The 144,179-nt window shown below is 43.4% G+C and overlaps 3 protein-coding genes across 6 annotated transcripts in view; all 3 read right to left on the bottom strand.

Annotated features, from left to right (window-relative positions):
• LOC129811521 (rho guanine nucleotide exchange factor 10-like) overlaps window positions 1-14,039 on the bottom strand; it is a 78,589-nt gene extending 64,550 nt beyond the window's left edge. For all 3 annotated transcript variants that reach the window (XM_055862896.1, XM_055862897.1, XM_055862898.1), the window contains exon 1: window positions 13,820-14,039. In XM_055862896.1, the coding sequence (XP_055718871.1) occupies window positions 13,820-14,024 (205 nt within the window). In that variant the 5' untranslated portion in view covers window positions 14,025-14,039. The remainder of the gene's footprint in view (window positions 1-13,819) is intronic.
• Window positions 14,040-29,583: 15,544 nt separating this feature from the next.
• LOC129811520 (protein CLN8-like) lies at window positions 29,584-36,832 on the bottom strand. The gene is made up of 3 exons (XM_055862894.1): window positions 36,612-36,832; window positions 35,352-36,005; window positions 29,584-31,839 (listed from the first exon to the last, which is right to left on the bottom strand). The coding sequence occupies exons 2-3, from the start codon at window positions 35,904-35,906 to the stop codon at window positions 31,525-31,527; spliced, it is 870 nt and encodes a 289-aa protein (XP_055718869.1). The 5' UTR covers window positions 35,907-36,005; window positions 36,612-36,832; the 3' UTR covers window positions 29,584-31,524.
• Window positions 36,833-38,311: 1,479 nt separating this feature from the next.
• Window positions 38,312-138,870, bottom strand: LOC129811519 (disks large-associated protein 2-like). Of its 2 annotated transcripts, XM_055862892.1 has the most exons (12): window positions 137,718-138,870; window positions 117,959-118,170; window positions 102,842-102,910; window positions 89,160-89,346; window positions 87,885-88,104; window positions 74,572-74,631; window positions 66,031-66,410; window positions 54,380-54,465; window positions 53,750-54,192; window positions 53,549-53,640; window positions 50,733-50,888; window positions 38,312-48,895 (listed from the first exon to the last, which is right to left on the bottom strand). In XM_055862892.1, exons 1-12 carry the CDS (start codon window positions 138,801-138,803, stop codon window positions 48,689-48,691), a joined length of 3,198 nt encoding a protein of 1,065 aa, XP_055718867.1. In that variant the 5' UTR covers window positions 138,804-138,870; the 3' UTR covers window positions 38,312-48,688. The 2 variants fall into 2 exon arrangements, with proteins under 2 accessions (XP_055718867.1, XP_055718868.1); XM_055862893.1 differs by lacking the exon at window positions 102,842-102,910.
• Window positions 138,871-144,179: the final 5,309 nt, after the last annotated feature.

Genomic DNA, 144,179 nt, shown 5'->3' with positions numbered 1-144,179 from the left:
TTTCAATCATTGAATCTATGTTTTGACCATGACAGTTAACAATCTATTGTCACACTAAGTAACTTAGTCTCCTCAACTTGTCAACAGCCACACCATTCATCACCAGATTCAGCTGAGGTCTAGAACTTACAGAATGATTATACCAAATACAATGCTCTTAGTTTTAGAGATGTTCAGGACCAGTTTATTACTGCCCACCCATTCCTAAACAGAATACAACTCTTTGCTAGGGGTTTCAGTGACTTCATTAACTGTGGTTGTTAATGCGTATATGGTTGAATAATCAGTATTCATGGACAAACATGCTTTGTTTAATGCCAGGTCATAGGTAAAGAAAATAGGAGGGCTTAGAGAGCTACCCTGTGGTACACTGAAGAGAAGCTCCCACAATCTTCTTATATTCTTCTTTCAACCAATCATCAGTTGTGTCAGTGCAGTACATGTTGAGTGCCCGTCTCTATAAGCATGCTGAAAGTCTGGCTTCCCTCCAGGCATGAGGACAAAGACTATCTTCTAGGCTCAAATTTAAGATATGACAGATAGGAGTGTGTAAAGAGTCCGCTATAGAGTCAATGCCAGTATGTTTGTCATTATTGATCGATAACTGACAATTAACCTGTCAGTCTATGTCGTTGTTTTTTGTTTGAATTGTTTACGTGTTCGCTATGAGGCAGAAATGGCAAGACAAGTGGAACTCAGGTTTTTGCCTGCCATATGAGTTCTGTTATACTCACAGACATCTTTCAAACAGTTTTAGAAACTTCAGAGTGTTTTCTATCCAAATAATATACATATACTAATAATATTCATATCTTAGCTTCTGGGCCTGAGTAGCAGGCAGTTTACGCTGGGCACCTTATTCATCCAAGGTACTCAATACTGCCCCCAGCCATAAGTTAATATATCCACATAACTTTCCCTTCCTCATGATGCCATATATTTTGTGAAGTGCACCAGTCCATCCTGCAGCAAAGCATCCCCACAACATGATGCTTCACGGTTGGCATGGTGTGCTTCGGCTTGCAAGCCTCCCCCTTTCTCCTCCAAACATGACGATGGTCATTATGGCCAAACAGTTCTATTTTTGTTTCATCAGACCAGAGAACATTTCTCCAAAAGTACGATCTTTGTCCCCATGTGCAGTTGCAAACCGTAGTCTGGCTTTTTTATGATGGTTTCGGAGCAGTGGCTTCTTCCTTGCTGAGCGGCCTTTCAGGTTATGCCGATATAGGACTCGTTTTACTGTGGATATAGATACTTTTGTACCTGTTTCCTCCAGCATCTTCACAAGGTCCTTTGCTGTTGTTCTGGGATTGATTTGCACTCTTACGCACCAAGGTACGTTCATCTCTAGGAGACAGAACACGTCTCCTTCCTGAGCGGTATGACGGCTGCGTGGTCCCATGGTGTTTATACTTGCGTACTATTGTTTGTACAGATGAACGTGGTACCTTCAGGCGTTTGGAAATTGCTCCCAAGGCTGAACCAGACTTGATGAGGGTCTACAAAACAAATACACCATGACAGCGCAATACACAAGGGGTGGAACAGTGGCAAAGGTACCCACAGGACAAACAGAATAATATTAGCCTGAGGAGAGATTAAATAGCATTAATACAACAAAAATAATTCTAAACACACCTTTACTTTACAAAGTTAAACAGATGTATTTTTTCTTCATAATAAGCAGGAGTAATATTCTTAGATCAGAATGACAGCAGACTGTACTTTTATCCATGTCACTAAAGACTAACAGAAACAAAAGACAAATTTAACTAGAATGGCTTATCTTTTCTCCCACAACCCACCAAGAGGTAACATGTAGATATACACATTTACTTTCAAAGCATACACAATCAAAGCATACACAATCTTGGCTGATTTCTTTTGATTTTCCCATGATGTTAAGCAAAGAGGCACTGAGTTTGAAGGTAGGCCTTGAAATACATCCACAGGTACACTCAAATGATGTCAATTAGCCTATCAGAAGCTTCTAAAGCCATGACATCATTTTCTGAAATTTTCCAATCTGTTAAAAGGCACAGTCAACTTAGTGTATGTAAACTTCTGACCCACTGGAATTGTGAGACAGTGAATTATAAGTGAAATAATCTGTCTGTCAACCGCCAAAACTATAGTTTGTTAACAAGAAATTTGTGGAGTGGTTGAAAAACGAGTTTTAATGACTCCAACCTAAGTGTATGTAGACTTACGACTTCAACTGTATTAACGTGGGCTCTTTTGAGCACTTTTCTTCTGGGATGCTTTTACTTGCTTTCATTGCTTTACTATGAAGCTTAGCAGCAGTATATGTGCTCATGTTCTTTATGTTAGTGCAGGGTGAGCTGCTCAAAGTGGACTTCCTGCTAGGGCACACCAGCTTAGTGCTAACAGTATAAATCTGGTTCATAGGCACATGATTACTGCATACAATAGCTGTAGGATCAGTAGAGGCATTCAGGACAGTTAAAGGGACATCAATTAGGTTACTTATATTGTGTCTACTGACAGCCCTGGTGTATTGTACAATTGCTGAAGCATTATGACAACTCTGTGTCACAATGGTAGAGATTACCTGAACTGGGCTTGAGTCATTGAGATGTGATACAGCCTGGAATTGAACCAGGGTGTCTGTAGTGACGTCTGACCACTGCGCCACTAGGCCCATTTAGTTTAGAAATAATCCAGTGGTCAGTTAGATTCTGTTTTGTTGATGAGAGCTAGAAATGACTCAATGACAATAACAGCTAAAATGTTTTATTGTAAACAGCTGTTATCTGATGTTCAGTAGAATTTAATGAAATATAGTTTGCGTATTCTAGGCTAGCGTAACATTATTTTCTAATAAACTTCTGCATGTACAGTACTCTTCACATGTACACATTACAGAGCAATACTTTTTAGCCTGTAAAAGGCATATTATTGGCTGAGAGGTACTGGGTAGAGTGACAGGTTTGCAGTGGCATGTGAGGTCAGGGGTCAAAGTGAGGGTGGGGTTAACAACAGCGGGCTCATTTTACATCTGGGGGGAAAATGTCACATGCATGCTAAGGCAGGATACACACAGACCTGCACAGACATGAGACCAGAGAGACAGTGTATTCTTCCACTGTCAGACACACAGATGGACACATGGAAGATCAAACAAAAGAAGCTTCAAGTTCTGTGGGTCAACAAGTCCTGCATTAGCCTACTTCCATCAAATACAATTAGGCTGTTACACTCCCCTCAAGGGTGGATGATATATCAGTAATGTCATTCCATTAAATAAGAGGCCTCTTGTTGTAGAGTTCTAGTGAGTTCCATACTGTAACAGACATGCTGCTCTCCAATTCAATTCACACCATAATAAGACAAGCTTACAATACAGTACAATCATCTGTGAATAAGACTGCTCCATTCCACTGCTCCATTCCAAAGATAAACCATTTACAAGCGACTCAAAGCTTGTTTTGTCTATGAATAATGTGAGCTCCTCTGTTTTTTTGTCTCCACCCAGAGTACAGAGCAGCACAGGGTCAGGGCAGTACAGTGGATGTGAACACAAGACCAGCATTTTCTTCTGTACTGTATGTCGGAGAGTACAGTCAGGTAGAATATCTTTGCCCTGGAGACAAAATATAACTGGCCTAAGTGAAGAGCTAGATGTGACTAACTGGACAGATCTTGACATGTATAAAAATCCTAAAAGAATGGGTTACACCCTTAACTTAGCTGATAAAAATGATTCATCATTGCTATCCTCAGGAGTACTGTACGAGCTGTGACTGAGGAAGGAAGGGAGGGAGAGATGTGGGGAGGGAGGGGGTGAAGAGGAAACGCATCATCCTCTGGGCTTCCTCAAGAGGAAAGAGAAAGACATCCCTTCCTGGCATTAAACATCTCCCAAATAAATACCTTTAATATGGTTATTCTGATGGCCCATGTCTTCTTCTATTTGATTAACGTGATGTTTAAATTAAACCTATTGTCTCATTTTTACAGAAATCCTTAAACTGAGGCCAGACTTTCTCGTAATGACATTACAGCTTTTTAAAAAGTCTGGAGATTCCTACATTTACCTCCTGTTGACTCCTAAAATTACTCTTCCCAGCTCTTTTATTTGCTGGGCGGAAACGAGGCGCACCTCGGCCAAATGACATCCTGCCTGGCCTCTATTATTCCCTGGGGGGGGGGGGGAGGGGGGTCCTCTCATATACATACAACCACTCACTGTCTATCTGCCTGTCAGCACCTTAGGCTTAGTACACAGCATCATGCCTATTGGAGGCCTCCAAACATTCCTTTAAAGAAGGTCTAGATGGCAGGTAGGCAGGCAGCTGAGACAACAGTTAGTGATGGCCAACCCATCAGGGCGTTAGAGGCGGCACCCCACTTGTGATTGGTCAAAGAAAATAGTACAATAGTAAAAAATAGTACAAATATGTATGTATTTTAACATACATACATATATATACAGTACCAGTCAAAAGTCTGGACACACCTACTAATTCAAGGGTTTTCTCTTTATTTATACTATTTTCTACATTGTAGAATAATAGTGAAGATATCAAAACTCTGAAATAACACATATGGAATCATATAGTAACCAAAAAAAGTGTTAAACAAATGTAAATATATTTGAGATTTGAGATTCTTCAAAGTAGCCACCCTTTGCCTTGAAGAAGCGACTCCGGGATGCTGGCCTTCTAGGCAGAGTTGCAAAGAAAAATCAACATCTCAGACTGGCCAATAAAAAAGAAAAGACTAAGATGGGCAAAATAACATAGACACTGGACAGAGGAACTCTGCCTAGAAGGCCAGCATCCTGAAGTCGCCTCTTCACTGTTGACGTTGAGACTGATGTTTTGCGGGTACTATTTAATGAAGCTGCCAGTTGAGGACTTGAGAGGCATCGGTTTCTCAAACTAGACACTAATGTACTTGTCCTCTTGCTCAGTTGTGCACCGGGGCCTCCCGCTCCTCTTTCTATTCTTGTTAGAGTCAGTTTGCGCTGTTCTGTGAAGGGAGTAGTACACAGCGTTGTAAGAGATCTTGAGTTTCTTGGCAATTTCTCACATGGAATAGCCTTCATTTCTCAGAACAAAAATAGACTGACAAGTTTCAGAAGAAAGTACTTTGTTTCTGGCCATTTTGGCCAATCGAACCCACAAATGCTGATGCTCCAGATACTCAACTAGTCTAAAGAAGGCCAGTTTTATTGCTTCTTTAATCAGAACAACAGTTTTAGGCTGTGCTAACATAATTGCAAAAGGGTTTTCTAATGATCAATTAGCCTTTTAAAATGATAAACTTGGATTAGCTAACACAACGTGCCATTGGAACACAGGAGTGATGGTTGCTGATAATGGGCCTCTGTACGCCTACGTAGATATTCCATTAAAAATCAGCCGTTTCCAGCCACAATAGTCATTTACAACATTAACAATGTCTAAACTGTATTTCTGATCAATTTGATGTTATTTTAATGGACAAAAAATTTGCTTTTCTTTAAAAAACAAGGACATTTCTAAGTGACCCCAAACTTTTGAACGGTAGTGTATACACATATATTTTTTGTCAAGCAGTTGCAACAAAAAAATGTAATGTTATGGTACATCTTGATTGATGGCTGTCTGAGTGGACTAATCCATTGTGGAGGCCGCAAGGATGGCACACCAGTATCACCAGTAGTACATTTACTGTTATTTCCCATTATTTCAAATCTACAATGTTTGTTTGGTTACCATAATTTCTGTTAATACATTCAATATAGTATCACTACAGTCTTACCGTTGTCATTGTAGGAGGGAACACGTTGTTTGCAGAGCACACAAACTAGGCTACACTTGTGAGAATTGTTTGGGGTTTATTTCCTTTCATTTACCAGTTTTGTTTGGAGCGCTCCTGTCAATGTTGAGTAAGTACACGCACCTGATTCTGCATAGAAGTAGGCCTATAGGCTACCTGGCCTGTGGGCAAATGTAGGCTTATAAATGTGCCTATTTGGGGATCTGATTGTGTTTCTAATCGTCTTAACTCAACACCACTAATGAACTGTGGCGCTTCTCAAAGCAATTTTTTTATTTACCTCAAACAGCAAGTAAAATAAGTCGATATTTACATCCATTGAGAATTAAAATAGTTCCTTAATGTACCCTACTTGAAAAATCATTCCAGCTCTCTGTAATGTTCTGATCTGGTGGAAAAGTCATAAAATAGGTCTACCTGATTACTTCCTGTCTCTTGAACAAATAGACTACAGTTGTGTCTCTCTGGAGCTCAGCTCAGTGCACGGGAAACTGAGGGTCCAGGATATTTTATACAATGTTTCAAGTTTGTTGGGACAAGTGTTGGGCTGGACCAAGTTGATAGTCGATACAGTGTTTCAAGTTCTTTGCAGACAGGCCATGCGTAGCTAATGTGATTTATTTTGATATTTTCTACCTGCAGGGTGCAATGTTGTCATTTATTGGCTTCATGTAGACAATTTTTACATAGTTGGCAATGTACTTCTAGATCTGTGTAATTTTTATTTAGATGAGAATGATTTTGAGATAAAGACTTTTTATTATAAAAGAAATGAAACAACTTCAGGAGCATAATTACAGAATCTGCGAAGGCCAGCAGCAGCGGGAGGAGGTGGTTTGGGAACATGTTTTTTTCTTCTGGTTAGGCCATCTTGATCTCTAGCTCCCTCAAGTCATTTGTGTGTCAATTATTTAACCACAGTGTGCTTAAAGCATCAGACAAGCTCAGTAGCCTATATATATATGATTTTATTCAAACACACAGGGTGTTTGGAAAAAGATTTCAAAGATTTAAAATCAAAGAAGAGTCGAAGGATAGGGGAATACACTCGCTAGAACCTTCTCATTGTGGACCTGGTAGGACGGTGGCTTATTGTTTCCCCCCCATGTTGTTCATCAGGTTTTTCTGTAGGTGGCAGTGTGACATGTTGTGTGGACTAAAACAGCATAAAACCAGGTGTGATCAAATTAATTAGCATGATCAAATTAATTAGCCAACTACAATCATTTCGAGAAACATTGAGAAATAGTTTGGATGTTTTGGTTAAATTAACCAGTTATCTACCTTTAATAAGCAGATAGCTGGTAGCTTGTTAGCCAGTTAGCTCCCATGCCAAGTTAATTCAAAATGAAAGTTAACTGGCAAACTCATCATGCTTTGCGACATTATGTTAGCTTGCTATCTCCAGATAATGTGTTTTCACTTATTGCATCTGCATGCTTGTTGCGTTCTCCCTGGTGTACTCGTTCGTTCATGAGCTGGCTGCTTATTCTAAATAGTATAATCTAATCTGTTCAAAACAATAGCAGCATGTGCAACAGTGGTCATTCAGTTTTTGACATGCAAAAGTGAGAGTTGTATTTATGCTGTTGCTCAAGTGCACAGATTGCTTTATACATATTCTCAAAGAAACTACCAGTAGTTTGAAAACTTGGTATCATATATCTGTCGTGCTGCTTTGTCGACAACTCCAACCACCTCGCGCCCCGGGTATTCAGACAATCAGTGGCCCTCACTGGTCTGTAGACACCAGAGGGTGAAAAAAGAGAACCATCTGATGAGACTTGGCCAAGCATGTCATTACATGTCTGCAACACTGTAGCTAGCTATGCACAGACAGGAAATCTGTCATCTAGGGCCTGCAGATAATGCTGCCGTTTTGTTCCCAGTGCAGTCACAACAATCAGCATTGGTAATAACACCAGTCACAATAGTAATAATAAACATGTTCTCAAAGGGTGAGGAATTATCATGTACAGTATACATACAGTAGTACAGTACTACATAATGAAAATCACAATCTAGGACACTTTTAAACCAAGACTGCAGCCAGCCAGGTGACCAAGCAGATTTTTGACACTTGTTTTAAGCCAAAAACATCTCAAGCGCCCTTATTGAGGAGTGGCATTCCAGAAATTGTATGACAGAGTCACAAACAAAACCAAGAGCCTGCTCTGGAGTACACATTGGCACCAGTAGAGAGAATCCTCTAGGCCCATCTCTCCTTCTCCTTCTCCGTGCACACAGTATTACCATCCTACCTAAAATTGATTTCCATTCAAAATCCTATTTCCCTAACCCCTAACCCTTATCGTAACCCTAAAATAGCCTTTGTCCTCGTGGGGACCTGAGAGAATTTTCCTATCCTTGTGGTGACTTCTGGTACCCACAAGGATAGTAATACAAACCCACCGACCCACACACAGACCCACACACACACATTCTGCTTCTTGGACTCTCTGTGCTCTCTGCATGGCTGTGGTATTGGCAGTGTGTCATGCTCTCCCATTGCCAGCGTTACTGTAATCAGTGGTCCATTATACACAACAGGCCTCTCTGAATGGATGGGCAGGGATGACAAAGACACTTGTGCTGGGGAGGACAGTGCCCTGCAGCATACTAAAATGGCCAGGCTCTCTCTCTGTCCTTCTCCCCTCTCTGTAGTTATCTCTCAATTCAATTCCATTTCAATTTAAGGGCTTTATTGGCATGGGAAACATGTTTACATTGCCAAAGCAAGTGAAATAGATAAACAAGAGTGAAATAAACAATAAAACATTAACAGTAAACATTACTCACAAAAGTTAAAAAGAATAAAGAATAAAACATTAACAGTAAACATTACTCACAAAAGTTAAAAAGAATAAAGACATTTAAAAATGTAATATTATGTGTATATACAGTGTTGTACTGATGTTCAAATACTTCAAGTACAAAAGGCAAAATACATAAATATAGGTTGTATTTACAATGGCGTTTGTTCTTCACTGGTTGCCCTTTTCTTTTGGCAACAGGTCACAAATCTTGCTGCTGTGATTGCACACTGTGGTATTTCACCCAATAGATATGGGAGTTTATCAAAATGTAGTTTGTTTTCGAATTTTTTGTGTGTCTGTGTAATCTGAGGGAAATATGTGTCTCTAATATGGTCATACATTTGGCAGGAGGTTAGGAAGTGCAGCTCAGTTTCCACCTCAGTTTCCACCTCATTTTGTGGGCAGTGTGCACATAGCCTGTCTTCTCTTGAGAGCCAGGTCTGCCTTCGGCGGCCTCTTTCAATAGCAAGGCTATGCTCACTGAGTCTGTACATAGTAAAAGATTGGTCAGGTATTGTGTATGTACACTCTCTTTACTTTCAAATAGCCTTCTAGTTTTTTTATAAATTCTTTCCATTGTGTCAAGTAATTATCTTTGGTTAGGTTAGGTCTAATTGTGTTTCTGTCCTGGGGCTCTGTTTGTGAACAGAGCCCCAGGACCAGTTTGCTTAGGGGGCTCTTCTTCGGGTTCATTTCTCTGTAGGTGATGGCTTTGTTATGGAAGGTTTGGGAATCGGTTCCATTTAGGCGGTTGTCGAATTTAACGTCTCTTTTCTGGATTTTGATAATTAGCGGGTATCGGCCTAATTCTGCTCTGCATGCATTATTTGGTGTTTTACGTTGTACACGGAGGATATTTTACATCTCTTTTGTTACAGAGTCTCAATTTGGTGTTTGTCCCATTTTGTGAATTCTTGGTTGGTGAGCAGACCGCAGACCTCCCAACTATAAAGGGCAATGTGTTCGATCACTGATTCAAGTATTTTTAGCCAAATCCTAATTGGTATGCCGAATTTTAGGTTCCTTTTGATGGCATAGAAGGACCTTCTTTCCTTGTCTCTCTTTCTCTCTCTCTGTCTGTCTGTGTGTGTGTGTTGACAAGGGGCCAGGCAGAGCAGTTTTATGACATGCTGAGGAGGCACGGTTGAAACACCACAGTGAGAGAGCAGCCTGCAGTCTGTCAGCCCTCAAGGAGTGGAACTTAAAGGATATTGGATATTTCTCTCATTATAAATCGAAAGTTCCAATGCACATTAGGAATGCTCATTTGTCAGCAATAACAGATGATTTGGCAGAGCAGTTTGCATAGACTGGGAAATTAGAGTCCATAAGGAGAAATTAAATAGATCTACAGAGCAAGTTAGCAGTAACTCAATGTATACCATTTCCATAGCTAAATATCATGTTCATAGCTGCTTTCTAAAGCCTCTGACAGGCCTGAAATGTTAGCTGGCCTAGATACAGGGATCAATATAAGCCAGAGGAGCAGCATGGCATTTCACATCAGCAGCTGTAATTACAGTATATGGGTGTCTAGTGTGGGAAATACACTTCAATAGCATGCCCTAGGGTTAGGGTTAAAGCTGCACTGGCTTTCTTAGGGTAGGTCCCTGGTGTATAGACATTTGGACACGTGGAGGGATCAGGCAATATTGAGTGTCTACACTGAGAATATGAGTATGAATCAGAGATCCCCAAATTGAAGTGTAGTCCAGAACAACAGCAGAGATCCATTCCTGTGGTGTCATAAACAGTGCTAGGTAACACACACCCATCACTGAAGAACACAGCAAGCTTTTGACAGATTGCAGTGCATGTAAGATCTTGTCCTCCCCCAGAGAGTGCTTGAAAATGATGTGATTAACCTTTAGAAAGAGTACCTCTGGCAGAATATTCAAGTTAGACCTTTTCTGAAAATACAGAATACCTTTTTGCTAGGCCAGCCATCTTACTCATTTGACACATTTTTCACAGAAGAGGTGTATGAAATCATTCCCTTCTAAATAGGCTAACCCTCTCAGTCTAGGCCTTTGAACACAGCAGTTTTTGGCTAAAATAACAGTGTACCACCGGAGTTGCTACAGTATGTAATGTCCCATTAAAGACGCAGGCCACAGTCACTCAGAAAGAAGGTCCCCACCCACCCAATGCAGACGGGGGCCTTAAGAGGAAGAACAGAACAGAACACTATGTCAGTGTGTGAGGCAATAGTAGAGAGGGAGAGGCCAAATAGGTCATTGTTAGCTACCCAGCTAATAGCTCTGGATGCATTTTAATGTCAGTAGAACAAAATTCTCTCCCAACCTCAAATTACAACAAATGACAACAGGCCAGTTCAAAACTGTGACATTTACAGTAATATGCATTATGCTGACTTCAGAGTGGGTACTGGAGATAGTGTTGAGGAGTTTCGTTTGTCACCCTAACATGCTGACTACATCGGCCACGCATGTGGTCCCTGTGCGCCATCGTGCACATGTTGATTTTGTCCATCCACACCAGACATGATTATGACATGCAGGTTAAAATACCAAAATCTACTTTTAATCAAATATATTAATTTCAAATATATTAATTATGTGTGAAACACATAAAAGATTCATGGACATCTGGCTAGTTGCTATTGCTAGCTAGTTTGTCCTGGGAGATGAACATTGGGTTGTTATTTTACCTGACATGCATATGGTCCTCTTTTTAGCTGGTTCTTTGTATAATTTTGACCCGGAGTCATAAAATCGTAAGTTTCTCTACTCCAACGAATAATCCACAGATTAAAAAGGGAAACCTAGTTTTTAGTTAGTTATCTTTAATTAATTTATCCTTGTTTGTCTTTCAAGCCTCCACGTGGATTTCTATCTTCCTGATAACCAATAAGGAGGGGACTTGCTGCACGTGGAGTGTTTCAAATAAAACCAAGTTCTACTTTAGCGCTTGGCTATGCAGACGCCGTTCACGTGCGCGAGCGGTGTGGGTGAAATGCTTGAATAATGTGTGTACATTTATTTTGCAATACTTGCGCACGCAACATGGCCAGTGTGGTTTGTATGTAATAGTGACAATTGAATAATGTAAATGACAAGACATTATAGGAGAAAGTCACAGATCCATAGTGTCCAAAAATATTGACAACGGAACTAAAAGCTTCACAGCTCGAGTCCAATTCTGAACACAGATGTTCATAGCTGGTAAATACACATTTTGGTGACAAATCTCCCATATCCACCACCAGAACAAGGGAAGAAAGGCCCAGTCAGTCAGTTTCACACCCAGCTATGGCTGTGTGATGTGCTGATCCACATTACATCTCAGTGGCTCCTCAGTGGTGAATGGGAGGATTTAGTGCATGATCGCACAGTCCTCTGAAAAATCAGAAGTATGCTCCTCTCTGCAGACTGCTATGCACTCTGGCCTGACTCTCACCCTCTGCCAGACACTCTGAGGCTTTCCCATTAGCCCCTACCCACTGGATGAACTTACAGACCCGACACACACACTTTGGAAATTAGTGATTCTGTCCAGCTGCATCTGTGATTGACAATAACAACCAGGAAAAGAATAACAACAGAGTGTCCCCAATCTGAAATCAACCCTCTGGTATGAAGCTAAGGACAAACTAGGTGGGATGCTAAAGGAGTTATGGTTTAGCATGCAAGGCTAAGCCAGGAACCAGAGCTGCTGAGCCAAAATAAAGATGGAAGTTTAGGGCATGATGGTGATGTACCTGTGGTGTTTCTTCTACAGGAGGAAGTGTCATGCATGGTAGAGCGTGCCGTCTAAAGGCCCAGGGTTCACTTCACCTGACTGCTCAGCTAGAGAACCACTGACTGCAGTAGACCTGGGTACAGCAAAGAGTACTCACACTCCCCAAATACCAGGGATCCCTTTTTAGGAGTCATTACCGGGGGTAGAGGCATCTGTACTCACAGCAGCCAAGTGACCTGGCTATTTGCTAAGCAAATTACCGATAGTGTGTGCAAATCTCACAGGCTCCCAACTCTTTCTCCAGTGCTGATGCAAAGTGAACTGGACAAGCATGGAGCCAGACAATACAATAGCAGATCAAAGAGCTCACCGTATCTAAATAATCTTTTAGCAGCCTGGCCCGAGGCACATAGATTCCTGGAATACTGTTCGATCGGATGTGGTTGTAGGCTACTCTAACAACTTGGCCAAACATTTTGATTAAAATTAGACTTTTCTGATTAATACAAGTGTTACCAAAGAAAGTTCCAGTTCATTGGAGTCATGCACTTGCTTGATTGAGGAATGCTATAGATGACTAAGTGAATTTGTTGAAATGGATTTAGGGGGTGGGTGCTCTGGAACACTTTCTAAAGTGTTTGAATCAAACTTCCTGATACACTGTACAACATGTATAAGTATTCCAATATTATTTTGGACTAGGCTAAAATCTATAAACTAGACTTAATCAGAAACTAAAGGGTATGTATTATACAGTACTGCTACAGTAAATTTGCTCAGTTATGACAATATTTTATAATTAGTAGCCTGGTTTATTAGTTTATAGACTAGTTTATTAATCAGAAATAAACAGTGAACCTGTAATAACTCTGATGGAAAGTATTGTTTATATTGTCAGGCCTTAATTGTCTTGGTAATGAGTGGATAAAAATCATAATTACATGTAGGTTCCACTTAAAACTATGTAATATATTTTAATATCATGCACCTGTACCCTTGAAAAAAGAACAGAGGGGAACCATAACTTTCGGCATTGACTTTGTACAGAACATGTAGAAATTCATCAATATTTGTCATTGGTGTGACAACCACGTTCCTGCCAATTTCGTACATTGACATTTCTGAGAGACTAAGTACTGTGTGCATGAGAAAGATACAATTATACATTCATTTGTTTTGTCCTTGCATGTTTCCAAGCATAAAGGTTTACAATAGTAACCGAACTATTAAAACCCACAGGATACATTATTATGAGATACGCGCCTCTCAATTGACAAACCGATACATGTTGGCAAAGACAACTCGCCACGTTATAACAGCGCACCCGGGCGAACGATCACTCACTTTGTTTGCAGAGAAAACATGTAAATTAGATCTCTTCCATTCGTAGAATACTGTCCAACTACAGCTGAACATAATGTACTAGTTATATTACTGTTTTGTAAATCATAAAATTTACTTTCAAACTATCTTGAAGTTCGGGTATATTTTCCACAACACATAGAACTCACCATATTTTGAATCCTGATGAATGTCGTTAATTTTCCTAGTTCCACAGTAAAGATGTGCAAACAAATCCCTGTCAAACACTGAGGATGAACTTCTTCTGCTCCTATAAATGAATTGTCCCTTTTTCCATTTTCCTCTACTGAAATTATCCAAGCTTTTCCCAACGCAATCTGACTCCTTCCAAGACCTCGCCTCCTTCTCAGTCATTGGTGGAGATTCGGATGCGAAGCCTTAATTGGCTCAAAAGCCCCTCAATTACATTCCTGAGATCCTCCTCCTAGGATTTATAATGCGTTGATAACCAAGTGGGAAGGTGGTATTTACCACACACGACTGGGAAAAATCCACTTAAATGCCCCTCCAATTCGTAATTTCTAGTGGGAAACTCGTCTATCATCCCTGAGCACCGATTTGTTCCACATGCTGACCTCTTCCACCTTGCTACTTTGTTATGAACGCAGCAGAAGTACATGCGCTCCAATATGTACCACGTGATCAGTGAGGCGGCTCCCTTGGAACAGCTGGGTATAAATTCTTCAACAGTGTGGATGTAGAGAAGCATAAAAATCTCATACTTACAAACTGTCTTTCAAATGATCCACTATGATCCACCATTGGTGTATATGATTTAATGTCCCTATCATTGTGAAGTATTGCAACTTTACAGTCTCATCATAAACTGACTTTGCCACAAGTCAAATTTGTTGAAGTACTACACACACACACACACCCTCACTCATTTGTTGATTTCTGTAGGTCTATGGAGAGTTCACAGTCAACATTGCATTGAAGTCAAAAGTATTTATTCGTGTTTGAATTAATAAACAGTAAACAATGCCCAACAATCTATTACCTCCATGCTGATGTCCATCTAGTCTAGACAAAAATGTGATTGTGCCAAGCCTCTCCATAAGCCAAAATCTGTAATACATTAAATGAGTTCATAGACAGTTCCCCTTACATCTGAAAAATACCACAAATTAATCCATTATCCATATTGGATCCCTAGAGTTGCCTAAAATGAGTGAGTACCCATCACTGAGATCATTCCAGAGGCCTTGAGCATTCATCTAATCCTATAGCAACACCTCATGGATACATTACATATTGCATTACATTCATGGTGCACAGCATCATGCTTCAAGTGGCTAGTGTTTCTGGTCATGCTGAAATTAAAACCCCTACAATCTTATCTTGATTATTGTCCAGTCATATGTTCAAGTGCTGCAAAGAAAGATCTAGTTAAGCTGCAGCTCTCCCAGAACAGAGCCACACATCTTGCTCTTCATTGTAATCAGAGAGCTAATACACACAGCGCTGACACACAAGCTTACCCCACCAGACATGCCAAGATGGCAGCATGTCAAGTCGTTTGTATGTGACTAGTAGATTTTAACCTACTCATAACCTATTAATTTATGGTGGAGTAAATCCACAATTTCCTTGTTGTGTAGTGCAAACTATTTTGTTTTGCTGGTGTTCTCCACCTGGCTGTCAGAGGCAGCTCAACAATCCCCAACCCATTTTCTCAATCGACCCCCACACACTCACATACAGACTCATACATACACACTGTGCCTCTCTCCCCTTACCTTTTCTTGGCCTCTATTTCTTACATCTCTCAAATAAAATGACAATTTTCGTGGTATTGCTTTGTGCACTGACTTTACTAAACTCTGGAGAAAACGAACATTGTCGCTGGGTGAGTACATCTGACAATGTGCTCTCCCGTCCATTAGACATTTTGTCTGCGGGAACTTGCTATTTTTCACTCCGTCCACTCGTCCAAGTGCCGATGCATTTGCGGCATGATGTGAACAGTACGAACTTGTGTCACTACCAAAGTCTAATGGTTTTAAATGACTGTTTTGTATTGTTTGGAAACTCACTTGTAGAATTCGCTTGCAGTAGGTCTCTTAAATAATAGAAGCCATGCAGGGTTATTAAACAGAGGTGCCTAGTTATTCTTCTGTTGTTGATATCAGGTAACGTGCAACCTAACCCTGGCCCTGATATGCAATGTCTCCAAACCCCATCTGATTTTAATAAAATAAAATGTATTTATATAGCCATTCTTACATCAGCTGATATCTCAAAGTGCTGTACAGAAACCCAGCCTAAAACCCCAAACAGCAAGCAATGGAGGTGTAGAAGCATGGTGGCTAGGAAAAACTCCCTAGAAAGGCCAACACCTAGGAAGAAACCTAGAGAGGAACCAGGCTATGAGGGGTGGCCAGTCCTCTTCTGGCTGTGCCGGGTGGAGATTATAACAGAACATGGCCAAGATGTTCAAATGTTCATAAATGACCAGCATGGTCAAATAATAATAATCACAGTAGTTGTCGAGGGTGCAGCAAGTCAGCACCTCAGGAGGAAATGTCAGTTGGCTTTTCATAGCCGATCATTAAGAGTATCTCTACCGCTCCTGCTGTCTCTAGAGAGTTGAAAACAGCAGGTCTGGGACAGGTAGCACGTCCGGTGAACAGGTCAGGGTTCCATAGCCGCAGGCAGAACAGTTGAAACTGGAGCAGCAGCACGGCCAGGTGGACTGGGGACAGCAGGGGGTCATCATGCCAGGTAGTCCTGAGGCATGGTCCTAGGGCTCAGGTCCTCCGAGAGAGAGAAAGAAAGAGAGAAAGAGAGAATTAGAGAGAGCATACTTAAATTCACACAGGACACCGGATAAGACAGGAGAAGTACTCCAGATATAACAAACTGACCCTAGCCCCCCGACACATAAACTACTGCAGCATAAATACTGGAGGCTGAGACAGGAGGGGTCAGGAGACACTGTGGCCCCATCCGATGATACCCCCGGACAGGGCCAAACAGGCAGGATATAACCCCACCCACTTTGCCAAAGCACAGCCCCCACACCACTAGAGGGATATCTTCAACCACCAACTTACCATCCTGAGACAAGGCCGAGTATAGCCCACAAAGATCTCCGCCACGGCACAACCCAGACAGGAAGATCACGTCAGTGACTCAACCCACTCAAGTGACGCACCCCTCCTAGGGACGGCATGAAAGAGCACCAGTAAGCCAGTGACTCAGCCCCTGTAATAGGGGTTGAGGCAGAGAATCCCAGTGGAGAGAGGGGAACCGGCCAGGCAGAGACAGCAAGGGCGGTTCGTTGCTCCAGAGCCTTTCCGTTCACCTTCACACCCCTGGGCCAGACTACACTCAATCATATGACCCACTGAAGAGATGAGTCTTCAGTAAAGACCTAAAAGTTGAGACAGTCTGCTTCTCTCATATGGGTAGGCAGACCATTCCATAAAAATGGAGCTCTATAGGAGAAAGCCCTGCCTCCAGCTGTTTGCTTAGAAATTCTAGGGACAATTAGGAGGCCTGCGTCTTGTGACCGTAGCGTACGTGTAGGTATGTATGGCAGGACCAAATCAGAAAGATAGGTAGGAGCAAGCCCATGTAATGCTTTGTAGGTTAGCAGTAAAACCTTGAAATCAGCCCTTGCCTCAACAGGAAGCCAGTGTAGGGAGGCTAGCACTGGAGTAATATGATCCAATTTTGGGGTCTAGTCAGGATTCTAGCAGCCATATTTAGCACTAACTGGAGTTTATTTAGTGCTTTACCCGGGTAGCCGGAAAGTAGAGCATTGCAGTAGTCTAACCTAGAAGTAACAAAAGCATGGATTAATTTTTCTGCATCATTTTTGGACAGAAAGTTTCTGATTTTTGCAATGTTACATAGATGGAAAAAAGCTGTCCTTGAAACAGTCTTGATATGTTCGTCAAAAGTGAGATCAGGGTCCAGAGTAACGCCGAGGTCCTTCACAGTTTTATTTGAGACGACTTTACAACCATCAAGATTAATTGTCAGATTCAACAGAAGATCTCTTTGTTTCTTGGGACCTAGAACAAGCATCTCTGTTTTGTCCGAGTTTAAAAGTAGAACGTTTGCAGCCATCCACTTCCTTATGTCTGAAACACAGGCTTCTAGCGAGGACAATTTTGGGGCTTCACCATGTTTCATTGAAATGTACAGCTGTGTGTCATCCACATAGCAGTGAAAGTTAACATTATGTTTTTGAATGACATCCCCAAGAGGTAAAATATATAGTGAAAACAATAGTGGTCCTAAAACAAAACCTTGAAGAACACCGAAATGTACAGTTGATTTGTCAGAGGACAAACCATTCACAGAGACAAACTGGTATCTTTCCGACAGATAAGATCTAAACCAGGCCAGAACTTGTCCGTGTAGACCAATTTGGGTTTCCAATCTCTCCAAAAGAATGTGGTGATCGATGGTGTTACGGCTTCTCCTCTGCAGTGCAGGGGGCAGTTCCTCCTGCAGGCAGAGGAGGGTCGTTAGGGATTGGAGCCACCTGGGCTCAGGGTATAAAACTGCTTCACTAATCACCTCTCTCTCTCTCTGCTCCTCCAGGTATGATCCTGTTTTGTTTGTTCCTTTGTAGTGTTGCATAGTTTTCACTCAGTCATGTTCACACACATATTCACGCATCCATGCACTTTACATACACCTTACATTATGATACTTCCACACCTCATTCCTTTTTCTTAGTTTAAAGTTAATAGTTTTGTTTATAATAAAGAACCTTATAAATTGGCCTATACCTGTTCGTGTCCCCTCATTTTTGTCACAGGCTATGAGCCGGCTTGTGACAAGTGGGGTCTCGTCTGGGATAGTAGTTAACTTGGGTTAGTTTAGTTCAGATTGCCAATTTTTTTTGTTTGAGGGGACGTTTTGGTTGGGCCAATTTTGTTGAAGAGAGCGTTGAGAGCCATGTGTTCTTTTGGTTCAGTTAGTTTGGTAGCTAAGCAATTCACTCTGGGTTTTTCTGGGTTTTGTTCAGGTGGGAGTCCTCTCCTGTTCAGGCTTATCAGCGAGTGTCAATAGGAGGCTTGTGGTGTTTTTGTTTTAGGTGGCAGTGAACGTGGGTAGAGCATCCTTTTCCCTTTTCCCCTACATCGGCTTGGGAGCACCTCCGTGGTTATGGGAGGGCCGCCAGTTTCTGGTTGTCTTTTCCACTCCACTGGTTTTGTGTGCATAAAACCCCACCATGTGACTGCACGAAGACCAGGGCCAGTTAGTTAGTTGTTTTTGGAGGATAGTGGGGTGTGGCTCCTGTCCTTGAACCCAGACATACAGCAGGTGAGTTGTGTTTTTTTTTTTCATTTGTAAGAGTTGTATTGGTTGAGGAAAATGTCTTCCATTTTGAGTAGTTTTGTTCAAGCTCCTTCAGAGGTAGCCTTAGAGTTGTGTACTAAGGAGCAGTTAATTGAAATTGCTGAACATTATCAGATTGAGATTGTTGATAAAAAAATTAAAGAGACTGTTAAAACAACTAATTAAAGCAGGGTCTTATGGAAATAGGTGTTTTTGATGGTCAGTCTGCTAGTCCTGAGGGTGCAAGTTTTCAGTCTAGCCCTTCATTAACTTTTGAGCAGCAGAGAGAGTTGTTGCAAATGCAGTTAGAGATAGAGCGATTGAGAAATGCTAATAGACCAGAAAGACTACCGCAGTTTGATGTTTCACAGAATCTTCGTTTGTTGCCTAAATTTGATGAGTCAGATCCAGACACATACTTTACTTTATTTGAGCGTATTGCGGAAGCTAGAGCTTGGTCAGATTTGGACATGACTATGTTTTTTTTTTGTTTTTTTCCTTGTTTTTTAATTTTTTTTATCCCATTTTCTCCCCAATTGTTCGTGGTGTCCAATCGCTAGTAATTACTACCTTGTCTCATCGCTACAACTCCCGTACGGGCTCGGGAGAGACGAAGGTCGAAAGCCATGCGTCCTCCGAAGCACAACCCAACCAGCCGTACTGCTTCTTAACACAGCGCGCCTCCAACCCGGAGGAAACACCGTGTACCTGGCCCCCTTGGCTGGCGCGCACTGCGCCCGGCCCCTCCACAGGAGTCGCTGGAGCGCGATGAGACAAGGATATCCCTACCGGCCAAACCCTCCCTACCCCGGACGACGCTATGCCAATTGTGCGTCGCCCCACGGACCTCCCGGTCGCGGCCGGCTGCGACAGAGCCTGGGCGCGAACACAGAGACTCTGGTGGCGCAGTTAGCACTGCGATGCAGTGCCCTAGACCACTGCGCCCCCCGGGAGGCCGGACATGACTATGTTGCAATGTGTACTTGCAGGTAAAGCACGTGAGGCTTTTGCAGCACTGAGTGTAGCTGACAGTAAAGTTTTTGCTAAAGTTAAATCAGCAGTTCTGAAGGTCTACGAGCTTGTGCCAGAGGCATGTCGTCAACGTTTTCGTTATAGGAAAAAGTTAGATTCACAAACCTATTCTGAGTTTGTTTGTGATTTGACTTCTGCATATAATCGTTGGTGTACAGCTTCTGAAGTTAGTACTTTTGAGGGTCTGTCTAATTTGATTGTGTTTGAACAGTTCAAAAATTCTGTTTCTGACCAGGTTGCTACATACATGAATGAACGTAAAGTTAAGTCTCCAAGTGATGCAGCAATCCTTGCAGATGAGTACAGGCTAACACATAAAAGCCATTTTGAGTCAAACAGTGACATGTACCATAAAAATAACTTTACTCCTAGGAATAGTAGGTCACCTTTTTTTGGAGCTTCTTTCCAAAGGCCTCAGCAGAAGTTTGGGTCTGGAGAACTTAAAGCACCGGTTAATGCTAATACCTGTCGCTACTGTTTAGTTGAAGGACATTGGAAGAAAGATTGTCCTCTGCTTAAATCAAAACAGTCAGGTCAAGTTAAACCTGCTGTGATGGCAAGTCCTGTTACAGCCTCTGACCACCAGGGTGAGCTGTTTCAGCCACTAGTTGAGTTTGATTCTCAGTCTTCCCGCTGTGATTTTTCAGCCTTTATTTCAGATGGTGTAGTGTCCCTGGTAGATGGCAACCAAAATGCTTCAATCAAGATCTTAAGAGACACTGGAGCTTTAGTTTCTTTTATTCTGGAATCTGTTTTGCCGTTCTCTAAAGAGTCTGATACTGGCAGTTGTGTAGTGGTCCCGGTCCCGTACACGGTCCCATGTGGCTCAGTTGGTAGAGCATGGCGCTTGCAACGCCAGGGTTGTGGGTTCAATTCCCACGGGGGACCAGGGTTCAACCAGGGTTCAATTCCCACGGGGGGACCAGGATGAATATGTATGAACGTTCCAATTTGTAAGTCGCTCTGGAGAAGAGCGTCTGCTAAATGACTTAAATGTAAATGTAGTGGTATGGGTTTAGTTCCGTTCTCTTGTCCTTTACATGAAGTTACCCTAAAATGTGGTCTAGTAGAGGGTGATGTAGATATTGGGGTTAGACCCCAGTTGCCAGTAGAGGGAGTCCACATGATTTTGGGGAATGACTTGGCAGGTAGTAAGGTGTGGGCAGATGGCAAACTAAACATCTGTAAGAAGCAACCTTCAGTGTCCCCTGCAAGGGAATCTCCTGATCAAAACTGTGTGCTTCCTGAGGTTGGAAAAATAGGATGATCGAGCAGCAGTGAGGGCTCTTCAATACTGCGCGGTACTGTCTTTCCAAGCTAGTCGGAAGACTTCCAGTTCGGTGTGGCGCCATTTCTGTTCCAATTTTCTGGAAGCTTGCTTCAGAGCTCGGGTATTTTCTGTATACCAGGGAGCTAGTTTCTTATGACAAATGGTTTTGGTTTTTAGGGGTGCGACTGCATCTAGGGTATTGCTCAAGGTTAAATTGAGTTCCTCAGTTAGGTGGTTAACTGATTTTTGTCCTCTGACATCCTTGGGTAGGCAGAGGGAGTCTGGAAGGGCATCAAGGAATCTTTGTGTTGTCTGAGAATTTATAGCATGACTTTTGATGCTCCTTGGTTGGGGTCTGAGCAGATTATTTGTTGCGAATGCAAACGTAATAACATGATGGTCCGATAGTCCAGGATTATGAGGAAAAACATTAAGATCTACAACATTTATTCCATGGGACAAAACTAGGTCCAGAGTATGACAGTGAGTAGGTCCAGAGACATGTTGGACAAAACCCACTGAGTCGATGATGGCTCCGAAAGCCTTTTGGAGTGGGTCTGTGGACTTTTCCATTTGAATATTAAAATCACCAAAAATTAGAATATTATCTGCTATGACTACAAGATCCGATAGGAATTCAGGGAACTCAGTGAGGAACACTGTATATGGCCCAGGAGGCCTGTAAACAGTAGCTATAAAAAGGGATTGAGTAGGCTGCATAGATTTCATGACTAGAAGCTCAAAAGACAAAAATGCCTTTTTTTTTTTTTTTTTTGTAAATTGAAATTTGCTATCGTAAATGTTAGCAACACCTCCGCCTTTGCGGGATGCACGGGGGATATGGTCACTAGTGTAACCAGGAGGTGAGGCCTCATTTAACACAGTAAATTCATCAGGCTTAAGCCATGTTTCAGTCAGGCCAATCACATCAAGATTATGATCAGTGATTAGCTCATTGACTATAACTGCCTTTGAAGTGAGGGATCTAACATTAAGTAGCCCTATTTTGAGATGTGAGGTATCACGATCTCTTTCAATAATGGCAGGAATGGAGGAGGTCTTTATCCTAGTGAGATTGCTAAGGCGAACACCGCCATGTTTAGTTTTGCCCAACCTAGGTCGAGGCACAGTCTCGATGGGGATAGCTGAGCTGACTACACTGACTATGCTAGTGGCAGACTCCACTAAGCTGGCAGGCTGGCTAACAGCCTGCTGCCTGTCCTGCACCCTATTTCATTGAGGAGCTAGATGAGTTAAAGCCCTGTCTATGTTGGTAGATAAAATGAGAGCACCCCTCCAGCTAGGATGGAGTCCGTCACTCCTCAGCAGGCCAGGCTTGGTCCTGTTTGTGGGTGAGTCCCAGAAAGAGGGCCAATTATCTACAAATTCTATATTTTGGGAGGGGCAGAAAACAGTTTTCAACCAGCGATTGAGTTGTGAGACTCTGCTATAGAGCTCATCACTCCCCCTAACTGGGAGGGGGCCAGAGACAATTACTCGATGCCGACACATCTTTCTATCTGATTTACACGCTGAAGCTATGTTGCGCTTGGTGACCTCTGACTGTTTCATCCTAACATCGTTGGTGCCGACGTGGATAACAATATCTCTCTACTCTCTACACTCGCCAGTTTTAGCTTTAGCCAGCACCATCTTCAGATTAGCCTTAATCTTAATTTAGATCGGGTTTTGGTATTTTTCATTAAATGTACCATCTTCAGATTAGATGGTTGTTAAAAATGGATGGGGTTAGGATTTGGGCTAAATCAACTGATGCTGATGTAATTGTGTTTTCTGAAACCTGACTCAGAAAGTCTGTTCTTGATAAGGAGATTTGTATAAATGGTTACAATGTGTATCGAGTTAAGAAAGGTGGGGGTGTGGCTATATATGTAAAGACTAAATTCCTTGTAATTGTGGCAAAGTCAAACTATTTGTAAACAGTTGGAATTTCTTGCTTTGAATATTAAGGTTTCAAAGGGTCCCTCTAACTGTGAGTGGCTGTTATAGACCCCCCTCTGCTCTCGGTGATGCATTTTCATCTCTGATGCGCCTTATGTCTAAACTTCTTCACAGTGAAATGATCTTGATTGGTGATCTCAACTGGTGTTGGTTAAAGCCGGTGTCTGAAGATTTAAAAATGTTTTGTAATTCTATGAATCTTACCCAGTTGATTAACTCACCCACTCACCCAAATGTCCAGAGAAATCTACCCTGATTGATTTGATATTAACAAATGTTCCACATAAATATTCTGTGGTTCGTGTTTTTTGTAATGATTTAAGTGACCATTGTGCTGTTGCTGCTGTTAGAAATACTAAGGTTCCTAAAACAAACCCACGTTTTATTCATAAGAAAAATTTGAAATGTTTTAATGAGCAGGCTTTCTTTCATGATTTGTTTTATTTTGACTGGAGCAGATTGAGCTTATTCCTGATGTGGAAACTGCCTGGAAATTCTTTCATGATGTTTTTTTCCCCAAATAGTAAACTAATATGCCCCATTCCACAGGTTCCGAGTTCAAGGGCGGGATAATCCATGGTTTTCTTCTGAGCTGTCTTGTATTATTTTCGACTAATTTAGCCTGGGCTAAAGCAAGGAAATCATGTTGTGATGCTGATTGGCTTATTTTTAGGCAGTTACGAAACAAGTGTTCTTTTCTTCTCAGGAAGGCCAAGTCTGAATATTTTATGTCTGTTACCACTGATGACCCTAGAAGGTTTTGGAAGGCTATTAAGTCTATGTCTGGTAATAGTAATGTTAATGAATTACCGTCATGTGTATTGAAGGACTTTGTTGCTGTATATGGCAAAACTGAAATTATGAATTGTTTCAATGAGCACTTTGTATCATCTGGTAGGCTGTTTGATTCAGTGTCCTCTGTTTCTGTACAACCCTGTGTGGATGAACCAGTGTGAGCTGATCAAACTTTAAGCTTTTTGCCATTCTCAGTGCAGGAGGTACATAAAGCCCGGAAATCCTTAGATCAGAGAAAGCTGGCAGGTTCTGATCTTCTTGATCTCTGCTTTTTAAATCTGGCAGCTGACTTCATAGCTGAACCACTTACATATCTGTTTAATCTAACCCTGGACTGTAATGAAATTCCAAAGATCTGGAAATCAGCATTTGTCCTACCACTTTTAAAAGGGGGAGTTCCAACTCTTTTAAATAATTATAGGCCAATCTCAAAGCTGTCACCCCTGGTGAAAATACTTGAAACCCTTGTGAGTGAAAAGGAAAATTGTTTTTATATACTAACTCTATTTTATCAATGTACCAATCGGGCTTCAGGAAGAAGCATAGCACAATTACAGCAGCCATGAAAGTTTTAAATGATATCACTGAAGCCCTTGACAAAAAACAGCACTGTGTCTCACTTTTTATTGATCTTTCTAAGGCTTTTGATACAGCTGATCATGCTATACTGAGGCAGAGATTGTCGAGTGTAGGTCTTTCGGAACATGCAGTTGCATGGTTTGCTAACTATCTGTCTGATAGAACTCGGTGCACTCAATTTTATGGGCTCATGTCTGTTAAATTGTCTGTCTGTAATGGTGTGCCCCCGGGCTCTGTACTTGGTCCCATCTTATTCACTATTTGTATACATAATTTATTAACTTTTATGCTGATGATACTGTTATTTATTGTTGTGCCTCGTCTCTCACAAAAGCTTTCCAGAACTTTCAAACTGCTTTTTATACTGTTCAACATACCTTGTGTCAATTGAAGCGTATCCTTAATACTGACAAAACTAAACTAATGGTGTTTTCTAAAGCAAGAAATAGATCTCTGAACCTTTCACCTATTACTACCTGTCAGGCAATGAGATTGAGACTAACCTCATAAATATCTTGGAATTTTAATTGATGACGGCCTCTCTCTTAAATTGCATATTCAACAACTGTAACGGGGTGCGTACTGGTGGCAGAGAAGTCGTTTAATAAACATAAAAAACACCATAAACAGAACAATCAATGAATGGGTCAAACAAAACCCGGTAACCACCAGCATAACGTACACAAGCACTACAAGAAACAATTCCGGACAAGGAACCGACTCCGAACTAGGAGAGGAACCGACTTCGGCGGAAGTCGTGACAACAACTTACAAAAAAATTGAAGCTGAAGTTGGGATTTTATTTTAGGAATAAGGCCTGTTTTTCTTTTGAAGCCAGAAGGAGGCTGGTATCAGCTACATTTATGCCTTTACTAGACTATGGAGATATTTTATATATGAATGCTTCCGCTCAGTGTTTGAGATCAATTGACACCCTTTACCACGGCACATTGAGATTTACTTTAAATTGCAAAACCCTTACGCACCACTGCACTTTGCATACCAGGGTTGGCTGGCCTTCTCTAGTCACTCGTAGGCTCAGTCACTGGTATACTTTTATTTATAAAGCCATTTTGGGTTTACTACCTTTTTATTTGGGCATGTTTATTGTTCAGAAATGTGGTGGGTACTCTCTTCATTTGCTGGACTTTATCCTGCTAACTGTTCCAAATGTCTGAACTGTATTTGGTAAAAGGGCTTTTATGTACTCTGCGCCATCGGTTTGGAACGCCTTACAAAATACTTTTAAACTGGAAGAACTTGTCCCGATTGGTGTTTTTAAATCACTGATGAAGACTTTTGAGGCTGATTCCCTGACCTGTCAATGTTTTTAATTGGCTGTTTTATGATTTTGTTATACTCTTGTGAATTCTATGGTTTTTACTAGATTACTTGTAGTTTTCATGATGTCTGTCTGTAATTGTGTAATGACTTGTTGCTGCCTATCTTGGCCAGGACGCTCTTGAAAAGAGATTTCAAATCTCAATGAGCCCTTCCTGGTTAAATAAGAAAATGCCACCAGCGGTCTTTTCACAGTCCCCAGATCCAGAACAAATTCAAGGAAATGTACAGTATTATACAGAGCCATGAGTGCATGGAACTCCCTTCCATCTTATATAGCGCAAGGGAACAGCAAACCTGGTTTCAAAAAACAAAAAAAGCAACACAACACCTCTTCCTCATGTGACCTACATGTTGTATGTACTGACATGTATGTGTAACTGATAGATGTGTAACAGTTTAACTTTACGCCGTCCCCTCGCCCCGACACGGGCGCGAACCAGGGACCCTCTGCACACATCAACAGTCACCCACGAAGCGTCGTTACCCATTGCTCCACAAAAGCCGCGGCCCTTGCAGAGCAAGGGGCAACCCTACTTAATGTCTCAGAGCAAGTGACGTAACTGATTGAAATGCTACTAGCGCGCACCCGCTAACTAGCTAGCCATTTCACATCCGTTACAGATGCACACACACAAAAGTATTTTTCTGTAATGTCTTTTTCATTATGTGTCGGACCCCAGCAAGACTAGCTGTCGCCATTGGCTTCGACCAATGGGGATCCTAATAAATAAGTACAGTAAAGTAGAGTACAGTACATAGTAGACCACACTAAAGTTGAGTACACTATAATGTACTGTATTATACTGTACTCTACGAGACACAACCATTGAGCAGCACATTGAGAATGAAGGGAAGGCCCTCCAGTGGCTTGTTGAGAAATGTGGGAACAGATATCATGTTCTTAACAATAAGAACAGGGAAGAACTGCTGGAGAAGAGAGAGGAGATGGTTTCAGGAAACAGAGGAGGACATTAACAGATAACGAGAAAGAGACTAAAGAAGACAGAAGAGAGAGCAAAACAAAGACTGATGAAGGTGCAGGAACAGAATGGGTGTGTTTCTGTCAGTCTCTGTTTAGCGAATTTGGATTATTCAACTGTGTTGCTGTGCAGCACACAACAGCTACAGTGATGCAACACACTAACCTGCATAGTTGCATGTAAAACTAAAAGCTGCTCGCCAGCAGCTTTTTGAGAGTCTGCAAAATCATGCAAAATGCACGTTTCTGTAAAGAGAGCAGACTGAGTGTCATAATACCGGATAATTTTTGTTGTTATTGGCCCTCACTTATTAAACAAGATCTGAGTGTATATGAGGAAATCAGACTTGGTTGTTTGTGTACACACACTAGAGATGAACAGAATGACACTCCCTCACTACATAATAAGTAGACCACTGCTGCATAATCTACTTTGTGTTGAGTGTGACACAGAGCAGCCTGTGAAGGTCACCATGTTAAGCAGCACAAGAAAAGAGGGAGGGGAAGATGTACAGATGATAAAATGCCATTTAGGTAGAGATGATCTTGAAGACACAGGAGACTTAAAAAATGACAAACACAAACACATAACAATGTCTACAATTGATATTCTATGTATAATAATGATTAATTCGCTGAGAAACACAGAAGAGAGTGAAGGGAAGGCCCTCCAGTGGCTTGTTGAGAAATGTGGAAACAGGTATCATGTTCTTAACAATGAGAACAGGGAAGAACTGCTGGAGAAGAGAGAGGAGATGGAAGGAAACATAAAGTGTTTCAACCAAATGAAAAGGACAGGTACTCAAATGTCAAGAAGAGGTGGAGGGCAGTACCAGCAGCAATAAGGAGAACAGGGAGCAACCAGTTGTTTCCTCCAGAAAGTGACTATTATTCTGGTTAATCCTGTAACAGAAATGTTTGCAGCAAGTGTGTTACATCATGTCTTCCTCTACTGTCCTCTCCTCAACTCCTCTCCATTGCATTGGGTTCCATTTTGAAGGCATACCTGTATGATTGAATTGAGAGTTCAAATATAGGACATGTTATGCAATGCTAAAACTTGTTCATAACTATATATGCTTGAGGATTTCTTAAAACATTGTTTTCATATAATTCTACTGGTCATGATGTGAAAGAAAGATTTAATTACAAAAAAGTATCCGTGAAGGTGTTGTTGTGTTGTTCCACAGTGAGTGGATCGATGCCAATAAGAGCATGGAGCAATCAGTTTCTTCCTCCAGAAGGTGAGTATTATTCTAATTAACCTTGTAACATTAACCAATGTAGCAATTGTGTAGCAGTCATCTCCTCGTCTTGTGTCCTCTCCTTTATTTCTCTGATCAGACAGTGAAAGCCAGCCGAATGCGCTTCCACCATATTGTTTTTTAACCTAAAGTATTTCCTGTTTTTATGAAAAGGAGGAGACAAGGTGACAACAGACTGTTTTCTTTTATTTTCTCCTTAATTTGCCGTTTTCCTCTTTAGACGGGAATTGTAGACTTTAGCTCATACACAATTTAAAATAAACCGCTACTTCCAGTATTCCTGTCTACCTTGGTAAAGCACATCTCTCCCTACACCATGTTTGATGTATATGTTCCACCACCTCACCGTCAACCCAGCATGGAAGAAAAAGAACATGCAACAATGCGCAGCACATCTTGATTCTAAATTCCAAAGGAATATACCTAGATTGTATCTAAAAACCCACCATTGATTCCCTTGTAACTTTCACAGATGGCACCACCGTTGTGTTGAGGTATAGCTGTTGTTTCAGTGATTTGATAAAAGGCAAACCACCACATACTGTTAGTTTCCTTGTTGTTCCCCAGTGAGTGGAGATGGCAGATCTGATACCCTGTCTCTTGGAAGCTCTGGATACAGCTCCCAGACATAACTACCAGCATCTGACCACTGGTTTGGATCACATAGTTCTGGAACCCTGCTCCTTGAATCTAGAATGGTCTCTCTGACTTCCATTTGAGTGTCTGACTTCAGAGGCCAAAGAGGATTCAAGGAGAAGCCGTGAAGTGGCTCAGAGTGCTGTGAGTCACTCTGATGTCACTCCAGACATTGGGACATGACAGAATAAAGATAGATTACATCTGACACTTTTAACAGAACTGATGGAAAAGTTCAAGTTTGAGAATTACATGCAAAAATTCACTAACAGATGATCAACGTGATACATTGTAAACTCTTTATTATTGTGTAGTGTAATGCTCATCTAGGGACCAGCACTGATAATTATCATAAGGTTAGATGTGATGGTAAAATGCATCTGACTTGTGTATTAGATGTTTTAATATTGACATTTCTAGCAGAGGAATAACATACTGCATCAAGTGTTATGCACAGAATTGATTAGCGGTATCAATAGTTTTCATAACAATCCTTATTTCAGGAAGCTAGTCTCCGATAGTGGGACCAACTGTGGGCCATAACGAGGTGTTTGTAGGTGAGAAGTTCAGGCAGAAATAAAATACATTTTCTACTAAACTACAAGATACTGTTGATGTTAAAATTTTTATTGGCATTTCATGTTATAGTGAATACTCTGACAGTACCAATGTGTCAGTATGCATCACATTATGGTTTCTTGAGGAGAAATGTAACAGCTATTTAAATAAGGAAATCCAACACTGTGCCAATTTTAGTTCAGAAAAGTTTTAATAGTTTAAATTGAAGTTGAAAAGAATTGGGTGGATAAACATAACATACATATTTGCATCAGGTCTAGAAACCATAAAGAACACCGAAGGTCTAGGTCATAGGCTAGGACCTAGAGGAAAGAACTAGTGAAACAAATGGAACTGTGCCACAATGACTTGTCACCCTTGATAAGTAGTCATCTTCCCATTAAGGACCAATGTCACATATCACCATGGTGTCATGAGTACCACTGTCAAACGTTTTGAACGAACAACAAGGCTTAATTCATAACGGGAATAATAAATCCTGAATTCAAAATATTAGTCAAACTAGTAAAGTTAAGGTTAATTATGATTTTAATAAAGGCCCTCAGTCCTGCATCAGTTTGAATAATTTTTGGTTAAAAAAATATATAAAATAAATACCTATGGCCCCTTTTTCTCAGTGTGGGCTTTACCGTCTTGGCCGTCTGAGTCTCTGACGTCAGCTATTAAGACTTAAAATACTGTCATGGATGTTGTTGAGGTTTTCCCATGTGAATTACTTATTATACTTTATCATTTATAACCTAGTTCTAGGATCTGTGACTAACGTAATACCGATTTGTAAAAAAAATAAATACATTTTTACACAAAAGAGCCTTTGTGAGATACAAGTAGGGCGTTCTGGAAGCAGCTCAATGTGGGTGAGTTGACTACAAAGAACTCAATGCTAGACTGCAGGACTGAGTTTTCCATAAGAATATTCATGAAATACATATTTGTACACAAATGACCAGGATAAGGGTTCAAACTCACTCACTCCGTCTCACATGACTCAACCTGATTTAATTGTCCACTGAAACTAATTTGCAGGCATACAGAAGGTCCAATGAGATAGGTAACATAAAGGAGACTAAAGAGATTACCCATAAAGTATTAACCCCTAACTTCATTTCCAGGCAGATCAGTGGTAGAGACTAGTTACGTTACAAAGGGAAGCAACATGACTGTCTGTTTGGCCTGCACGGTGGTGCTTGTTATTAGTCTACTCCCTACAGTTGCTCCTTTGAAAACAGTAATGCTTCTGGTAGCTCCCTTAGCATCCATCCACTGTCTTAGTATTACAGTCTACGTGCGTCAAGTCAACCCCACTTTCAAAGATACTACACTGACAGCCACAGAGCACAGGAACCATTTCTACAAGATGAGATGAATTGATAAAGATTCAATTAGAGCATGCAACTCTACCGGCACACATTACAGTCTAATCTCAAGCAAGTCAGGAAGCATTTTGTATGATACAGAACAAAGTTGCTTTCCTTCCAATGACGTGTGATCTGCCAGAACCAATGACCCAGTCTCCAGTCTGTCACTGTGTTTGTTCTCAACCAGTAAATCTGCTGCCTCATGGACCTATCTGTACTCAGCACAGTGGTTGAGTGACCACACACTGTGCCTGTAAGTGCAAATACCACTGGTGCCTCAGGCCACTTCAAACCAGGCAACACCCCATTCCAGAGAGGTTAACTAACACATTCACACCTTCATGCTGGAAGCTGAACAAAGTAAACAGAACAATAATATACCTTTCTCATCTGCACTCCTTCGCAATAAAACAACACTAATCAAAACAGCAAATTATAACCAAAGTCAAGCAAAGACAATAATACTCTGAGATGATTTCTTGTCGTCAGTGACATCTCCTTTCAGAACCCAGCTAGGTTCTAAAGTCCAAGAGCAAGAAGCCCTTTCATCCACATCTTGTAGAGACACAGCAGACCTAAAACCTGTACTGAAAACCTTTCAAAAACAGTAGTTTAGTTCAACTTGAAATCTTCAAAACATCTCAAGCACTAAAAGCTAAAGAGTTTGTGAGAAATTAATCACCCTTCCTCTCCTTTACAAGCATAGTAAAAGAGCCCCATAACTCTCCAAACAGGTTCACAGTTCTTAGCTTGTTTATCTCTCATGAGTTTTCTCCTTCTGCTCCCCACTGGGGCCATTGGGCGGCGGCTTGTTGCTGAAGTTCCAGTCGACAGGGTTGAGGAGCTGCATGGTCTTCTTGTGCGTCCAGATGGGGTTGATGATCACTGTGAGCAGGGCCAGGCCAGTGTAGAAGAGGATGCGCTGGGGCAGAGCCACGTACATGTTCATCTCCCCCCAGTGGCTCCAGCTCACCCACCACATGTAGTACGTGAGCACCATGCGGCAGTGGAACATGTGGATCATCACCCACTGGTTGGCCTTCCAGAATAGCGTCCTCGCCCAGCCTGCCTGGAGGGGAGAGAAAACATATACTTGTACGGATTGGGCAGGGGATAAAGACTGTCACAGTGTTTGGGGTCGTCGTCATCTGTAACAATGTACAGTGCCTTCAGAAAGTCATTAATAAAAAAACGTAAAACTGAAATGTCTGGAGTCAACAAGTATTCAACACCTTTGTTATGGGAAGCCTAAATAAGTCCAGGAGTAAACATTCACATAATAAGTGGCATCTACTCATTCTGTGTTCATTAATAGTTGTTAACATGATTTTGAAATGACTACCACATCTCTGTACCCCACACATACAGATCATTTTAAGGTCCCTCAATCAAGTAGTGAATTTCAGGCACAGATTCAATCAAAGACCAGGAAGGTTTGCCAATGTCTCATAAAGAAGGGTAACTACTGGTAGTTGTGTAAAAATAAAATCTGACACTGAATATTAATTTGAGCACGGTGAAGTTATTAAATCAGGCTTGGATGGTGTATCAATAAACCCAGGGAATACAAAGATACATGATACAGGCGTCCTTCCTGACTCAGTCGCCGGAGAGGAAGGAAACTGATAAGGGATTTCATCATGTGGCCAATGAGGATTTTAAAACAGTTACATAGTCTAATAGTTGTGAGAAAAGTGAGGATGGCTCAGCAACATTGTAGTTAGTCCACAATACTAACCTAAATGACAGAGAAAAAAAGTGAAGACTATACAGAATAAAAATATTCCAAAACATGCATCCTGTTTGCAACAAGGCACTTAAGTAAAACTGCAAAATATGTGGCAAAGAAACAAACTTTTTCTCCTGAATACAAAGTGTTATGTTAGGGGCAAATCCAACACATCACAGAGTACCATTCTTCATATTTTCAAGCATGGTGGCTGCTGCATCATGTTATGGATATGCTTCTCATCGGCACGGACTAGGGAGTTTTTTTTGTTGATAAAAATAAACAATACAGCTAAGCACAGGCAAAATCTTAAGAGGAAAACCTGGTTCAATCTGCTTTCCCACAGACACTGGGAGACAAATTCACCTTTCAGCAGGACAATAACCTAAAACACAAGGCCAAATCTACATTGGAGTTGCTTACCAAAATGATATTGAATATTTCTGAGTGGCCTAGTAACAATTTTGACTTAAACTAGGCTTGAAAATCTATGGCAATCTTTCTTATCAAAATATATGAGTGTTTTATTTTATATAAACTTAGCAAAAAAATAAACGTCTTCTCACTGTCAACTGCGTTTTTCCCCCAGCAAACTTAACATGTGTAAATATTTGTATGAACATAAGATTCAACAACTGAGACATAAACTGAACAAGTTCCACAGACATGTGACTAACAGAAATGGAATAATGTGTCCCTGAACAAAGGGGGGGGGGGGTTCAAAATCAAAAGTAACAGTCAGTATCTGGTGTGGCCACCAGCTGCATTAAGTACTGCAGTGCATTTCCTCCTCATGGACTGTACCAGATTTGCCAGTTCTTGCTGTGAGATGTTACCCCACTCTTCCACCAAGGTACCTGCAAGTTCCCGGACATTTCTGGGGGGGAATGGCCCTAGCCCTCACCCTCCGATCCAACAGGTTCCAGACGTGCTCAATGGGATTGAGATCCAGGCTCTTCGCTGGCCATGGCAGAACACTGACATTCCTGTCTTGCAGGAATTCACACACAGAGCGAGCAGTATGGCTGGTGGCATTGTCATGCTGGAGGGTCATGTCAGCATGAGCCTGCAGGAAGGGTACCACATGAGAGAGGAGGATGTCTTCCCTGTAACGCACAGCGTTGAGATTGCCTGCAATCTCAACAAGCTCAGTCCGATGATGCTGTGACACACCGCCCCAGACCATGACGGACTTTCTACCCCCAAATCAATTCCGCTCCTCGGTGTAACGCTCATTCCTTCGTCGATAAATGTGAGACAAAACCGCAACTCATCAGTGAAGAGCACTTTTTGACAGTCCTGTCTGGTCCAGCGACGGTGGGTTTGTACACATAGGCGACATTGTTGCCGGTGATGTCTGGTGAGGACCTGCCTTACAAGAGGCCTACAAGCCCTCAGTCCAGCCTCTCTCATCCTATTGTGGACAGTCTGAGCACTGATGGAGGGATTGTGCGTTCCTGGTGTAACTCGGGCAGTTGTTGTTGCCATCCTGTCCTGCAGGTGTTATGTTCGGATGTACCGATCCTGTGCAGGTGTTGTTACACGTGGTCTGCCACTGCGAGGACGATCAGCTGTCTGTCCTGTAGCGCTTTCTTAGGCGTCTCACAGTTCGGACATTGCAATTTATTGCCCTGGCCACATCTGCAGTCATCATTCCTCCTTGCAGCATGCCTAAAGCATGTTCACGCAGATGAGCAGGGACCCTGGGCATCTTTCTTTTTGTGTTTTTCAGAGTCAGTAGAAATACCTCTTTAGTGTCCTAAGTTTTCATAACTGTGACCTTAATTGCCTACCGTCTGTAAGCTGTTAGTGTCTTACCGACCGTTCCACAGTTAATTAATTGTTTATGGTTCATTGAACAAGCATGGGAAACAGTGTTTAAACCCTTTACAATGAAGATCTGTGAAGTTATTTGGATTTTTACGAATTATCTTTGAAAGACAGGGTCCTGAAAAAGGGATGTTTCTTTTTTTGCTGAGTTTAAATTTTTCATAAATCTTAGAACTTTTCTTCCACTGACATTACGAGTATTTTTTGTAGGCCCTTGACCAAAAGTTACAATTAAATCCATTTTAATCCCACTTTGAGAATACTTTCTGAAGTGACGTGAAATCTCATGTGACTTTAGTCTATTTTGTAATTTTTTTTACTCCTTTTTCTCACCAATTAGTAGTTACAGTCTTGTCTCATCGCTGCAACTCCCATAAGGACACGGGAGAGGCAAAGGTCGAGAGCCTCCGAAACACAACCCAACCAAGTCGTACTGCTTCTTGACAATGCTCACTTAACCCAGAAGGCAGCCGCACCGATGTGCTACACCTGGCCACCGTGTCAGCGTGCACTGCACCCGGCCCACCACAGGAGTCGCTAGTGCGCGATGGGACAAGGACATTCCTGCCGGTCAAACCCTCCCCTAACCCGGACGACGCTGGGCCAATTGTGCGCCACCCCATGAGTCTCCAGGTCGCGGCCAGCTGCGACAGAGCCCGGACTCGAACCCAGAATCTCTAATGACACAGCTAGCAGTGCCTTAGACCACCGCGCCGCTCGGGAGGCCGACTTGGGTCTATTTTTGCCTAGAAATTCCCCTTTCTCAAAATGGCCATCTGTACATTCATCATCGTTGCAAATCATGTCAAGGTGCTGGTCTCAGTGTTGAGTATGTAAACAGAAAAGGGGAATTGAAATCCATCTGTGCTTTTTATGTCTAGCCCACCAGTAAAACAACTGAACTATAAGAAAATGAATACGCTTACAGTACAGTGTCACAAATGGAGTCAATCAACAAAACAGTAACATACTGTATAGAGAATATGATGAAAGGCACCAGACAGACACAAACACTCCTTTACCTTTAGTAACATCCAGGAGATGCAGGTGAAGGGTGTGCTCATCTCCAGCAGCAGAGTGACCATGGGCAGGTAATGTCCTAGTGAGTCCCAGACCACCGCCCCAGCAAACCCTGACAGGGCAAAGAAATGATGGGCGGCCAGGGGAAGGTCGAAAGCCCTGAACACCACACTGGAGGCATGCAGCGCCACATTCTCAAACAGAAAGAAGCCTGTGGCTGTGAGCACAGTGAACCAAGACCAGTCTTCCTGACCTCTGACCCTGTCCCTGGACACGGCCGACTCCTCGGTCAGCGCCCGTAGGCCCGCCACCGTGCTCTGGAGTCCAAACGCGGCCCGTGTGGTCGCCAGGTTCCAGAACACCTTCTCCTTAGCCAGCAGAGAGCGGTAGGTCTGGGAGAGAGCCATGGACACCAGGTGGGAGAGGAGGAACACGGCCGTGTAGAAGGCAAAGCCCAGGCCGATGACCTGGAAGCGAAGGCCCCAGGAGAAGTAGCCCGGACTGGGGTCGCCGGGGCCCTTGAATGCCGGCAGGGTGCTGGCCTGCTCGGAGATCATGTTGGTTTGTGTGTGGATGGATTATGTCTGTTGAAGGTCTCACAGAGTTGAGTGACCCTGTGATCACTGAAAGATCTCATGGGTTAGTCATCAACCACCCTGCAACAGGAATTAAAGCCAAAACACATTGGTCAATGTTCATAAAATAGTTATGACATGTCAACATTTGCTAGATGGCGTTTGAAAATGACTCTCTATATGTAGCCAAAAACATGATCAGTTATTGTTGACCCAAGATAAGTGATGTCTGTGTATTAACTACCGTCTGTTTGAAATAACACCGAGGCACAAGACGAGAGAAGTGAGTGACTTCACATCTTATTTCGTTTGACAGACGATAACATAAGATATCGGGCACCTTTTTTGCCCAAGGAAATTCGTCTGACCATGGTGTGTCAAATTAAATTAAATCTGATAAATGCAACAACGTGGCTAAATCAGTTAGATACGTTGTTAGATGGTTGCGAAAAAAGGAGGCCAGTTTACTAGAATCTGAAACATTACACCATTGTTTACACTCTGTTGACTGTAACATTGTTCCACTCAGGCACAATTGCGATACCTTAGCTGCAACATTGTTGCAGGCTGTTTCTCAACTGTATCAGAACAGAATGTAATGACACAAAACAAACAGCTGTTTGTGGCTAGTCATCGCCATTGTAGCAATAAGTATTTTTTGTCCTACAAAGCATAAGAATGTGTTACCTTATTTGTTCATTATTGGCAAACATCAGTGTGTACTACTGTGAAATCAAAGATATTCCATCCGATCAGCAGCGGGTTTGTTATCAATTTGGGCTTCTTCTTCTTCTTCTTCGGTGGGGTTTATCGGCGGTTGTCATCCAACGTTATGCTGCATTACCGCCACCTACTGTACTAGAGTGTTGGCCAAAGACAGGGAGAAACGAAATTCTACCTGTTAGCCCCGTTGCTCTTAAAAAATGTAACAAAATATTTGAGACTATATCTAATGATGTTCTACACTAAGTGCTTGTTGAGCCAGTACATCAACAACCTTGTTCCCCTCCACCCTCACATATGCTGGGACCCATGTACATTTTATCTGTATACCCATCTGCCTAATCCTGCCATGGGCTTGTAGCACCTCATAAAGCAGGTATTATCTGCTATGTGAAGTAAATGACTGTAGACTCATCAACACTGCACATGAATCAGAGCAAATAACTTCTCTGTCTGGCTTGACTTCCTCCACCCACTGCAAGGCCAATAGTATGGCCATCAGCTCTGCCGTATATACAGCCAGATGATCTGTAATACGTTTCCTGACTGCCACCCCACATTCCTGCACTACAAATGCTGACCCAGAACATCCTGTACTTGGATCTTTCAAACCATCTGTGTATATGGCCACAAAATCCTGATACACAGTATCCAGACGTCTCTGAAACAAATCACATGGATCAACACCCTCCCTATCTTTCTGTAGTCTCTTCAACACTTCTAGATCAACTACTGGAGGCGGGAGTAGCCATGGTGGATTTACAGGAATAGCTACCGTTGGACTAAACTCCCTTCCATACAGTCCCATCTCATTCGCCTGGATTTTACCCACCCACCCAAAACTCGTATTCTGTCTTCGCTCATGTTCCCAGCATGCATGTAAAATCCCTTTCGCAGGATGAGACACCCCATGTCCCTGTAGGTTGACCCAATAATTCATTGCCAGCTGCTGTCTCCTAATCTGCAATGGCATATCCCCCATGCAGTGCAGCCACTGGGATCAATTTGGTCGCTAGCAAGAAAACTGAAAATCCCACCCTATGAGTTTCCCTGCTCTCCTATTGGTCAACACTACTCAGGCAAGTGTATTACTGTGTTTCTATTGGCCCTGGCAAGAAAACAGGAAGTCCCACCCTATGAGTTTCCTTGCTCTCCTATTGGTCAACACTACTCAGGCAAGTGTATTACTGTGTTTCTATTGGCCCTGGCAAGAAAACAGGAAGTCCCACCCTATGAGTTTCCCTGCTCTCCTATTGGTCAACACTACTCAGGCAAGTGTATTACTGTGTTTCTATTGGCCCTGGCAAGAAAACAGGAAGTCCCACCCTATGAGTTTCCCTGCTCTCCTATTGGTCAACACTACTCAGGCAAGTGTATTACTGTGTTTCTATTGGCCCTGGCAAGAAAACAGGAAGTCCCACCCTATGAGTTTCCCTGCTCTCCTATTGGTCAACACTACTCAGGCAAGTGTATTACTGTGTTTCTATTAGCCCTGAAAACATCATGTTATTAATCCCTAAATCATGTGATGGCATCTCATCTGCAATGTTTGAGGTATTGTTGTCATATAGATCAGTAATTAGTGAATTATTGAATTACACTGCCACAGCCTATTTACTAGTTTAAATGGAGTAAAGAAAAGCAAATAATGAGACACCACCCAGTCCCTCTCCAACTTTTAAATGTTTTTCATAAAAAAATTAATTGCAGAAGTATTTACATCAGATGATATCAGCAATGATTAAACTACTTTTAAGAGGCAAAATCTTCAAAGTGTTAATTTGTAAAATGTTTGTAAAAAAAAATAAATGCAGTTGTGATGTGTTTAAAATAACAGAGATTAAAAAAAAGAACAACAACAAAATCAGTAAACATTTCAACATATAAAACATATATAAATGCATCTTTGCTGAACAGGTGAACAAATACAAATATCAATGTAACAGTGTCAATACAAAAAGACAATGAATAAACAAATCATACATTCAGTATCAGTATTTTGCATGCTATCACAACAGTTTATCAAAATAACCCGAACAAAGTAACAAATTGATAACAAAACACAAGTAAAAGCCCAAAAAATTGTTTCAATGAGGCATATATCATATATTAATATATTTATTATATATATTTCTTTACAAATAAATAATATTTGGCATTATATTCATCCTCACTATAGATATGATATACAAGAGATGAAAATAGTTTAGCTAAATAACTACCTTTTGAATTTGTCTAGTCATTTCACTTTCCGAGATCCAGGAAGTGGTGTATCAGTGTGTCATCTTCGTGTTTTCTCCAAGATGTTGCCAAGAAAAAGACCCCTCATAAATAGTAGTGTTCCAAAGCAGATAGACAAAACAAGGCCAAACCAGTAGTGTGGCCATCGATGAAGAGGAACTGTCCTAGTCACCGATGAAACATGTTGGGGAAAGAGGTAAAGTACAGTAGGTGGGGGTTCTACATTTGCTTAAAGAATATTGCAGTTATTTTTCTGCTGCCTTCATTAGAATGAAACTAAACAAAATACTACTTTAATCTGTGGTATCAGTTTCAGACTGTTTTATCTATAGTCAAAATGAAGATGACAAAATAAATCAAATGTAAAACAAACTACATGCCACATTTACCAGAGACTTTGTTTCCTTCTGAATTCATACCCAATGAGCAGTCATTTTACACCCTCAACCACACCAGCTGACACTATGTCCCATAGACATTTGACTTGATTTGATTAAAGCCTGGAAAAACACAGGGTCTCATTGTTTGGCTGGTTATAGCTGAATGACTAGAACTGTCTGGTTGTGTGTGTTCTGCAAGGGTTACCCATTTGGACATACAGTGGAAATAATATGTGGGCATGGAAAGGATATGGTGTAATAAATCAAGGGAAAACAATATTATAAATCCCATGTTAAAAATAATTATACATTAATAACTGAAAAAAAGAACTTGGGCGCCATCTAATGGACTAAATTGGCACTGTTATACTTACAGGTACAACAAATGTAGGCAGTTTACCCTAAATAGATCTGGACTAAGGTAAACCAACAGTAGAGAACCAATGGTTGTCTGTGGCAGGATTGAGAATACGATTTTAGAATATGGCACAATTTGTTATTCTATAAATGGCACTGGTAGTGGTATGTATAAAATGTAACTCTATAATGAGTAATTCAAATGCAGAGCACAGAACGAATTCTTCTCATGAATGGAATGGTAGTAAAACATATGCAGCATGCTTTTCAATACTGAACATCCACTATAACTCCTCCGATCCTCCTTGTACATTTTTGTATTCCACTTTTTATTTCCTCGACCTTTCAAACACTCATCACACAGACATATAAAGAATTGAAAAAAAATCTAAGTTATGCATGAATATGCTGCTAAATCCATTGTGGTTAGATTGAATCTGAGCTTTCAATCTGAGTTGCTAGCTCTCTGCCTGGGCTACTTGTCATACCTTAGGCCATGTCACCATTCATAATGCTTCTATGAGTATTGAGGGTTGTCTGGATGGAATCCAACTGGAAATTGTACTGTAGATTAGGAACCACCAAGTAGAGGACAGCTGTCCCATCAAGGCAAACAATAGAGAAGGAAAGTTACAATATTTGGCACACACTCATAAAAGCAAATGCACACTCTTGCACGCACACACACAAACCCTGATGAATTTGCATATAAGTATACACACACCTCTGTCATTTCAGTGACACACTGTAAAAGAAGCAGAGATCATGTCAGAGTGTGTATCCTCCAGGGATGCCAGGGCTGATATTGAAACAAACCAGATATATATAAGCCATACAGTGCTGTGATCACTATGTACTTTACCCTGTCATCTTCAACAGTAGAGGCAGTAGAGTACAATCATCAGCACTTTTGCTTCCAAGGACCTTTGAGGCTGTCTGGTTGATCTTTCCAAGGACCTTTAAGGGATGTCACTTACGTAAGCCCCCCTTTCTCTGTCATCACATACTACAGTATATGAGAAAAGCTCACCAACACTGTCAGATTCTATAACTACAGAACAGCCTTGCAGCATGATGGAACAACAGCGGTTAGACTTCAAAGCAGAGATCCCAGCCTCACCTAGGTCAGCATGTGTCCGTGTGAGTCTTTCTCTGCCACTGCTGCACGTCTGTCTGCGTACAACTGTAGGAACAGCAGGGGAACATTGCTAACCTGCCAACACAGATCCTGGCTTCCTGCACGACACACAAGGGTGCACTGCAGCTACAGCACTGTAGTTTTGGCTAGGTTGGTTCCCTCCCTCCAACGATATGACATCACATCACTCAGATAGATTTATGCAGACAGAAGCCAGATCTTCACTCACAATGGAAAGGAATGTTTCCACATTCACACTCGCTTAATCTATACTAACTAGTCATGATACAAAATTAAGCCATGGAAGAGAAAGATAACTGATTCAAATGAGGTAAAGATGAAATGATATGATATTGAAAAAAAATCGAACTATTTTCTGTATCCCGCAACCAACTGTGATATGCTGCATAACAAGTCATAATTTCCATCTGATTTGTGTTGTTCCCAAACATCTATAATTGAACTGACCCCCAGGACAAGGCTATCAAAACCTGATCTTTTAGGATGACAGAGATTAAAGTATGTGTGTGTGTGTGCGTGTGTGTCCCTGCTGAGCCACACTGTTACTGTCGGACCACTAAGGGGGTAACAGTTGGGTCATGTCTCTACGGAGCGATAGACGAGTGGACTTGGAGATGCGGTGACCCTCCAGTTACCCCATGTTCTTGAAGCCATCAACAAAGTGCCACAACAAGACCGATCCTCCAACCCAAACAGAACACAAAGGGACTCCAGTCTGCTGAAAGGTACTGACTGCAATATAACGAATATTTCTCTCTCTCTCTCTCTTCCTCTCTCTCCCTCTCCCTCTCTCCCTCCCTACCTCCCTCCCGCTCTCTCTCTCTGGATCAGTTACAGTAGAAGCCAGGTGTAGGCAGCCTATTAGCAAAACTAAACAATTATCATTTTCTCAGTCACAAAAATAGATATTTCAGACTTGAGCTGTATCAAATAGCTAAGAGAGTGCTACTGTAAGTGTTGCATTGATTGTTTAACCAGTACTGGATCGACTAAGTAAAAAGCAACACCACTGACTTGGTTCATAACCACTACAGTGCATTGAATCAGAAAAAGAATTTCCAAAAGTGCCCCTCAAATCAACACACGTCATCCCTCACCCCAACAACTCTAGCTCTAGGGCTTTTCAGGCCTCCTCAAGCATCTTATGGGAACTGATCCATACCCTGGTCACTGCCATTCTCTGTCTCATTATTACCCAGGGACCCTACAGTCCCCTCAACGTCTACATCACAGAATCATATTAGGCCCCTGGAGTGCATGTCTGAGCTGTGAGAGAGGAAAATAACCCCAGTTTAACAATGACTCATATTCCCTACAGTACCATCCAGACACAAGAGAACAACTCAAGTCTCTCCAACTTCACATTTGTCATGTCTTTGCTATCAGCCGGGGATCAAAAAGCATTATTCTTCCCTCATATCTCTTCACTCTGGGACTGTTTTACATTATTACCTTTTGGAGTAACCGCTACAAGGTAATAACGTGCTACAGTCCCAAACAGTCACACACCGCGCGTGTCTGGTAGATAATCAACAATAGATAGCTTTGTTCTCATCAACGAAAATATGTCACTCCTGTGTGTTTGAGTGTTGTTTGTTTAGAAACTGTTATTCCCGGGTTGACATCTAGGGGAAAAATTACAGAAGTACTTTTTTGATGCGACATGATATGTAGGAAGGGATGGAGAAACGAGGTGAAAAATCAACCATGTGATTAAGAATACTAATTTACTCTCTTGCAATTCAAATACAACAATAGTGTTGTGAACTTTGTACATTTCCCTTTAAAATCAGAGAATTATAAGAAGTGCAAAAGTGCATTATTCTACGTATATATTTGATCTAAAGAACTATGCAAACGTTCCACAGCATTTCTTCCCCCACTGCAATGATATTATGTGAAAAATGTTTTTTGCATGTTGTCTGCTTCAAGTAAATGTTGTTACATGTGAAATGTCAACAGTATCGGGAACTCTAGGGGATAGTCTGGAATGGAGAAAGGTAATGAGCTTGATTCAGAAATCTTTAAATAACATTTTCTACCGTGAGGCTCGCTTGAACCTTTGACTGCTACCTGACTTGGTAGAAAGCTGCATTTTCCAACATTGACAACATTGACCAAACCAGAGGTTACTGTGATTTCACAAAACAGACGTTTCAGAAGGGATGACCTGTCCCTTGGTCAGAAGCTACAGTGTGGTATGCACAGTTGAGGTATTTCAAGCACTAGCACTTTCAAGTAGGTTCACTTCAATCATGTGTGATTGTTAGCTTATGAGCACAATTGGAAACAAAAGTAGGATAATTGCAGGGGTTTCCAAGAGTTGCAGTCATCAATTTGTAACTGGGTTTGCATTCTCTCTAGTTGCCGGTAGGTTTCAAAGCTGCACTTTGCACATTTTGAAAAATACAGACTTACCGTTCCAGGATGATTCAATGAGAGCTTTTGAAGTTGTGTATTCCGTCATGTAACACTATTAAACTAACAAACAATAACAACTCATGGGGAAACCAAGGAGAAGATAAACCAATGATGAATCAATTTTTATATATGTATACAGTACCAGTCAAAAGTTTGGACAGACCTACTCATTCAAGGGTTTTTCTTAACTTTATTATTTCTACATTGAAGAATAACAGTGAAGACATCAAAACTATGAAATAACACATATGGAATCATGTAGTAACCAAAAAAAGTGTTACATCAAAATATATTTTATATTCTTCAATGCAGCTACCCTTTGCCTTGATGACCTCCCAGGTGGCGCAGTGGTCTAGGGCACTGCATCGCAGTGCTAGCTGCGCCACCAGAGTCTCTGGGTTCGCGCCCAGGCTGGGCTGGGTTCGCGCCCAGGCTCTGTCGCAGCCGGCCGCAACCGGGAGGTCCGTGGGGCGACGCACAATTGGCATAGCGTCGTCCGGGTTAGGGAGGGTTTGGCCGGTAGGGATATCCTTGTCTCAGTATGTAAAAATGTAATAAAATGTATGCACTCTACTGTAAGTTGCTCTGGATAAGAGTGTCTGCTAAATGACAAAAAAAAAAAAAAAAAAAGACAGCTTTGCACACTCTTGGCATTCTCTCAACCAGTTTCATGAGGTAGTCACCTGGAATGCATTTCAATTAACAGGTGTGCCTTGTTAAAAGTTCATTTATGGAATTTCTTTCCTTGTTAATGCGTTTGAGCCAATCAGTTGTGTTGGGACAAGGTAGGGGTGGTACAGTATACAGAAGATAGCCCTAATCAGGCCTTTATGGTCAAATTGCTGTAAAGAAACCACTACTAAAGGACACCAATAATAAGAAGATACTTGCTTGGGCCAAGAAACATGAGCACTGGACATTAGACCGGTGGAAATCTGTCCTTTGGTCTGATAATCCAAATTTGCGATTATTGGTTCCAACCGCCGTGTCTTTGTGAGACGCAGAGTAGGTGAATGGATGATCTCCGCATGGAGGAGGTGTGATGCTGTGGGGTGCTTTGCTGGTGACACTGTCTGTGATTTATTTAGAATTCGAGGCACACTTAACCAGCATGGCTACCACAGCATTCTGCAGCGATACGCCATCAGTTAGCAACATGGCGCCGACAGACATGGTCATCTCGCTTTGCGTTCTTATGAAACTGTGCAGTATTTTTTTTTCATGTATTATTTCTTACACTGTTACCCCAGGAAATCTTAAGTCTTATTACATACAGCCGGGAAGAACTATTGGATATAAGAGCAACGTCAACTTGCCAACATTACGACCAGGAATACGACTTTCCTGAAGCGGATCCTCTATTTGGACCACCACCCAGGAAAATGAATCGGATCCCAGTAGGCGACACAAAACAACGGCGCCACAGAAGGGGCAGACGGAGCTGTCATCTGGTCAGGCTCCGTAGACAGGCACATTGCTCACCGCTCCCGAGTATACTACTCGCCAATGTCCAGTCTCTTGACAACAAGGTAGACGAATTTCGAGAAAGGGTTGCCTTCCAGAGAGACATCAGAGATTGCAACATTCTCTGTTTCACAGAAACATGGCTCACTCGGGATACGTTATCAGTGTCGGTACAGCCACCCGGTTTCTTCACAGATCGCGCAGATAGAAACAAACATCTTTCTGGTAAGAAAAAGGGCGTTGGTGTATGCCTTATGACTAACGAGTTGTGGTGTGATCATAACAACATACAGGAACTCAAGTCCTTTTGTTCACCTGACCTAGAATTCCTTACAATCAAATGCCGACCGCATTATCAACCAAGAGAATTCAATTTGATTATAATGACAGCAGTGTTTTTCCCCCCCGCCAAGCAGACACCTCGACGGCCCTGAAAGAAGTTCATTGGACTCTATGTCTCCTGACCGCTCCTGTCTCAGCCTCCAGTATTTATGCTGCAGTAGTTTGTGTCGGGGGGCTAGGGTCAGTTGGTTATACCTGGAGTACTTCTCCTGTCTTATCCAGTGTCCTGTGTGAATTTAAGTATGCCTTCTCTAATTCTCTCGTTCTCTCTTTCTTTCTCTCTCTGAGAACCTGAGCCCTAGGACCATACGTCAGGACTACCGGGCATGACGACTCCCTGCTGCCCCCAGTCCGCCTGGCCTTGCTGCTATTCCAGTTTCAACGGTTCTGCCTGCGGTTACGGAACCCATACCTGTCCCAGACCTGCTGTTTTCAACTCTTAATGATCGGCTATGAAAAGCCAACAGATTTATTCCTGATTATTATTTGACCATGCTTGTCATTTATGAACATTTTGAAAATCTTGGCTCTCTCTAATTTTCTCCTTCTCTCTTTCTTTCTCTCGGAGGACCTGAGACCTGGGACCATACGTCGGGACTGCCAGGCGTGGTGGCTCCTTGCTGTCCCCAGTCCGCCTGGCCTTGCTGCTGTTCTGCCTGCGGTTATGGAACCGCCACCTGTCCCAGACCTGTTGTTTTTCAACTCTTAATGATCGGCTATGAAAAGCCAACTGAATATTATTCATGATTATTATTTGACCATGCTTGTCACTTATGAACATTTTTGAACATCTTGGCATAGTTCTGTTATAATCTCCACCCGGCACAGCCAGAAGAGGACTGGCCACCCCTCATAGCCTGGTTCCTCTCTAGGTTTCTTCCTAGGTTTTGGCCTTTCTAGGGAGTTTTTCCTAGCCACCGTGCTTCTACACCTGCATTCTAGCTGTTTGGGGTTTTAGGCTGGGTCTCTGTACAGCACTCGAGATATTAGCTGATGTACGAATGGCTATATAAAATAAACTTGATTGATTGATGTAAACTGGAAACCACATATCCTGAGGCTGCGTTTACTGTAGCTGGGGATTTTAACAAAGTTAATCTGAAAACAAGGCTCCCTAAATTGTATCAGCATATCGAATGTGCGACCCGGGCTGGCAGCATTCTGGATCATTGCTACTACTCCCTCGCCCTCCTTTCGGCAAATCTGACCACGACTCCATTTTGTTGCTCCCAGCATATAGACAGAAACTAAAACAGGAAACGCTCGTGCTCAGGTCTGTTCAACGCTGGTCTGACCAATCTGATTCCACGCTTCAAGAGTGCTTTGATCATGTGGACTGGGATATGTTCCAGATAGCCTCAGACAACAACATTGATGTATACGTTGATTCGGTGAGCGAGTTTATTAGCAAGTGCATTGGTGATGTTTTACCCACGGTGACGATTAAAACATTCCCAAACCAGAAACCGTGGATTGATGGCAGCATTCGTGCAAAACTGAAAGCGCGAAACGCTGCTTTTAATCATGGTAAGGCGACCGGAAACATGACCGAATACAAACAGTGTAACTATTCCCTCCGCAAGGCAATCAAACAAGCTAAGCGTCAGTGTAGAGACAAAGTAGAGTCGTAATTCAACGGCTCAGACACGAGACGTACGTGGCAGGGTCTACAGTCAATCACGCATTACAAAAAGAAAACCAGCCCCGTCGCGGACACCGATATCTTGCTCCCAGACAAACTAAACAACTTCTTTGCTCGCTTTGAGGACAATACAGTGCCACTGACAGGGCCCGCTACCAAAACCTGCGGGCTCTCCATCACCGCAGCCAACGTGAGTAAAATATTTAAACGTGTTTACCCTCGCAAGGCAGCCGGCCCAGACGACATCCCTAGCCGCATCCTCAGAACATGCTCAGACCAGCTAGCTGGTTTGTTTATGGACATGTTCAATCAATCCCTATCTCAGTCTGCTGTTCCCACATGCTTCAAGAGGGCCACCATTGTTCCTGTTCCCAAGAAAGCTAAGATAACTGAGCTAAACAACTATCGCCCCGTAGCACTCACTTGAGTCATCATGAAGTGCTTTGAGAGACTAGTCAAGGATCATATCACCTCCACCCTACCTGACACCCTAGACCCACTCAAATTTGCTTACTGCCCCAAAAGGTTCACAGACGACGCAATCGCCATCACACTGCCCTAACCCATCTGGACAACAGAAATACCTATGTAAGAATGTTGCTCATCGATTACAGCTCAGCATTTAACACCGTAGTGCCCTCCAAACTCGTCATTAAGCTCGAGACCTCGGGTCTCGACCCCACCCTGTGCATTTGGGTCCTGGACTTTCTGACGGGCCTCCTCCAGGTGGTAAGGGTAGGAAACCAAGAAATATGAGCAATGTTTGATACTCAACACTGGGGCCCCACAAGGGTGCGTTCCCAGCCCTCTCCTGTACTCCCTGTTCACCCATGACTGCATGGCTATGCACGCCTCCAACTCAACTCAACTTGATTACCAACAACGACGAGACGGCCTACAGGGAGGAGGTGAGGGCCCTCGGAGTGTGGTATCAGGAAAATAACCTCACACTCAACATCAACAAAACAAAGGAGATAATCGTGGACTTCAGGAAACAGCAGAGGGAGCGGACAAACTGAAATGGTCCACCCACACAGACAGCGTGGTGAAGAAGGCGCAACAGCGCCACTTAACCTCAGGAGGCTGAAGAAATTTGGCTTGTCACCGAAAACACTCACAAACTTTTACAGACGCACAATCGAGAGCATCCTGTCGGGCTGTAATTGTTGGGCTGTGAAATTGTTAGATTACTTGTTAGATATTACTGCACAGTCGGAACTAGAAGCACAAGCATTTCGCTACACTCACATTAACATCTGTGTGTATGTGACCATGTGTATGTGACCAATAAGATTTGATTTGATTTTATCCCATCTGGTTTGCGGTTAGTGGGATTATGATTTGTTTTTAAACAGGACAATGACCCAACTGTGTAAGGGCTATTTGACCAACAAGGAGAGTGATGGAGTGCTGCATTAGATGACCTGGCCTCCACAATCCCCTGACCTCAACCCAATTGAGATCGTTTGGGATGAATTGGACCGCAGAGTGAAGGAAAAGCAGCCAACAAGTGCTCAGCATATGTGGGAACTCTTTCAAGACAGTTGGAAAAGCATTCCAGGTGAAGCTGGTTGAGAGAATGCCAAGAGTGTGCAAAGCTGTCGTCAAGGCAAAGGGTGGCTATTTGAAAAATCTCAAATATAAAATACATTTTGATTTGTTTAACACTTTTTTGGTTACTACATGATTCCATATGTGTTATTTCATAGTTTTGATGTCTTCATTATTATTCTACAAGGTATAACATAGCAAAAATAAAGAAAACCTTTGAATGAGTAGGTGTGTCCAAACTGTTGACTGGTTCTGTACATCTACTAATACATATTTGGTAATGGATGAGGGGTTCTGTGATATCGTACTTAGCGAGGACTGGAGTGGAGATGAACTCAGAAGATGATGACTGTCATGAGGAGACAGATAAAGGAGGGAAGTGTACAGTAGATAGTCTAGAAAAAGGCTAGTTAAAGGAGAGTCTAGTTGAGGGGAAGTCTGAAGGGGGAGACGCCCCTCACCCCTGACCCCTGTCCCAGTCCTCTCAAAGGCGAGTCTGGGCCTCAGGGATATAGATCTCGATGCTGTCTGCTCTCTCTGACACTGAGTTCTGACGGAAGGAAGCTGCACGCTTGGCCGCCATCAGCCTCCTGCGTGCCTCCTGGCGGTGGCGGTCTGGAAGATCCAGGGATTTCTCCCGCGTCACGCCTCTCTTCCCGATCATGGACTTCTTTGGTACGGCAGGTGGTAACTGGGCACATGAAGAAAGAGAGACGAACTAGACCAAAATCTGATCTGTATCAAAAACTATTCTGTAATTCAACATGTATAAGCAGTAGTTGAAATATCATCCATTTGAGTGATCAGAAATAAATCAGCATAGTTAAGCACCATGTCAATGATGCCCAGTGGTATAAATCAGCATAGTTAAGCACCATGTCAATGACACCCAGTGGTATAAATCAGCATAGTTAAGCACCATGTCAATGACACCCAGTGGTATAAATCAGCATAGTTAAGCACCATGTCAATGACGCCCAGTGGTATAAATCAGCATAGTTAAGCACCATGTCAATGACACCCAGTGGTATAAATCAGCATAGTTAAGCACCATGTCAATGACACCCTGTGGTGCTTAACTTCTTAACTTCTTTTCAACCCAGCCTCTATTGAATGCACAGTGGGATATGGATGAGTTTGCACTTCCTACGGCTTCCACTAGATGTCAACAGTCTGTAGAACCTTGTCTGATGCCTCTACTGTGAAGTGGGGCCGAAGGAGACAGGAATTAGTCAGGTCTACCATGACCTGACCATGCTCTGACCATGCGCTTTCACATGAGAGGGAGCTCTGTTCCATCGCACATCTGAAGTGAATGTACTTCTCCAGTTGGAACATTAATCAAGATTTATGTTAAAAACATTCTAAAGATTGATTCAATACATTGTTTGACATGTTTCTACTGACTGTTACGAAACTTTTTGACATTTCGTCTGCTTTTAGTGAATGCGCTTCCTGACTTTGGATTTGTTTACCAAACACGCTAACAAAAATAGCTGTTTGGACATAAATGATGGACATTACCGAACAAAACGAACATTTCTTGTGGAAGTGGGAGTCCTGGGAGTGCATTCCAACGAAGATCAGCAAAGGTAAGTGAAGATTTATAATGCTTTTTATGAGTTTTGTTGACTGCACAATTTGGCGGGTAACTGTATGGCTTCCTTTTGTGGCTGAACACTGTTCTCAGATTATTGAATATTGTGCTTTTGCCGTAAAGCTTTTGAAATCTGACACAGCGGTTGCATAAAGAACAAGTGTATCTTTAATTCTATGGAAAACATGTATCTTTCATCAAAGTTTATGATGAGTATTTATGTTATTTGACGTGGCTCTCTGCAATTTCTCCGGATATTTTGGAGGCATTTCTGAACATGGCGCCAATGTAAACTGAGGTTTTTGGATATAAATATGAACTTAATCGAACAAAACATATATGTATTGTGTAACATGGAGTCCTATGAGTGTCATCTGATGAAGATCATCAAAGGTTAGTGATTCATTTTATCTCTATTTCTGCTTTTTGTGACTCCTGTCTTTGGCTGGAAAAATTGCTGTTTTTATGTGATTTTGCAGTGACCTAACATAATAGTTTGTGGTGCTTTCGCTGTAAAGCCTATTTGAAATTGGACACTTTGGTGGGATTAACAACAAGATTACCTTTAAAATGGTATAAGATACATGTATGTTTGAAGAATTTTAATTATGAGATTTCTGTTGTTTTGAATTTGGCGCCCTGCACTTTCACTGGCTGTTGTCATTTCGATCTCGTTAACGGGATTGCAGCCATAAGAAGCATTTGACCTCACATAACGAAGAGCACCACTCCATACTTCTACAATGTGGCTCTGAGTAATCTCACATCTCTCTCTAATAAGGCTCTGACTGTGTGATATGTAGCTGTATCTGTTTCCATAGAAATACAATGACTCTAATTCTGTGTCTGTGTCTCACCAGTCATTGAGAATACCCACCATAGACAACAGAATAAGAATAGATTGTATTCTCTATACCTCAGTGCTACCCACCTTCTTCTCAGGGCTCTTCTCTATGGGCCTCCAGTCGTTGTTCTTTATCTGCTGCAGCTTGTCAAACTTGGTGGTGACGTCATCGATGGACAGCTGCAGGAGGTCCCAGAATCCAGCCAGGTCCTGAGAGGTGGGGCGGGGCATGGCACTGGGGTCCTGCAAGGGGTTATAGATGACCACATCAGTGCCTGAATTACAATTACTTTAGGCCTGAGACCGAGATCATATTCTATGTTCACTTTAAAAACAGTGTAGTTAGACTGTAAATTATTTATTGCACTTCTGATAACTTCCACTAGATGTCATTATCAGAACTCTAACAGCAGAAAACAGCAAGGATTTATGGTATATTTAAAATAATAATAAAACAGTTTCAGCAAAGTCATGGTAGCAGGAAGGTCAAACTTCAAAAATACAATAATTTCATTTTTTTCTCCAATTGTCATCTCATGGTTAGACTATTGGACTTGGAGGACACTTCATTATAATGAGCCACAACAAAATGTGATCCATGGCAATCTCTCCTAACCCCCATGAGGATGGGAAATCATGAAGAGGGCTCACATTTCATTCACTGCCAGTCAGTCTTATTCATCACATCACATCGACCAAAGTCCCAATCAGCTGGAGCTCCAGTGTCTCAGACACACTATTGACACCACAGACGATACTAGTGAGACTATAGCCTAAATCTCCAACTCTGTTATGAAGTTAAGAGTTGAGAAATAAGATCCATAGCATCCCATTGGACCCCGGCTTACCATCTTCCCCCATTAATTCAGTGACTTGATGTGCTCCATATATTGGATAGCTGGAGGGCACAACAATATCAAAGCCAACTGTCTGGGGGAGTTTCAGACTGCTGCATTCTGAATGTAGATCTAAATATATAGGCTCTGAAGTAAAGGTTTGGGTCACTCTTTGAATTACAATGAAGTTAATAAAGTGGAAGGTCTCAGAAAGGAAAAAGATTAAGCAATACTTAATAAGTGTTCAGAACTACATGTGTCGTACATGGTAAATGGTAATTGCACGTTATTAATACAATAGCTTAGGCCACTGTCACTATAAAGTGGTGCAAAGAGCTACAGTACACATGTACATACATACAGTACACATGTACATACATACAGTACCAGGCAAAGCTTTAGTAGTTCTATAATTCATAAAGTATGCGGCTGCCGTATTGATAGATTGCACCTCCGTCACTCGGTTGCGTCATGACATTGTTATGAACGTTCTTAATAAGCCATCCTCCATCGGCGGCGCCATAGTGGTGCCCTAAAGTGGTGATTATCCCAGTCATTCTGGACGGAGGCTAACTACTATTTTGTCTAAATTACACTATAGTGCCTGGAAATATGATTACATTGCTAAAGTAGTCAAATACTTAGTAGAAACAACTTTGCCAGCATTATCATGTCATCAAATTTACTTTAGACAAATGACAATGTTGTCATTAGCTAGCAAAGTTCGTAAAAAATTGCTAGCAATGGTAACATTAGCCAGCTAAAATCCAGTGGCCTCCCCTCAAGCGTAGCTAGCTAGCTAATGTTATACTGCATCTAAAGTCAATCTTGTAACATCAAAATTATGACAAAAGGCTTCCTACTAATTATTTGTCTCTTTTTGAATGTAATTTTATTTCCAAGCCACTGTAATGCACATTTTATGAGTCTTCGTTTGTCTTTGGAAGCTTGTTCAAGTTAGGCTTAAGTTATCCAGGAGAGAAAAGGGGGAAATACAAATAAAGCACAATTAGACATCTCCTTAAGCCTCTTATTTGCCAGATGCCACTTCTTGAAATAGACTCAAATCCATGTTCTGAAAGTCTATGCAGTATTATTTGGAAAATGTCTATCTGGGAAACAGAGGCAGAAAAACTCTATATAAAAGACTAGTTCAAACTAAATAATCCCCTGTGCACTTTTCAGTATTTTCTGAATGCTGCCATTTCTGCTGCATATGGCAAAAAATAGCAGTACAATTTGTCCAGACCGGCTTAATCTCAAATCTTGGCTATTTGGCTGAGATCAATACAGAGGAGTAAGAATAGAGGTAAACCAATATGAAGAGATAGTGGACTGCGTAGATAGTTCTTAATTTAAAGGAGGGTCGTCTCAGTATTCTAGTCAGAGCTGTGAATGCGTCATTGGTGACACGGAAATTCACAGTCTCTTATTGTTCACCTCAAGATGCTGTCATCTCAGAAGTACTAGATTTCTTATTTTGTATTTTTCACACTCAATGGCGAATTCAATAGTTTCTGACCTGTTGGGCTTGGGACTATCTGAAAAACTACTGTTTTTCACTAGGACAATGACCCAAAGCACAACTCCAGGCTGTGTAAAGGCTATTTTACCAACAAGGAGAGTGATGGAGTGCGCATCAGATGACCTGGCCTCCACAACCAAATTGAGATGGTTTGGGAGGAGTTGGACCGCAAAGTGAAGGAAAAGCAGTCAACAAGTGCTCAGCATATGTGGGAACTCCTTCAAGACTGTTGGAAAAGTATTCCAGGTGAAGCTGGTTGAGAGAATGCCAAGAGTGTGCAAAGCTGTCATCAAGGCAAAGGGTGGCTATTTGAAGGATTGATTTGTTTAACACTTTTTTGGTTACTACATGATTCCATATGTGTTATTTCATAGTTGTGATGTCTTCATTATTATTCTACAAGGTATAACATAGCAAAAATAAAGAAAACCCTTGAACGAGTAGGTGTTCTTAAACTTTTGACCGGTATTGTATTTATTTTAACACACACTCACAAACTGTATGTACACAGACACACGCAATGTTTCAATGACTTTACTCACCAGGTTCTGCTGACAAAGCCAGTATAACTGCTGGAATTTCTGAGACATAAGGAGCTGAGCACTGCCCACCGCACTCCTGATTTTACCTAGGACTGAAAGACAGAAAATCAACTCATCATCTGTTACCTAAAAGTCTTGCGAGTCTCTATGGAAGAAAATATTTCCTAATTGACTGTACATTCTGACTCCTATCCCACTCACTATCCTCAGAGAGGTCGTTCTCCTCTGCCTCTGCCTCCATCTCTTTACACCATCCCTCCATCCTCTTGGTCTCTGCGTGGAGCAGCTGCATGAACCAGCTTCCATCCCTCCGCAAGGCGGGGGACACCCGGCCCGACTCTCCAGACGATGCTGAGGGCTCCCTGGGAGAGGGGGGCTCTAGCTGCCAGGTGGTCTCGCTGGAGGTCTGCTGGGGGCTGGGGGGCTCCGTGGGTGTCCGGTAGTCCTCCCGGTAGCTGAAGATGCCCTGGGTGCGGACGGTGCGAACTCCGTACTGAGTAGGCGTGCTGGGCTCAGAGTGGCCCCCTAGGAAGCCCCCTCCAAACTGTAGGCCCTTGTCCTCCATGGTGGGAAACCCCTCCATCTCCATGTCAGCCTGAACGGAGGCTGTTACACTGTTGGAGCGCTTCAACCTGCCCTGCCCTCTGAGACACACAGATTAGGGAAAGCAAACATTCAGGCTAACAAGGGATATTGTAAACTAACACACACAGAGAGAAAGATGAAAGGCTGGTGGTGACTTTGGTAATGACACACTGGGCTAGGCCTGTAGTAAAGCCATTGTTACAGAAATGGGATAAGAAAAGGAATGTATGAAAAACAACATTTTACCTTTTGTCTTCTTCTACTTGGATCCCCACAGAATGGTATTCCCTCGATCCTTTGGTTTCTGACTCCGAGTCGGTGGCTGCTTCCACCTAATGCAACACAATAAAACAGCAACAGTGTTCTCATTATGACCACTCCCAGACGTCCGTGGGGTTATTGGTCCCGTGCTGTGCCTCCTCAACTGTAAGCGGCCTGTCAGAACATAACTACAGTGTGATTTACAGAGGCAGAGAACTCAACCAAACACAACTAGCTCTTCAACACCCTCAGCACACAACACAGTGATTTATACCAACAACAAGCAGCCGTTTTGGAGATACACAGGGACGGTAGTAAAAAAACGAAAAAACATTACAAAAACTAATTAGGGTGTGGAGAGGTGTGATCATGTGTAGTGTGCCTGGGGTGTTGTGTAACAGACTGACAGACAGGTCTTTGTTAGTGTTCATTGAAGCATGGTACTGGGTGGATGGTGCTGGCCAGGGATGGTAGAGACTGATCCCTGTTTGTCCTGAGAGTTGCTGATCCTGATTGAATGGCACTAGCAGCACTGATCCTCTACTTCCTTTTTGGACTTACTGTCTGTCTGTCTGTCTGTCTGTCTGTCTGTCTGTCTGTCTGTTTGTCTGTCTCGCACACTCTCTCTCTCTGCCATTCTCTCTCTTTGCCTCTCTCTCTCTTTTTGTCTGTCGCTCTCTCTCCCTCTTTCTCTGTCTCTCTCTCTCTCTCTTTATCTATCTCACACATGGTCCATGTGCACCCTGTCTATCTCTTTTTTTCTAATCCGATCTTTCTCCATGAACTTGTTTCACACACAAAAACATGTATCCTGTGACTGTTCGAGTCAGAAAGAAAACATTGTACTGTCAACAAAACCTTTACAGTGCAGTTGCATATAGCCTACAGTCAGCAGGGACTAGTAATATCTGGGAGGTAGAAGTGTGTGGTGTGTGTGGTAGCTCGATTTAGTCCTTGTGACGCCCACTGACATGCTGTCTCTCTGTTGAGTAATACAAGTGTGAGCAGTAGACCTCTAATTTTAAACTTTATTATTAACAGGGTAATTTGAACATCTATTCACCTACATTTGAATCCTCCTCCGCTCTGAAAGACCACACATTGGAATCCAGCTGAAGCAGGCAGAGTCCTGATAGAACGTCTGTCTGTCTGCCTGTCTGTCTGTCTGAGAGCCTTAAAAGCTCCAAACTCACATGAATAACTTTTTAGCTTTAAGTGGTTTGCAATGAACAGAGAATTGTGCATATGTCTAGTAAAATGTCAAGCTTGCTACATTGCAGAGTAGCCTGGTACAAACAGTGACATTTTTGGAGGGACACTTTTCTATTCAGGCAGCGAGCACTCTGAATCCTCCTTTTCTTTCCCAGAAAGGTAATCAGTGGTGAGTCGCTACTGGTCCAGGTGACCTCCATTACTTTCTGTTAAAGGCACAAAGCAAAATCCACCTCAGAGAGACAGAATGGGCTGCTGCTCTATGATGGATGAGGAGGGGAGAGATTTAGGGGAGCCTGGGAAATGTTCAAAGTGTGCTGGCAGAGACAGAAAAAATAAGCAACACCTGGTTTGGTGAACACACACACAACGCTACGCACACACACACACGCATACACAGCTCAGGTGTGGAAACCTTGGAAACTGTAGGCATCAGCATATGGAGATTAAGGCAGGTAGTAAGTTACAGTAGGTAGTGAGAGTAAGATCCTGCTACATTATCCATTCTTACGCTGTCCTAATATCGACGCAGCACACTATAAATGCCCCCAGAACGTAAGGCGTCAAAACTCAAACACTGCGCCCAAACGGTCAAAGGCTAAGGATTAAGATTGTGGTCATTTCTGAGTATAGGAGTGAAAGGTCAAACTATGGGCCAATCAATAGGGTTGTAGGCTTCAGTACCAGAGGTGAATTTTACTGAACTGTACATGCCTAGGAGGTCTGTGACGATGCAGGTGAATTTAAACTGATCTTACCACACTGGCCGAATACTAGCTGCACAGTTTAAAGGGAAACTTTGTAGGAGGTTTTGCTGCATTTTGGTGTTGCATGCGGCACGTCTGGTATGTTTCAATAGATGTAGACATTCACACTGCCAGCCATTACTAATCGAAAGTGCTTCTGTATTTTACACACATCATTGGATCCAATTTGAAAACCAATGTAATTCAGGCCTTCCTGCCTCTCCTTCTCCATTACCCCCTGTCTCTCTCTTCCTTCTCTCTCTTTCTCTCTGTCACCCACCATACCCTCTCTTCCTTCTCTGTCACCCACCATACCCTCTCTTCCTTCTCTGTCACCCACCATACCCTCTCTTCCTTCTCTGTCACCCACCATACCCTCTCTTCCTTCTCTCTCTTTCTCTCTGTCACCCACCATACCCTCTCTTCCTTCTCTCTCTTTCTCTCTGTCACCCACCATACCCTCTCTTCCTTCTCTCTCTTTCTCTCTGTCACCCACCATACCCTCTTTTCCTTCTCTCTCTTTCTCTCTGTCACTCCCCCAGACCCTCTTTTCCTTCTCTCTCTTTCTCTCTGTCACCCACCATACCCTCTCTTCCTTCTCTGTCACCCACCATACCCTCTCTTCCTTCTCTCTCTTTCTCTCTGTCACCCACCATACCCTCTCTTCCTTCTCTCTCTTTCTCTCTGTCACCCCACCATACCCTCTCTTCCTTCTCTCTCTTTCTCTCTGTCACTCCCCCAGACCCTCTTTTCCTTCTCTCCCTTTCTCTCTGTCACCCACCATACCCTCTCTTCCTTCTCTCTCTTTCTCTCTGTCACCCCACCATACCCTCTCTTCCTTCTCTCTCTTTCTCTCTGTCACCCCACCATACCCTCTCTTTCTCTCTGTCACCCACCATACCCTCTCTTCCTTCTCTCTCTTTCTCTCTGTCACCCCACCATACCCTCTCTTTCTCTCTGTCACCCACCATACCCTCTCTTCCTTCTCTCTCTTTCTCTCTGTCACCCCACCATACCCTCTCTTCCTTCTCTGTCACCCACCATACCCTCTCTTCCTTCTCTGTCACCCACCATACCCTCTCTTCCTTCTCTCTCTTTCTCTTTGTCACCCACCATACCCTCTCTTCCTTCTCTCTCTTCCTTCTCTGTCACCCACCATACCCTCTCTTCCTTCTCTCTCTTTCTCTCTGTCACCCACCATACCCTCTCTTCCTTCTCTCTCTTTCTCTCTGTCACTCCCCCAGACCCTCTTTTCCTTCTCTCTCTTTCTCTCTGTTACCCACCATACCCTCTCTTCCTTCTCTCTCTTTCTCTCTGTCACCCCACCATACCCTCTCTTTCTCTCTGTCACCCACCATACCCTCTCTTCCTTCTCTCTCTTTCTCTCTGTCACCCCACCATACCCTCTCTTTCTCTCTGTCACCCACCATACCCTCTCTTCCTTCTCTCTCTTCCTTCTCTGTCACCTACCATACCCTCTCTTCCTTCTCTCTCTTTCTCTCTGTCACCCACCATACCCTCTCTTCCTTCTCTGTCACCTACCATACCCTCTCTTCCTTCTCTCTCTTTCTCTCTGTCACCCACCATACCCTCTCTTCCTTCTCTGTCACCCACCATACCCTCTCTTCCTTCTCTGTCACCTACCATACCCTCTCTTCCTTCTCTCTCTTTCTCTCTGTCACCCACCATACCCTCTCTTCCTTCTCTTTCACCCACCATACCCTCTCTTCCTTCTCTCTCTTCCTTCTCTGTCACCTACCATACCCTCTCTTCCTTCTCTCTCTTTCTCTCTGTCACCTACCATACCCTCTCTTCCTTCTCTCTCCTTCTGCCTACTCTCCCCAGCAATTCTATCTATTATTCTGTATCTGCATCTGATTAGGAGTGTGGTGAATCAGGGGTCCGTTAGTGAGCAGATTTGGGGAGACGGCGGGTAGTGTGATTGGGTAGCGTGGCATGCAACACAGCAAGGCACCACGCTGAGCGGCGCGGCATTCAGCTCAGCTATTTCAAATCTTCATTCATCACCCAGGATGGGCTGCCTGATCATCTCTGAGGGACTGAGACTCACCTGTCTCCACAAACAAACCCTGCCTGGGGGGAGAGAGAGGGAGGAGAGGAGGGAGAGATAGAGAGAAACAGAGAGAGAAGGAGAGAGAGGGAGAGATAGAGAGAAACAGAGAGAAAGAGAGAAGGAGAGAGAGTGAGAGGGAAAGAAAGAAAGAAAGAATGGGCAAAGAGACAAGTGGAGATAGATAGTTGTGAAAGGAGAGAGAGGAGAATGAGAAAAGAAGAGAGGGAATAGAAAGAGGTGAAAGACAGGAGGATAGAAGAGGGTGACCATTGAGAGTAATTTGATTTGATTTGATTTATTAGGACGATGCTATTAGACAATGCCATTGGCGACAGCTAGTCTTACTAGAGTCTGACACAACGAAAAAAACATCACAGACAAAATACTTAACAATTTACATACATTGAAAACAATAACATGTAGTGTGCTTATGTGTCCATCTATCAGTTACATGTACATGTCAGTACATATGGTACACACAACAAGCAGGTCAGATAGGGGAGAGGCATTGTGCCGTGAGGTGTTGCTTTATTTGTTTTTTGAAACCAGGTTTGCTGTTCACTTGCTCTATATAAGATGGAAGGGAGTTCCATGCACTCATGGCTCTGTATAATACAGTATGTTTACTTGAATTTGTTCTGTCCCTAGGGAGTGTGAAAAGACCCCTGGTGACATGTTTGGTGGGGTAAGTGTGTGTGGCAGTGCTGTGTGTAAGTTGAATATGCAAACAATTTGGAATTTTCAACACATGAATGTTTCTTACAGAAAGAAGTGATGCAGTCAGTCTCTCCTCGAATCTTAGCCAAGAGAGACTGACATGCATGTGTAACGGCAGTCGTAATCCTCCTCCTCGGACGAGGAGAGGCGAGACGGATCGGACCAATACGCAGAGTGGCTAGTTTCCATAGTGATTTAATAATTAACAGCAACAATATGCGATACAAAATAACTACCGTGACAGTCCTGTGTGGCGGAACACTGACACAAGAACAAACAACAACAAAACACACGTGAAACCCCGGCTGCCTTAGTATGGCTCTGGCTGATCCTGTCTTGCGGAAGGCTCTGGCTGATCCTGTCTGGCGGAAGGCTCTGGCTGATCCTGTCTGGCTGAAGGCTCTGGCTGATCCTGTCTGGCGGAAGGCTCTAGCGGCTCCTGTCTGGCGGACGGCTCTAGCGGCTCCTGTCTGGCGGACGGCTCTAGCGGCTCCTGTCTGGCGGACGGCTCTAGCAGCTCCTGTCTGGCAGACGGCTCTGAAGGCGTCTGTCCACGATGGCGGCTCTGGCGCTGGTCGTGGTCCCCACCCCACCATAGTCAAACCCCGCTTCCTTGGCCTCCTCCCAATGACCACCCTCCATATAAACCCCATTGGATTAAGGAGCAGCTCCGGACTGAGGGGCAGCTCCAGACTGAGGGGCAGCACCGGACTGAGGGGCAGCACCGGACTGAGGGGCAGATCCTGGCTGGCTCTGGCGGATCCTGGCTGGCTGGCTCTGGCGGATCCTGGCTGGCTGGCTTGGGCGAATCATGGCTGGCTGGCTCTGGCGGATCCTGGCTGGCTGGCTCTGGCAGATCCTGGCTGGCTGGCTCTGGCGGGTCCTGGCTGGATGGCTCTGGCGGATCCTGGCTGGACGGCTCTGGCGGGTCCTGGCTGGACGGCTCTGGCTGGTCCTGGCTGGACGGCTCCGGCTGGTCCTGGCTGGACGGCTCCGGCTGGTCCTGGCTGGACGGCTCTGGCTGGTCCTGGCTGGACGGCTCCGGCTGGTCCTGTCTGGCGGACGGCTCTGGCTGATCCTGTCTTGCGGAAGGCTCTGGCTGATCCTGTCTGGCAGAAGGCTCTGGCTGATCCTGTCTGGCTGAAGGCTCTGGCTGATCCTGTCTGGCGGAAGGCTCTAGCGCAGGGGTGTCAAACATACGGCCCGCGGGCCGGAACCGGCCCCCAAGGAGGTTCGATCAGGCCCGCAGGATAATTTGAAAGTGGAAAAAATGCATAAAAGACATGGAATTAATATTTTTAATTTGCTGCAATTCATGGATTATCCGCTAAGGGGCGCACTCTTTCCATCAGAGTAGAAGACAAGCCGCATCACTGAGACAGACTGAAAACAGCAGACGGTATCAATGCGCCATCTGCTGCTTGTTACGACGTTGTTAATACCTTGGTCTCTACCTCTCCGCTACACCCTCATTAGCCAAAATGTCGTTATCCAAACGGAGAAAAGTAGATAAGGAGTGTAGAATTTTCAAAGAAAAATGGACCACGTCCTATTTATTTACAGAGATGCACGGAAAACCTTCGTGCTTGGTGTGTTTGCAACAAGTTTCGGTATTGAAGGAATATAATATTCGACGCCACTACGAGACTCATCACAGCGAAAAATATGACGGCTTGCAAGGACAACTGAGAAGAGATAAGATTAACGAATTGCTGGCGGGTCTGAGGAAACAGCAGTCAACTTTCATCCAGAGCCGAGAAGTCAGTGAAGCAGCGGTAAAAGCCAGCTACCTAATTGCTAGCGAAATAGCATTAGCATCGAAGCCGTATTCCGACGGTGACTTTGTTAAACGATGCATGATGAAGGCGGCTGAACTTGTATGTCCCGAGAAGCGACAAGCTTTTGCCAATATTAGCCTGACGAGGAATACTATAGCAGAGAGGATTTCGGAACTATCGGCAGATTTAGACAGTCAATTGAAACAGAGAGTCAAGTCATTTATTGCATTTTCCGTGGCAATTGACGAGAGCACTGACATCACAGACGTGGCCCAACTGGCCATATTTATTCGAGGAGTTGATGAGACATTGACTGTTACTGAAGAGTTTCTTGAGTTGGTGCCAATGATGGACACCACAACAGCCGAGGACATTTTCGGCTCTGTCGTTGCTGCATTGGACAGAGTTGGAGTGGACTGGTCCCGCGCTGTCAGCCTGGCTACAGACGGCGCGCCATCCATGGTCGGAAAGAAAGCAGGTGTCGCGACAAAGTTCAAAGACAAAGTACAAGCCCTTAATGGAGGAGATCGTTTCTGGACATTTCACTGTATTTTGCACCAGGAGGCATTGTGTTGCAAGTCGCTGAAAATGGACCACGTCATGGAGGTGGTTGTTCGCACTGTAAATTTCATCCGGTCCAGAGGTCTGAACCATCGTCAGTTTGACAAACTTCTCAGCGACAGCAACATTACCCACAGCCTGCCATACCACACTGAAGTGAGATGGTTAAGCCGAGGCGCTGTGCTGAGGCATTTCTTTGATCTACGAGAGGAAATCGGACAGTTCATGGAGAAAAAAGGAAAACCGGTGTTGGAATTACAATCTCAGGAATGGCTACGGGACCTTGCATTCTTGGTTGATATTACTGAACACTTGAACAATCTGAACAAAATGTTGCAAGGCCGCAAAAAAGTTGTCACACAGTTTTCTGACAACATACATGCATTTAAGTTGAAGCTGACTTTGTGGGAGATGCAACTGGCAAATGGCAACCCTGCTCATTTCCCCTGTCTGAGAGATGTGTGTGTGACCAGACCTGATGCGGACATGAAACGGTACAAAGACAAAATTGCAGGACTACTGCGGGAGTTTGAGAAACGTTTTCAGGTATTTGGTGAACTTGAGACAGAATTTTCAGTTTTTCGCTCACCTTTCACAGTTAAAGCTTCTGATCTGCCGGTCGAAATTCAGCTAGAGATAATTGATTTGCAGTGTGATGCAGATTTGAAGGGCAAATTTGCCTCTGTAGGTCTGGACAGATTTTATCAGTATCTACTACCAGGGTACCCCAAATTAACAGCCCTGGCTGCTAAAATTTTGTGCATGTTTGGGACAACCTACCTTTGTGAACAAATTTTCTCAGTGATGAATATCAATAAAACAAAAATGCGTTCAAGGCTCACAAACAAGCACTTAAATGACATTCTGAAAGTGACAGCTAGTCAGGACATGACACCAGGTGTTGATGCACTTGTACAGGCCAAAAGATGCCAAGTTTCAGGAACAAATACAAGTCCAGACTAGACTAACACCTTTAAAATGCTGCCTTAGATACTGTTTGCATTGAAAGAATACAGCTCTGTGAAGATGAATCCTTACTGTGGTGATTTAAAAAATGTGCACTTTAATGTTAGTCAGCAGCTTCAAAACAAAAGTTGTGTGATGGAATTCTACTGTTCATACAACTCCATAAATTTTCAGTATGTATTGTATGTGTATGTATGTTTCATGTATGAAGTTTACAGATTTACAGGACAGGCGAACACTTTCTTCATTACACATTTAAAATCACTCTCCTTAGTTTGTAAGGTGTACGCAGGGATTACATTTAGATTTTATATGCGTATGTGTAAGTGGTTTAAAAATTCCTTTCTTTAAAAGTCTCATTTAATCTTAAAGTGCATTACTATATTTTTCAGTACCAATTAAAGTTTTGTGCCTTTGTACAATCAGTGGGATCAGTTGCAATGCATATTTGTGAATGATAAAAGTAAATTGCACATTTGTCTAAGGAAATATGAGGTGTTTCATGAAATGTTTTGTAAAAGGATAGTTCATTAAATTTCAATATTTTCCTAATGTTCTTGTGCTTCTTTACACCAAAACAAAGGAAAGACATGATATTTTGGTTATTTATAGCAGAGTATGGTATAATTTTAATGGTCCGGCCCACTTGACATCTCCCTAGGCCGTATGTGGCCCACGATGCGAAATGAGTTTGACACCCCTGCTCTAGCGGCGCCTGTCTGGCGGACGGCTCTAGCGGCTCCTGTCTGGCGGACGGCTCTAGCGGCTCCTGTCTGGCGGACGGCTCTAGCAGCTCCTGTCTGGCAGACGGCTCTGAAGGCTCAGGACAGACGGGCGGCTTTGAAGCCTCAGTACAGACAGGCGGCTTTGAAGGCTCGGGACAGACAGACAGCGCTGGGCAGGCAGACAGTTCAGACAGCGCTGGGCAGGCAGACAGTTCAGACAGCGCTTGGCAGGCAGACAGTTCAGACAGCGCTGGGCAGGCAGGCAGCTCAGACAGCGCTGGGCAGGCAGGCAGCTCAGACAGGGCTGGGCAGGCAGGCAGCTCAGACAGAGCTGGGCAGGCAGACAGTTCAGACACTGGCTGCGCTGGAGAGGAGGAAGGCTCTGACAGCGCTGGACAGGTGGGAGCAACTGGAGAGAGAAGACGGAGAGACAGCCTGGTGCGGGGAGCTGCCACCGGAGGACAGGTATGTGGAGGTGGCACCGGAAAAACCGGACCGTGAAGGAGGACATGCGCTCTTGAGCACCGAGCCTGCCCAACCTTACCAGGTTGAATGGTCTCCGTAGCCCTGCCAGGCGGCGAGGTGGAAAAACCCGCACTGGGCTATGCTGGCGAACCGGGGACACCATTTGTAAGGCTGGTGCCATGTACGCCGGCCCGAGGAGACGCACTGGAGGCCAGATGCGTTGGGCCGGCTTCATGACACCCGGCTCGATGCCCAACCTAGCCCGGCCAGTGCGGCAAGGTGGAATAGCCCGCACTGGACTAAGCACGCGTACTGGGGACACCGTGCGCTTTACCGCACAACACGGTGTCTGACCAGTACGACGCCCTCTCACTCCACGGTAAGCACGGGGAGTTGGCTCAGGTATCCAACCCGGCTTTGCCACACTCCGCGTGTGCCCCCCCCCCCCCCCCCCCCCCCCAAGAAATGTTTGTGTCTGACTCTCGGGCTTCCGTGCTAGCCTCGTACCTTCATACCGCCGGTTCCTCTCTCCGGTTGCCTCCGCTCTCCGAGCTGCCTCCAGCTGTTCCCATGGGAGGCGATCCTTTCCAGCCAGGATCTCCTCCGATGTGTAGCAACCCTTGCCGTCCAAAACGTCCCCCCATGTCCAATTCTCCTTTTTGCGCTGCTGCTGCTGCTGTCGCTGCCCTTCTCCACTCTGCTTGATCCTTTTTTGGTGGGTGTTTCTGTAACAGCAGTCGTAATCCTCCTCCTCGGACGAGGAGAGGCGAGACGGATCGGACCAATACGCAGAGTGGCTAATTTCCATAGTGATTTAATAATTAATAACAACAATATGCGATACAAAATAACTACCGTGACAGTCCTGTGTGGCGGAACACTGACACAAGAACAAACACCCACAAAACACACGTGAAACCCCGGCTGCCTTAGTATGATTCTCAATCAGGGACAAAGATTGACAGCTGCCTCTGATTGAGAATCATACCAGGCCGAACACAAAACCCCAACATAGAAAATAACACATAGACAACCCATCCCAACTCACGCCCTGACCAACTAAATAAATACAAGAAAAAGGAAAAACAGGTCAGGAACGTGACAGCATGGTATTTATATCAGCCCTCTGATTACAATGAAGAGCAAGGTAGTGCCACTTTGTTCTCGGCCAGCTGCAGCTTAACTAGGTCTTTCCTTGCAGCACTCAACCACACGAATGGACAATAATCAAGATACGATAAAACTAAAGCCTGCAGGACCTGCAGTGTCAAAAAATCTGTGGTGTCAAAAAATCTTTATTATGGACAGACTTCTCCCGATCTTTACGACCATTGAATCAATATGTTTCGACCATAACAGTTTACAATCTAAGGTAACACCAAGTAATTTAGTCTCCTCAACGTGTTCAACAGCCACACCATTCATTGCCAGATTCAGCCGAGGTCTAGAACTTAGGGAATGATTTGTATCAAATACAATGCTTTTAGTTTTAGAGATGTTCAGGACCAGTTTATTACTGACCACCCATTTGAAAACGGACTGCAACTCTTTGCTAAGGGTTTCAGTGACTTCATTAGCTGTGGTTGCTAATGCGTATATGGATGAATCATCAGCATACATGGACACACATGCTTTGTTTAATGCCAGTGACAGGTCATTGGTAAAAATAGAAAAGAGTAGACGGCCTAGAGTGCTGCCCTGCGGTACACCACACTTTATATGTTTGACATTAGAGAAGCTTCCATTAAAGAAAACCCTCTGAGTTCAATTAGATACATGTAGATAGCTCTGAATCCGTGATAATCCCAGCCTTTGAACAGGGAAATAGTGAGATAGGGAAGGAACGAGCTCACTGCACCATACACAAGCAGAACAACTCTAATATTCTTATTTGATAAAAGGCTGTATGCAGTTTGAATTGGTGACTGCCGGTCTGTCTGTCTGTCTGTCTGTCTGTCTGTCTGTCTGTCTGTCTGTCTGTCTGTCTGTCTGTCTGTCTGTTTTATTCAGGGGAACTGTCAGGCCTGATGTCTGCAGACTGCAGTGTGTGATGAAGCCCCTTACTCCCAGGGTCACAGAGGGAAGATAGAATGAAAGAGAAAAGAGAGAGGGTAAGAGAGTGAACAGAGAGAAAAGAGAGAGGAGAGAGAGGGAGAGGGGAGAGGGAGGGAGGAAGGGAGAGAGACCCATTCAGTAAAGCCCGATTCATGAGTTGAATTCTAATTAATGGATTGCAGTAGGATGACTCATTGGTTCTATTTTTAGACCTAGAGGAGAGACGGGTGTGCCGGAGTGGGATACATGAGCGTGCGACTTTATGAATGGGTGGGTGTGTGTGTGTGCAAAGAATTTTGTATACCCGTGTGTGTGTTTGTGTGTGTGTGCCACTCACCTGTATACCTATGGAGGAGCGTGGTGTTTTGAGGTACTCCTCAGCCTTGGACACCAGGATGGCTTTATCACAGGTCATCACTGAGCTATGACTGTCTGTGGACGGGTGTCTCTTCCCAGACATCACCCCTGCAGCCTCCATGGCTATAGTCACCGCCTTGGCACTGTCCAGACTGTCTGTGGAGTTATACAAGGACCGGCCCAGGCTCAGGCCCAGCGCGTCCCCCCACCCTCGAGGAGGTCTGCCCTCATGGTACGCATCCTGGGTGGATTCTGTGCTGCTCTGAGCCGTGACTGAGATGAGGGGCTTAGAGCCTACGGTGGAGCGAGGCGGGACCGGCGGAGGGGTCATCTTCTTGTAGTTGTTTGTGTACGTGATCTCTGATAGATAGAGGAATAGAGAAGGTCAACGTTAAAAGGAAGGTATATGATGTGGTAGTTGAGGTAGTGTAGGGCTATGCCGTTGACGATCAGAGAGCGGAGAGACCACTGAGAGGTATTCACTGTGGAGTGTTGACATTCTCCTTACATGTATTTGATGAGCAGGGGATTATAAAAATTATAATATCTTTCAAGTGAAAATGAGAATGTGACTACATAAATAACTGGGTTTAATGTGTCCTTTCCTTTAAAAAAGAACTTTGACGGAGCAGCCTAATACTGTAACAGGCTATCAACTCAAACAGCTTGTCCATTTGAAGAACATCTAATGATCAAAGCCCACAGTGGTCTTGGCTCATCAGAACTCTTATAGAGAGAGGTTTTGTGCTATCCAGAATCCTTAGGATGTCCCTACCCCCTGGAAGTTGACATTTTAAATGGTTACGGTAAGGGTTAAGATTAGGGTTAGGTAAGACTTATGGTTAGGGTAGGGGTTAAGGTTATGGTTAGTGTTTATGGCAGGGACGTCCCAAGGATACCAGATACCACTGACCATATAGAAAGGGAAGGAGGAATACAGTACACTAAATTATACAGCAGGCCAGCATTTCTAACAAACTAGTATATTGTAGGGACTAATGGAGTTTTCAACGGTTTGCAATTATTTGTTACACAAACTTTATGCTCACTGAAAAATTCAAGCATGTCTTCTGGGCATCCAATTAAATAATTGATGAATGTATGTACTGACATGTATGTACTAATTGATTTGTGTTCAGTCCCTTCAGTGAATTCTTCATCCTCTACTCCATTCTCCAGGAAATATTTCCACTGGGTTTCTCATTTGAAGAAAACTTATCCTCTTCGGACTACTTTAAAATGGACTAACAATGGCATTGGAGTATGAATTGGTTTTGAATATGCATTCAATGCAGAATTTGTTCCTCCAACACCATGACCCTTAAGCAGTCCCCAGCAGCACCCAGGCTGGTTCTATAAATACCCTCTGCTGACATCCGCCCTGTAGAGCTCAGCATACTGCTCTAAAGCCTAATGACTCACTTTGTCCCCCATTCATAAATGATCTTCACAAAGAGGTCACCAAGATGAGTCAGTAGAGAGAGAAAGAATAACAAAGAAGAGACAGAAAGATACAGACATTGAGAGAGAGAAAAAGCGAGATAAAGTATATATACAGTATATATACAGAGAGAGAAAGAGAGGGTGAGGGAGAAAAAAGAGAAAGAAAGAGAGAGAGAGGGAGAGAGGGAGAAAAATACAAATAAATCAATAAAGAGAGAGAGGGTAAGAGAGAGAGAGAAAGAAAGAAGGAAATAAAGTGAGAAGATTCAGCAGATGGACCCCCCCCATCTTGTCAGTGTTACTCAGCATTTAGCCTGTCCCCTCACGTCCCAGCCAACAGAAACCATAGCAACCATACCAGGCAAGACAGGTGGTTTTACTTAACCTTTAAATCAAACAATAACTATCCAGACAGAAAACCTGCTCCTTATCTCCATGACAACAACATGGACACCTTCTTGCTTGTTAGCAGTCATGTTTTCAAAAAATGTGACTTTTAAAAAGCAAAGTGTCTCCGGCCATATCATCATGATGATAAAAAATACTAAACAGTGCTTCGTTTACCAGGCTTTTAAGGATATCCCACTGGGCACAGACGTCAGTTCCATGTCTAGTTTTGATTTACAGTACCAGTCAAAAGTTTGGACGCACCTACTCATTCAAGGGGTTTTCTTTATTTTGACTATTTTCTACATTCTACATTGTCCCTCCTAATACCACCCACCACTGCGACCTGTATGCACTAGTCGGCACAGCATTCTGCAGCGATATGCCATCCCATCTGTTTTGCGCTTAGTGGGACAATCATTTTTTTTTCAACAGTTTTAAAAATGTAACCTTTATTTAACTAGGCAAGTCAGTTAAGAACAAATTCTTATTTACAATGACGGCCTACCCCGGCCAAACCCTAACCCAGACAATGCTGGGCCAATTGTCCTATGGGACTCCCAATCCCGGCCAGTTATGATGCAGCCTGGAATCGAACCAGGGTCTGTAATGACACCTCTAGCACTGAGATGCAGTGCCTTAGACTGTGCTTTTTTCCAGTTTAAAGTTTTATTAAGTTTTCTTGTTTTTCAATCAACCAACAAAACACATTCCACGTTCACAGATGTGACAGACTTAAAAAAAAAACAAAAAAACAATGATAATATATATATATATTAAAAGAATAACAAAAACAGCAGCACTATCAAGGTTCTTGTTAGGTATTTCCAGCCTTAGCTGAGACGACGAGCAAATAATTAGTTTTTACAGCATCTTACACAACATGTGTCTGCTCATTTCCCTAATCACCCCATTCACTCTGTCCAATTTGAAATATAGTTGAGTAGTGGAGACCAGAGTTTATCAAACTTGGGCTCTCTTTTGCGGAGGTCATAAGTGATCTTTTCAAGAGGAAGAATGTCATCAATCTGGTCAATCCACATTTTAAATATAGGAGAAGTATTAGAAGCCCACAATAGAAGAATACATTTCTTAGCAAAGTATGTGATAGTCATAAACACATTTTCTCTGTCAGGATCAAGAACAAAGTCCTGCTGGGCATTAAGAAGATAGATACACGGGGTCATACCAAACTGTACATCTAGTATTTTCTGTGCAGCAGTATGTATAGATTGCCAAAATCTGTCAATCTCTCTACAACTGCAAAATGCATGCATATAGGTTCCACTTTCAGAGGTACATCTTTTACAGTTAGGAGAAATGTCTGTTTTCATTCTATGGACTCTCATTGGGGTGTAATAACATTTGTACAAGAATGTGTAATTAGATTCTTTCATTTTGACATTAGTAGTGGAGCAGTATACCCTGTCGCAAACCTCCGCCCATAAGTCATCACTGATAGTCAGACAGGTCCTTTTCCTAGATTATTTTCAAAGGAGTAAAGGAAAAGCCCCCTTTCTCAGAAAGGAGTCTATAGATATATGAGATTTTGCCTTTAATGGATTGTGCTTTAGCAAGAAGGGTTTCAACTTCATTCAGCTGAGCTCTAAATCTCCTCTTGGAAGTATATGAGGAAATGACGTGTCTAATTTGAAGATATTTAAGAAAATTGGATCTTGGCACATTGAATTCACTGCAGAGCTCATGAAAGGATTTCAGTGTAGTGGTTTTCTGATGAAATAGGTCTGAAAAGGTCCTGATTCCTAGAGTATGCCAAAGATTAAAGTTGACATCACCCAGGGCATTTGGCAAGTCTGGGTTGCATACTATAGGCGATTGAGAACATATTTGGGAGGAAATGCCCAGGTATTTCTTACAGTCCCTCCACGCTAGTAGGGTGCTGTAAATCACAAAGGTTTTTGCTATGTAGCCCACTTCACTAAAGTTATTAATGACAATAATTGAGCTTAGGGGCAATGAACCACAGGATTGGGCATCTATCTGAATCCACGTTGAGTCTTGTCTGCTTGTGATCCATGTTAGCATGTTGCGGATTTGGGCAGACCAGTAGTACAATTGAAGGGAGGGAAGGGCAAGACCACCCTTAGATTCAGGTTTCGATAGAGTGGAGAACTTGATCCTAGGTTTTTATTGCCCCGGCTACCCCTACCCTGGTCAACTGCCTGGCACCCCCCACAGCAACTCGCCCAAGCCTCCCCCATTTCTCCTTCACCCAAATCCAGATAGCTGATTTTCTGAAAGAGCTACAAAACCTGGACCCCTACAAATTAGCCGGGCTAGACAATCTGGACCATCACTTTCTAAAAGTATCTGATGAAATTGTTGCAACCCCTATTACTAGCCTGTTCAACCTCTCTTTCGTATCGTCTAAGATTCACCAAAGATTGGAAAGCTGCCGCGATCATCCCCCTCTTCAAAGGGGGAGACACTCTAGACCCAAACTGCTACAGACGTATATCTATCCTACCCTGCCTTTCTAAGGTCTTCGAAAGCCAAGTTAACAAACAGATCACCGACCATTTCGAATCCCACTGTACCTTCTCCGCTATGCAATCTGGTTTCAGAGCTGGTCAAGGGTGCACCTCAGCCACGCTCAAGTTCCTAGATTTTTCGGAAGCTAGCTGTTTCTTGGAGGCTTTTTCCGTTGCTAATGCTCGAATCCAGGTATAAATGTCACCTGTAATGTCGCCTTTTGTAGCCGCCATGACTTTTGACTAAAGCTAAAGGAGTTTATACTTGAAGTGGAGGTAAGATTAAGAATTGGAAACTACTTAGATAGTTTCCATGAGCTCTTAGTTCATGCGGCCATCTCGTTCAAGGGTCACGTGATCCCCCTTAGACTGTTTTAAAAGGGCAGAACCCCTCCTGTTTGGAGCCCCATATTTTCAGCAAAAATGTGGGCCTTGCCTGTTTTGCATGTTATTTTGGCATTAATACATGTCACATATCAGTTTGTAAACAATGTAAAAAAAAATATATATATCATTGAGTTAATAAAGCTGCATACAAACATGGTCTCTTTTTTATTTTCTTGAGTAAGGCAGCTCCAACATGGTGTTTCAGCCTAACTCAGTGGTTTCTGTGGTGGTGGGGCAAGCCAGCAGAAAATACGGTGCGTTGCGCCGTGATTGGCTCAGTGTTATGTCACTCAAGGGAACACTACGTTACTGTAGTGGGGTAGAGCTCGAAAATTCAAGCCCCTTGGGTGCTGCCATAGAGTTACATTAGAAGTGCCCATCCAAGAAGGCTCAAGTTCATTGGCCACAGATAAAATTACTTGAAATCACGTTATATCTACAGTAGCTTTGATTGGACTAATCATGTCAACGTCATACTTTCAAAATTTTAGCTAGCAGTCATCATCATGAATCAAGTTGACAATCTACTGGTAAAACATTTTTAATCCTTGTCATATGAAGAGAAAATATTGATAAAACATATCCTTGCTCATCGGTCATTGGACATAAACATTTCACAACAAATTGGAAATCGCAAATTCAAATCACCAATGAGTGGTTGGAAGGAACCAGTGGATGACTGCAAGCATTGCAAAGCAATCATGAGCCTGCTATTCAGTGTAGTGGCTTTGTGGTCCAAGTCTAAGATTAAGTGTCTCTTTTCCTAGTTTAAAATGATAAAACATTCAACATTGTCCATGCTGTCAATGAAGCATGATTTGTGCCGCGCACAAAACTGTTAACTTGAAACTGCAAAATATGACTTTAGTGAGTTCAAGACAACTGGGAACTTGGGAAAAATGAGTTACGACTGGGAAAAAACATTTTGAACTTTTATCCAACTCAGAATTGTAAATCGGGAACTCGGGCCTCTTACTAGAGCTAAGACCTGAAGATCACTGACGCCATCATGATTCAACTCTTTTTTTTTTGAGTTAACAGTTGTCTTGAAAGCGCCATAAATACAGAGAATACCAGGCTTTGATGACAGAATTTTCCCATGAAGGACCTTCGCGCCACTTTCCTATTCAAGTGAGCACAGAACAACAAAGTGAGTCCGAAAATGCCTTGTATGCTGCTGCATAAATGATGTAATATGCCAGGGAGATATGTATACTGTAGCTAAGAAAGTAATTCTAAGTGTATATTGTGTAGTAAGCTGTTAGTAGCTGTTAGGTGAGAATTATCGGTTGATTGAATGATTAGAATATTCCGCCCTGAAACATATAAATGTATGGAAGTGATTAGAATGTATAACATCATAATCAATACATGTGTAGTCTAGTCAGAATTAGGGTAAAGACCATATGTCTTTATGGTATTTTAAACACAGACTGTCTGAGCTCGGTGCCGACCTGACTAGAGATTTGGGAGAAGAACAGGGAGTATGACTCAAGGACAAGGTCACTAATCTCTGGCGGCTGGGTAGCAGGACATGTGTGTGTGTCTGTTTGTATGCATGTGTGTGTGTGTGTGTGTGTGTGCGTCTGTTTGTATGTGTGTGTGTGTGTGTGTATGTGTGCGTATGGTTGTGTGAATGTGTGGGTGTGAGAAGTCAGTATAAAATTAATTGTTTTGTATTCCTGACTTTAGAACGTTCTCTGAATAAACCTTTTTGACTATCTATTGTAGCTGGGCCTCCGTCTGTTTCATTCGACCAGGATCTTACAAATTCTGGTTTGCAGGCAGAGTAATATAATTAAATTGGGTTATGTACCTGGAGAACAAAATTCTCTTATCAGTAGCCCATGTGCCTCACCCTAATAATTTGGTCTATTTTCACCTCTTAATTTCCCCCACTGTTCTGACTTGGTGGTGCACATGTAGCCTATAGCCTGTTTTTGAGAAATGTAATCATTGAATATTGTTGTCACGCCCTGACCTTAGTTATCTTTGTTTTCTTTATTATTTTAGTTAGGTCAGGGTGTGACATGGGGGATGTATGTGTTTTGTATTGTCTAGGGTTTTGTATGTTTATGGGGCAGTGCCTAGTCTAGGTGTATGTATGTCTATGGTTGCCTAGATTGGTTCTCAATTAGAGAGAGCTGTCTATCGTTGTCTCTGATTGGGAACCATATTTAGGCAGCCATATTCATTAGGTAGTTCGTGGGTGTCTATGTCTATGTGTAGTGTTTGTGTCAGCACTATTTGTTTATAGCGTCACGTTCGTTCGTTTGTTGTTTTTATATAGTTTGTATAGTGTTCTTCGTTTTCGTGTCATTAAAAAAGAAGAATGTATTGTTATCACGCTGCGCCTTGGTCATCCTCTCTTCCACTGTATAACGATCGTGACAATTGTAAGAGCTTTCATTGTCTGCTTATATGCCTCCTTTATTTATCCTACGGTTCTGACTTGGTGTACAGGGACAACGCTGTAAGAACGGCCCATGTTCTGAATTCTGTCGCTGTACATTTCAAAAGTGCTGAACAAATTGTTATATTGACGTCTGTCCCAGCTCGATCATTAATGTCTTATTCGAAATTACGGATTGCCTCATATCCGCTTGTCGTCCCCTTATGCCATAGTTTGTACATCTCAATTGTCAGTAGAAACCACATTTGTTTAAGCAAGTCAGCCATATCAGCTATGCTTTTCTAAAAGGCAGTAAATGAGGCTCGCCAGACAAGGCTCCACTGATATTCAGGTGTAGCAGTGTTGGGTGTTGGGACTGCTGTTGGGACAGCTTTATGTAGGCCCTAACAGTTTGTGGGCACCGTTTGGCACCGTTATTGTGCAATTAATGTATTGTTTAGGGTTGTGTTGTGTAGTGGCTTTGCTGGCATGCATCCCACATGTATTTATTTTTTGCCCACCATGATTTGCATGCTAAAATCGCCACTGACAATGAATAACGATAACTTGGCTATATACACGGGGTACCAGTACCGAGTCGATGTGCAAGGGTACGAGGTAATTATGTGCAGGGGTACAAGGTAATTGTCACTCCTCTCTGTCACTCCGGACCCCATGGCTGACAACACAGCATCTGCCACGGAGGCCTTAACTCCAGCATTTTAAACAAAATAAATTGACAAAGTGCTCTCCCTGCCAGATGTATCAGCAAGGCCCAGGGAATCTACAAATAGAAACCTTGACCTATACAGAGGAGAAGGGTGTGTGTGTGTATGCCCGTTGGTGAGTGTGTGGAGGGAGTGAGGGAGAGAAGTAAGGAAGGAAGGATGGAGGGAAGGAAGGAGGGACGGTCCATCAGTCATGCGGGCCAATGTTCCGAAGCGTTCGTCATTGCTAGAGCTCTCACGACTTCTCTCACTCACGATTTCTCTCACTCCCACAGCCCGTTTTAGGAGGAAGAGGGGAGAGGAGAAGAGGGAAAAGAGGAGAGGGGTATTTTACATTCCCCTGCCGTTTTTCAATCTACCTGCAAGATAAGGGCTTGTGCCTGATGAATCAATAAGGTCCGCAGCACGGCAGAGAGGCTCAAGGAGAAAATAAATAGCCAAGGGTGATCAAACAACCCAACAAGAGGGACACAGAGAGAGAGAGATAGTTGCAGGGTCTTAAAGGTAAAACTGACGCTTGTTTTCAGGGATTATTATGTGGTTGTTTTGTTTAATCTTGATAAGTTTGATAAACCAGTGTGAGTGTGAGACTGCTTAATCACAGCATGTTTACTGTATGTCATGAATAAATGATAATGATGCTGGTTTAAAACATATTCACCATCAGCTATTGGCTTGGACAGGAGGTTTACCTGGGGTTTGGTGGGTCGTCCGGTCAGTGCTGCAGGTGGAGGGGAGGCGGAACTGGATCCCTGAAACAAGCCAGCCAATCACATTCAACATCCTGGTCACATCTGCCTAGCACACAGAACACTAATCACAGTACACTATACAGAAAAACAGCTACATACTGTACCCATAGATAAGAGGATAATGGCAGATAATAAAATATAATATATCAATTGAAGCACCTTGGTTAGATTGTGAGGCAGCAGCAGTTTACTTTTTCCTTCAACAGCAACATACACTCACCGGCCAGTTTATTAGGTACACCCATCTAGCAATGGGTCGGAACCCTCTTTTCCTTCAGAAGAGCCTGAATTCTTCAGGGCATTCTACAAGGTGTTGGAAACGTTGCACATGGATTTTGGTCCATGCTAACGCGATGGCATCATGCAGTTGCTGCAGATTGAACGTTGGTACATTCGTGCTGCGAACAGCCTGTTCCATCTCATCCCAAAGATGTTCTATTGGGTTGAGGTCTGGGGACTGACCAGGCCACTCAAGTAAACTAAATGTTTTTCCACTCCTCAATTGTCCAGTGTTGGTGACCGTGTTCTCACTGGAGCTCTCTTGTTTTTTATCTGGTAGGAGTGGAACCCAGGGTGGTCTACTACAATAGCCCATCCCTGACAAGGATCGAGGAGTTGTGCTTTCCGAGATGCCGTTCTGCACACCACAAATCAAATTCTATTGGTCACATACACATATTTAGCAGATGTTATTGTGGGTGTAGCGAAATGCTTATGTTCCTAGCTCCAACAGTGCAGTAATATCTAACAATTCACAACAATACACACAAATCTAAAAGTAGAAGAATGGAAAATGTCATTATTTATATTGTCTATGAGTATTTAAATATTTAAAGTTGAGATGGTTTGGACAAAAGTAGTGTCTGTTTTGAGTCATTGCTCATGGTTTATTTAACAGTTGATTTTATTTTATTGAAATGTGAAGTATCTTTATACTTAAATATAAATATTAGGATGAGCAATGTCAGAGTCTGGAGTGTGTATCTATATATATACAAATCTATATATATAAATATACACTACATGACCAAAAGTATGTGGACACCTGTTCGTCAAACATCTCATTCCGAAATCGTGGGCATTAATATGGAGTTGGTCCCCCCTTTTGCTGCTATAACAGCCTCCACTCTTCTGGGAAGGCTTTTCACTAGATGTTGGAACATTGCTGCTATAACAGCCTCCACTCTTCTGGGAAGGCTTTTCACTAGATGTTGGAACATTGCTGCTATAACAGCCTCCACTCTTCTGGGAAGGCTTTTCACTAGATGTTGGAACATTGCTGCTATAACAGCCTCCACTCTTCTGTGAAGGCTTTTCACTAGATGTTGGAACATTGCTGCTATAACAGCCTCCACTCTTCTGTGAAGGCTTTTCACTAGATGTTGGAACATTGCTGCTATAACAGCCTCCACTCTTCTGTGAAGGCTTTTCACTAGATGTTGGAACATTGCTGCTATAACAGCCTCCACTCTTCTGTGAAGGCTTTTCACTAGATGTTGGAACATTGCTGCTATAACAGCCTCCACTCTTCTGGGAAGGCTTTTCACTAGATGTTGGAACATTGCCTGATGTATTGTTGTCTCTGCCTTCTTGCCTTTGTGCTGTTGTCTGTGCCCAATAATGTTTGTACCATGTTTTGTGCTGCTACCATGTTGTGCTGCTGCCATGTTGTGTTGCTACCATGTTGTTGTCATGTGGTGTTGCTACTATCCTGTGTTGTCATGTGTTGCTGCCATGCTATGTTGTTGTCTTAGTTCTCTCTTTATTTATTTTTATTTAACCATTATTTAACTAGGCAAGTCAGTTAAAAACAAATTCTTATTTACAATGATGGACTACTTGTAAAACCGTAGTGTTGTAGTGTCTCTCTTGTCGTGATGTGTGTTTTGTCCTATATTTTTATTTTTAATCCCAGCCCCCGCAGGAGGCCTTTTGCCTTTTGGTAGGCCGTCATTGTAAGTAAGAATTTGTTCTTAACTGACTTTCCTAGTTAAATAAAGGTTAAATGAAATAAAATTGCTGCAGGGACTTGCTTCCATTCAGCCACAAGAGCATTAGTGAGGTCGAGCGCTGATGTTGGGTGATTAGGCCTGGCTCGCAGTCAGCATTCCAATTCATCTCAAAGGTGTTCAATTGGGTTGAGGTCAGGGCTCTGTGGAGGCCAGTCAAGTTCTTTCACACCGATCTCAACAAACCATTTCTGTATGGACCTCGCTTTGTGCACTGGGGCATTGTCATGCTGAAACAGGAAACTGTTGCCTCAAAGTTGGAAGCACAGAATCTTCTAGAATGTCATTGTATGCTGTAGCGTTCACTCCACTGGAACTAAGAGGCCTAGCTAGAATCATGAAAAACAGCCCCAGACCATTATTCCTCCTCCACCAAACTTTACAGCGAGCACTATGCATTCCAGATTCGTCCAGATTCGTCCGTCGAACTGCCAGATGGTGAAGCGTGTTTCATCACTCCAGAGAACACGTTTCCACTGCTCCAGAGTCCAATGGCGGCGAGCTTTACACCACTCCAGCCGACGCTTGTTATTGCGCTTGTGTGAGGCTGCTCGGCCATGGAAACCCATTTCAAGAAGCTCCCGACGAACAGTTCTTATGCTGACGTTGCTTCCAGAGGCAATTTGGAACTTGGTAGTGAGTGTTACAACCAAGACAATATTTAACTGCGCTACGTGCTTCAGCACTATGCAGACCTGCTCTGTGACAGTGCACAAAGCGAGGTCCATACAGAAATGGTTTGTCGAGATTGGTGTGGAAGAACTTGACTGGCCTGCATAGAGCCATGACTTCAATGCCACCGAACACCTTTGGAATGAATTGGAACGCCGACTGCGAGCCAGGCCTAATTGCGCAACATCAGTGCCGACCTCAATAATGCTCTTGTGGCTGAATGGAAGACAGTCCCTGCAGCAATGTTCCAACATCTAGTGGAAAGCCTTCCCAGAAGAGTGGAGGCAGTTATAGCAGCAAAGGGGGGGAAAACTCCATATTAATACCCATGATTTTGGAATGAGACGGTCTTACTAGCATGTGTCCCTATATATATATATATATATATATATGAAGAGTATATATATACACTGCTCAAAAAAATAAAGGGAACACTTAAACAACACAATGTAACTCCAAGTCAATCACACTTCTGTGAAATCAAACTGTCCACTTAGGAAGCAACACTGATTGGCAATAAATTTCACATGCTGTTGTGCAAATGGAATAGACAAAAGGTGGAAATTATAGGCAATTAGCAAGACACCCCCCAAAACAGGAGTGATTCTGCAGGTGGTGACCACAGACCACTTCTCAGTTCCTATGCTTCCTGGCTGATGTTTTGGTCACTTTTGAATGCTGGCGGTGCTCTCACTCTAGTGGTAGCATGAGACGGAGTCTACAACCCACACAAGTGGCTCAGGTAGTGCAGTTCATCCAGGATGGCACATCAATGCGAGCTGTAGCAAAAAGGTTTGCTGTGTCTGTCAGCGTAGTGTCCAGAGCATGGAGGTGCTACCAGGAGACAGGCCAGTACATCAGGAGACGTGGAGGAGGCCGTAAGAGGGCAACAACCCAGCAGCAGGACCGCTACCTCCGCCTTTGTGCAAGGAGGTGCACTGCCAGAGCCCTGCAAAATGACCTCCAGCAGGCCACAAATGTGCATATATATATACAGCAATAGCTGAATAGTATGGCCTTGACTAGAATACAGTACATACATATGAAATTAGTAAATAGTTTGTAAACATTATTAAAGTGACCAGTGCTCCATTATTAAAGTGACCACTTATTCCATGTCTTGGTACATAGGGCAACAGCCTCTAAGGTGCAGGGTTGAGTAACCGGTTGGGAGCCGACTAGTGACAGTTTCTATGTTCAGGGCAGGGTACTGGGCGGAGGCTGGCTAGTGATGGCTATTTAACAGTATGATGGCCTTGAGATGGAAACTGTTTTTCAGTCTCTCGGCCCCAGCTTTGATGCACCTGTACTGATCTCGCCTTCTGGACGATAGTGGGGTGAACAGGCCGTGGCTCGGGTGGTTGATGTCCTTGATGATCTTTTTCGCCTTCCTGTGACATCGGCGCTGTAGGTGTCCTGGAGGGCAGTCAATGTGCACCCGGTGATGCGCTGGGCACACCGGACCACCCTCTGGAGAGCCCTGCGGTTGCGGGCGGTCCAGTTGCCGTACCAGGCTTTGATACAGCCCGGTCCAGTTGCCGTACCAGGCTGTGATACAGCCCGGTCAAGTTGCCGTACCAGGCTGTGATACAGCCCGGTCCAGTTGCCGTACCAGGCTGTGATACAGCCCGGTCCAGTTGCCGTACCAGGCTGTGATACAGCCCGGTCCAGTTGCCATACCAGGCTGTGATACAGCCCGACAGGATGCTCTCAATGGTGCATCTGTAAAAGCTTGTGAGGGTCTTAGGGGCCAAGCACATTTTCCCAGTCTCCTGAGGTGAAGTGGAGCTGTTGTACTACGTCGTTATTTGTCTGTTCGTGGCCTTCGACCTCTCTCATCAACAAGCTGTTTTTCGACCACAGGACTGGTCGAAATGGATGTCTGGATGTTTTTTGTTTTTCCCACCATTATCTGTAAACTCTAGACACTGTAATGCGTGAAAAGCCCAGTAGGACGGCCATTTCTGAGACAGTGGATCCGGCTCCCCTGGCACCGACAATCATACCAAGCTCAAAGTCTCTTAGGTCACTCATTTTATCCATTCTAACGTTCAATCGAACAGTAACTGAATGCCTCCATGCCTGTCTGCCTGCTTTATATACAGTAGCAAGCCACAGCCACTTGACTCACTGTCTATAGGAGTGATCCATTTGTGAATATGGTACCTAATTAACTGTCCGGTGAGTGTATGTTCACACAGTGAAAAGGAAGTTAATATTTAGTGAAATTTGTGACTATCTATCTTGTTTAATCTAGTTTTTAACTTGCAATCATATTTACAATCGTACATTCCAATTGATTCAAATGTTTTATGAAATACTGTATGTTCTATTCAGGATATGACCCCAGTTGACCCTGTGAAACTGTAATAGGACCACTAAGAGGCTGTGAGAAGATGCACAAAGAGGAAGCAATCACAGCAATCATGGTGAGACATTTACACATCACTCTCAAGCTAAAGCAGAAGAGATCATTGGCTAATTGGTAGATGGCTTTAGCATCCCTGTAAGAAAACTCATAGGATGGCGAACGGAAAGAGCTAATCTGACAGTTTAGTATGGCTAAACAGAAAAGAAGGAATGGTGGAGATCACATTCAGATGAGTGATGAGCAGTTAGAGGTATGGAATTGGAAAGCATGGCTCTTGCGGGTGCACTTACAAAAATAACTCCATGCACTGCCGTATTGCTGAGCACTTTGGTGATTGCTAAGCAACTTTGGAGCCCCATACTAGGCAATGAGAGTGGAAGAGTCATTATGTTCCTAACTTGACAGTAAGCAGTCAGTAATACTCATTTAAAATAAAAAATAAACTCAAGGAGAGTATTTTAATTCCAGTTATCAATGTTGGGTAAAATAGCCCATCCAAAAATACAAAGAACATTCTAGTCTGATCACTCGCTGTGAGGTGAGAGTTCACAATAGAAGGTATCCACACCAACACTCTGAGCTCAGAGGTTTGCTCATGTTATATCAAATGGGCACCGTACAGTTGGTATGTCATCAAATCACTGCAGTAGCCTACACGTCACTGTATCTAATAACAAGTCCAACAACGCAGCAACAGCAGGAGGAAGTGTGATGTATTATGCAATAGAAAGGAACAAAATGAATATGACAAAACAAACTAATTAACTTCTCCCCTGTATAATCTTGTCAGCTTCAGACAATTTAGCAGACTTTCATAAACTGAGGCACATGAAAATAAATAATTTACTGCACAGTTTTTTCTCAAAACAATAGAACAGAGTGTCACTTCGACAGTCACTGTTGTGTACGACTCACATACATTTCTTATCAAAGCTTTTTCCCCCAGTGCACTTTATTAGGGCCCAGGATTTAATGGTGCCATTTCATACACAGCTCCTTAATAAGGATAGCACAGACATCTCTTGTGTTTCATCTGGCTGGTGCCTTGCTGGTAGCAGAGCTGTCATTATGTATTTCCAATCATGTCTGGGATCTGTTCCCTACACTGGGCACAAAACTTAAAACGCCACCCAGCACCAAACACAGTGCAGCAGGTGTCAAAATAATGCATCTTCAGAATCATCATAACCATGCAGTTTAACATCACCATTCTCTACAGTCTCCAGGTCAATGATATCAGTCACCAGTCATCCTCACAAATACTATTGTCATTGACATATTGTTTGTATACAAAAGCATGAACATTAACATTTGGATACACTTGAGTAGCAGCTGTTAGAATAACATTCTCAGTCTTTGGTTCCTGAGCATGAGGATGACACAGTACATGACAGCAGAGACACAGCAACATCAGTAGAGACACAGCAACATCACTTCCTTGTGGCAGACAGAGAGACAGGACCTCCATGGCTTCACTACCTGGGGATGGATTGAGTTGACATTGACAGGAAAACATCCCATCAGATGTCTTCGAAGCTGCTGTCAGATATCTGCTGATGTATAGGTGTTGGACAGGACTGACGTAACTGACTAAATCAAGGGATAGTAGGGGTGTGTGAAAGTGTGTGTGAAAGTGTGTTTCTGTCTGCCTGTTTGTGAACATGCATGTGTAAAAAAAAATACAGCAATAGTATTCCCAACAATTCAAACAGCTACTGATCACTTCTGTTCCATAATCTGATTTAATGACGTCATTTCCCAAGGTTCCGTTAGTTCCCGTAGAGTAAATCCAACGGCTCATTTGATTTACAGCCAGTCTTTGGGATTTGTATGATAATTGCCAAGATTTACATCGCTCTATTCCGTAGTGACATTTAACAGAATACTCAAGATATGTCAGGGGGAAAAAATACTGGAAATCCACAGAAAAACAGTACTGTATATACACAGTCACAGCAAAGATTGTCAAGACACATAAGCAAAGGCCAGTCTATTTAGTCTACCACAGTGAGCTCCACAGAGGATTTAGTGATAAATATAATTTGTGACAGACTTATCAATTGAAAAGTATGCATTCATTACTCGTAAAGAACAGAAAGATAAGTTCATGTCAATGTTCACCAATGCTTACAGCAGTTCAGAATGCGTTGGTCCATCACAGTTCAAGCCAAGTGCAATTGAAGTCTGGTGTGCATTCAACTGATTTGATTGTTCATCACATTCTTATGGCACAGTACATTCCATTCAGCTACGTAGTTGCTGTCACTAATGCAGTCCTTTAATGTCAAACCACATTCATGATCATGGATTCATCCTAAGCATTATGAAACATTCATACAGTGCTTTACTGTGGCCATGATACGCAGAAAAATAAATCCATTAAGGTCCATAGTAAAACAACTTTGAGCATCAATACTAAATGTTCCTATGCATACTCTGCTACTGACACATTCAACGCTACATTCTTCTCACTGCGATCTTGAGGAGACATCTCACATTCTCAGAGTGTCAGAGACATATATGTTATCTCCGCACTGTTGTACTCATATCTCCCACTCCACAGCTCTACACTAGAACTCCTCTTCATGGACCGCGGTTCCCACTGGGGGGGCTTCTGCTGCCACCTGTCCCACAGAAAGGCCTGGTCACAGTGAGACTTCCCTGGGTTGTCAGTGGCTGTCTCCCCCTCTGGAGCTTCAGGGTCCTCACAGACATCCATGACAGAGCAATCTGTGGCTTCCCCTATGGCATCCTCTAGCTCCATGGGTGCCAGCTCAAATGCGGACAAGCTAATGTTAGCTGGGTCTAGTAATATTAGTGGATCTAGGTCTAGGATGACTGGTTCTGGGTGGCACATCGTGGCTGGGTCCAGGGCTACTGAGTCTGGGGTGAATGGACTGCCCAGTCCGAGGGAGACCGGGCCAGGTGAATGCACTGTAACTTGGTCCTGTGGTTCTGAATCTTCAGGGAACTCTATAGGTAGGTCTTCATGCATGTGATCTAATCGGTACTCAATAGCTGGGTCCACACACACTGATTCCATTCGGTATATAGAGGGGTGGTCCGGACTGGGGGGGCTCAGAGAAACTGGGTCTGGTGGTGTGTACATGGCGATTGGGCTGAGGTCTGATGAACTCACACTAACTGTCTCCAGAGGTTCCAGCGGATCCAAGAAGACTGAGTCCAGATCTGATTCATCTGAGGAATTGAAGGTGGTTAAGACCAAATGGACCACAAATGGATCAGTTGGGCACTCAGTGGCCTGGTCCATTGGTTCTGGAACAGGTGGCCATTCTGGCTCCAGAGACTCATCAAATTCATCAAAGGAGTCGATGGTGACTGGATATGCACGCACTACTATTTCTGATGGGAACATGTCGGAGTCTAAGGGGAATGGATCTGGGAGGTCTGGAAGGCAGACAGTGGCTAAGTCCTGTGATTCTGGATCAGATGGGATCAGACACACATCCAGTGATTCTAAATCAGTTGGGCTCTCTGGTGTAACTATGACAGTTGGGCAAATGGTAACTGAGTATCGATTGAGTTGCTCCGATGAGCACACACTGGTATTAGCCAGTGGCTCTATCTCTGGTGCTGTTAAGACTATAGGGCCTGGGTCTAAAGATTCAGTATCTGACAGACAGACAGGAACTGCCTGGTGTACAGGAGCTGTGTCTTGAGACACTGGATCTTGCTGGTGCACAGTGACATCTTCCACAGATTCTGAATCTGATGGGGACAAGTCAGCGTCTGACTCTTGTGGTGGGGACACAGTGACCTCAGGTACTGGATATGGTAGGTACGTCACTCTTGTTTCTGGGACTAGGAGTTTCACATTAACTAAGTCAATCGATTCTGTATCGGAGCGGTTCACATTAGCTGGGTCCAGCTTGTGCAGCTTGTGTGTTTCTTCAGGGCACACATTAGCTACGTCTGTGGGCTTGTCTGTTTCTACACTGTACACATTAGCTACGTCTGTGGGCTTGTCTATTTCTACACCACACACATTAGCTACGTCTGTGGGCATGTCTGTTTCTACACTGTACACATTAGCTACGTCTGTGGGCTTGTCTGTTTCTACACTGTACACATTAGCTACGTCTGTGGGCTTGTCTATTTCTACACCACACACATTAGCTACGTCTGTGGGCTTGTCTGTTTCTACACTGTACACATTAGCTACGTCTGTGGGCTTGTCTATTTCTACACCACACACATTAGCTACGTCTGTGGGCTTGTCTGTTTCTACACCACACACATTAGCTACGTCTGTGGGCTTGTCTATTTCTACACCACACACATTAGCTACATCTGTGGGCTTGTCTGTTTCTACACTGTACACATTAGCTACGTCTGTGGGCTTGTCTATTTCTATACCACACACATTAGCTACATCTGTGGGCTTGTCTGTTTCTACACTGTACACATTAGCTACGTCTGTGGGCTTGTCTGTTTCTACACTGTATACATTAGCTACGTCTGTGGGCTTGTCTGTTTCTACCCTGTACACATTAGCTACGTCTGTGGGCTTGTCTGTTTCTACACCACACACATTAGCTACATCTGTGGGCTTGTCTGTTTCTACACTGTACACATTAGCTACGTCTGTGGGCTTGTCTGTTTCTACACTGTACACATTAGCTACGTCTGTGGGCTTGTCTGTTTCTACACTGTACACATTAGCTACATCTGTGGGCTTGTCTGTTTCTACACTGTACACATTAGCTACGTCTGTGGGCTTGTCTGTTTCTACCCTGTACACATTAGCTACGTCTGTGGGCTTGTCTGTTTCTACCCTGTACACATCAGCTACGTCTGTGGGCTTGTCTGTTTCTACCCTGTACACATTAGCTACGTCTGTGGGCTTGTCTGTTTCTACCCTGTACACATTAGCTACGTCTGTGGGCTTGTCTGTTTCTACACCACACACATTAGCTACGTCTGTGGGCTTGTCTGTTTCTACACTGTACACATTAGCTATGTCTGTGGGCTTGTCTGTTTTTACACTGCACACATTAGCTATGTCTGTGGGCTTGTCTGTTTCTACACCGTTCACATTAGCTACATCTGTGGGCTTGTCTGTTTCTACACTGCACACATTAGCTATGTCTGTGGGCTTGTCTGTTTTTACACCGTACACATTAGCTACGTCTGTGGGCTTGTCTGTTTCTACACTGCACACATTAGCTATGTCTGTGGGCTTGTCTGTTTCTAAACCGTACACATTAACTACGTCTGTGGACTTGTCTGTTTCCAAACGATACACGTCTGTGGACACTGAATCTGGAGAGCACACAGTCTTTGGGTACTGCTGCTCTGAATCTACAGGGTCCTCTATGGCTGGATCCACAGACTGTGCTTCTGAGGAGCTCATGCTGACTGGGTCTGGAGATAACTGATCTGATAGGCTCTTAGTGTTCTGGTCTAGTGGTTCTGGGCAAACCACAGAGGTTGATGAGTCTGACACTGGTTCTGGCTGGATCATGGTGACTGGATCCACAAGTACGGAATCTAGAGTGATCGGGATAGAACCCTCTACAAACAGTGATGCCGGACGCCTTAGAATGGCTGGGTCCATTGAGATCTGTTTAGGAAGACGGCGCCTCACGACGGACTGCTTCTCTTGTACCTCTTCCTCCTCAGGACAATTAACGGCTGCGTCTGCCGTGCTCTGTCTCACCAGCACCTTGCTCCTGGCCTGCGTCCCTACAGACACTTGAGCCACTTTAGCCCGTTTCGCAGCCGCCCATGTTCTCCCAGCCACCCCTTCTCCCCCAGCCGCCCATGTTCTCCCAGCCACCCCTTCTCCCCCACCCGACCCTGCTCCCCCAGCAGCCCCAGGCTGTGGAGACCACGTGTTGTAGTGCTGCGTGAAGGTGTTGAAGTTGCTATTGAAGGCCCTGAGCTCAGTGCACAGGTCCCTCCTGAGATCAGACAACTCACGACGCATGGCCGACACTTCCTCCTTCCACTGCATGCTGATCGCTGCAGCTAGGTGGGCCGACTCCTTTATACTGGCCTCGATGGCTTTGGGTGAGGGCCTCTCTGGGGCCTGGAAGCTAGGTTTAGGGGGCCTGAACAGGCTGGGTGAATCAGGGGGCCCAGATTGAGGTTTGGCTGTGGCACCGGTACTGTCTTGGAGATACAGTCTGTTTCTTCTGATAGGGCAGCCTAGATCGTCATGGGCCAATGGAACTATGTCTGCTACGTCTCGACGTACACTGGCCAGGTACTCAGGTAAGCTAGTGGCTTCCTGTGCATATTTTCCCTCTGGAAGACAAAGGTAAATATGTGTAGTATGTCGTCAGGTCACAGGTGTGAGCAGCTGGAGAGAATGTGCTAGTTTTAGCCACCAAGCACAGACATCAAGTCATGCAGTTTTTAAGTTAAGGAATGTATGAGTCAAAATAAGACTTGAAATTGTCTCATATCTTCAGTGTCTAAAATTCATTATTATAGTATTTTCTTGGATCTACGAAGCTAGACAAGGAAACCTTTCCGAAAATAAAACATTTTGGTTATCAATATTACACTAAACGTTCCATTACACATAGTCCCATTTTGACTCATATTTCTGATTATAGTTTACACTGCCTTCTCAATCTCAAATGAACCTGTATCATGCTCTTGCATGCTTCTCATCTTTTCACTGCACAAAGACAGACCCCAAAACACATGACAAAGAACAAGACACTGTAAAAACCTACTGTATGCATGGTATTCAAAACCTTCACCACAGATATGATACAGGTGTAACTTTGTGCACTGAAAAGAAGCAAAGATGAGCAACACATCCCCAACCACTATCAGGAAGTATATGAACCCTATTGAACATCATGAGGTCCAGTATGACCTATCTACCTGAAGTCAGAGGGTGGAACCAATCGCCCAAAGACTCCTGACATCAGACACACCCCATCCTCCACACCATAGATTGCATGAAATTGCCATGACAAATGTAAAGATTATGTTTTAGTTTGTTGAGAAAGCAGTGTAAATAACTGGTGAAAATCTGTCAAATGCACAATTCTCCAGATGCCCACACCTTCTCTGACCTCTCCCTAATATCATTGGTAGAACTCCACGGTAGAAAGAATGGGTCTTCACTTCTTTACCAGGGGAAGGTTGTTGTTGTTTTTGTGTGTATCCAGAAATGGGAAACAATGTCATTGCTATGGTTTATCCTCTGGCGAAGTAGATGACCTTACAGGACCGTTTGCTGAAATTATTTTTATTCACTCAGTGTCATATTCGCAGTTTATTTTATCCCACATAAAAAAATACAACTCTTGCTTTTGTGACCTCAATTTTATTGACCAGTGCAGTCATTACCTGCCACATGAAACACCAGAATCTGTGGGAACTGAACTGGAGAATCTGTGGGAGAGAAAACTCAAAGCCGTTGCTGTGGCAACAACGTGTATGCATCACAATGTGGTTTGTAAGTACAGGTAGATAAAGCTGTAGTAAACCCATTCAGTCATTAAGACTCTGGAGTTGAAGGACTGTTCATCTCAGCACTATTTCCCCTGCCCAGAGTTTCAGTCAAGCTGAGAACACACGCAAAGGATCTGTGGCTTATCATGAAATGAGGTTTAGAGCCAGATTGTGCTGAAGGCGATTAACTCCATCAACTAAAAGAAAAAGCTATTGTAAGGAAACAGCAACGAGGGAGAAAAAACAATCCATCCTCACTTAATCTGAAAAGGTCTCGTGATATAACGTCCACTTCATGTGCCTGCAGAATCATTTCAATAGGGTTCATATCTTCACTCTCTGATATTATGTGGAATGAGAATATGAATGACTGAATTAAAAATGCAATATGATGGATTGACTCAAAGCAACTCATAAACTGTACTTGAATATGCTCTTTATATCAACAATCAGGAAATATGTAAAAGTAGTTCATGCAGATGTATGGTGCCATTTCATAAAGCACTTCAAGAGCAGAGCATCACAAGAAATGTCATGTGCATGTTGTTAATTTCTTAAATCTCACTTGATATAACATTTTGATATTTACAAACGGGAACTGTCTACCCTTGTGTATAAGGTTTACTTTGCATGGCTATATCAACTTATCATCCACTTTGGATAAGAGATCAGCTGTCATCTCAATAGTGTTCATACTCTAATGTACACAGTATGTGTTGTATCTGTTAATGTGGTGCAGTCCCCTCCTCCCCTGTTGTTCTGACCTGTTGTGGCCCTGATGGTAGAGGTGAGGGTGGAGGAGGTCATGTTGGGGATGCAGTCATCATCCTGGGAGTAGCCAGCTTGGATGGCCCTTAAGTAGCTGTGGCTCCGTGTCCGGAAACAGCCGGGCAGGTCCAGAGCCTCCACAGCCTGAGATTCCACCTCACTGAATACCGACTCACAGACTGACTCAAACTGACCGTTTATCTCTGTCTCACTCACCTGGAGGAGAGAACAGCAGGGCGAGAAAGGCTCAATTCAATGATAGTTCTTGTCTTTGTGGGAAAACATTAATTGGTTGTATACAACGTTTGATGTTATGCTCTTTTCTTAGCATTTAATAAAAAAGTGTTTGCTTGAAATGGCTACCAGCTAATTGCCAGGAGAGCAAATGTTTGAAAAGGAGAACGTCTGCAAATGTATTGTTCATTTGAGCATCGTCTTGATGCGCAATTACTTTGTGAAATGTCAAGCATACGACTTGCTCACCAGGACAACGTTTTTTGGTTGTTGTTTTTTGTTTTTCTCAATTCCTCCAGTTTGCCACAGTTGCCTAAATAATGCATTCTGAAATCTAGATCTATGTTGAAATGTGTAAAGGATTAGAGGAAGTCAAGGTAACATATTCTAGTGGCATAGCATACTGTATGAGTGTTAGTTCCCTCTGAATCCCCTGAGACAATGTGTCCTGATCTCAACAGAACCATTATTTGGCGATCTTAATATCCTGAGACAGACGTGCATCTTGCGATATAGAGATATCAATTTAGGGAAGTTTAAATGGTTCGATGTTTATCTCACCATTCCCATTTGGCAATCCTGAGAATCGTAGATAAGGATCCTGTTCTATTGCGAGATATATAATCTTGTAATAACCTCAGCAGGGTGCCGTGGAGGCAGAGATAAAGCCAGAGAATTAGCGGGAGAGAGGTTGAGCTTTTAAGACTTGGGACAAATCAATACACGCTGACTTTAAGAGAGAGATTTAGATCTTAAATTAATATAAACCAGACACATAAAAGACTCAGGACTCAATTTTGCACAAATGCAAAATATAAAAGTAAAGTATATGCATCTAAGGGAGGGTCAAGACTGAATGAAGGAAGTGAGAAGGATAGGGAGCTACAGTATGGAATATCATATAATATCCCATTGTCTTCCGACGGGTGGCGTCATTCTAACGCGTTGCCAGAGTCTGAGCAGACGTCCGTCACGATATCTGACGTAATACAATTATTATATCTTGTACATATCATTGTTATAGGCCAGAGACTCACCTGGCTGACCTGGCTAACACAGCTTGCCTGGCTGAGAGTGCTGACTGCCCGCATGTAACTCTGGTTCCTGGAGCGGAATTGGGCTGTTGGGAGAGGTGGCTGCCGGTAGTTATAGATGGTGGAGGGCTCCAGGGCCAAGCTGGGGTGGGGGTGCATGTCTCTGGAGGCCTGCACCTGGAAGCTCTGACTGAATGGAGAGATAGAGACGACAGAGAGCGTGAGAGAGACAACAGAGAGAGAGGGATGGCAGAGAGAGAGATGACAGAGAGAGAGAGATGGCAGAGAGAGAGAAACGACAAAGAGAGAGAGAGAGACGACAGAGAGAGAGAGAGATGGTAGAGACACAAATAGATAGAAAGGGAGATTATTATACTTGTAAAGGTGTTGTAGAAATTGTCTTAATAATTCTTATTAAACATAGTTTGACAAATAAAAATGTAATTTGTCAGATGGCCACAGGTCTTACAAAAGGGAATAAAACAGTTAGGTGTTAATTACTTCACGGCAGGCATCCTCTGGGTGAGCTGAACTTCAGACTGAGACTGATTATGACATTGCATTGACCAAGAGAGGGGGGATCTTCCTCCCTCCACTAAATAATTGCTGTGTTCAACAGTGTCCCCGAAATGGCAATTCGATTTGCTATTGTGCTGTAGCAGCCAATCAATGCTTGGAGATGAGGGAAATGCAAATGAGGAGCTAGTTAGCAATCAGAGCAAGCATTTCTGAGATAGCAGGAGCGTGTCAGTCAGGTCAATTAAATGTGCTTCCCCATAAGGGAAACACAGCCTTCACTCACGCCGTCACAGAGATGCATACAAATCTCTCTACCGCTCTCCATTTGGCAAATCGGACCATAACTCTATCCTCCAGATTCCTGCTCACAAGCAAAAACTCAAACAGGAAGTACCAACGGCACGATCAATAAGGAAGTGGTCCGATGAAGCGGATGCTAAGCTACAGGACTGTTTCTCTAGCACAGACTGGAATATGTTCCGGGATTCATCCGATGGCATTAAGGAGTTTACCACATCAGTCAACGGCTTCATTAATAAGTGCATTGACAACATTTCCCTACAGTGACCGTACGTACATATCCTAAACAGAAGTCATGGATTAAAGGCAACATCTGCACTGAGCTAAAAGTTAGAGCTGCCGCTTTCAAGGAGAGGGACACAAATCTGCACGCTTACAAGAAGTATTGTCGGAATATAACATTTTCCGACAAGATAGAACTGCCAAAGGGGGCGGTGTTGCAATCTACTGCAGAGATAGCCTACAGAGTTCTGTCTTACTATCCAGGTCTGTACCCAAACAATTCGATCTTCTACTTTTAAAAATCCACCGTTCCAGAAACAAGTCTCTCACCGTTGTAGCTTGCTATAGACCACCCTCTGCCCCCAGCTGTGCCCTGGACACCATATGTGAATTGATTGCCCCCCCATCTATCTTCAGAGCTCGTGCTGCTAGGTGACCTAAACTGGTACATGTTTAACACCCCGGCCATCCTACAATCTAAGCTTGATGCCCTCAATCTCACACAAATTATCAATGAACCCACCAGGTACAACCCCAAATACGTAAACACGGGCACCCTCATAGATATCATCCTAACCAACTTGCCCTCCAAATACACCTCTGCTGTTTTCAACCAAGATCTCAGCAATCACTGTCTCATTGCCTGCATCCATAATGGGTCTGCGGTCAAACAACCACCCCTCATCACTGTCAAACGCTCCCTAAAACACTTCAGCGAGCAGGCCTTTCTAATCGACCTGGCCCGGGTATCCTGGAAGGATATTGACCTTATCCCGTCAGTAGAGAAAGCCTGGGTATTCTTTAGAAGTGCCTTCTGCCTCCCGGGTGGCGCATTGGTCTAGGGCACCGCATCGCAGTGCTAGCTGTGCCACCAGAGCCTCTGGGTTCGAGCCCAGGCTCTGTCGTAGCCGGCCGCGACCGGGAGGTCCATGGGGCGACGCACAATTGGCCTGACGTCGTCCGGGTTAGGGAGGGTTTGGCCGGTAGGGATATCCTTGTCTAATCGCACACTAGCGACTCCTGTGGCGGGCCGGGCGCAGTGCACGCTAACCAGGTCGCCAGGTGCACGGCGTTTCGTCCGACACATTGGTGCGGCTGGCTTCCGGGTTGGATGCGCGCTGTGTTAAGAAGCAGTGCGGCTTGGTTGGGTTGTGTTTCGGAGGACACATGGCTTTCGACCTTCGTCTCTCCCGAGCCCGTACGGGAGTTGTAGCGATGAGACAAGATAGTAACTACTAACAATTGTATACTATGAAATTGGGGAGAAAAGGGGGTAAATAATAATAATAATACCATTTTAAATAAGTGCTTTCCTCACCATTTTAAATAAGCATGCCCCATTCAAAAAATGTTGAACCAGAAACAGATATAGCCCTTGTCACGTTCCTGACCGGTTTTCTGTTATTTTGTATGTGTTTGACAGTCAGGGCGTGAGTTTGGGTGGGTAGTCTATGTTATGTGTTTCTATGTTGGTTAAAGGGTGACCTGATATGGCTCTCAATTAGAGGCAGGTGGTTTTCATTTCCTCTGATTGAGAGCCATATTAAAGTAGGTGTTTTCACAATGTTTGTTTGTGGGTGGTTGTTTCCTGTATCTGTGTTTGTTGCAACATACGGGACTGTATCGTTCGTTCGTTTTGTTTGTAGTCAGTACTGGTTCGTTCGTTCTTCGTTACGTGTAAGTTCGTAGTCCAGGTCTGTCTACTTCGTTTGTTGTTTTGTATTGTTGTTCAAGAGTTTTTCCGTCTTCGTCTGTTCCTTGTAATAAATAATATGTATAACTCCAATGCTGGATTTTGGTCGAATCCTTGCTACTCCTCTTCGGATGAAGAGAAGGAGGAAGCCCGTTACAGCCCTTGGTTGTCTCTAGACCTGACTGCCCTTGACCAGCACAAAAACATCCTGTGGCGTTCTGCATTATAATCGAATAGCCCCCGTGATATGCACATTTTCAGGGAAGTTAGGAACCAATATACACAGGCAGTAAGGAAAGCTAAGGCTAGCTTTTTCAAGCAGAAATTTGCATCCTGTAGCACAAACTCAAAAAAGTTCTGGGACACTGTAAAGACCATGGAGAATAAGAGTACCTCCTCCCACTGCACTGAGGCTAGGAAAAACTGTCACCACCGATAAATCCACTATAATTGAAAATTTCAATAATCATTTTTCTACAGCTGGCCATGCTTTCCACCTGGCTACCCCAACCCCGATCAACAGCCCTCCACTCCCCACAGCAACTCGCCCAAGCCTCCCCCATTTCTCTTTCACCCAAATCCAGACAGCTGATGTTCTGAAAGAGCTACAAAATCTGGACCCCTACAAATTAGCCGGGCTAGATAATCTGGACCCTCTCTTTCTAAATCTATCTACCGAAATTGTTGCAACCCCTATCACTAGCCTATTCAACCTCTCTTTCGTACAGTCTGAGATCCCCCAAAGATTGGAAAGCTGCCACGGTCATCCCCCTCTTCAAAGGGGGAGACACTCTAGACCCAAACTGCTACAGACCTATATCTATCCTACCTTGCCTTTCTAAGGTCTTCGAAGCCAAGTTAACAAACAGATCACCAACCATTTCGAATCCCACTGTACCTTCTCCGCTATGCAATCTGGCTTCCGAGCTGGTCTTGGGTGCACCTCAGCCACGCTCAAGTTCCTAAACGATATCATAACCGTCATCGATAAGAGACATTTCTATGCAGCCGTATTCATCGACCTGGCCAAGGCTTTTGACTCTGTCAATCACCATATTCATATCGGCAGACTCAACAGCCTTGGTTTCTCAAATGATTGCCTCGCCTGGTTCACCAACTACTTCTCTGATAGAGTTCAGTGTGTCAAATCGGAGGGCCTGTTGTCTGGACCTCTGGCAGTCTCTATGGGGGTGCCATAGGGATCAATTCTCGGGCCGACTCTCTTCTCTGTATACATCAATGATGTCACTCTTGCTGCTGGTGATTCTCTGATCCACTTCAACGCAGACGACACCATTCTGTATCCCTCTGGCCCTTCTTTGGACTCTGTGTTAACTAACCTCCAGACGAGCTTCAATGTTATACAACTCTCCTTCCGTGGCCTCCAACTGCTCTTAAATGCAAGTAAAACGAAATGCATCCTCTTCAACCGATCGCTGTCCGCACCTGCCCGCCCGTTCAGCATCACTACTCTGGACGGTTCTGACTTAGAATATGTGGACAACGTCAAATACCTAGGTGTCTAGTTAGACTGTAAACTCTCCTTCTATTCTCACATTAAGCATCTCCAATCCAAAATTAAATATAGAATCGGCTTCCTATTAAAGCATCCTTCACTCATGCTGCCAAACTTACCCTCGTAAAACTGACCATCCCACGGATTCTCGACTTTGGCGATGTTATTTACAAAATAGCCTCCAACACTCTACTCAACAAATTGGATGCAGTCTATCACAGTGCAATCCGTTTTGTCACCAAAGCCCCATATACTACCCACCACTGCGACCTGTATGCCCTTGTTGGCTGGCCCTCGCTTCATACTCGTCGCCAAACCCACTGGCTCCAGGTCATCTACAAGTCTCTGCTAGGTAAAGCCCTGCCCTATCTCAGCTCACTGGTCACCATAGCAGCACCCACCCGTAGCACGCGCTCCAGCAGGTATATCTCACTGGTCACCCCCAACGCCCATTCTTCCTTTGGCCGCCTTTCCTTACAGTTAGTTCCCTGCTGCCAATGACTGAAACGAACTGCAAAAATCCCTGAAGCTGGAGGCTCATATCTCCCTCACTAGCTTTAAGCACCAGCTGTCAGAGCAGCTCACAGATCACTGCACCTGTACATAGCCCATCTGTAAATAGCCCATCCAACTATCTCATCCCCATACTGTATTTATTTATTTATCTTGCTCCTTTGCACCCCAGTATCTTTACTTGCACATTCATAAATACATACAGTGGGGAGAACAAGTATTTGATACACTGCCGATTTTGCAGGTTTTCCTACTTACAAAGCATGTAGAGGTCTGTAATTTTTATCATAGGTACACTTCAACTGTGAGAGACGGAATCTAAAACAAAAATCCAGAAAATCACATTGTATGATTTTTAAGTAATTAATTTGCATTTTATTGCATGTGATAAGTATTTGATACATCAGAAAAGCAGAACTTAATATTTGGTACAGAAACCTTCGTTTGCAATTACAGAGATCATACGTTTCCTGTAGTTCTTGACCAGGTTTGCACACACAAAAATCCAGAAAATCCCATTGTATGATTTTTAAGTAATTAGTTTGCATTTTATTGCATGACATAAGTATTTGATCACCTACCAACCAGTAAGAATTCCGGCTCTCACAGACCTGTTAGTTTACCTGTATTAACTGCACCTGTTTGAACTCGTTACCTGTATAAAAGACACCTGTACACACACTCAATCAAACAGACTCCAACCTCTCCACAATGGCCAAGACCAGAGAGCTGTGTCAGGACATCAGGGATAAAATTGTAGACCTGCACAAGGCTGGGATGGGCTACAGGACAATAGGCATGCAGCTTGGTGAGAAGGCAACAACTGTTGGCGCAATTATTAGAAAATGGAAGAAGTTCAAGATGCCGGTCAATCACCCTCGGTCTGGGGCTCCATGCAAGATCTCACCTGGGGCATCAATGATCATGAGGAAGGTGAGGGATCAGCCCAGAACTACACGGCAGGACCTGGTCAATGACCTGAAGAGAGCTGGGACCAGAGTCTCAAAGAAAACCATTAGTAACACACTACGCCGTCAGGGATTAAAATCCTGCAGCGCACGCAAGGTCCCCCTGCTCAAGCCAGCACATGTCCAGGCCCGTCTGAAGTCTGCCAATGACCATCTGGATGATCCAGAGGAGGAATGGGAGAAGGTCTTGTGGTCTGATGAGACAAAAATACAGCTTTTTGGTCAAACTCCACTCGCCGTTTTTGGAGGAAGAAGAAGGATGAGTACAACCCCAAGAACACCATCCCAGCCGTGAAGCATGGAGGTGGAAACATCATTCTTTGGGGATGCTTTTCTGCAAAAGGGACAGGACGACTGCACCGTATTGAGGGGAGGATGGATGGGGTCATGTATCGCGAGATCTTGGCCAACAACCTCCTTCCCTCAGTAAGAGCATTGAAGATGGGTCGTGGCTGGGTCTTCCAGCATGACAACGACCCGAAACACACAGCCAGGGCAACTAAGGAGTGGCTCCGTAAGAAGCATCTCAAGGTCCTGGAGTGGCCCTGCCAGTCTCCAGACCTGAACCCAATAGAAAATCTTTGGAGGGAGCTGAATGTCCGTATTGCCCAGCGACAGCCCCGAAACCTGAAGGATCTGGAGAAAGTCTGTATGGAGGAGTGGGCCAAAATCCCTGCTGCAGTGTGTGCAAACCTGGTCAAGAACTACAGGAAACGTATGATCTCTGTAATTGCAAACAAAGGTTTCTGTACCAAATATTAAGTTCTGCTTTTCTGATGTATCAAATACTTATCACATGCAATAAAATGCAAATTAATTACTTAAAAATCATACAATGTGATTTTCTGGATTTTTGTTTTAGATTCCGTCTCTCACAGTTGAAGTGTACCTATGATAAACATTACAGACCTCTACATGCTTTGTAAGTAGGAAAACCTGCAAAATCGGCAGTGTATCAAATACTTGTTCTCCCCACTGTATATATATATACATATATATATTCTGCACATGTATGATTCCAGTTTTTAATTGCTATATTGTAATTACTTCGCCACCATGGCCTATTTATTCCCTTACCCCCCTTATCCTACCTCATTTGCACATACTGTATATAGACTTTTTCTACTGTATTATTGACTGTATGTTTGTTTATTCCATGTGTAACTCTGTGTTGTTGTATGTGTCGAACTGCTTTGCTTTATCTTGGCCAGGTCGCAGTTGCAAATGAGAATTTGTTCTCAACTAGCCTACATGGTAAAATTAAATTAAATAAAGGTGAAATATTTTTTTAATTGGTGGTATATAATTTTTATTCAAATGCAACTTTGATATGGGTAAAATCCCTATTAAGCTCTTCAAATTTCATAAACAAGTACTTGTAATTTTCCCCACATAGGTATACAATCTAGAATAATAAAGACATAAAATACAAAAACAAGTCTATATTTTTCCAGAACTGGTTTGACAACAACATTATTTGGGTTAAATAATTATTGAATAATGATGGCCAACTATATGATTATCAAGAATTTATGAGAACACACAATGTTACATTCACTCCTGAGGAGTATCAATTTGTTGTTAGAGCTGTCCCTGAAGGTGCAATTCTTCTTTTAGGAGAATATAACAACACTCCAAGTGCAACTGTTGAGGATTGTGTAGCCTCAATACAATTAGAAGGAATTTACATTTTAAACTATAAATGTAATAACATGTATATAAGAAAACTATGTCAATATGTTACGTTTCCCTCTGCTAAAATGTACTGTAATGCAGCCCTAGGACAAATGAACTGGAACAAAGTTTCGTTATCTGGTAAATGTTGTATATCTAATAAGGTGAAAGAAGTATCATACAATCTCATTGATAGAATCTACCCTGTAAAGACCTTTATTATACACAGATTCTAAATAGCTATTGATAACAAATGTGTATTTTGTGGTTGTGGCCCAGAAACTCTTGAACATTTATTTTGGGACTCTTCTTATGTCAGAAGATTTTGGAGTGAGTTAGAAGATTTTATTTTAAAAGAAACAACTTTTAATGTTAATCTGAGAGACTGATGTTATTTTTTATTTTTTTATTGTGATCCAAATGATATGGACCCTGATTTAACTTCCATTGTTTGTTTGTTTATCTTTCATGGAAGATTCTTTGTCCATAAAATTGTAAAGGCTGTCACTCTCCTCATCCTCGGACGAGGTGAGGAGAGAAGGATCTTCAGACCAAAATGCAGCTTGAGGGAAATAAGCCATCTTTTTATTTATAAACGACAAAACTGAATAATGATGGCAACACGAAAACAAACACTTTAACAAACTTACAAAATAACAAAACGACGTAGAACGAAACCTGAACATAAACTCACATCACTAAACGTAAACTCACGGACAGGAACGGTACATCAAAACACACGAACAGCCAAACAGTCCCGTATGTGAAAATACATCGACAACGACGAAGACATCACAGGAGACAATCACCCACAAACAAACAGTGAGAACGCCCTACCTAAATATGACTCTTAATTAGAGGAAAACGCAAACCACCTGCCTCTAATCAAGAGCCATACCAGGTAACCCAAAACCAACATAGAAACAGATAACATAGACTGCCCACCCAAAACACATGCCCTGACCATAAACACATAAAAAACAACATAAAACAGGTCAGGACTGTTACAGAACCCCCCCCTCAAGGTGCGAACGCCGGGCGCACCAGCACAAAGTCCAGGGGAGGGTCTGGGTGGGCAGTTGACCACGGTGGTGGCTCCGGCTCTGGACGCTCTCCCCACACCACCATAGTCACTCCCCTCTTCTGTCTACCCCTTCCACTGACCACCCTAAAACTACCTTCCCCTAAATAAACGGCCAGCACCGGGACAAGGGGCAGCACCGGGACAAGGGGTAGCACCGGGACAAGGGGCAGCACCAGGATAAGGACCAGCACTGGAATAAGGGGCAGCACCGGGACAAGGGGCAGCACCGGGACAAGGGGCAGCACCGGGACAAGGGGCAGCACCGGGACAAGGGGCAGCACCGGGACAAGGGGCAGCACCGGGACAAGGGGCAGCACCGGGACAAGGGGCAGCACCGGGACAAGGGGCAGCACCGGGACAAGGGGCAGCACCGGGACAAGGGGCAGATCCCGGCTGAAGGACTCTGGCAGGTCCTGGCTGAGGGACTCTGGCAGGTCCTGGCTGGACGGCTCTGGCAGGTCCTGGCTGGACGGCTCTGGCAGGTCCTGGCTGGACGGCTCTGGCAGGTCCTGGCTGGACGGCTCTGGCAGGTCCTGGCTGGACGGCTCTGGCAGGTCCTGGCTGGATGGCTCTGGCAGGTCCTGGCTGGACGGCTCTGGCAGGTCCTGGCTGGACGGCTCTGGCAGGTCATAGCAGGACGGCTCTGGCAGGTCCTGGCTGGACGGCTCTGGCAGGTCCTGGCTGGACGGCTCTGGCAGATCCTGTCTGGTTGGCGGCTCTGGCAGATCCTGTCTGGTTGGCGGCTCTGGCAGATCCTGTCTGGTTGGCGGCTCTGGCAGATCCTGTCTGGTTGGCGGCTCTGGCAGATCCTGTCTGGTTGGCGGCTCTGGCAGATCCTGTCTGGTTGGCGGCTCTGGCAGATCCTGTCTGGTTGGCGGCTCTGGCAGATCCTGTCTGGTTGGCGGCTCTGGCAGATCCTGTCTGGTTGGCGGCTCTGGCAGATCCTGTCTGGCGGGCGGCTCTAGCGGCTCCTGTCTGGCGGACGGCTCTAGCGGCTCCTGTCTGGCGGACGGCTCTGTAGGCTCATGGCAGACGGGCGGCTTTGCAGGCTCATGACAGACGGGCGGCTTTGCAGGCTCATGGCAGACGGATGGCTCAGACGGCGCTGGGGAGACGGATGGCTCAGACGGCGCTGGGGAGACGGATGGCTCAGATGGCGCTGGGGAGACGGATGGCTCAGATGGCGCTGGGGAGACGGATGGCTCAGATGGCGCTGGGGAGACGGATGGCTCAGATGGCGCTGGGGAGACGGATGGCTCTGTAGGAAGGAGAAGGAGAGACAGCCTGGTACGTGGTCTAGGCACTGGCTGCGCTGGAGAGGAGGAAACAGCAGGAGAGAGAACCCGGAGAGACAGCCTGGTACGGGGGGCTGCCACCGGAGGACTGGTACATGGAGGTGGCACCGGGTCTACCGGACCGTGAAAGAGGACACGTGCTCTTGAGCACCGAGCCTCCCCAACCCTACCAGGTTGAATGATCCCCGTAGCCCTGCCAGTGCAGCGAGGTGGAATAGCCCGCACTGGCCTATGCAGGCGAACCGGGGACACCACCTGTAAGGCTGGTGCCATGTACGCCGGCCCGAGGAGACGTACTGGAGGCCAGATACGTTGGGCCGGCTTCATGACATCCGGCTCGATGCCCAACCTAGCCCTCCCAGTGCGGCAAGGTGGAATAGCCCGCACTGGGCTAAGCACGCGTACTGGGGACACCGTGCGCTTTACCGCATAACACGGTGTCTTACCAGTACGACGCCTTCTACCTCCACGGTAAGCACGGGGAGTTGGCTCGGGTATCCTACCCGGCTTTGCCACACTCTTCGTGTGCCCCCCCCCAAGAAATTTTTTGGTCTGACTCACGGGCTCCCAACCGCGTCGTCGCGCTGCCTCCTCATACCAGCGCCTCTCAGCCTTCGCTGCTTCCAACTCCTCCTTTGGACGGCGATATTCCCCTGGTTGAGCCCAAGGTCCTCTACCGTCCAGGATCTCCTCCCAAGTCCAGAAGTCCTTGTTGCTCCGTAGAGCATTCCCATACCGCTTGGTCTTAGCGTGGTGGGTGATTCTGTCAAGGCTGTCACTCTCCTCATCCTCGGACGAGGTGAGGAGAGAAGGATCTTCAGACCAAAATGCAGCTTGAGGGAAATAAGCCATCTTTTTATTTATAAACGACAAAACTGAATAATGATGGCAACACGAAAACAAACACTTTAACAAACTTACAAAATAACGTAGAACGAAACCTGAACATAAACTCACATCACTAAACGTAAACTCACGGACAGGAACGGTACATCAAAACACACGAACAGCCAAACAGTCCCGTATGTGAAAATACATCGACAACGACGAAGACATCACAGGAGACAATCACCCACAAACAAACAGTGAGAACGCCCTACCTAAATATGACTCTTAATTAGAGGAAAACGCAAACCACCTGCCTCTAATCAAGAGCCATACCAGGTAACCCAAAACCAACATAGAAACAGATAACATAGACTGCCCACCCAAAACACATGCCCTGACCATAAACACATAAAAAACAACATAAAACAGGTCAGGACTGTTACAAAAATTAAGTGGGCAGAGAACAAACCCCTCTTCACATTATTTAAGATAGAATTTAAATACTTTTTTGAAATGATCAGTAAATTAAAAAACAAAAAGCAATACGCACCATAAAAGTATTTAACAAATAAAAAATGAATCTTGATATGTAATACCCCTGCCTGTTATGTTTATGCACTCTTATTTGTATATATCTGTTTAAATGTTTTATTTTGAAAGACTTCTGAACAGTTAATCAAATGGCTAGCTGGACTATTTACATTGACCGTCTTTCTTATTTATTTCTTTATCTTAATTGATTTACACTGACTCCCTGGCACTGGCTCTATGCAGACCCACTAGACTCTACCCACACACTCATACACACTACACTGACTCCCTGGCACTGGCTCTATGCAGACCCACTAGACTCTACCCACACACTCATACACACTACACTGACTCCCTAGCACTGGCTCTATGCAGACCCACTAGACTCTACCCACACACTCATACACACTACACTGACTCCCTGGCACTGGCTCTATGCAGACCCACTAGACTCTACCCACACACTCATACACACTACACTGACTCTCTGGTACTGGATCTATGCAGACCCACTAGACTCTACCCACACACTCAAACACACTACACTGACTCCCTGGCACTGGCTCTATGCAGACCCACTAGACTCTACCCACACACTCATACACACTACACTGACTCCCTGGTACTGGCTCTATGCAGACCCACTAGACTCTACCCACACACTCATACACACTACACTGACTCTCTGGTACTGGATCTATGCAGACCCACTAGACTCTACCCACACACTCATACACACTACACTGACTCCCTGGCACTGGCTCTATGCAGACCCACTAGACTCTACCCACACACTCATACACACTACACTGACTCCCTGGCACTGGCTCTATGCAGACCCACTAGCCTCTACCCACACACTCATACACACTACACTGACACTCCAACACACACACACACACACACACACACACACACACACACACACACACACACACACACACACACACACACACACACACACACACACACACACACACACACACACACACACACACACACACACACACACACACTTCATACGCTCACAAACACAAAACACACACATGCATATTGACGCCACACACACACTCACACATAGACACACTTTCACACTATTCACATATGCTGCTGCTAATCTGTTTATTATATATCCTGATTGCCTAGTCTATCAAATTTCAAATTTCAATCAATCAAATGTATTTATAAAGCCCTTCTTACATCAGCTGATGTCACAAAGTGCTGTACAGAAACTCAGCCTAAAACCCCAAACAACAAGCAATGCAGGTGTAGAAGCACGGTGGCTAGGAAAAACTCCTAGTCACTTTTACCCCTACCTACATGTACATATAGTATTAACTCAATTACCTCAACTACCTCGTACCCCTGCACATTGACTCAGTACTGGTACTCCTTATTATTGTTTTTATTGTGTTACTATTTCCTTTTTATATCGCAAATATTTGTTTTACTTTTTAACTCTGCATTGTGGGGAATGGGCTCGTAAGTTAGCATTTCCAATGTAAAGCCTACACCTGTTGTATTCGGTGCATGTTACCAACCCAATTTGATATGATTTGGACTATATCTGCTACCATTTTCTACCAAAACTGAAATGGAAAATGCAGAGCGATAGAGGGAGGAAGAACAGGTAGAATACAACCTAATGTTAATGTCAGATAGGGATAAGTAAGCTGTTTTCAGCCTTTGTGTAGAAACAAAAATAGGCATTTTTCAGTATGACCAATGCTAGTGTGATTTAAACCCTGCTACTCCATCAAGAATTGTCAGAGATGGACCTCATGCATTTACACTGCATTCATAGACTATATCAGTCATTCATACACAGTATAGAAAGTTCTCCTTGGTTCAGATTACATCCAGAGATGAACCTAGGAAAGAAGGGAATTCAGATTCAGAGGCTCAGTGAAACGAACTAATATACTATCAAAAACAGAGATTAGTCACCGGTCAAGGTCATCTACCACTGTGATGATGTTCAATATCAGTTAAAGACAAAACCAACTCAGTATACATACAGTAAGAGGTAAGTTAGACAGAGCCTGTATTGTGTGGAACGCTGCTGTATGGCTAGAGAAATAGGAGATTGATTGGCCTGGCTGACCTCTCATTGATGGGCAGTGAGTGTTTGCTGTATGAGGTGTCTATACGGCTGACCTCTCATTGACTAGTAGTGAGTGTTTGCTGTATGATGTGTCTATACGGCTGACCTCTCATTGACTAGCAGTGAGTGTTTGCTGTATGATGTGTCTATACGGCTGACCTCTCATTGACTAGTAGTGAGTGTTTGCTGTATGATGTGTCTATACGGCTGACCTCTCATTGACTAGCAGTGAGTGTTTGCTGTATGATGTGTCTATACGGCTGACCTCTCATTGACTAGTAGTGAGTGTTTGCTGTATGAGGTTTCATATTGAGTCAGTCAGCAATGCTCAGAGCCAGCTGGCTCTTCAGCCTGACCACTGCAACATGCAGCACCAGAGAGAGAGAGAGAGAGAGAGAGAGAGAGAGGAGGGAGGGAGAACAACGTGCTTGTATTCACCTTAAGTCTGCAGCAAAATTCGTGATGTAGTTACACACGTCACTGTTCATTTTATTCACCCGGTAAGAGCTGTGGGTAGAGAGAAGAAACTGTGTTACTAGGCCCATTGCTGGTGGGAGTCAATGGATGCGGGTGTGACTGAGATCACGGCACAACATCAACGGTTTCAGATAGATTTTTGTGGGGACATCAAACGTTTGCATGAGATGCCAAAGTGCTGCAAACATTAGGGTGATACAAATACACGTTTATGGACAGGATGACCACAGCAACTAATGGTATTAATGGTCATGTGGAAGATGCTAGAGTTGTAGACTGACAGACAGTGGTGCTTAAAGGCAGACAGTATTACCTCATGTACAGTAATTGACCGATAATGACACAGATGAGGCCTTTTAGTATTGATGAACATTAGGTATACAGACAGTTGTACAATTCAAAAACAAAATCAGTCTAAACTGCACTTAAGAAGATCATCAGCAATAATACGTAGGCCTATCGGCAACGGCTCATTTACCCATGAAGTCTTGAATAAATAAGTCATTTCTAATGGCAATTTAGTTGTGCGTAAATGAGCAAACTGAGGATTAAAATACAACTAAAAGTTGTATCCATGAACATTGAAAGCAGCTCCAGCTTTAAGCTGACAACATCAGATGAAAGTGCAGCACATTGACTGACTGAGGGACATCATGTGCATCGCTATATCCATCATCTCTACGCCGTAGAGATGTCTATTATAGTCGATAGAGCTGAGGCAATCTGTTTCACAAAAAGACAACCCTTTATAATTTTTTTCCCCCAGCACATTTGCCTTTAATGTCTCCAACTGTTGCTAATGCACTTCCCATTGTTTCCCAATATGAAACTACTGTATAGCACGATGTGAATCTCTGCCTCCCTCTCTCTCTCTCTGTCTGCATTTCATGCTGGCTGTGAATTGGCCTGATGTACTCTTTGTGGTTAAACAAAGACGCTGTGCCGAGACAAAGTCATTGTACTGAGTTCTACCAACACGAAGAGAGAGGGAGAAGTCAAATGTAAGAGCACAAATGAGAGAGAAAATGCTGCAGGTAGGTGAATGTGAGTGATATATTATAGAATAATACACTGAGTTTACAAAACATTAAGAACACCTTCCTAATATTGAGCTGCACACTCCCTTTTGCCATCAGAACAGACTCAATTCGTCGGGGCATGGACTCTACAAGGTGTTGAAAGCGTTGCACAGGGATGCTGGCCCATGTTGACCCTAATGCTTCCCACAGTTGTGTCAAGTTAGCTGGCTGTAGTTTGGGTGGTGGACCATTCTTGTTACACACGGGAAACGGTTGAGTGTGAAAAACCTAGCAGCATTGCAGTTTTCTTGACACAAACCAGTGCGCCCGGCACCTACTACCATACCCCGTTCAAAGGCACTTACATCTTTTGTCTTTCCCATTCACCCTCTGAATGGCACATATACACAATCCATGTCTCAATTGTCTCGAGGCTTAAAAATCATTATTTAACCTGTCTACACTGATTTAAGTGGATTTAACAAGTGACATCCATAAGGGATCATAGCTTTCAACTGGATTCACCTGGTCAGTCTATGTCACGGAAAGAGCAGGTGTTCATAATGTTTTGTACACTCAGTGTGTAATAATAATATCATATACAGTTTATTAGGTATACCTATCTAGTACAGGGTCAGATCCCCCTTTGCCTCCAGAACAGCCTGAATTCTTCTGGGCATGGAAACGTTGCTTAAATGGCATAAAGCGATGTGTGTGCCTGGAAGACATTACCCACACCTTTACACCACTGCCACCAGCCTGAACCGTTGACACCAGGCAGGATGGGGCCATGGACTCATGCTGCTTACGCCAAATCCTGACTCTGCCATCAGCATGATGCAACAGAAACCGGGGTTCGTCGGACCAGCCTATGTTTTTCCACTCCTCAATTGTCCAGTGTTGGTGATCTGGTGCCTACTGAAGCCGCTTCTTCTTGTTTTTAGCCCTTAGGAGTGGAACCTGGTGTGGTCGTCTGCTGCAATATACCCATAAATGACAAGGACCAACGAGATGCGTTCCGAGATGCCGATCTGCAAACCCCTGTTGTACTGCGCTGTTATTTGCCTGGTTGTGGCCCATCTGTTAGGTTGCACAATTCTTGCCATTCTCCTTTGACCTCTCTCAGGATTGCCGCTGACTGGATGTATTTTGTTTGTCACACCATTCTCGGTAAACCCTAGACACTGTTGAGCGTGAAAAGCCCAGGAGGCTGGCCGTTTCTGAGTTACTGAAACCGCTGTGCACTGCCTCCGACGATCATACCACGCTCAAAGTCGCTTAGGTCACTCGTTTTGCCCATTCTAACGTTCAATTGGACAGTAAGTGAATGCCTTGATGCCTGTATACCTGCTTTATATAGCTAGTCACGTCCACGTGACTATCTGTCTGTAGGAGCAAACCATTTTCGTGAATGGGGTGATGTACCTAATATGCCATTTAGCAGAGGCTTTTATTCAAAGCGACTTACAGTCATCAAATCAAATCAAATTGTATTGGTCACATACACATATTCAGCAGATGTTATTGCAGGTGTAGCAAAATGTTTGTGTTCCTAGGTCCAACAGTGCAGTAATATCTAACAATTCACAACAATACACACAAATCTAAAGTTAAAGAATGGATTTAAGAAATATATAAATGTTAGGACGAGCAATGTCAGAGTGGCATTGACTAAAATGCAGTAGAATAGAACACAGTACATACATATGAAATGAGTAAAGAAGTGTGTAAACATTATTAAAGTGACCAGTGATTCCATGTCTATGTTTATGGGGCAGGAGCCTCTAAGGTCCCGAGTTGAGTAACCGGGTGGTAGCCGTCTAGTGATGGCTATTTAACAGTCACCCTGAACAGATGAGGGTAATAGTCACAGGAATGAGGACTTCTGGGAAATGAGTGTGCGCTATAATAGGAAGGTGAGCAGATATAGGGCCGACAGCATCGCATACAACCACAACTAACAGAGAAGCTCAATGGAGAATAATCACATTGTCTGAATGTTTACTGTCAGTGGGACTGAAGATAATGAGCAGTGAAGTTTAGCCTCATCCATCATCCCAGAAAACAGGGGTCAGGAGACAGTAAGGAAATCAGGAAGTCAGAGGGACCTACAAATGTGTTTAAGCCCCATTATAAAGCCATTATAATCATCAATGTTTAATGATGATAAGGCTTCCCCATCATCATGAGCATACAGTAGGAGATATAAATAAATAGCAGATACACAGCAAATTGAGCATTTGTCTGCTTCTGTGGCAGAATGATATTGTACACATACACTCTTAGAAAACAGGTGCCATCTAGAACCTAAAAGGGTTCTTTGGCTATCCCCATAGATACGGTAAAGAACTAAATCGAACTTGACCAAAACAATGTAATTGCCATGAAAACGCGTGGGTAAAAGGGCCGTGGGGGAAAGATCCCGAGTCTCCTATTGCTCCCCAGCAAAATTTGCCTACATTTAGGCTATTATTCATATTATGTGTATTTAAAGTATAATGCTTGTATGGATGTCAACCCCAACACATGTTCATGTCATCATTACCAATCAACTGCATTACAGTTAAAAACGACTTTGACTAACATCAACGATTTCTGTATGCTAGCTATGCTAACCAGTTTATACGAATGGGAGTTAGCATTTCGTAGTCACTTCATCTTAACCTGAAAAGGGAAAACAGACAAATATATCAAAAATTGGACATCAGTAAGCACATTGTGGGCCTGTTACAATACATAAATCATGACGTATTTGACGAATATCCACTTTGTTAGATCAGATTTTTTGAATGTGAGCCAATCTGGTCAATGGAATGCTTACCTCATCTATAGGAGAACCCTCTGAATGACCCTTTTTAGTTCTAGAACCCTTTTGGTTACAGGTAGAAGAAAATTGTTTTACCTGGAACCAAAAAGGGTTATCCTCTGGAGACAGCTGAATAACCCTTTTTTTCTAAGAGTGTACCATATTGGTTAGGCAGCTTGCCTCCATTTCAGGCTTCAAGGTTGAGGACAGTTACTGTTGTGCAATGACTGTACCATTATAGACAACAAGGACTGTACCATTATAGAAAACAAAGACTTAAACTATGAGTGAAAGTACCACACAGATCCAAGCACGAGGCCTACTTACACAAAGTCAAAGTATTGTGGGAACAGCTCAGCAAACAAAGAAGCAGTTTATGCAGCATGTGTCTAAAACAGCAACTAATCAATGGAATGGGATTCCTCTCCGACCTTGAGATGTGAGCAACAAGCGTTCATATGATACGCAATCACAATCTGAATGAATAATTTATTGCCTTATGCCACATCAGGAGTTTTATTCATTACGGCTGCTACTCAAGAGGCCAATCATAATTTGAAGGGTAAAAAAGTTCTATTAAAACCTGCCCAAAATAGCTGGGATTGATTGGCTTGGTTTTTGTAGACCTTGCCCCCACATTCTTGATGAGAAGGCAGCCATTAGAGAAAGTGTGCTTCTCTCCAATGATGGGGAGTGCTCCTCTGCTTCCCAATCAAATGCTACAGTGCTATCAGACGCTGTGTACCATGCCTGATTGACTCATTAACTTAATTATCCTGCTATGCAGTAATGCTTTAAATTGCCACATGCCATTCCAGTCCCATCATCATCATTAATACATCCATTAAACCAGTTTGGAAAGTCTCTCTTATTGCGGCGAGAAATCCAATATACAAATTCCATTCATCTTAGTCTACAGTCTATTGGTCGGGACCCCAAGGGATCTTTGGGGGGTGTAAATGATTATTAATTAAGATGATTGTCAACGTCAGTCTCCTCTTGTGGCGGGGCGTTTCGGCTGAACGGGCCTAGAGACAGGCTTGGTGACGATAATGTAGTCTTTATTGTTGAGAGAGTGAACAGAGAGTCACCCTGTCAGCCATGAGAGGGAGGTGACACAACGCAAAGGCTGTTCTCACTTTAACACCATTAGCTCCAGGAACCTCTGCCATCAAATTTACACCTGCTGCAACCCCGCAGGAGAGGAAATTGCTTCAAGTGGAAACAGAAATCCAACCTTGCACACACACACCACACCTCAAATCCAATCCAAATCAGTGCAAACAAGCAGTGAGCCATGATATTATGAAAGCGTTATACTCATACCAGCAGCACCACTCCTGCATGGAGCACCATACTGCAGCAACATCTGGACAATTCTTTAAGCTAAGGTCTAAAACAATGAAGTTATATAAACTGTTTTGCGTTCATAATTACTCAAATTTAACGTGTGAGATTAATAGGGAAATGAGTAGGGCCAGGAATTTTACTGAAAACGTCATCTTGCAAGGAAAAACTCTGGGCCCCAAGGTCAGACAAAACTCTGGCTGGCCCTAGAGGTGAAGCTCAAACTGCAATAGTTACAATAGGAGCAACAGACAGGCAATACTGGAGCAGTCCTGAGGTGTCACAACACAAGAAGACAAATGCCCAGACAGGGAGAATAGCATTCAGTCCATTGAGTCATAAATGTTAAAGCCACCACAGCAGGCATTCAGCCTGGGATGAACTTGGTAGCCCAACACTGAAACCCTGAAACCCTGAAACCCGGAGGGAGACCAACACTGTCTACAGTGAATACACGAGTAACCTCATCAACTGTATCCATACTTGTGTCATTGTCAATGGACTCTGAGGCGGGCTGTGTAGCCAGGAAACATAAAAGGATCCATAAAGGGCAATGGTGTGTGCATGCGTGCTTGTGTGTGTCCTATCTCACTGACGTGTATTCACACATTGATTTCACACATCAATGACCTATACACCAACAGAGGCCTTTTAAAACGTAAACATTTTATTTCAACTTCTTAGACAAAATAATAATAAGAATTTGTACTATTTTACAAAGCCACCTTCACCCACCCACTCACCCATCCACATTTGGGGGACTAAACCATTTTTTGTTGTTGCAAGTTTTTTTTCTTTTTTTTCTTTTTTGGGGATATCAGTAAAATATTGTGACCTCCCACTTTTTTGTAATCAATCCTTCTTGTGTATAATAGTGTTTGACAGTTATTTTTGAAAGAATCGAATACTCATATATTTTTGGGAAAATAAAAACCTTCCCCAGCGCAATCAAGAGATTGTATACCGTGTTGCATCTGTCCCTTAAGTCACCCCGATATAACTGTTTGTGGAAATATAACACAATTGTGTAAAACAGGGAGTAACCGCTCTTGTACTTTTGCCCAAAAGTTAGCAACTATGGAGCAATACCAGAAAATATGTAACGAATCCTCCACTTCCACACAACAAAAAGGACAAAGGGGATTCTTCTATGCTCCATATTTGTAACATCTTGTTAGTAGCCAGAAACGTGTACAATATCTTCAACTGAAACATTCAGATGGTGAGTCTAATGCAGTTTTAAAAATCTATTTATAAATCATTTCCAAGGGATGGAAGTATCAAACTGCTCTTCCCAGTAAGAGTGGAATTTGTGTGGGATGGCAACCAATTTGTTATTTTCCAAATGAAAATGAAAATGTCTTTATTGATTTTATCTCTAGTTAACCACCTGTGAAATGTAATATGAGGTAGACAAACAAACAGTTTCTCTTTTCTTTCCCTTCACTTTTTCTTCCATTCTGTAGGAATTTCTGCTAGTAACTGATTGTAATTATGATTTATACATACTGTATGTTCCCATATATTGTGCACAGTGTTTCAAATTAAATTAAATTCCCATTACTATCAATGATATCATTTAAAAATAAGATCCCCTTTTCCCAGAAACACATTCCCAAACATTGTATTTTATTTTTCAGGATATTTGAACTCAACCGTATGATTTGGATCAGAATTTCTGTTATTTCTTATGAGGGATAATATTGAAAATGCAACCAAGCTGTTATTGATTATTTGAAGAATGGGGATATGTCCATTAAGAAATCCTGCAGGAACCAAGCAAGGTGCAAAAACTTGATTTATATAAAATTATTATTTTTTAAATAGAAAAGTAGGTTTGTCTTATCTATGATATTACATGAGATCCCATTCATATTTACATATAGTACTAGAGATTGATTTAAGGCTTCAATATTCTTTAAATGTGGGGTGGCCAGTAGCCTAGTGGTTAGAGCATTGGACCTGTAACCGAAAGGTTGCAAGATCAAATGCCTGAGCTGACAAGGTAAAAATCTGTCATTCTACGCCTGAACTCAAGGCAGCCCACTGTTCCTAGGCCGTCATTGAAAATAAGAATTTGTTCTTAACTGACCTAAAACTTAGACTTAAATAAAGGTAAAAAAATGTAGCCCTCCATTGTCATACATTATAGATATACAGTGTATATCTGTTTCACCTTTTCTGGTTTACCATTCCATTAAAATCAGAAAAATGTTGGCTTCAAACTGCTTAAAGAAAACCTTATCTGGGGATGGAAGTGACAGGAAGAGATACTGTAGATGAACTGAGAGACAATTAAGGTGTACATTAAAGTCACTCTGCCATATAAAGACAAAGATTTACCTTTCCACAGCAATAGTATTTTGTCAATCTTGGCAAGTTTCAAATCAAAGTTCTCCTTTACAGGATCCTTCATTCTTTCTCGAATGTGGATGCCAAGCATCCAAGTATTGCTCTTAATTGTATGCAACAACGCAAAATATAGTTGGACTTTCTTAAGAAAAACACTCTCAAAATGGTGCATTTCTTATAATTTGTTTTCAGATCTGATAGTTTGAAAAGTAATTCAAATCTCCAACAAGAGCATCTAGTGATGATTGTTGCAACTGAGAGGCAAATGTTGTATCACGCTTTCAAGACCACTGATACTCAGACCTACTATATTGGAATTATTCCTGATTTTGATGGCCAGCATCTTGATAGCCAAAAGGAATAAATAAGGTGAAACTGGATCCCCTTGTCTGACCCCTCTGATAGCTTAACGTTTTTAGATCAATACCCATTATTCACTGCTTTACTCACCGGTTTCTGCTATAAGACTCTAAATCATTGAATAATACTGATGGCATCTATAAATTAAATCCCTTTTATCTTACCAAAAGCCTTCTCTAAATCTGCAATAAACACCAAACTAACAAATATTGTCACCAATGTAACGACCAGTCATGTTTTGTGCCCCACATTTTTTGCCCAAAAAGTTAAATAACATAAATATGTATATATTTTTTTATTGGGGGAGCTTGCCTGTTTTGCATGTTATTTTGGCATTAAAACATGTCACAAATCAGTTTGCAAACAATGTCAAATATATATATATCATTGAGTTAATAAAGCCGCATACAAACAGGCAGCCCCAAAATGCAGGTGTTTCAGCCAAGCTCAGTACTTTCTGTGGTGGTGTGGCAGGTCAGCAGAAAATAGGAACATTGCACCGTTATTGGCTCAGCATTGCACCGTGATTGGCTCAGTGTTCTGTCACTCATTGGGACACTATGTCACCTGCATTTAGTAAGGGAAGACAATCAAGAATGTGAGCCCTATGGGCCCAACCATAGACTTAGATTAGAAGTGCCCATTCAAGAAGGCTCAAGGTCATTGGCCACAGATACATTTATGTCAAATCACGTTATATCTACAGTAGCTTTGTTTGGACTTTCAAAATCTTAGCTAGCAGTCATCATAAATCAAGTAGACGATCTACTGGCAAATCCTTTTTAATCCTTGTTATATGAAGAGAAATACTGAAGGTAAATTATACATAAAACGTATTGGTGTTCATCGGCCATTGGACATAAACATTACACAACAAGTTGAAAATCGCTAATTCAATAACGAGTTGTTTGGACGTAATCGGTGACTGTGGCTAACCGCAAGCCTTGCAACTGGGAAGTCAGACTGGGAAAATATGTTTTGAATGGTCATCCAACTCGGAATTGTAGATCTTTCTCTTCATTTGATGACAAAATTTGCCAATGAAGGACCACCACGCACAACAAGGTGAGTCCAAAAATATGCTGCTGCATAAATGATGTAATATGCCAGGGAGATATGGTCAGCCATATCAGCTATATATTTTAAAAAAAAAGGCAGTAATATGGCTGAATTAATTGTTTCGCTGCCAGACAAGGCTCCGCTGATACCAAGGTGTAGTGGTGGTAAGGTTTCACTCCATAGTGCTGGAAAGAAAGCTTTGCTGTTGGAACAGCTGTATGTAGGCCCTAACAGTTTGTGGGCACCACTTGTCGCCGTTATAGTGCAATGAATGTATTGTTTAGTGTTGTGTTGTGGCTTAACTTGCATGCATCAAAACGTGTTTTGTTAGTTTGCCCCACCAAGATTTACATGCTAACATCGCCACTGGTAACGACCTTCAATACATTTCGATAGCTCACTTTGAATAATTTTGCTTCTTACTTTCTTCATTCTAAGTGCAAAACATTTTTATAGAATATGGGTGTCACAGCACAATAAAATGAGGCATCCCCAGTTGTTGGGCTTTTATATTGGCAATTTGCCTCCTGCTTAAATAGTAATGTAATCAGTCCCTCTTTGGCTTGTTGATAGTTCCTCCTGTTCAAATTAAACATTTAAGCAGGTGAGAAAATGCTATTTGATTTCTGTAAAAAAAGACCATGTACAACTCAATTGGTATACCGTCAAAGCCATGAGATTTACCAGTTTGGAAAGAGTTAATTGGCATTACTTGTTAATCGTCATTAATCAAACCCTCACATGATGCTTTCTGTATTTCTGTTTACTGATTTCCATAGTCTTCAGGAAAGGATATAATAATTAATAGATTGGATTCATAGTGCACTTTTCTACCAACTGAGGCACTCAAAGCATTTGACATTGTAAGGGGGAAACCACCTGGGTGATGCACGGCGACCATTTTTGTGCCAGAACGCTCACCACACATCAGCTGGAGAGGTAAGGAGTGATATATGTCAATTACGGATGATTAGGTGGCATGGGGCCAGGTTTGAAATGTAGCCATGACACTGGGGTTAACACCCCTACTCTTACAATAAGTGCCATTCAATTTTTTATGTCCACAGAGTCAGGACACCCGTTTAACATCCCATCAGACACCCTACGCAAGGCAATGTCCCCTTCACTGGCATCTCCTTAGACCAGAGGGAAGAGTGCCCCCCACTGGCCCTCTAACACAATTTCCAACAAAATATGGTTTCCCATCCAGGACCAACACTGCTTAGCTTCAGAAGCAAGTCAGCAATGATATGCTGAGTGGTAATGCTTCAGTCAAGTTTGGATAACGAGGTTAGCTGAACCTCAAAACAAAAAAATATATTGATATATTGGACTTGCTTCTGTAATAGTTGGTGGGGTGATAATAAATTATGCCCTTCCGAGGAAAAAAGTTTTGTGACAGTTTTGTGATGTTGATTCCTTTGGTTCAACCTAAGAAAAAACATTGTACCCTTTTCAAGCTGCCCTTGATCTGTTAATAATACCATTAACCCTTTCCGCATGAAGCCTCTCAAGCTCAAAATAAAATAAAATAAAATTTTCTTGGTCCCATACACATGTTTAGCAGATGTTATTGCGGGTGTAGCGAAATGCTTGTGTTCCTAGCTCCAACAGTAAAGTAATATCTATCAATTCACAACAATACACAAATCTAAAAGTAAAAGAATGGAATTAGAAATACATAAATATAAATATTATGATGAGCAATGTCGGAGTGGCATTGACAAAATACAATAGAATACAGTAATTAAATCAAATTTTCTTGGTCCCATACACATGTTTAGCAGATGTTATTGCAGGTGTAGCGAAATGCTTGTGCTTCTAGTTCCACCAGTGCAGTGCTATCTAACAAGTAATCTAAAATTCACAACAACTACCTTATACACACAAATGTAAAGGGATGGATTAAGAATATGTACATATAAATATATGGATGAGCGATGGCCGTGCGGCATAGGCAGGATGCAATAGATGGTATGAAATACAGTATATACATATGAGATAAGTAATGTAAGATATGTAAACATTATTAAAGTGGCATTATTTAAAGTGACTAGTAATACCTTTATTAAATCCATTTATTAAAATGGCCACTGATTTGGGTCTGTATGTTGGCAGCAGCCTCTCTATGTTAGTGATGGCTGTTTAACAGTCTGATGGCCTTCAGATAGAAGCTGTTTTTCAGTCTCTCGGTCCCAGCTTTGATGCACCTATACTGACCTCGCCTTCTGGGTGATAGCGGGGTGAACAGGTAGTGGCTCGGGTGGTTGTTGTCCTCGATGAACTTTTTGGCCTTCCTGTGACATCGGGTGCTGTAGGTGTCCTAGAGGGCAGGTAGTTTTCCCCCGGTGATGCGTTGTGCAGACGCAGTACCATATGGAAAGCCTTGCGGTTGAGGGTGGTGCAGTTGCCATACGAGGCGGTGACACAGCTCGACAGGATGCTCTCGATTGTGCATCTGTAAAAGTTTGAGTGTTTTCGGTGACAAGCCAAATTTCTTCAGCCTCCTGAAGTTGAGGAGGCGCTGTTGTGCCTTCTTCACCACGCTGTCTGTGTGGGTGGACCATTTCAGTTTGCCCGTGATGTGTACGCCGAGGAACTTAAAACTTTCCACCTTCTCCACTTCTGTCCGGTCGATGTGGATAGGGGGGTGCTCCCTCTGCTGTTTCCTGAAGTCCACGATCATCTCCTTTGTTTTGTTCACGTTGAGTGTGAGGTTATTTTCCTGACACCACACTCCGAGGGCCCTCACCTCCTCCCTGTAGGCCGTCTCGTCGTTGTTGGTAATCAAGCCTACCACTGTAGTGTCATCTGCAAACTTGATGATTGAGTTGGAGGCGTGCATGGCTACGCAGTCATGGGTGAAAAGGGAGTACAGGAGGGGACTGAGCACGCACCCTTGTGGGGCCCCAGTGTTGAGGATCGGCGAAGTGGAGATGTTGTTTCCTACCTTCACCACCTGGGGGTGGCCCGTCAGAAAGTCACTGTATATGTACATATGAGATGAGAAAAGAAGCATGTAAACATAATGTTGTCTACTCTTGATCAGAAGAAGCATTTCAATTGGAGGGTCTACTACTGTATCAGTTTGCTTATTCAAGTCATTCAACTCTTTAGTTAATACATTTTCCCTCCTAAGATATAGCTTTCCCCCATGATGACCCCTTGATTGAATTGCCTCTGAATACACATTTGAGAGTGTCGCAGACAACCTGAGGATCAGCTGATCCCACATTCTGTTTTTAAAACTAAAAATGTTTTATTTATTATTTTAGCAGTGATTGATTGAGTTTCCAAATAGCCCGGTCCTCTAGGATATTTTACTGTAGTTAGAGACAAATAAATAAGGGCCTGGTCAGAAAATAAATGTTCAGCAATGGTAGACTGTGATACGTTTGAGACCAGAGCGAAGGAGATAAGGAAGTAGTCGATGCGACTAGCTTGCCTATTTCCACGCCACGTGTATCTAGTCTGATCAGGGTTTCACCAAACATCTCCCAGGTCTAGAGAGGACATTAACTCAGAGATTGCAGAAAGTGCTTTTGGATTAGAATAATGCAAACAAACCCCCGATCTATCTAGATTTGTATTCTGCACAGTATTAAAATCACCAACAATTATGAATAATAATCCATTGCAAAAAACACATTGGAAATTAAATATAATTAACTCCCCAGAGTGCTTGGTAACAGAGAGCCAACCACAGACTGACTGTGAGAAACACACTTGCATTTTATGTGTCATCATTGGCGGGGGTCAGGCTGACAGGATATTAAGGTATTGTGTACGCGGCACTTGCTGTGGTGTCAGTATTTTCCAAGTAAAAGCCTTGCTGTGCCGTAATAGTAATTGACCAACCTGTGTTGAATAGTAATGAGTAGAGCTGCTGTAGCATGTCGGGGTTGGCGAGGAGAGAAACACACAACAACCATACATGACTGACATAGCAGGGGGCTGGATCAGGACCAACATAGAGCTGATAGTGCAGTACAGCAGGGACACCACGAGCAACGTAGAAATGAACAGAGATAGATATGATCTCCATTAGAAGAATTACAACAGTCACATTTGTATCAAACTGTACATGGAACTGTATGGCATCCAATAGGTTTCACACCTTATAAACAAACACCACCAAGGTGGCCCCGGGTCCACAAGGGGGCAACAGGGGGCTTAGCCCCCTCACTTGAAACTTGTGCCCCATCAGTTTTAGTTTTATGTCCCTATATAAAAATAGCAAAATGCCAATCTGTCCCTTCATAAGCACTCAATCAATGGTCTCTGAGATTCGGTATTTGAACTTTATGTTTATTATGGTATAGCGTGATATAAGCAGAATTCAATATAATTGTAATGCAAGAACCCCCCAAAATTGTGCCCCCCACTGATTTCAGCTGCTCCCTTATCCTGGGTCTGCACCAAGGTCATTTGTAAGTGAGAAAGAAATTGACATCATGTACCACAGCAATATTTCTGTTAAATTAAATGCTGTCAATCAAATGACTAATAATTATTTTCGGTATGCCAAAATAGCAGCAATAAAACATTCCCCATTCCAAAATGAAGACTGTACTAGCACAGAGCAGCCTGTTTTGAGAGTGCCAAGAATAGAGTTAATCTAATAGAGAGAGACCTGTACATTTAAAAGAGCCTAGCTCAGGCCAGTCATTGTGTTGTACTGGCTGATACAGCAGAATACAATAGGCAGAACAAAACATGAGTTTCTGAAAGTGCTGATCCGGGAGGAGGGTTTTACAATGGAAAATTAATACAAATGGACTCTCCTGTTATTACTGTCTCCATATTCAGCCATGAACAAAGAGAGACGAGTGGCTTTGGAGGAGGAGTGAAAGTGACTGTGCTTGCTCTTGCAGACAGTGGCGCAACTACTTTAACAATCAAATCAGGGAACGATGGAATCGCCAAATACAATTTCATGTTTTTATGTCTGACGTAATGTTTAAATTCAAAACACAATAAAGATTAAACATAGTGGTGGATCAGAGAATAGTGATTTTCTCATACCTGCCCCTGAAATAATGAAGAACACCTTTTAATTAGAGACAAAATTCTAAAACCATTTAGACTGAAAGTCAATGGGAGATGTATTTTACACTGAGACCCACCTTGTAACTACCACATGATCTCATAAAAGGACCACATTTGTATTCCAACATAACTGCTACTGCTCTGCCACATACACTGACAAGGATATGAATGATATATGAGAGTGCCCCAGGGGTGAAGATGGTGAGGAAGTGAGGTAACAAGGAAATGGGTGAAACAATGGGCAAACAAAGCAGCCATTGACAAGGACAATTAACACACCATACAAGGACCCGGAACAGTGGAAGTAAACAGAGGAAATAACTAGTGTGTCCCTTTAAACACTCTGTGGAATGAATTCAAGGCTCTAAACCTATTCCGAAACCACATTTGGTAATGATGAGACATTTCTAGGGAAATAACATCAGTGTAAAATTTCTGTTTTAACATTTCTTCACTGACATTAATGTAAAGAAAGGTAGATGACTACAATATGCAGTTGTATAATCCAATAACAGCATTGCCTTCCAACAGAGTATGTAAAAAGGCAAACAACAGCATTCTTGCCCAACTTATTGAATCATCTATCTAGGATATGTCTTTGCTTGTGCTATTGTTTCTGTGTTAGAATTCTGCTGGCATCATCCTATCATTGGACAAGTATTGTAATCTAATTTCATGTTAATGTGCTGTATTTGTCATGCCATATTGCTAGGCATTAATGTTGTTGTTTCTGTGACTGTGTCTGCATCATGTCCCATCTAATCCTTTAAAAGCCCATTTCCTCTGCCACAAAGCAACACAACACTACACTAACGCAACACTAACACAAAACTACACTAACACAACACCGCAATAACATAATTCTCCTCTTTTAGTGTTCCACTCCAGAATTCATTCACTTTATTCCACAGCGCACAAACTTAATAATGTTTTATAAACAATCACACAAAAACCTTTTTGCTATAGAAATCAAATCAAATCAAATGTATTCATTCATTTGTACAAGGTCTAGAAGTTGCCCTTATTAACTACAGATCTAGGATCACATCTTTGGCATTGCATGCTGGGATACTTTACATGGCCTACCTCTGGGAGTCTAAGAGCGGTCTTTGCATGACAGACTTGACCAGTGAGTGTGGCCGGACCGTCTTCACGGGGGAGGTCTTGGGACTGGAGTCAGACTCTCCACTCTCCTCATCACCCATGGCTTTGACGTAACTGCTGCTCCTCATCCTCCGACAGGGGATCTCATCACCCTTACCTCCCCCTGGGTAACCACTCCACTCATCCTGAGGTACCTGGGGGAGGGAGATAGAGAGGGGGTTAGAGAGAAGGTTTCAGGTGGGGTCTATATAGGGTGGGAAGTGGCACTAAAACCATGTACGAGTAGTAGTAAGATCGCAGAATATTTTGTAATGTTATTATAGTATGAGTACTAGAAATACACAGGTTTACCTCAATGATTCTTCGGTCCCACTTGTGGTACCATGTATTTACGTACATCATAATTACTGTAAGTAGGTAGAGTTTATCTTTGAACTGTTACTATTGTTGCATAGACCTGAAAACGGTTAGCCAATATCTGTGTGGTATGTCAGTATAGATGTTGTTCCCTCAAGGTTGCCTGTGTACTCACAGAGGCTCTTGGCTCAGCCGTGGTTGTAAAACAGACTGTGTCCTCGATCATGTTTATTGGTAAAATGAAGGTTGTGAGAGTGAGATTATAGAGGATCAAACAGAATAGGAGATTCATCCACAGCAACCGCCTTCCAACCACATCTCAGGCAAAGATAGTTAATGTACATTCCATGTAATATTCTGTTGTCATTCTCTCTCTACAGCTAGTAAGACATAGACAGCTGCATGGCATCATCCCCTTTGGAAAGATGTTGGTTTTCTGACTCAGACTTGTTCCCTTGACTGCAACCTGTTCCCAGATTGAGACTCAAAGCGAGGTATATGCAGCGTGATGATGCAGTGTTTACCCAAGGTTACAGTACACATCACAAGGCTCTTCAATATTGAGCAGTAGCATCAGAGGTGTGGTGTCTACTGCTTACACAGTGTTACATGGTGTATGGTAAATAACAGGAGAGGTAACACTGTTTGACATTCCTGTCTGATTGATTACTTACTGATGCAAGACGTCTTTAAGTAGTACGTAAACCCTGCAAGAGATCTGTTATAGTTCAGTTGGATAAAATAAAATAAAAAATACATAGTCATTGATGATGGGCGAGGTGCTGGTTAGCGGAGCAGAACACTTGAAAAAGATCCGCACACTAGAAAGCTCAGATCATATAATAACAGCGTTTCGACAGCCAAGCTGTCTTCATCAGTGTATAGAGTGAAACAAACAAACTCTATGCACAAGGACAACTTTTAACAATTTCCACTGAAAATCTTACAAAAACACATTTACTTTAAGAAGAGTGCAGGTGCAAAGCTTGGTAACAGAATGACAGTTTGTGCTGTCATTCTGGGTCATTCTGTTTCCAAAACATGATTCTGCAGTGATCTTCAAGTAAATGTATTTTTAAAGTAGTCCTTGTGCATAAACTTGTATGGTTTGTTTAACTTTGCAATCATTGGTTTTGTTTGATATACATTTTAAAGTGACAAATCTGAGTCTCAGTGTTATTGTTACCATGGAATTGCGCTGATCCAACTGTTCTGAAGATCCCTTCTGGAATTTAAAAGATCAACTGAAAATCATGAGCCTAACACAAAAGTATTATATTCTGGTATTGTGTTTGTGAAATAGAATTTGTTGAAAGGTTGTGGAAACTATTTGAAGCTGTTCAACAAACTTGCTCATTTAATTGAACTGGTAACATCGTGTTGTTCACAAACTCTTTTAAATATCACAGGCTCGTTAAACAAACAAATGACCACATCACAGGCTCTCTCTCTCTCCCTCGCCCCCTCTGTCTCTCTCTCTCTCCCCCTCTGTCATTCTCTCTCTCTCTGTCGTTCTCTGTCTCTGTCTCTCTCTCTCAGTTTTGTGTTACTTAAAAAGTACAGCAGAGTTAAATTACCGAAACTACATCAGGAACTGAGTCAGGAACTAAGCCTCTCACACAAACAAACACACATATGCTGCGCACGCACACACACACACACACACACACACACACACACACACACACACACACACACACACACACACACACACACACACACACACACACACACACACACACACACACACACACACACACACACACACACACACACACACGGCTACGGGGATTGCTGAAGTATATATTAGTGGTGTGTGTGCGCGCGCGTGCCTGCATGTGTGTCGCTGTACTTCAAATGTCGCTGTACTTCAAATACAAAAATATGTCTTCCCTGTCACGGCACATTGAATCTCCAACCCAAAACCATCTCAAAATCACCCGACATACTTAACATTTTACATTTAATTTGCGCCACACAGGCTCACCATCCTTCAAGGGGCCTCAACGTCACTCAGAGTGAGGGTAAAAGCTACTCAAGGAGCCTGTCTCATCTAAAAGATCTTCAGTACCAGAAAACTCTTTAGAGAACAGTCACCATATTAGATACTCAGTCGCCATACTAGATACTCAGTCACTCAGTCACCATATTAGAAACACAGTCACTCAGTCACCATATTAGATACTCAGTACCCATATTAGATACTCAGTCACTCAGTCACCATATTAGAAACACAGTCACTCAGTGACCATATTAGATACTCAGTACCCATATTAGATACTCAGTCACTCAGTCACCATATTATATACTCAGTCACGCAGTCACCATATTAGATACTCAGTCACTCAGTCACCATATTAGATACTCAGTCACCATATCAGACATTCAGTCACCATATTAGATACTCAGTCACTCAGTCACCATACTAGATACTCATTCACTCAGTCACCATATTCGATACTCAGTCACACAGTCACCATTTTAGACACTCAGTCACCATACTAGATACTCAGTCACCATATTAGACACTCAGTCACCATATTAGATACTCAGTCACTCAGTCACCATACTAGATACTCAGTCACCATATTAGATACTCAGTCACTCAGTCACCATATTAGATACTCAGTACCCATATTAGATACTCAGTCACCATATTAGATACTCAGTCACTCAGTCACCATATTAGATACTCAGTCACTCAGTCACCATACTAGATGCTCAGTCACTCAGTCACCATATTAGATACTCAGTACCCAAATTAGATACTCAGTCACTCAGTCACCATATTAGATACTCAGTCACTCAGTCACCATATTAGATACACAGTCACTCAGTCACCATATTAGATACTCAGTCACCATATTAGACATTCAGTCACTCAGTCACCATACTAGATACTCAGTCACCATACTATATACTCAGTCACCATATTAGACACTCAGTCACCAAATTAGATACTCAGTCACTCAGTCACCATATTAGAAACCCAGTCACTCAGTCACCATATTAGATACTCAGTCACCATATTAGAAACACAGTCACTCAGTCACCATATTAGATACTCAGTACCCATATTAGATACTCAGTCACTCAGTCACCATATTATATACTCAGTCACGCAGTCACCATATTAGATACTCAGTACCCATATTAGATACTCAGTCACTCAGTCACCATATTATATACTCAGTCACGCAGTCACCATATTAGATACTCAGTCACTCAGTCACCATATTAGATACTCAGTCACCATATTAGACATTCAGTCACCATATTAGATACTCAGTCACTCAGTCACCATACTAGATACTCATTCACTCAGTCACCATATTCGATACTCAGTCACACAGTCACCATATTAGACACTCAGTCACCATACTAGATACTCAGTCACCATATTAGATACTCAGTCACCATATTAGATACTTTGTCACTCAGTCACCAAATTAGATACTCAGTCACTCAGTCACCATATTAGATACTCAGTCACTCAGTCACCATACTAGATACTCAGTCACCATATTAGATACTCAGTCACTCAGTCACCATATTAGATACTCAGTCACCATATTAGATACTCCGTCACTCAGTCACCATATTAGATACTCAGTCACCATATTAGACATTCAGTCACTCAGTCACCATATTAGATACTCAGTCACTCAGTCACCATACTAGATACTCAGTCACTCAGTCACCATACTAGATGCTCAGTCACTCAGTCACCATATTAGATACTCAGTCACTCAGTCACCATACTAGATACTCAGTCACTCAGTCACCATATTAGATACTCAGTCACTCAGTACCCATATTAGATACTCAGCCACTCAGTCACCATATTAGATACTCAGTCACTCAGTCACCATACTAGATACTCAGTCACTCAGTCACCATATTAGACATTCAGTCACTCAGTCACCATACTAGATACTCAGTCCCCATAATAGATACTCAGTCACCATATTAGACACTCAGTCATCAAATTAGATACTCAGTCACTCAGTCACCATATTAGAATCACAGTCACTCAGTCACCATATTAGATACTCAGTCACCATATTAGATACTCCGTCACTCAGTCACCATATTAGATACTCAGTCACCATATTAGACACTCAGTCACTCAGTCACCATATTAGATACTCAGTCACCAAGTAAGTCATCTGGATCCTCTTTCATTGTTCTTCCTCATCTCCTCCTCAGGTTGGTCAGTGTGGTTCTGAGTTAGTCATGTCTTCCTCAGGTTGGTCTGTGTGTGTCTGGGTTAGTCATGTCTTCCTCAGGTTGGTCTGTGTGTGTCTGGGTTAGTCATCTATTCCTCAGGATGGTCTGTCTGTCTGGGTTAGTCATATCTTCCTCAGGTTGGTCAGTGTGGTTCTGGGTTAGTCATATCTTCCTCAGGCTGGTCTGTCTGTCTGGGTTAGTCATGTCTTCCTCAGGTTGGTCTGTGTGTGTCTGGGTTAGTCATCTATTCCTCAGGATGGTCTGTCTGTCTGGGTTAGTCATCTCTTCCTCAGGTTTGTCTGTGTGTGTCTGGTTTAGTCATCTCTTCCTCAGGTTGGTCTGTCTGTCTGGGTTAGTCATCTCTTCCTCAGGTTTGTCTGTCTGTCTGTCTGTCTGTCTGTCTGTCTGTCTGTCTGTCTGTCTGTCTGTCTGTCTGGGTTAGTCATCTCTTCCTCAGGTTGGTCTATCTGTCTGGGTTAGTCATCTCTTCCTCAGGTTGGTCTGTCTGTCTGTCTGTCTGTCTGTCTGTCTGTCTGTCTGTCTGGGTTAGTCATCTCTTCCTCAGGTTGGTCTGTCTGCCTGTCTGTCTGTCTGTCTGTCTGTCTGTCTGTCTGTCTGGGTTAGTCATCTCTTCCTCAGGTTCGTCTGTCTGTCTGTCTGTCTGGGTTAGTCATCTCTTCCTCAGGATGGTCTGTCTGTCTGTCTGTCTGTCTGTCTGTCTGTCTGTCTGTCTGGGTTAGTCATCTCTTCCTCAGGATGGTCTGTCTGTCTGTCTGGGTTAGTCATCTCTTCCTCAGGTTGGTCTGTCTGTCTGTCTGTCTGGGTTAGTCATCTCTTCCTCAGGTTGGTCTGTCTGTCTGTCTGTCTGGGTTAGTCCTCTCTTCCTCAGGTTGGTCAGTGTGTATCTGGGTTAGTCATCAGAACATCTACGAATTGCCTTTCATGGGTTATTCATAAAGGAAGACAATCTCAGTGATCGTTAAACGTTGTGTTGATGTCGCAGCTGAAACTAATGCAATATCCACCTGTAATTGTTATATCCCTTCATATTGTGCGTGCTTGGCACCATCCCATCCCAACCCACCAAACTATCTCTCGCCGTCATTCCTCTATAGTTCATTAAGTCATTAGAAAAGATGATGGTGCTCTTTGAGGAAAAGTGTGTCACTGCAAATTTCAACCAAAGCCAGCAGCATACTACCCTGCATCCCACTGCTGGCTTGCTTCTGAAGCTAAGCAGGGTTGGTCCTGGTCGGTCCCTAGATGGGAGACCAGATGCTGCTGGAAGTGGTGTTGGAGGGCCAGTAGGAGGCACCCTTTCCTCTGGTCTAAAGAAATATCCCAGGGCAGTGATTGGTGTAGGGTGCTGTCTTTTTTAACACACGTTAAACGGGTGTCCTGGATAAATTCTCAATCTGGCTCTCATACCATCATGGTCACCTAATCATCCCCCCTCATCTCCTCTGTAACTATTCCCCAGGTTGTTGCTGTAAATGAGAATGAGTTCTTAGACAACTTACCATGTAAAATAAGGGTTAAAAAAACAATAATGGGTCAACACTAGGCCTTATTTGAATCTGGCATGTTAGTGCTAAGCTGGAACAAAATAATGCAAAACCTGTAGTCATTATTAATTATGTAAAACAATGTCAAATGATGAAATCCTGCATGTGAAGACTGCTCAAAGCAGTTGAAATGAATCTATTAATTTCTCTAGAAACAAAATTAGTCTATTATCAGTTTGTTACAGTGACCTAATTATGAACTTCACACTGATTTCCTAATAAACATCAGTGGTGAGCCTTGACAGTAATGACACAGCTACACTGACTACATTCACAAACAACTTGAATAATTGATCAATCACACTTAATTAAAAGCAAACCATTGACTGTTGTGTATCAAACAGCATTAAACCGCATGTGCACTCTTCAGCTGAGTACCAATGATATGACAGTAGAGATCTGCCTGTAATTAACAGGGTTTGTGTGTTGGAAGTGAAGACCCGTGGGCCCATAACACTCTATGGTGGAAAATAATGATATTATAATTCCAGAGTAAAGGGCTTGATGCCATAATGATGTCACACAAATAGCAATAGCAACGTTGTTCTCATAGGCCATACACACACACACACACACACACACACACACGAGGGCTATCATTTTACACCCTTCAGAAGACACACACGCTTGCATGCACACATACACACACGCTCACACACACACGCTCAAACACACACACACACACACACACACACACACACACACACACACACACACACACACACACACACACACACACACACACACACACACACACACACACACACACACACACACACACACACACACACACACTGAATGCTCATCATAGTCGATGGGTAAATTAAGTCTTCAAGGAGTTTGATATTTTTTGACGTCTAATTAAGTAAGGAGTGCCACAAGCTGTGGTGAGATTAGTTTCATTTGGATTTGCTGGTAAACTACAGTAGATTGATTGGAGCATCCCCCATCTCCCCCTGTGTAGTGACAAAGGCCCAGACATCACTGTGTTTCCCCCCATCCTAATGAATACAGACACACAGCACAGGGCCATTTGCATGGAGGAAGAGAACATACAGATCTACACAGTAAGTGTCTGAAAAGCTCATGCTGCTTCCAACATGATGGAATATACTAGAAAATGTGTGCTCAGTTATTGATAGGCCGTATTGAATGAATGCACTCAAAGTGAGGAGAACCACTACAAACTACACTGATGGCAAAAAGAGGCAGAAAAAGGCAACATTCTGAGATATACAGTATCTACAGTCCGGTTACTCTCCCAGGCTGTGTGGGTGTTCACGTGTATGTCCCTTCCCATGACTGAGCCCTCAGGCCTCATCTCTTATCCTGCCCCAGAGGCATCCCCAGGGAGATGGGCTGTAGGCTGCAGGCCCTGCTGCTGCTGCAGGGAATTTCATTGATTAACTCTGCTGCTCCGCTCAACCCAGGTCCTCTCCCACTAGGAACATAAGTCAGTGGCATTAAAATAGGGCTCGAGTAGAGATGGGGATAGATCTGGCTTCCTTGGCCCCACGCTTGTCTCCAAACAACTCAATCAGTGATAATCCCTCCCCACTTCATCATTTCCTCAGAGAGGAATGTAGGAAGAGAATGATTCAGTCTTATTTTCTCCTCTCTCTCTCTCTCTCTCTGCCACTTTCCTGCTCTCTATCTCCCTCTGCCACTTTCCTGCTCCCTCTCTCTCTCTCTCTCTGCCACTTTCCTGCTCTCTCTCTCTGTCTCTCTGCCACTTTCCTGCTCTCTCTCTCTATATACACTGCTCAAAAAAATAAAGGGAACACTTAAACAACACAATGTAACTCCAAGTCAATCACACTTCTGTGAAATCAAACTGTCCACTTAGGAAGCAACACTGATTGACAATAAATTTCACATGCTGTTGTGCAAATGGAATAGACAAAAGGGTGAAATTATAGGCAATTAGCAAGACACCCCCCAAAACAGGAGTGATTCTGCAGGTGGTGACCACAGACCACTTCTCAGTTCCTATGCTTCCTGGCTGATGTTTTGGTCACTTTTGAATGCTGGCGGTGCTCTCACTCTAGTGGTAGCATGAGACGGAGTCTACAACCCACACAAGTGGCTCAGGTAGTGCAGTTCATCCAGGATGGCACATCAATGCGAACTGTGGCAAAAAGGTTTGCTGTGTCTGTCAGCGTAGTGTCCAGAGCATGCAGGCGCTACCAGGAGACAGGCCAGTACATCAGGAGACGTGGAGGAGGCCGTAGGAGGGCAACAACCCAGCAGCAGGACCGCTACCTCCGCCTTTGTGCAAGGAGGTGCACTGCCAGCGCCCTGCAAAATGACCTCCAGCAGGCCACAAATGTGCATGTGTCTGCTCAAACGGTCAGAAACAGACTCCATGAGGGTGGTATGAGGGCCCGACGTCCACAGGTGGGGGTTGGGCTTACAGCCCAACACTGTGCAGGACATTTGCCATTTGCCAGAGAACACCAAGATTGGCAAATTCGCCACTGGCGCCCTGTGCTCTTCACAGATGAAAGCAGGTTCACACTGAGCACATGAGCACATGTGACAGACGTGACAGAGTCTGGAGACGCCGTGGAGAACGTTCTGCTGCCTGCAACATCCTCCAGCATGACCGGTTTGGCGATGGGTCAGTCATGGTGTGGGGTGGCATTTCTCTGTGGGGCCGCACAGCCCTCCATGTGCTCGCCAGAGGTAACCTGACTGCCATTAGGTACCAAGATGAGATCCTCAGACCCCTTGTGAGACCATATGCTGACACATGCACATTTGTGGCCTGCTGGAGGTCATTTTGCAGGGCGCTGGCAGTGCACCTCCTTGCACAAAGGCGGAGGTAGCGGTCCTGCTGCTGGGTTGTTGCCCTCCTACGGCCTCCTCCACGTCTCCTGATGTACTGGCCTGTCTCCTGGTAGCGCCTGCATGCTCTGGACACTACGCTGACAGACACAGCAAACCTTTTTGCCACAGTTCGCATTGATGTGCCATCCTGGTAGAACTGCACTACCTGAGCCACTTGTGTGGGTTGTAGACTCCGTCTCATGCTACCACTAGAGTGAGAGCACCGCCAGCATTCAAAAGTGACCAAAACATCAGCCAGGAAGCATAGGAACTGAGAAGTGGTCTGTGGTCACCACCTGCAGAATCACTCCTGTTTTGGGGGGTGTCTTGCTAATTGCCTATAATTTCCACCTTTTGTCTATTCCATTTGCACAACAGCATGTGAAATTTATTGTCAATCAGTGTTGCTTCCTAAGTGGACAGTTTGATTTCACAGAAGTGTGATTGACTTGGAGTTACATTGTGTTGTTTAAGTGTTCCCTTTATTTTTTTGATCAGTGTATATCTCCCTCTGCCACTTTCCTGCTCTCTCTCTCTATATATATACAGTGGGGCAAAAAAGTATTTAGTCAGCCGCCAATTGTGCAAGTTCTCCCACTTAAAAAGATGAGAGAGGCCTGTAATTTTCATCATAGGTACACTTCAACTATGACAGACAAAATGAGGAAAAAAAATCCAGAAAATCACATTGTAGGATTTTTTATGAATTTATTTGCAAATTATGGCGGAAAATAAGTATTTGGTCAATAACAAAAGTTTATCTCAATACTTTGTTATATACCCTTTGTTGGCAATGACAGAGGTCAAACGTTTTCTGTAAGTCTTCACAAGGTTTTCACACACTGTTGCTGGTATTTTGGCCCATTCCTCCATGCAGATCTCCTCTAGTGCAGTGATGTTTTGGGGCAGTTGCTGGGCAACACGGACTTTCAACTCCCTCCAAAGATTTTCTATGGGGTTGAGATCTGGAGACTGGCTAGGCCACTAGGACCTTGAAATGCTTCTTACGAAGCCACTCCTTCATTGCCCGGGCGGTGTGTTTGGGATCATTGTCATGCTGAAAGACCCAGCCACGTTTCATCTTCAATGCCCTTGCTGATGGAAGGAGGTTTTCACTGAAAATCTCACGATACATGGCCCCATTCATTCTTTCCTTTACACGGATCAGTCGTCCTGGTCCCTTTGCATAAAAACAGCCCCAAAGCATGATGTTTCCACCCCCATGCTTCACAGTAGGTATAGTGTTCTTTGGATGCAACTCAGCATTCTTTGTCCTCCAAACACGACGAGTTGAGTTTTTACCAAAAAGTTCTATTTTGGTTTCATCTGACCATATGACATTCTCCCAATCTTCTTCTGGATCATCCAAATGCTCTCTAGCAAACTTCAGACGGGCCTGGACATGTACTGGCTTAAGCAGGGGGACACTTCTGGCACTGCAGGATTTGAGTCCCTGGCGGCGTAGTGTGTTACTGATGGTAAGCTTTGTTACTTTGGTCCCAGCTCTCTGCAGATACACTTTTGTTATTGACCAAATACTTATTTTCCACCATAATTTGCAAATAAATTCATTAAAAATCCTACAATGTGATTTTCTGGATTTTTTTTCTGTCTCATTTTGCCTGTCATAGTTGAAGTGTACCTATGATGAAAATTCTCTCTCTCTCTCTCTCTCTCTCTCTCTCTCTCTCTCTCTCTCTCTCTCTCTCTCTCTCTCTCTCTCTCTCTCTCTCTCTCTCTCTCTCTCTCTCTCTCTCTCTCTCCCTCTCCCTCTCTCTCTGCCTCTCTCTCTGCCTCTCTCTCTGCCTCTCTCTCACTGCCTCTCTCTCACTGCCTCTCTCTCAATGCCTCTCTCTCACTGCCTCTCTCTCTCTCTCTCTCTCTCTCACTGCCTTCCTGGAGGTGTCCTCTCCTGTCACAAGGCTGCTAGGCTCTGTTGTAAGGGCGATGAACACACAGAGGATTCTCTCACTGTGTGTGGGAGCATCCTGTTAGTGCTACATCACAGCACGCCTCTTTCCTCACAAACTGACAGGAAATACATGTGAGGGACAAAGGGAGGGAACATACATACTACAGCATGCAGGGAGAAACACAAGCCATTGGCCAATTCCCTTCAACTGTTACCATCCTTCCTGAGCTCATTCCCAAGCTTCTTCCAGCCCTCTGGCTGTCTTTATGTCATAGCACAGCTGTCACCCTGTCCTACCCTGTCCTATCCATCTATAAAGAATAATCTTCACTGGAACGGCTGCACACAACACATAGGCTACCATGCAGTCTGCATCTATACATCCGTATCACAGAATATACGCTGCATGGACGATCCCCTCAGCTCCCTTTCTGTAAATTAGGCAGTCAGTAGTGCTGAGCAATTACTGCTTTTTGAGGTTGGTTCGATTAAAAAAAATTAAGTACACTATCGATTAAGTACACTATGCATTATGTGGGTTGAAAGCTGTTCAACACAGAATAAAACAATTTCTTAAAGTCCCATAGTGGTAGTGACTGCCCATTACTGATTATCACTTATTCACCAGCATTCATTGTCATTACTTTACTATAATAAAATATTTCAGTTGATGTGTATAATACATTTGTTTTATTTTATGACATTATAACATTTAACATTTAAGTCATTTAGCAGACGCTCTTATCCAGAGCGACTTACAAATTGGTGCATTCACCTTATGACATCCAGTGGAACAGCCACTTTACAATAGTGCATCTAAATCTTTTAAGGGGGGGGGGGGGGTGTCAGAAGGATTGCTTTATCCTATCCTAGGTATTCCTTAAAGAGGTGGGGTTTCAGGTGTCTCCGGAAGGTGGTGATTGACTCCGCTGTCCTGGCGTCGTTTCATTCCAATTCATCATCTCATCTCCATAGAGCTGCTGTCTGACTAAATCACTATTTTAGTGGTTCTTCAAAGTAAATAAGGCATACCTTTATGACTGCTAAATACCAACTATCAATCACTTAGGTCATGTATTTCCAGGTAGAAATACCTCGCGAAGCAACTGCTCTCTATTCCTGCTGGCGTAAAATACATTTAGACGGACAAGTAGGCGCGCAATGGACTATAGTAATTTTAGTTAACACGTTTTCTACACTAAACTATGTCGAATATACTGTACGCCTGTTGGAAAGTACAACTCCCTACTATATCACACAGTTCGGATTTGATCTGATATATCTCTAGAGCTCACAGAAAAAGATGAATTCAAATAATTGAACTGACTTCGGTCAATTAGTCAATTAATAGTTTAAAACCCCCAAAATGAAAACCCCCAAAATAACAGACATTTTGGTTAATAACTCAGTACTAGCAGTCAAGCAACTTGCTCCAAGACATCCTCTTTTCCTCTGATAGGGAAAAAATGACAGAATAATTTAGAGGCCTATGTATATTATCAGCTTTCCAACTGCTGCATGTTTGACTGCTGTCATGTGTGCTGTAAACGTTAGCTGTAAACAGGAGTACGTAGACATCTGGAACTATTAAAACCGTATTAGAAATGAGTCTGGTTAACTACACTGCCCTTCAATAAAGAGAAAGAGAGAGAGAGAGGAATGTAGCCCCACCCTCTACAACATATATATCAACAAATTGGCGAGGGCACTAGAACAGTCTGCAGCACCTGGCCTCACCCTACTAGAATCTGAAGTAAAATGTCTACTGTTTGCTGATGATCTAGTGCTTCTGTCCCCAACCAAGGAGGGCCTACGGCAGCACCTAGATCTTCTGCACAGATTCTGTCAGACCTCAGCCCTGACAGTAAATCTCAGTAAGACAAAAATAATGTGTTCCAAAAAAGGTCCATTTGCCAGGACCATGAATACAAATTCCATCTAGACACTGTTGCCCTAGAGCAGTGCTTCTCAATTATTTTCTGTTACGCCCCCCCTAGGAAGAAGTAAACATTTCGTGCCCCCCCAACTCTCCGCCGCTACTGTAAATAGTATAATTTGTCTATAAAAGTGTTATAGGTACACCTCTGCATAACATTGTATCCTTATTAACATTAAAGAAAACAAAAAAAAAGAAATATAGATCAACTTACAACAAAGAATAACTTTATTAACATTGTTTTTTAGTCTGTAACAGAAAAGACTTAAAGTGCATCACTTTGCCTGAAAAAATAAAATAAAAATTCAAGCCTTATTTAAACTGTAAACATTTTTTGACCATTAGATACTGAAAAATAAAATAAAATATAATCAATAAATAATAATAAATTCAAATTGATCAGCAACATTAAGTCAGGAGCACAATATATGAAACACTTTAACTTATAAAACAAAAATGAATAAAACAATTTGTGCTGATTTTTTTTATCAAAATGAGGAAGTCAGGATTAATGGCTACAATGAGAACGTTTTGCAAAGCGGGACGATTGTTGGCAATATTCGACACGTTTTCGCTGAAAAAACTCAAGCGGCTTATCAGCGTGATTGGGGTGTAATGTCTTTAAGTGACGCCTTCATTTATTTGGCTTCATGCTGTCTGCTGCCAACATTTTTAGACACAGTAAACATACCGGTCTTTTCTCCTCTCCCACCGTAGTCACAGTGAAGTCAAGCGCTACATACGCGTCGTCATAGTTCCTCGTCTTAACTTTCGTGAGACTTACGTTTGTCTCATTATCCCCGTCTCTCTCCGCCTTTCTTTTCATCCCTGTTAAATATTTTTCCATGGTGTCTCTTAAGGGTTTGTTATCTGCACTTCATATCTCCTGCTCTGTGCTGTGTGCTCTTGTTCGGTGCAAAAAAAAACTACTCCCTGCGGCAAAAAAAAGCATGTTCCCCGGGGTCACACGTGCCCCCCCTGGCATCGCTCCGAGCCCCCCCAGGGGGGCGCGCCCCACTATTTGAGAAGGACTGCCCTAGAGCACACAAAAAACGATACTTACCTCGGCCTAAACATCAGCGCCACAGGTAACTTCCACAAAGTTGTGAACGATCTGAGAGATAAGGCAAGAAGGGCCTGCTATGCTATCAAAAGGAACATGAAATTCGACATACCAATTAGGATCTGGCAAAAAAATACTTGAATCAGTTATAGAACCCATTGCCCTTTATGGTTGTGAGGTCTGGGGTCCTCTCACCAACCAAGAATTCACAAAATGGGACAAACACCAAATTGAGACTCTGCATGCAGAATTCTGCAAAAATAATCTCTATGTGTACAACGTAAAACACCAAATAATGCATGCAGAGCAGAATTGGGCCGATACCCGCAAATTATCAAAATCCAGAAAAGAGCCGTTCAATTCTACAACCACAAGAAAGGAAGCGATTCCCAAACCTTCCATAACAAAGCCATCTCCTACAGAGAAATTAACCTGGAGAAGAGCCCCCGAAGCAAACTGGTCCTGGGGCTGTGTTCACAAACACAAACAGACCCCACAGAGCCCCAGGACAGCAACGCAATTGGACCCAACCAAACCTTGAGAAAACAAAAAGATAATTACCTGACACATTGTAAAAAACAGAGCAAACTAGAATGCTATTTGGCCCTAAACAGACAGCACACCTGATAACTGTCATGCCCTGGCCATAGAGAGGGTTTTAGTCTCTATTTTGGTTAGGCCAGGGTGTGATTAGGGTGGGCATTCTATGTGTTATATTTCTTTGTTTTTGGCCGAGTGTGGTTCCCAATCAGAGGCAGGTGTCTATCGTTGTCTCTGATTGGGAGTCATACTTAGGCAGCCTTTCCCACCTGTGTTTTGTGGGTAGTTATTTTCTGTTTAGTGTCTGCACCTTACAGAACTGTTTTGTTTCTCACTTTGTTATTTTGCTTGAGTGTTTTTGGTGAATAAATTATCATGAACACGCTACGCTTTGGTCCACTTCTTCAGACGAGCGTTACAGAACTACCCACCGCCAAAGGACCAAGCAGCGTGGCCAGGAGGAGCAGGGATCCTGGGCCCAGGAGAAGAGAGAGTGGAGGACATCTTGGACATGGGAGCAGATTATGGCAGGGGACAAGACCCTGCCATGGAAACAGGTGGAAGTAGCGAGGGAGGAACGGCAACTATACCAGGAGTCACGGCAACGAAGCCTCCAGTGATGATCCATGGCACGAAGCCTCGAGTGATGATCCATGGCACGAAGCCTCGAGTGATGATCCATGGCACGAAGCCTCGAGTGATGATCCATGGCACAGAGCCTCCAGCGACGGTCTCCAGTCCGGAGCCTCCAGCAACGATCCCCAGTCCGGAGCCTCCAGCGACAATCCCCAGTCCGGGGCCTGCAGCAAGGGTCCCCAGTCCAGGGTTGGCGACGAGGGTCCCCGCACCAAAGTGGGGGGAGCCAGAGGTGGAGCGGGGTCTACGTCCCGCACCGGAGCCGCCGCCGTGAATAGATGTCCACCCGAACCCTCCCCTTTAGAGTCAGGTTTTGCGTCCAGAGTCTGCACTGTCTGTACTGTCACGCCCGGGCCATAGAGAGGGTTTTAGTCTCTATTTGGGTTAGGCCAGGGTGTGATTAGGGTGGGCATTCTATGTGTTATATTTCTTTGTTTTTGGCCGAGTGTGGTTCCCAATCAGAGGCAGGTGTCTATCGTTGTCTCTGATTGGGAGTCATACTAAGGCAGCCTTTCCCACCTGTGTTTTCTGGGTAGTTATTTTCTGTTAGTGTCTGCACCTTACAGAACTGTTTTGTTTCTCACTTTGTTATTTTGCTTGAGTGTTTTTGGTGAATAAATTATCATGAACACGTACGACGCTGCGCTTTGGTCCACTTCTTCAGACGAGCGTTACAACTACTGTGACTGACCCAAAATTAAGGAAATATTTGAAATATTCGCCGAAGGCAGACCTGGCTCTCAAGAGAAGACAGGCTATGTGCAAACTGCCCACAAAATGAGGTGGAAACTGAGCTGCACTTCCTATCCTCCTGCCAAACGTATGACCATATTAGAGACACATATTTCCCTCAGATTACAGACCAACAAAGAATTGAATACATATCCAATTTTGTTAAACTCCCATATCTACAGGGTGAAATACCACAGTGTGCCATTACAGCAGCACGATTTGTGACCTGTTGTCACAAGAAAAGGGCAACCAGTCAAGAACAAACACCATTGTAAATACAACCTATATTTATGTTGATTTATTTTCCCTTTTGTACTTTAACTATTTACACAACATTACAACACAGTATATAGACATTATATGACATTTGACATGTCTTTATTCTTTGGAACTTTTATGAATGTAGTGTTTACTGTTAATTTTTTTATTGTTTATTTCACTTTTGTTTATCTATTTCACTTGCTTTGGCAATGTAAACATATGTTTCCCATGACAATAAAGCCCCTTAAAATGAGAGAGAGAGAGAGAGAGACTGTGGTTTCTGCAGCGCTGCAACTTCACTCTGCCTTTAATCACAGGCTTTCTCACTCTGAACCGTCCAGCTTTGGCAAGTCAACATGGCAATTAATTGTCTTATTAAATCCTGCCGCATTGCCCTATCAGCAAAACAATCAAAGCCTAATCCTCGCTTTCTACTCTTTTGGAAGGAAAAGAGTTGTGTTAAGCAGTGAAAGTGAATTAATGAAGGCTACGACAACAGTAAAACAAAATGATTTTGCAGTGGCACTTTGGCTGAGCAGTGGAGTGGCTAATAAGACATGTATCATGCTTGTTTTTTCAGTCAGAGTCCTTTCAGATCTACACTATCTGCTGGTCTACAGTATCTAAGAGAGGGAAGAGCAAGACCTACAAAGAGAGGGGAGAAACAACATGAGAAAGAGACAGAGGGGTTGAAAGAGAGAGATAATTATAGAGAATGGGAGATGGAGAGAGAGAGGGAGATGGAAAGAGAGATGACAGAGAGAGAGAGAGAGAATTAAGTTTGCCATGAGCAGCAGTCTGTAGTGAATCTGTATCTTGGCCAGGTGAGCTGGTCACATCCATGACTTCATTGCGTTGTCACTGTCACCTTACTGCATCTAAATCAAAGCTGCTGTTCCTCCCTAACAGACACTAACAAGGGCCTGAGTGTGTGAGTGTGTGTGTGTGTGTGTGTGTTCATGCTTGGGTAATTGGGACAAATTTGTGAAATCAGTCTGCAAAAGACAGAGAACGATGATCGATGGCACATACAGTATGATTCCCAATATTTGTCATTTCAGGAAGAAGCCAACTGTACTCCATCTCTGTCCTGTTCTATGCTCACTAACACGCCAAAGTTTCCCATTTTTGGAGAGCACTCTGCTCTCTCACAGCATCATAACTTCCTCTCTTTTCAACAGCTTTTTTCTTTCTTTTCTCCCCTGTCGTCAAATCCAATGACAACAACAAGGTGACTGGCACTTTGAACCATCTGGAGTGCCACAAACACCCCACCTCTCAAAAAAACTAACGACAACAACTATTTTTATAGGACTGCACCTTTAAACCAAAATAGAAAAAGAAAGCAGAACAGCAACAGGACGCTGCCTAACTTCCAATGTGACCCTTTTAGAGTAATGTTCTTGACTAACAACTCAATCTAACTTCCTCACTGCTCCTGTTGATAAGGAAAGGGATAGAAATAGAGACAGCCAGCCAGCCAACAAGCCAGTCAGCCATTGAGCCAGCCATTGAGCCAGCCAGCCAGCCATTGAGCTAGCCATTGAGCCAGCCAGCCATTCAGCCAGCCATTCAGCCAGCCATTGAGCCAGGCAGTCAGCCAGCCATTGAGCCAGCCATTGAGCCAGCCAGCCATTCAGCCAGCCATTCAGCCAGCCATTGAGCCAGGCAGTCAGCCATTGAGCCAGCCAGCCATTGAGCCAGCCAGCCAGTCAGCCATTGAGCCAGCCATTGAGCCAGCCAGCCATTCAGCCAGCCATTCAGCCAGCCATTGAGCCAGCCAGCCATTCAGCCAGCCATTCAGCCAGCCATTGAGCCAGGCAGTCAGCCATTGAGCCAGCCAGCCATTGAGCCAGCCAGCCAGCCAGCCATTGAGCCAGCCAGTCAGCCATTGAGCCAGCCATTGAGCCAGCCAGACATTGAGCCAGCCAGTCAGCCATTGAGCCAGCCAGTCAGCCATTGAGCCAGCCAGTCAGCCATTGAGCCAGCTAGCCAGCCAATGAGCCAGCCAGCCAGCCATAGACCAAAATAGTATGTTGATTTCCCCCTGTCTCCTAGCCCTCTGTGGATCCACAGTCCTCCCTGGTAGCTAGTTCACCTCAGAGAAGGGGCATCAATCCCCAGGGGAAATGCGTCACCAGCTGGGCCGATTGACAAGGCTCAAAATAGCCCTGCAGCGGAGAACCAACGGAATGGACCTGGCTATTTATAGAAAAAACAACGTGTTTATGGCCGTTCAGACACCCCATCAAAAGACCAGGCAAAGAATGCATTACCGTCTCTTATCATCAGTCTCAGGGAGAGCTTAGTGCACTTAGAGAGATAAAGAGATTAGAGGTTCTAGAGGCTACCGTTGTCTGGGGTTCATCATTTTCATCACCATTAAAAGGGTTTTGTATACAGATGCTTGGAATTAGTCACAAAACCTCTGTTTTCTTGTTTACGTCAGTTAATTGTCAGATAAGCATTGCCTCCTCACTAGAATGGTGGGTGGGTTGAGTCATGTATCATGTATTTCTTGTCCATTAAAGACAGCATCTAACAGTTACACCACATTCTACTCCGTAGAGAGTCTCTGAGGAGTATTTATCTGAGTGCTAAGGAGTTCAAATGGTTTTAGCTTCAGGCAATAGCCCACTCATGGGTTGTATGTAAACTGTAAAACAAGTACTTTTTACTGTCAGGAAGAGCTTGATATTGATTCATCATACACCAACAGCATCGTTTCATATACAGCGTTATTTTAGTGAAATAGTGCAGTAGGCATTCAGTGCCGTGGGCAAGGAAGTTGCCATTCCTAAACAAATACCCCTTACTACAACAACCCTAACATAAAACCTCTGGACCATCAACTACAAAAATGCTAATTCACTTTGAATTGATCTTAATGTCATTACCCACAATCCACCAGGGTTTCCCACAATGCAGATCCTGGCCTCTCACACACAAATACAGACCAACTGACTCATTCGGGAAACATGGCACAGCAAAAAGCTCAAACCTGCAATGATCCGGAGTCTTTTCCTTGCCCTCCTGCCTCGTCCCTGGTGTTACATTGATACAGTAATTGATATCTCCCACTGAGCTGTCCCCTCACTGCTTCTACCCTGCTGAGCCCCTGACAGGTGATTCATATCCTGGACAGGGAAATACAAGAGATTATCTCTCAGAACTATCAGAGGTCCAGCTGAGACAAACAACATCATAATAACGCTGTCTGGATTCAGAGCAGTCTGTCTGCTGAACATGAGCCTCTGATGGAATAGAGTGCTATATAAATGGCAGGCTTAAATATTGAGATCCATGCTAATCAATGAGCCTCATTGTTTGCAGTGTTTCTGAGTGTTAGAATGAAGCATAGCTGGTCTTTGGTTCTACACTGACTGATAATGACAATAAATCCTCTCTCTTTTCAATGGCTTCACTAAATCAGACTACCCGTGGACCTATGTCTATGTGTACATATCTGTCTGCTTATCTGTCAATCGCATCCATTTTAGTCAATTAGCAGATGCTCTTATTCAGAGTGACTTACAGTAGAGTACTTTTTCGTTCTGGTCTCTTTCTTTCTTTTTATCTATCTATCTATCTATCTATCGATCTATCTATCTATCACATTGCTGTGGTTCCGGCAACATGGCTCCAGCAAAGGACAGACTAGGACTAGAAGAGTGACTCACCTGTAGGTAGTGGCAGGGCCTGAGGTTGGGCTTGATGTCTGTGGGCATCATGGGTTTCTCCAGGTTGAGGGAGGACTTCCTGTAGGCCTCCTTGGCCTGGCTGACGGTCAGCGTTGACCAGGAGCTCCTCTTCATGAACTTCCCTTCAGGAGCCATGGCCACGCTCTCACACGCGGAACACTTCACATCGTTGTTGCTCTTGGAGGTCTTGAGCGACAGGTCCCCGTAGTGGCTGTGGACAGAGTCGGGGTAGCAGTGGCTGATGTGATCCACATGTTGGCGTGACATGACACTGGGCGTCCGGTACGTACTGTCACTGTCCAGGTTATCGTCTGAGCTCCACCAGCCCGCCACCCCGGAGCGCTGCTTACTGCTGCTGTCTGATGACTTACGCTCTTTGCTCTTGCTGCGCTTGCTGTGTTTGTGGTGTCCTTGGTAGTGATGATGGTGGTGGTGGGAGCCTTCCCGGTGCGAGTCTCCCTTGGTTCCGTTCATCTTGGACGAGCCCTCCAGGGAGTGGGACTTGGTGAAGAGCTTCTGGACTGAGTGTACCAGGTGTCGGATCCTCCCAGGGCTCTCGTTGCGGTGCTCCGTAGTGGTGGTGGATGCCCTCTGGTACTGCAATGTGTGGAAGCCATCACGGTGTAACGGAAGCTGCTTCTCAAACTGGTCCAGCAGGTTGGCTGGGATTCTGTTCATCTTACCGCTACCGCCATGCGATGAGCCACACTCATCTCGATCCCGTGATCCACAGCCAACACCTCCTCCTTCTCCTCCTTTACTACCACCGTCCCGCGACCCGCTGCTGTCGTGGTGGGAGCTGTAGTGCATCCTGGGAAAGGTACTGCTGGAGATGGAGTGGTCTGTGTTGGCCATAGAGACTGGCATCGCCATGCACTCAGAGTGGATGGAGCTACGGGGGGAGCAGCGGTGGTGCTCCATGAGACAGCTCTCTGTGGGGCTGAGGAGGTATGAGGGGGTGCGGGACTCATGGTGGTCCAGGGAGTGGTCGCAGTCGGCCAGGCCGCAGGTGTGAGCTGAGGTGATCTGGAGCTGGCTGGGCCGGCCACCCGATAGAGCCTTCATGTTCCTGGGTGGAGGAGGGGAGTAGCTGTCTTCATCGAAGTGCTGAGAAGGAGACCATGAATACTGCTGGTCTGTGTGTGAGAGAGAGAGAGAGAGAGAGAGAGAGAGAGAGAGAGAGAGAGAGAGAGAGAGAGAGAGAGAGAGAGAGAGAGAGAGAGAGAGAGAGAGAGAGAGAGAGAGAGAGAGAGAGAGAGAGAGAGAGAGAGAGAGAGAGAGAGAGAGAGGTAGAGGTAGAGGTAGAGGTAGAGGTAGAGGTAGAGGTAGAGGTAGAGGTGGAGAGGTAGAGAGAGAGAGCAACATATGCTGTGTAAATAGCTAAGAACAAATAACCTTCAGCAGTTGCAACAATCAAAACCCATGATCAAATCAGCTGCTTATCAAATGCCATTGTCACTACAGCAGCACAATGTAGTCAGTCACCTAGAACAACAAAGTGGAAAAAGAGAAAGTAAGATCACAAAATGGCACAGTCCCACAAACCTTTTATTCTCTACTCCCTCCCTCGCTTGTCTGTCTGTTGGTGCCAGGCTGCGAGGCGAGGCATGGCGAGGGAAGGGGGACAGGTAGCAGCTAGTGTTGCCATTTATCCATTGCAAAGTGAAATAATAGCCTATCATTTTGGAGCGGGGGTGTCATCCGTCAAAGCCTTGAGGAGAGCGCTTTGAGGTGCATCAGCGGACGAGCGTCCTTGGGAGGCGTCCTACCACCACCGCAGCCACATCACTGGATTAAAACCACATTCTCTGTGATCTGTTTCCAAGGGCAGACTGCCCAACCCACCTCTCTACCGCATTTACCTTAATCAGAGAATAGCTTTACTTTATTTCGACAACCCACTACCATTCTTTCACTCTAGTTACACATACCCTCTCCTTGAATAAAACAGACACAAGGGGATGACCAGACAAAGACTGCAGAGACTACTAATGGAATAGTAGTATTTTAATGTTTAGGGGATAGTGGGGTAAGTTGAGCCACCCTTGTTTCTACATTTAAATTAGAGTTACATTCTAAGAAACACAACATTTATAATTTCACCAAATATTTAGGAAGCGGTCATAATTTCATGGAGTCTGAAGGATAAAACCACATGGAAAAAGTGATACGCAAGTTAGGTCCAAGAAATGTATTTTCAACAAGTCAAATGAATGTATTGTGTTACAGGTTTCATGATGCTTGTATCTAAACCAAAGTAGATAATGTTAAGATTGTTCTACACATCAGTTGCAGTCTCTATAAGCTTCAATTTGGTTCTTAACCTTGCATGAAAGTACATCATTGTAGCTACTTTCTGAAGGCATTGTAGTCCCTTCAGAAAGTATTCCGACCTCTTGACTTTTTCCACATTTTGTTACGTTACAGCCTTATACCAAAATAAATAAAATAGTTTTTTCCCCTCATCAATCTACACACAGTACCCCATGATGATAAAGCAAAAACAGGTTTTTCTTTTTTTGACTTGTATGTGGACTAATATAGTCAGAATGTTTGCCTTGCGGTAAGTTCAGCCAACGGCCATGAGGTAAGTTGAGCCAATGGTTGAGTCAATGGCAAGTTGAGCAAATGTAAGTGTATTCTTCCCAGGCATAATGCAAGGCATTATCGCTGGGATATGAGGCCTGGCCTATGTTAAAAGTTTTTAAAAATGGTACAAAGTGTTTGTTAAGTGTTAAGCCTGTGTTAAAAGATGCTTACAATTATTAAAAGTCGAAAATCAATTGTGATTGTGTTGAATTGTGTTTGGGGAATAAAGATAGATATGATTTTAAAAAGGTAGTGGTAATATTTCATTCAGTAAAGAATGAAATATTACTTAACTTGCCCTGTCCCACAGCTCAACGTACCCCAAGAGACCACTTTATTTTGGACAAGATTTGTTTTCTAAACTGCAATATTTACATGAATTCTGATTATTTCCAGACAACATCTTGAAATATATGTAGATATCTTTGTTAAAGAGAATACTAAACAGTCATCACGAGCTGAACTCCGCCCAGTACCTTGCCATGAACCTTAGACACTGTCACTAGCTGGCTACCAGCGGGTACACTACCCTGCACCTTAGACTGTTGCCCTATGTACATCGAGTCATTGAACACTGGTCACTTTAATAATGTTTACATACAGTTTTACCACTTTACAGTATATGTATACTGAACAAAAATATAAACGCAACATGCAAAAATGTCTAAGATTTTACTGAGTTACAGTTCATATAAGGATATCAGTCAATTTAAATAAATTCATTAGGACCTAATCTATGAATTTCAAATGACTGGGAGTACAGATATACATCTTTTGGTCACATATACCTTGAAAAAAAAAGTCAGTATCTGGCGTGGATCAGAAAACCAGTCAGTATCTGATGTGATCACCATTTGCCTCATGCATCGCGACACATCTCCTTCGCATAGAGTTGATCAGGCTGTTGATTGTGGCCTCTGGAATGTTGTCCCACTCCTCTTCAATGGCTGTGCGAAGTTGCTGGATATTGGTGGGAACTGGAACACAGAGTAGTAAACATCAATCCAGAGCATCCCAAACATGCTCAATGGTTGACATGGCTGGTGAGTATGCAGGCCATGGAAAAACTGGGCCATTTTCAGCTTCCAGGAATTGTGTACAGATTCTTGCGACATGGGGCTGTGTATTATCATGCTGAAACATGAGGTGATGGCAGAGGATAAATGGGTGATGGCAGAGGACAACGGGCCTCAGGATCTCATCACGGTATCTCTGTGCATTCAAATTGCCATTGATAAAATGCAATTGTGTTTGTTGTCCGTAGTTTATGCCTACCTCTCGCCCACACGACGACATACACGTGGTCTGCGATTGTGAGACCGGTTGGACGTACTGGCAAATTCTCTAAAATGATGTTGGAGGCGGCTTATGGTAGAGAAATTAAGCTCTGGTGGACATTCCTGGATTCAGCATGCCAATCACAAAAACTGAGACATCTGTGGCATTGTGTTGTGTGACAAAACGGCATATTTTAGAGTGACCTTGCATTGTCCCCAGCACAAGGTGCACCTGTTTAATGATCATGCTGTTTAATCAGCTTTTTGATATGACACACCTGTCAGGTGGATTGATTATCTTGGCAAAGGAGAAATGCTCAATAACAGTGACGTAAACAAATTTGTGCACAATATTTTTGAGAAATATGCTTTTTCTGTGTCTGGAAAATGTCTGAGATCTTTAATTTCAGCTCATGAAACATGAGAACAACACTTACCATGTTGCTTTTATATTGTTGTTCACTGTATTCTAGTCATGGCTCATCCTATATAAGTACTGCTGTACACACCTTTTCTAGTCATATACTGTCCATACTCGACACCATTATATACATATATATATATACACTACCGGTCAAAAGTTTTAGAACACCTACTCATTCAATTGTTTTTCTTTATTTTTACTATTTTCTACATTGAACCTGGGGCAGCAGGTAGCCTAGTGGTTAGATGAGGTAGGTACCTTCATGAGGTAGTCACCTGGAATGCATTTCAATTAACAGGTGTGCCTTGTTAAAAGTTAATCTGTGAAATGTATTTCATTCTTAATGCGTTTGAGCCAATCAGTTGTGTTGTGACAAGGTAGGGGGGTATACAGAAGATAGCCCTATTTGGTAAAATACCAAGTCCATATTATGGCAAGAACAGCTCAAATAAGCAAAGAGAAACAACAGTCCATCATTACTTTAAGACATGAAGGTCAGTCAATCCGGAATATTTCAAGAACAAGAAGCTTCTTCAAGTGCAGTCGCAAAAACCATTAAGCTCTATGATGAAACTGGCTCTCATGTGGACCGCAAAGGAAAGGAAGAACTAGAGTTACCTCTGGTTGAGGATAAGTTCATTATAGTTAAGTACACCTCAGATTGCAGCCCAAATAAATGCTTCACAGAGTTCAAGTAACAGACATATCTTAACATCAACTGTTCAGAGGAAACTGTGGGAATCAGGCCTTCATGGTTGAATTGCTGCAAAGAAACAACTACTAAAGGACACCAATAATAAGAAGAGATTTGCTTGGACCAAGAAACACAAGCAATGGAAATTATACTGGTGTAAATGTGTCCTTTGGTCTGATGAGTCCAAGTTCGAGATTTTTGGTTCCAACTGCTGTGTGTTTGTGAGACGCAGAGTAGGTGAATGGATGATCTCCGCATGTGTGGTTCACACCGTGAAGCATGGAGGTGTGATGGTGTGTTTTTTTTGTTGCTGTGACACTGTCTGTGATTTATATAGAATTCAAGGCACACATAATCAGCATGACTTCCACAGCATTCTGCAGCGATAAACCATCCCATCTGGTTTGTGCTTAGTGGGACTATCATTTGTTTTTCAACAGGACAATGACCCAAAACACACCTCCAGGCTGTGTAAGGGCTATATGACAAAGAAGGAGAGTGATGAAGTGCTGCATCAGATGAGTTGGCCTCAGAAATCACCCGACCTCAACCCAATTGAGATGGTTTGGGATGAGTTGGACCGCAGAGTGAAGGAAAAGCAGCCAACAAGTGCTAAGCACATGTGGGAACTCCTTTAAGACTGTTGGTAAAGCATTCCTCATGAAGCTAGTTGAGAGAATGCCAAGAGCGTGCAAAGCTGCCATCAAGGCAAAGGGTGGCTTTGAAGAACTCAAATATAAAATATATTTTGATTTGTTTAACCCTTATTTGGTTACTACATGATTCCATATTTGTTTTTTCATAGTATTGATGTCTTCACCATTATTCTACAATGTAGAATAGTAAAAATAAAGAAAAACCCTTGAATGAGTAGGTGTGTCCAAACTTTTGACAGGTACTGTATATAAAAACAGTCTACTGCCCCACATGAAAAATTGTAAATACTACAGTATTATCCGCAACAAAAACACTGTTGTAAATACTACAGTAGTGTCTGCAGAAACACTACTTTGCTTGTCACGCCCTGATCTGTTTCAACTGTCCTTGTGCTTGTCTCCACCCCCTCCAGGTGTCGCCCATCTTCCCCATTATACCCTATGTTTTCTGTCTGTCTGTGCGAGTTCGTTTTGTTCCTCAAACCTACCAGTGTTTTCCCCCTTGCTCCTACTTTGTCTATTTTCCTTTGTTCTATTTTTCCCAGTTTTGTCGTATCTGCCTGCCCTGACCCTGAGCCTGCCTGTTGTCCTTTATCCTCTACTCTGGATTACCGACCTCTGCCTGCCCTGACCCTGAGCCTGACTGTTGTCCTTTACCTTCTACTCTGGATTACCGACCTCTGCCTGCCCTGACCCTGAGCCTGCCTGTCGTCCTTTACCCTCTACTCTGGATTACCGACCTCTGCCTGCCCTGACCCTGAGCCTGCCTGTCGTCCTTTACCCTCTACTCTGGATTACCGA

This window comes from Salvelinus fontinalis, chromosome 15 (assembly GCF_029448725.1).
Source record: "Salvelinus fontinalis isolate EN_2023a chromosome 15, ASM2944872v1, whole genome shotgun sequence".
Lineage (NCBI taxonomy): Eukaryota > Metazoa > Chordata > Actinopteri > Salmoniformes > Salmonidae > Salvelinus > Salvelinus fontinalis.
This window is presented reverse-complemented; position numbering and strand designations above follow the sequence as displayed.

Excerpts from the sequence above, each read along its gene's own strand:
- LOC129811519 (XM_055862892.1), bottom strand. The coding sequence starts at position 138,803 with ATGAAGGCTCTATCGGGTGGCCGGCCCAGCCAGCTCCAGATCACCTCA. Across the intron at positions 88,105-89,159 it reads GTGTTAGCCAGGTCAGCCAG|GTGAGTGAGACAGAGATAAA; the intron begins GTGAGTCTCTGG and ends TCTCTCCTCCAG. Across the intron at positions 50,889-53,548 it reads GGCTTTGTCAGCAGAACCTG|GACCCCAGTGCCATGCCCCG; the intron begins GTGAGTAAAGTC and ends AACCCCTTGCAG.
- LOC129811520 (XM_055862894.1), bottom strand. The coding sequence starts at position 35,906 with ATGATCTCCGAGCAGGCCAGCACCCTGCCGGCATTCAAGGGCCCCGGC. Across the intron at positions 31,840-35,351 it reads TCTCCTGGATGTTACTAAAG|GCAGGCTGGGCGAGGACGCT; the intron begins GTAAAGGAGTGT and ends TCTCCCCTCCAG.